A 142,199-nucleotide genomic window follows, 5' to 3' on the forward strand; every position below is an offset into this window, starting at 1 on the left:
GTGATGGTGAGCTACTTCCTTAAACTTCTGTAGTGGTTGTGCTGTAGATAGGGTCACAATGCCCTCAGGATGAGAATTCCAGGATATTGACCCAACAACACTGAAGAAACATTGATATATTTCTAAGTCAGGATAGTGAGTGGCGTGGAGGGGAACTTGCAGCTGGTGGCATTCCCATATGTCTACTGCCCCTGCCCTTCTAGATGGAAGTGGTTCTAGGTTTGGAAGGAGCTATCTGAGGATCTTTGATGAATTTCTGCAGGCCATCTTTAAGATAGCACACATTACTATATCCTGGATGGTGTCAATACATTACAATAAATAAAATAATTAGTATATTAATTCTAACAAGGCCACACTGTGCTTCATGAACCTGTAATGGGGCTCCATTCCAGGGTCATCTGGGAAAGCTTATTTCCAGGAAAAGGACATTTGACCAAATCCCATCAGCCTGCATTCTAGTCACTAATGAAGGTATTGTAAAAATGAACCAAAGGGGCTGTAACTCTAACTCCCTAGAGAATTTAGAAACACAACTGAAACATTTGGCACACGTTTTAAGGAATCTCTGCTACCATAGTCGCTTCCATAACCTTGATAACTTTGATTATGCATGAGGTAAATTTCACCAAAGTAGCCTGAAGTTTCTTTCATTTATGAAGTACAGATCACTTTTTGCATTGATTGTCTTTGGTTGAGGGAAGGGCAGTCATCTTTGTGCATGAGCGGAGTTTAAAAATATGATTGGAAAGTTTGAATATTTGTCTCTTGCCTCTCTGTTACAAACTGTTTATAGAAGGCAGTTACTCACCAGAAGAGAAGGATTTGAACTATGTGGCTGATCAACTTCAACTACTGCATGTTGACTGGCAAGCAACAGCAACAGGCACTGTAATATAGACTTACATGGACTCATCATTTCAGGTACCTAAAGCCATAGAAATATTGACGTAACTGGAAAAAATACAATAAAAAGACATGATTAGAAAACAGCATAGTTGCAAAAGCAGAATACCGCAGCTGCTGGAAATATGAAAGAAAATATGTAACAGGTCTGACAACATTGCAGATGGAGGTACAGAGTCCATATTCCAGGTCAAGGGAGCCTTATGTGAAAAGGTTACTTCCTGTTTATGTTATTAAGGCAGTATATATTTGACATAAAAAAGCCTGAAAGAATTGTGGATGCTGGAAGTTCAGAAACAAAAACAGAAATTGCTGGAAAAGCTCATCAGGTCTGGCAGCATCTGTGGGGAGAAATCAGAGTTAATGTTTCGGGTCCAGTAACCCTTTCTTAGAGCTTCCTCAATACACAGATTTTTAATGGAGAAATTATTCAAGCCTCTGACAATGTGCAGTCAGGCAGTACTAAATTATAGTTGTCAGGAGTTAACCATGTAATCATGGTAGAGGTGGGAGATCAGGTAGTGAAGTGATATGTTGGGTTAAGTCACATGAAGGTTTCAAACTGAATAATGAATGCCTACTTCCTCTCTCTCTCCTCGAAACTGTGACATTGTCTCAGATGTCCCCAATTCTACATTGCGTCTTCCTTCATAAACTTTCAATTCCCTCACACCTTCTGTTTGTTTGAAATTACCAGTGAAAAACAAGCTTTTAACTCAGGCAAGACGTGGCTGATACTCTGAGCGCTTGCCAATACCGCAAGCAGAGCTTAAGAATGAGCCATATTCTTTTCCAAAATCTGGTAAAAAGAATCACAATACTTTATTTTCCTTGGTATTTCTTCCAGAGTACACTGCACTTGAAACCTCAACACAATTCAGCCACTGCATAGCCACCTGGTGGGTGTCACTGCTGTGAATTTCCTTTTGTAGCAATATGTCACTTTTGGGCCAACTCATCAAATTACCTTTGGAACTGGGTAGACCTATGCTTTTACTTCCCCTTGTCATAGGATTTTCTTACCATTTGACAATATTTTGTTACTCAACTAGGACTAGATTAATTTAGGATATCTGGCCAGCATGGATGAGATGGACTGAAGGGTCTGTTTCAATGCTGTACCGTCTCTATGACTCCATGACAGAGATTCCTGTCAACGTTCTGGCAGGTATTCAGAAGGTGCCACTGATACAGGAATGCAATGCGGTGATAGTGTAGCTTTTGGTCTTTCAATTATGTCACATAACACCAGAGCTCTTTGCTTAACTCCAAACTTCCTTATGTGTTATCTATTATTATGGATTATCACTTTGCTGACTTTCAAAGAGAAATGCATCATTTTAGAATGACCAATAGATACAGTGTCGAGCATTCCCTTTCTGAATCCTCTGCTATCTGATCACAAGTCACAACCAATGTTGTATCTATTCAACTGCAAGTAAATACATACATCAAAGGAAGCGCCAGTACATGATGCAACAAATCTTTGACTTCAACTTAAAAATACACCTTCTTACCATCAGAGATAATGGGAACTGCAGATGCTGGAGAATTCCAAGATAATAAAATGTGAGGCTGGATGAACACAGCAGGCCAAGCAGCATCTCAGGAGCACAAAAGCTGACGTTTCGGGCCTAGACCCTTCATCAGAGAGGGGGATGGGGAGAGGGAACTGGAATAAATAGGGAGAGAGGGGGAGGCGGACCGAAGATGGAGAGTAAAGAAGATAGGTGGAGAGAGTGTAGGTGGGGAGGTAGGGAGGGGATAGGTCAGTCCAGGGAAGACAGACAGGTCAAGGAGGTGGGATGAGGTTAGTAGGTAGCTGGGGGTGCGGCTTGGGGTGGGAGGAAGGGATGGGTGAGAGGAAGAACTGGTTAGGGAGGCAGAGACAGGTTGGACTGGTTTTGGGATGCAGTGGGTGGGGGGGAAGAGCTGGGCTGGTTGTGTGGTGCAGTGGGGGGAGGGGACAAACTGGTCTGGTTTAGGGATGCAGTAGGGGAAGGGGAGATTTTGAAACTGGTGAAGTCCACATTGATACCATGTGGCTGCAGGGTTCCCAGGCGGAATATGAGTTGCTGTTCCTGCAACCTTCGGGTGGCATCATTGTGGCAGTGCAGGAGGCCCATGATGGACATGTCATCTAGAGAATGGGAGGGGGAGTGGAAACGGTTTGCGACTGGGATACAACGCATTATCCTCCGACACTTCCGCCATTTACAATCCGACCCCACCACCCAAGACATTTTTCCATCCCCTCCCCTGTCAGCTTTCCGTAGAGACCACTCTCTCCGTGACTCCCTTGTTCGCTCCACACTGCCCTCCAACCCCACCACACCCGGCACCTTCCCCTGCAACCGCAGGGAATGCTACACTTGTCCCCACACCTCCTCCCTCACCCCCATCCCAGGCCCCAAGATGACATTCCACATTAAGCAGAGGTTCACCTGCACATCTGCCAATGTGGTATACTGCATCCACTGTACCCGGTGCGGCTTCCTCTACATTGGGGAAACCAAGCGGAGGCTTGGGGACCGCTTTACAGAACACCTCCGCTCAGTTCGCAACAAACAACTGCACCTCCCAGTCGCAAACCATTTCCACTCCCCCTCCCATTCTCTAGATGACATGTCCATCATGGGCCTCCTGCACTGCCACAATGATGCCACCCGAAGGTTGCAGGAACAGCAACTCATATTCCGCCTGGGAACCCTCAGCCATATGGTATCAATGTGGACTTCACCAGTTTCAAAATCTCCCCTTCCCCTACTGCATCCCTAAACCAGCCCAGTTTGTCCCCTCCCCCCACTGCACCACACAACCAGCCCAGCTCTTCCCCCCCACCCACTGCATCCCAAAACCAGTCCAACCTGTCTCTGCCTCCCTAACCGGTTCTTCCTCTCACCCATCCCTTCCTCCCACCCCAAGCCGCACCCCTAGCTACCTACTAACCTCATCCCACCTCCTTGACCTGTCTGTCTTCCCTGGACTGACCTATCCCCTCCCTACCTCCCCACCTACACTCTCTCCACCTATCTTCTTTACTCTCCATCTTCGGTCCGCCTCCCCCTCTCTCCCTATTTATTCCAGTTCCCTCTCCCCATCCCCCTCTCTGATGAAGGGTCTAGGCCCAAAACGTCAGCTTTTGTGCTCCTGAGATGCTGCTTGGCCTGCTGTGTTCATCCAGCCTCACATTTTATCTATCTTATTAGAGTGACTGACTACTTTCCCTGAACTCTAAATTCCTGTTACAGTTCAACTTATATTCACTTCAAGATACAAGTGTACATTATTCCAAATGTATGAATTGAATCAATGCCCCATTGTACAATATAAGTGACAATCAGATAATGTAAATTTTACTCTGTTGGATGTGCATCCCAGAATAACCTGCCAAAAGCTATAAACGCAATGTTAGTTTCACCTTCGAAGCAATTTGAAGAGTAAGATTTTCTCAACGAGTCAGACCAAACCCTAATTCACAAGCAAACAGATTGTCAGGAGGTAAAGATGCAACGGTAAGAGGGATGGACTTTTGTTCTTGCAGAGCTGATCAAGAATTCTGGGTACTTTGATGTCTTTGAAGTGCAAAGTGAATGACCAAAATGACCAGAAAAGATGACTGAATGGAAGGGAGAGCAGCAAGTCATCATGGCAGCTCACCTCAAGAAAGCAAATTCTTCAAAGGGAGTTTAAGAAAAAGAACTCAAGGATGGAAATCTCTAGATTACTCCCCAGCCACGTAGTAAAATAAGTAATGTTTGGAAAAATATAAATATTTATTGCTTCATAAATGGCTGCCATTACAGCCCAGGATGAAAGAGTATCAAATTCACAGATTTAATTGAAGATATCACATCATTTTATCTGCCATATTGACTAACTTCCAAACTTCATGCTATTGATCTGCCAAGTTCAGGTTAAATGACTCCATGTGTGGTACAGAGTGTACAGAATTCAATAGCTTTCACAAACACCATATTAACTAATAATCAGCCACCATCATGAGATTCCTCTTTTATCAAATTGGAAAACAACCATCTTTGTTTTGTTTGTTTCTGTTTCTTCATCATTGAAACCTTTTTCATTATCTTACATGACAGCTTTTCAAACAATGATATGAATACCCAGATTCTAATAATGGCATATAAGCCAAATTTCTTTTATAAGATTCTAAATTTGGGTATGACATTTACATGTAGATTAAATTTCTTTTCATCACTGGAGTATGAACACTCACATGTCAGTCAAATTTTCCGTAGTCACTTTTGGTTTTGCTTCACTACGTCTAGTGCAAATAGTTTTGCAAACAAAATAAATTATTATTTGCCTACCTCACTGAGTAAGTTCAACTCTAATGGCATTACCGTACAATATAGTTTCAAACCCTGATTCAGTATTTCATTTTCAAGAACTTAGAGATTAGGGCATGTTTGACATGCACCCTCGACTTTAAACAATCACAATTCATAAAACTTCATAGCTAGTCACATGCTTTGTGTCAATAACTGCTGTGTTACAACTTCAGATTGCATTGTTTTCAATCACTAATCATTGCACCAAACCAATTTCTAATTTCATATCCTCTCATTAAATCACACAAATCTTCATATTGCTTTGGTGGTCTCCTCTCGCATTGAGGACTGCCCTGCTGTCTTGGGAACTCTGGCGATCACATTAGGATTAGAAAGTTTCATTGCTGTTCTGAGTCCTATGGGCAAAATTGTTTGCTTTCCTGAGTTATATGGGCAATGATGCCATGGTTGGAATATATAGTGCAAATGGATAAATTGGTATCTCTATGCCGAGGAGCATTTAAACAGTGAATTCTGACTCTCACTCGCGAGTGGCATCTACATTGGTTCCATGCATTTTATCTTATTATAAGCTAATCTTGCCTCCATATGTGAACTTTCCAATTGTTTTCCTCTTTTCCAAAAAACTGAGATACCAATTCTGCTATATAATTCAGTGTGGCTCCTTGGTAGTAGCAGTTTGCTTTTTACTTTCTCTGGGCTTTCAAACTATTTTGTCTTCACTTCAATGTCCCTGCAGGCTCTATATATATAGTCCTCTTTCACCCACTATTTGGTAAGTTACCATCACCAAACCTTCATTGTGGCTGCTTTGGAGTAACTTGCACATAAGCTCAGGCTTTCATCCTGGTGTCTGCCAGGCCACTCTGTGTTTAAGAGAACACGCATCTAAGAAATCTACACAGAATGCATGTTGTGGCTATTAGCTTACTTTCATAGCTCTTGCTACTTTGCACTTATTTGGTAGTTGCAAAATTAATTGGTTACTGATGATAGAGGAGCTGGAAAGGAGATACGGTGTCCCCAGTGAGTGAATAGGAAGGGCGGACGGTCAGAAGGGGTGGTAGTTTGGGAGGCTGAGGTGGGTGAGAGCCAATGAGTGGGTGTGCTGCATGTAATAGTGAGAGTTTATAGTCCATGACCCCTGGTGGTAAGACATTCAAGTAGTGGCTCTGTGAGTTTGAACTAACAGAGAAAATAGTGATATTTATCCTCTTGGAGTGCAAAACATTGTTGCCCTTCTTTGTGCACTGTTGTGAATTTCTTTTAACTCACTGCAGTTTGCAAAGCTGCTATCTTAGCCAAAGCTGGGCGAGCCTGGCAGGGTGACTTCCTTTGCTTTCACTGCTCGCCTTTCCACTCTTCTGTCCACCAGCATTTGAAGGCATGTATTGGCAAACCGAGGAGCTAGCTTGCCTCCCTAATCTATAGGGAAAGTGTTGCAGGACTACATTGAAAATAGCAGTTCTTGGCTTGTAGGGCCGTAAGTCTGTGAAGCAGGGATTTAAATATGGCGTCACTGGCATGATCTCGCAAAATCCTGAGAGTGGCTAGCACCTCCACCTCCCTTGTCCATGATTCCATAGGCCGGGAGGTAGAGATGCTATTTGTATAATGAACAGGCTGAAGAACAGAAGGTATCATAGACCAAGGGCAGACCAGCTAACGTGAAGCTCACACAAAATAAAAAGGGAAAATTCTGATACTTTTTTCCCTCTGGATGGTAAAGCTGTAAATTGCCCTTTGGATTTCTGAACCATCGGATGTTAGATTTGCCTCAGCTCATATGTATGGTGCATTTGCTGCTATGTCTTCTGACACCATGATACTTCTTGACACATGAAGAATTTGTCATTCAACACTATTTTTGCTGACTGTGCAATCACACTGCTTCCCTTTTTAGCAATGAGCTGCCCCAGATACCCAAAGGTTATGTATCAACCTGGTGAAGCAAAAACCTAGGACAGCTTGCCAGCCAATCAGTCGAAGCAACCTGTAACAGGCAGCTCAGGGATGTCGCTGCCAACGGATCAAATTGTAGCTCAGCATACTACATATCAGTCATGAAAGGTGGTGAAAAATTAAACAATTAAAAAATGATAGAACACCATAAATCTTGCCATCCTCAAAGATGGAATAACCCTACACATTGGTGTAAAAGGCAAGTTTGAAGGATTGGCAGCAGATAGTCAGCCAGCAATGTCAAGTGAATGATCCATCTCAGCTTATTCCTGAGATCCACAGCACAATATATACCATGTCTTCAGCAAATTTGATTCACTCCACATGATAAAAAAAAGGTTAAAGGCACTAAATACAACAAAGACTTTGACTTCTGACAATGTTCTGACAATTGCCTCGAAGTCATATGCTCTAGACTTAACTGTGCCCCAAGACAAGCTAATGCAGCACATCTACAACAGTGGCATCTAACCAACAATATGGAAAACAGTCCACATAGGTTGTATTGTATAAATCCAACCCATTTGCTGTCCATTAGCTCACTCTTGATCATTAGCAAAATAATAGAAGGGATCAGCGATAGTGCCACAAGTTGGCATTCACTCAAAAAGAATCTGCCCACTAACACTCAGTTTAGGTTCTGCCAGGGAAAAAACTCCCAACCTCATTACAAACTTGGTCCAAACATGGATTTATTTAGCTGAATGTGCCGTTAAGGAGCTTCAGAAAAAAAGTAATTTTATGGTGCTTCAAATTTGTAAAATAATGATTAATATAATCTGGGAATTTGAATTCTTAAAATAGATGGGTTTTAGTGCAAGTTCTGTCAATTTTCTTTGAACGTGACCTTTTTTTAGGTGGTCAGAAAGTAATTTGGAAAATGTGATCTAAGTACTCAATTTCCAAGAAAACATGTGACATGATACTGGTGTTGTTAACTGATGAAGTTTTTTATACAGCTGAGTTTATGACATATGGAAAAACAAATGGAAGGGGAAACTGGTAGTTTAATTTGACTCAAGTTTAGAAAACACTTTTCTTTTACCTGGCAGAAGAACAGGGTTTCTAAGTCAGGAACCATCTCACCCTAAACAAAGGGCAGGTCCATTAGCAAAATCACAAGCAATAAGAGTTTATAAAGAACTTTTCAAGCTGCCAGAACAGAAAAGAGGCTTATGCCATGGGAACTGCAATGAGGATCAGGCCATCCTAATTTTTAAATAAATCTTAAACTGTTTTAGCAGTCCAAGCTAAGTAAGAAATTAAAGACCTTACACAGGAGTGATATTTCTCTGGGATGGAGTATCTGAAAAGGATATTTCTGGAGAAAAGACTGAATCAACATTTTTGGTGTTTATGTTAAGGCTTGTCAAGCATACATATATAGCTCTTTTTGTTTCTTTTCCTATAAGAAATGTGTTCTTGTGTTAAAAGAACTTTGGTAGATTCATGTGAATATATTAAGTGATTGCCCACCACAGCAACAAAATGCAAAAATGGCCTGTCAATCCTGATTATTCTAGGATCTGACTTGTCCAGAATTAACATAACCGGCAAAATTAGGTGAAAGCATTTCAATGGTTGGAGACTTACCTGACACTAAGGAATTTTTTTTGGAGGTAATTCAAGTCAGTCCCAGGACATCGCTGCAGGAATTCCTCAAGGTGGTGTCCTAGGCCCAACCATCTTCAGCTGTTTAATCAATGACCTTCTTTCCATTCTAAGGTCAGAGAATTAATGTTCACTCTACATTGTATAATGTTCAGTTCAGCATGACCCTTCAAAAACTGAAGTAGTCATGTCTATATGCCAAAAGACCTGGTCAATATCCAGGCTTAGGCTGATAAGTGGCAAATAACGTTTACACCATACAAAAGCCAGGCAATGACCTTCTCCACAAGAGAAAATCTAACCATCTTCCTTGATATTAAATGACTTTACCATCACCAAATTCCCCATTATGAACATCCTGAGGGTTTCTATTGACTAGATGCTAAACTGGACCAGCCATATAAAAACTGAGACTACAAGAACACATCAAAGGTTAGGAATCATACAACAAGTAACTCAGGTCCTGACTCACCAAGCCTAAAGACACAAATCAGAAATGTGATGAAATATTCTCCACTTACCTGCAAGAGTGCAGCCCCAACAATATCAAGGAGCTTGGCACCATGCAGGCCAAAGTAGTTTGCTTGGTTGACACCACATCCACTCCCTTTACTACCAACACTCAGTAGAAGCAGTGTGTACCAACTATAACGTGTACTGCAGAAATTCCCCAAGGATCTCTAGACAGATCCTTCCAAATCCATGTCTGCCAAATCCATGTCTGCCAACTCCATGTCCAGGGCAACAAATACATGGAAACTCCATCATCTGTAAGTTCTCCACATAGACGCAGGTCATCTTGATTTTATTGCCACTGAGTAAAAATCCTTGAACTCCATTCTAACAGCATTGAGAGTCTACCTACACCAGATAAACTGCAACGATTCAAGAAAGCAGCTTGCAGCACCTTGTCAAGGATAGCTACGAATAGACAAACCATACTAGCCCAGCGAGCATTGTTTATATCCGATAATGAATAACAAAATAGATGCCAGGACATAATGTGAAGTAATCTGCACACTAGTCAGTAAAATTAGAATGAACCAATATGAAATGGAAGCCTGCTGAGAAATGAATATTGTAAGAAATAAAAAAGAAAATTGGCTGTTTTTTTCAAAGAAATATTCATTCATAGGATATGGGAGTCACTGGCTCAGCCAGCACTAATTGTCTGTCCCTTATTGAATTGATGAACTTCCTGGGGCCATTTTAGAGAGTAGTTAAGAATCAGACAGCTATGCTGTGAGTCTGGAGTCTCACATAGGCCAGAGCAAGTAAGATTTCCTTCTCTAAAAGACATCAGTGAACCAGATGGTATTTTTACAACAATCAACAATCGTTTCATGCTTGCCATTGGGCTAGATTTTAATTCTAGGTTATACTTGATTCAAATTTCACAATCCGTCATGAGGGGATTCAAACTCGTATACCCAGACAATGAGCCCAAGTCTTTGGATTACTATTCCACTAACAGTACCACTATGTCATCACCTCCCCTTGATATGTAACTACTTTGCCGCAATATTTATAATGAGAAAGAAAATGAGGAGCCAAAACATTGACTTAAAGTAGAATGTCAGCTATAATAATAAGGGCAAAATATTAGATGTCATAACTTGAAGGATGAGAAGTCAACAAATCTTGCTGACTTCTAATGATATAAGGAGATATCCTGGGGAGTCATTGAAGTTGAAAAACAGACCCTTTAGAAATTGCCTCGGTGAGCACTATTTTTCAGGTGTTATATGGCGTCTTCTGCGCACGCACATCTCTCTGTCTTGAAAGTATGTTAACCACAGTATTTACATAGAATCCCTACAGTATGAAAGCAAGGAATTTGAATCTACACCAACTCCCCAAAGAGCAGCTCACTCAGACCCTTCCTATTCCTATAAGCATGTATTTCCCATGGCTAATCCACCTTGCCTACATACTCCTGAGGCACAATGAGCAATTTAGTATGGCCAATCCACCTAACCTGCACATCTTTCGACTAGAGGAGGAAATCAGGGCACCTGGGGGTAACCATGTAGGCAGGGAGAATGTGCAAACTTCACACAGACAGTGCCCAAGGTTGGAATTGAATTCAGCTCCCGGGTGGTGTGAAGTAGCAGTGCTGACCGTTGAACCATCATGCTATCGTAATGGAGTTAGGGAGAAATCAAATGCACTATTCAGCTAGGCCTGCAGGACTTTGGACCGTATATGTGCAAATAAAAATCTGAATGTCTACTTAAAGTTCATGTGCCCTCAGTCAACCAGCACCATCTCAAGCTGCACTCAGTGAAGTTAGCTGAACGAAGTATCCATAACCAAAAAGGCAAATGCTTAATATGAAACTGGGAGATGCAAGAATGCCAGTTGCTTAATGTACTAGATTGTCTAATTTAAAACTGTACTCCATTGCTCCATTCAGCCTTGTTTCATAAATGTTATGACAGAAAGATCTAATAATTATTTCGAAATCAGTGCTTAAAACAATACGCTTCCTTTCAGTTTTGAAGGCAATAGAGACTGATTGCCTGTCAGTTGAATAAAACTTTGTATTATATTTATTAAACAAAGCTTCTTTTAAAATTGCAATTGCAGTCTTTGCTATTCACAGACTCATAGAATTGTTATAGCACAAAAGTACGCCAATTGGCTCATTATGTCTATGTTTGCTGTCCAATTAAGCATTCCATTTATTGCCATTCACCCGCGTTCTCTCTATAACCCTGCAAAATTGTGCCTTTTCAAAAAGTATCCAGTTGCCCTTGAATACATTGTTCAAATTTGTTCCACCAGACACTCAGCAAGTGCAATCCCGACCCTAACCACTCACAGTGTGAAAAGGTTCTCTTCAAATCACTTTTGTTTGTTTGACTAATTACTTTAAATTTGTGCCCATTCATTCTTGATTTAGCTGCAAGTGGGAATATTTTGTGTCCAGACTTTTCATGATTTTGACTTCTAATCATTTTCATCTCAGTTTCATCTTCTACAAGTACAGCAGTTCTATCTTAATTTGCCTTCATAATTGAAATTTCTTATCCATTGAATCATTCTCATTAACCTATTCTGCACTCTGAAATACCTTCATGCCCTTCTTAATATTGTGTCAAGCTCAGATCAAACTACTGCCCTATTCAAATTCAACATGACTTCCTCACTGTTTTATTCCATGTACCTTTTAATGAAGCCGAGGACATTGTATGCAATATTAACCACACTCTCCACTTATCCTGCCACTTTCAGAGAGTGACACGCAAATACATCCCAAACCTCTGCCCCAACTCCATGTTCTTCTCAGCTCTAAGGACATGACCTTTTCCCTGGCATATGCAGGCATACTCACAGCCTTCATCTCACTCTGCTGAAGTCTCTTCACACTGACGTAACCCAGATACACCCAGAAAGATGTAATCAGTGGAATACCAGAAGCATTAGCCCTAGGGTTCCAATTATTTACTATCTATATTAATGATTTGGAGGAGGGCACAGACTGTAGTCTGTTCAAATTTGCTAATAATGCAAATAGGTCAGAGAGTACAGTATGATGAGGATGTAAGGAATCTGCAAGGGAATGTATATAGGTTGAGTGAGTTGAGCAAAAACTTGGCAGATGGATTTTAATGTAATGAAGAGTGAGGCCATGCACTTTGGCAGGAAGAATCAAAAGGCAGACTATTATATATCATGTATTATAAGTGGAGAGTTTCCAGACTAGGTTATAGTCAGCGTGAAGAGACTTCAGCAGAGTGAGATGAAGGCTGTGAGTATGCCAGGGATAAGGACATGTCCTTGGAGCTGAGAAGAACTTGGATTGGGGACAGGGGTTTGGGATTCAGTTATTGTTATCCACGTCTGTGCCAATGACCTTGGCTGGTCTAGAAAGGAGGTTCTGCTGAAAGATTTTTGATTCACGGTGGGGCTTAAATGAATATATCCTTTCCAAGTTCATTTTTAATGTTAAAGTCCAATTCAGACAGTAGCCTTTAAATAAGTTAAATAGTCTTAATAAAGGAGGTAGCTGCCTGATGATAGAAATTAGAATTCAAGCGCCTGAATTCCTTTATCAAATAAGCTGTTGGTCATCATAAGTATAATATGTCTCTGGTCAGATCTGTATAAGAAAGGGAATTCTTAGTGGATTTTAGTGGAGTGAGATAAAGGTTGAGTAAGTATACTGTTAGAAATGTTTGTGCAAGGAGGGACAAAGGTACTTTCATGAATGTTTACTGCAAGAAGAAAACTCTTCAGTGCAAGAGTCGAGTGGGAGAGGATAAACGATGTGAATTGAGAGTCTGACCTGCAATGAGATCAGCAATGAAGTTACAGCATGAACCTCAGCATGACAGGAGCTCAGGGTTGATGAATAAGTTATTGGTGAATATTTCTAGCTTTTACAGTAAAAGCAAGGTGCTCAGTTTGTGCTTAGATCTCCAAAGTATTTTTTTTCTTCTATCTTTACTTAAAAATATCCACTTAAATATAAGACTGATGCTATGATTTTAAAATGATACAGCAAATTTTAAAAATCAGGTCATCTAGATCTTATAAAGTAAAACAAATACAGTAGTGATGGCAGGACGGGTGATGGGTTGCTGCTGAAACATGTGGAAGCAGTTAGATATCCAGTGTGACTCAGCAGTAGTCAGTGTTTACTGTTCAAATAACTTTGAATCAGAATTGAGAATCTGGAATCAGAGTTGCAGACATTGTGACACATCAGGAATGAAGTAAGTTACTTGGACACTTTGGTCCAGGATATCATTGTACCCCACGGATAATGTAACTCAAAACTGACCTGTGATCAGGGACAGGAAGACATGACTGCAGGTCAGGCAGGTATGAGAACCAAAGAGGTCACAGTTGAGGAACTCAACCCCTGCAATTGACCAAAAGTTACAAGGCTCTCGGAAGTTGCGTGAACAAGACTGGGGACTACAAGAGGGATATGTAAACTGATGACAACATCTTGGTACAGGCATAATTAAATTGGGAAGAGGATAAAGGAATGTAGTCATAGTAGGAGACAGTATAAGTAGAGGAATAGATACTGTTCTCTGCAGCCACGAGCAGGAGTCCTGAAGGACTCAGTGCCAGGGTTAAGGACAACTCCTTGGAGCTGAGAAGAACTTAGATTTGGGGGAAGGGGGTGGAATCCAGTTGTCGTTATTCATATCTGTACCAATGACCTTGGTGGGAGTAGAAAGGACACTCTGCTGAAAGATTTTGAAATGGTAAAAGCTAAATTAAAAAGCAAAACCTCCAAGATAGCAATTTCAGATTATTACCTGAGCCATGAGAAAACTGCATAAGGTAAATAAAGCCAAGGAATTAAATGTATGGCTCAAAGATTGGTGGAGGCAGAATGGATTTCAGTTCATGGGCAATGGTACCAGTATTGGGCTAGAAGAAAGCTGTTCCACTGGAGTGGGCTTCACTTGAACCATACTGAAACCAATGTCCTGGTGAATCGAGTAGCTAGGGCTTTGGAGAGGGCTTAAAACTAATTGTAGGGTGGAAGGTTTGGGAGAGGGGTAATGTGGGCTTACAGAACAAGAGGATATAGCAGTACTACAGGACTGCTGGTTGGATAACAATAGCCAAGAGTGAGTCGGGAAAAGACAAGAGTGTACAAACATAGATTAACAGCAGTAAATGGGGTGAAAGGAGGAATGCAGTAAAAAGGCAGAATGAATGGCTCTTTATGAATGCACGTACTATTCAAAACATAATAAACAAATTCATGGCACAAAATTCATAATAAACAAATTCATGGCACAGTAATTGGGTATGATTTTACAGCCATCACACAAACATGGTTACAAGGAGGTCAAAGCTGATAACTAAATTCTAAAAGACAGGCAAGAAGGAAACGTTGGTGATAGCATTGTTGGCACTATAAGCACTACAGCAAGAAATAGTGTTGGATTAGAACAAGTAGATTCAATATGGATGAAGATGAGAAATAATAAGGAGATGAAGATTGGTTGGAATAATCTAGAGAGCTGCTAACAGTAGCTATTCAGTAGGACTGAGAATAAATTGGGAGACAATATGGTCACATAAAAAATGGCTGTGTGTTAACCACGGGAGACTTTAATCTTTGCAGGTTTGGGTTAAACATTTGGGCAGGCGCAACCATGGGGAAGAATTTAGGCTGTGTTTGGAACAGTTTCCTGGAACAGAATGTCAGTGATCAGGCTATTTTGGATCTGGTGATGTGTAATGAGGCAGGTTTCGTAACTGATGTCAGAGTAAAAGATCCCCTGAGAAACATTAGCCAAAATATGGTAGAATTTAGCATTCAGATGAATCGGAGGACCTCGGGTCCGAAAAAATAGTGTTGAGCTTAAGTGCAGATCTGATGAAGCAACATTAGACCCAAAATGTTAACTCTGCTGTCTCTCCACAGATGCTGTCAGACCTGCTGAGTTTCTCCAACAATTTCTGCTTTGCTGCTGAGCTTAAGTATAATACAAAGGAATGAGGACCACGCTAGCTCAAGTAAACTGGGAAAATAATTTAGCATCAAAGATGATTGAGAGAAAATGGCAGACAATCATATATGGATTCAGGAAAGGTATACCCCTGTGAGCAGGAAAGGTTTTAGGAAGATCATAAGCCAGCCATCGTAAACCAGGGAAATTAAGGCTCGTAATTTGGTATCTCGTTCTTCCTACTGACTATGTGGGATCTGTTTCCATATCCTGTCTATACGTTGGTACATAGACGGATCCTTCCCCTCCTACTACTAGTTCCTTTCCAGACCAGAGTAGATGTCCTGATCCTGGCACAAGGTAGGACTCTGGATTCTTGTTCTTTGCTGCAAAATAATAGTGTCAATCCTCTTCACTATTTTCTCCCCAATGACCACCATACTTCTTTTTGCTCCCCCCTACTTGAATGCCTTCCTATACCATTGTGCCATGGTCACCTTGCTCATCCACATTACACCCCTCACTCTCATCCAAATAAGCTGAAAGAAATTTAAACTTGTCAGACAATTGCAAAGGCTTGTGCTCTCCTGCCTTCTAGGAGACTTTACTTGCCTCAGTTGCAGTCATATTCTTTTGTCCTCAACCACTGACCAAATCAGTGGCTGAGCTATCCTTTGGCCTCCTGGTACAAAGGATCCTGGTAATATTCCCCTACTTTATGTGCCAGTGTCTGCAGCTTGATCTCCAACTCATAAGCTTTGACATGATGCTCTTCTAGCTGCAAACACCGAACACAGGTATATTTTCCCTCAGTCCCACTGGCATTCAGAAGCCAAGGAAAACTTCTTTCAAGAAATACCCAGCAGTCTTTTCAAAGGTGCACTGCCAACTAAGTTGCACTGAGTGCTAAACTTCATAGCTGATCAGAATTGCCATAGAAATGGTTTCAGCAGCCTCACTTCCTTATCCAACTTCAACTGTTATTCCAATGGAGACCTTGTAAAACCATGCAAAATTTGGGAAACTTAGAACTGAAACAGGAAATTTTGGTTAAATACTAAAAACAGAGAAAATTAGATTTCATTTTAGTGAAGGGAGTAAGATTCCTCTACTCAGCAAATGCCAACAACATTAAGCAAAAATAATCCAAAAGTGTTTTGTTAACTTGGTCACGTTCCAAATTAAACCCTTGATGCAAACATGTTCGTGTGTGGAACCACGGGGAGAAGAATCAAGCAGGAAGAACAGATTTAAACTCGGTAGTGCTGAAAAAACATTAATTTCCTTGAAAAAAAAACTGTAGATGCTGGTAATCTGAAACAAAAACAAAAATAGCTGGAGAAACTCAACAGGTCTGGAAGCATATGCAAAGAGAAAGTAGATTCAACGTTTTGGGTCTAATGATCCTCCTTCAGGTCTTTTTCGGTAGCTGGTTTTATCGTTCGGTTGATCTACCTGGCCTCAAACCCTCAACAAAGACCCTGAAACTTTAGTCAATGACAATTACCTAATTTTTCAATTACAGTCACTTTCTCATAAAAATTATGTAAATTTTGCCATTGATACCAACAGTCCCTTTTCTTATCAAATTTAAAAACACAATCCATATATGTCAGAAAAGATTGGTAGGTTTTTCCAAAATTGAAAAGAGTAAACACAGTTTATTCTTGTTGGATAAGTACACTTTGTGACAACTTTAATTATGGGCTGCACCTAAATACTCCAGCCATTTCTGACTTTTAAATACCGACTGATCGTAAAAGTTAATAAAATACTAATTTGAGAGTTCTTTTGATTCTTTTTTGTTGCAACACTGCAACCTAAAATTGTAAAAGCAGTATTTGATGTGTTTTTTTTCTTTTTTTTAAAAAGCAATTTCTATCAACAAATGCACTTAAGTAGTGCACTTTTTTTAACTAAAAGCTTCAAGATCTTTTACAAAACTTTCATCTGGCAAACGCAATTGGTCTGAGAAATTGTGGTGGATTAATTTAATTACCTGAATCTTTTTTTATTGGGGTCCAACTGTGGGGAATTGTCAAAACTGGAGTCACACTGTAGCTTTTACCTGGCTATGACAGACCATTCCTACCCTGAGTGGAGTTCCATGCATTCATGCTTCTACAAGTTCAGATATCTGATCATCTTTCTTAAGCACCCAAGAAATTTAAAAACACACTCCTCCAGTTGTAAACCTAATCTCTTCCAGTAATGGCAATCCCAGCACTTTGTCTTAGTGCATCTTCATTTCACATCAGGACCAATATGAAGTTTAGCCGTTACTTCTAGATTCATACAGAACTCAGTTTACAGCAGCAAGAAAGTTGGAACAGAACTAGAATAATAGTTGAAGAATTTTAAAGAAGGCATTATTTGTCCAAAATCCACTAATATTTCCCAATAGAGCTTAAATATTTTGAAGAGGGAGAATTACCCATGGTTAGGTGAATGAGAAGCTTGGTTATAAACAACCAGGTTACAATCTCATTGAATGTCACGCACAAAGGAAATCTTTCACTTTTCACAACGTCAAATTGGAAATATATTTCAGCTATAATTTGCTTTCTTTTTCAAAACATTTTGATTTGAAGCATTTCTCATTTTGAAGCGGGCAGTCATCCTTACCTTCTACTTTCCTCCAAGCGAAAGGCTGATAACAATTTGAATCAAATTTGGTCTTGCCCTGTGTGAGCATCGCTTGCATGTTTGAGCCCAGCCCAATTGGGTAAAGTACTTCCTCCTCTATTCCAGAGTCACTGATGGTACAGGCACCGCCATAGGTAAAAACTGCGGGGTCCTGAAATAGAAACCACCCAGAAAGTATAGCAGAAAGTGGCCAGTTGGCCAGCTACATAGGAGTCATAGTCACATCGTCATACAGCATGAAAACAGACCCTTCGGTCCAACCAGTCTATGCTGAACATAACCTTAAACTAAACTAGTCCCACTTACCTGCTCCAAGCCTTTGCTATCCATATACTTATCCAAATGTCTTTTAAAAGTTGCACCCACCACTTCCTCAGGAAATTCAACCCACATCTGAACCAGCCTTTGTGTAAAAAATTTGCCCCCCATGCCTCTCTTCTCTCACCTTAAAAATGTGTCCCCTAATCTTGAAAGCCCCCATTTTAGGGAAAAGGCACCTACCATTAATCCTATCTATACCTCTCATCATTTTATAAACTTCGATAAGGTCACTTCTCAACCTCCTATGCTCCAACAAAAAATAGTCTTAGCCTGTCCAACCTTGCTCTATGACTCGAACCCTCAATACCTGGCCATATCCAGGTAAATCTCTTCTGAACCCTCCCAGCTTAATAATATCCTTCCTACATCCAGAGGGGTACGTAAAACATTCAAAAACCTCACCATCAGCATTGATGGCAGTGTGCAAGAGTGACTTGAAGGCAATGTATTCTTAAAGGTCACTAAATTCCCATTCTTTTATTGAAATTAATGCTAAACAAAGGCACTGTTTTATAATGCAAAGATGTCAGAAGGATGTTTTATATGTTTAGAGATGTTATGACACAGCTCTGGAGCAGGTGGGACTTGAACGCAACCTCCTGGTCTCAGAGGTGGGGCACTACCACTGCAGCATAAGAGCTAAAAAAGCACCTTTTTTAACCTACTTTTCTAACTGTCCTGTTCAGAGATGTTATTAAATGTTTAAGGAGCAGTTGGGACTTGAACCTCAGTCTCATAGTCCAGGGGTAGTGACACTATCACAAGTGGGGCCTAAAACAATCATGGCTTTATTTTTGGGTGATCTCAAACTAGCAACCTTCCAGTTAACAGCCAAACATACAGACCAATTGCACCACAGGAGCCCAAAAAATATGTTGCATAGTGAGACAGGACATGAGATTTACTTATTTTCTGTTGATGAACATGATTATGCTGCTGGATTTAGCCTGGAGGCTCCTAATTCATGAGGAAGTCAAGCAGAAGGATGGCATTAAAGATTTGAATGGGGCGTGAGAGAAAAAGCTAAGGAATCCATAAAGTACCTAAATGTTCAGAAACAGAACACTAAAGCTGAACTTCCCAGAGCAACAGTGCGTTGGTGACTCACATTTCTACAGGCAGGCAGGTCACTGACCTCTGCCACCTGTAGAAATGTGAATTGAAGCCCAACCCAAGATCATTTTCTGACAGTGAAGGCCACTTTGAATTGAAATGTTTAAAACGCTGGCTCCTTCCAAACTTCTAGTGACATCAACAGCAGCTGCAGTGGGGTTCAGGGCTATAGGGCAGATCACTGACACTAGATGACAAAATGAGCATTTGGAAAGTGGTGGCAGAATCGATCGTGGTGAGCATGGATTTATTCATTTTTTGAGGATGTGACCAGTAGAATAGACAATGGTGGATCAGTAGATGTTGTGTATCTGGGCTTTCAAAAAGCTGTTGACAAGATTCCACACAGGAGATTAGTAAGAAAAATTAAAAATTGTATTGAAGATTATGTATTGACACCTATAGAAAACAGGTTGGCAGACAAGGAAGCAGAGAGTTGGAATAAATGGGTCCTTTTAAAGTGGCAGGCAAGGATGAGTGGGGTGCTGTATGGCTCAGAGCTGGGACCTCAGCTGTTCACAATATACATTAATGATTTGGACAAAGAAATTGAATGTAATATCTCCAATTTGTAGATGACACTAATCTGGGTGGCAGTGTGTGCTGTGAGGAGGATGCTAAGTGGCTGCAGGGTGACTTGGGCAGACTGGCTGAGTCGGCAAATACTTTCCAAATGCAATGTGATGTGGATAAATGTGAGGTTATCCATTTTCAGCATAAAAACAGAAAGGCAGATCATTATCTGAATGGAGGCAGTTTAGGAAAAGGGGAGGTGCAACAAGACCTGGGTGTCATGGTGGAACAGTGGCTGAAGGTTGGCATGTAGGTACTGCAGGCAGTGAGGAAAGCTATGGCATGCTGGCCTTCATAGCAAGAGGATTTGAATGGAGCAATAGGGATGTCTTGCTGCAGTTATACAGAGCCTGGGTGAGGCCACACCTTGAGTATTGTCTGCAGTTTGGGTCTCCGAGTCAGAGGAAGGATATTCTTGCTCTTGAGGGAGTCTAGCGTAGGTTCACCAGACTGATTCCCAGGATGGCAGGGGTGACATATGAAGAAAGGCTGGATTGACGATACGTATATTTGCTGGAATTTAGAAAAATGAGGGGGTATCTCTTAGAAACATATAAAATCCTGATGATACCAGTTTGGCTAGACACAGGGAGAATGTTCCCAATGTTGGGGAAGCCCAGAACAAGGGAATACAGTCCAAGAATAAGGGGTAAGCCATTCAGAACTGAGATGACGAAGAATTTTTTCACTCAGAGTTGTGAATCTGTGGAATTCTCTCCCACAGGAAGCTGTTGGGGCCAGTTCATTAGATATGTTCAAGGATGTGGCCCTTGCGGATAAAAGGATCAAGGGGAACGGGGAGAGGGCGGGAATGGGATACTGAAATTGCATGATCAGCCATGATTGTAGGGCCGAATGGCCTACTCCTGCACCTGTTTTCAATGTTTATATGTTTGTCAAGTGCCTTATAAATCTAAATGCCCCATATCCACAGGTTTAACTTTGCTTGTTGCTTATGATTCCTTCAAAGAGCTCAAGTAAATGAGTCAAACATGATTTCCCTTTCTCAATACATGTCAATTCTGCTTTGATATTGTCTGTTACAGTAGATTCAATTATTGTCACTATCTCAGGTGATGTGCTGATTGGCCTGTAGTTTTATTGTTTTCTGTTTCCTGCCTTTTCTGTATACAAAAGTTACATTCAGTATTTTGTGGTCTGATGGGACCTTTCCTAAATCAGTGGAATTTCAGAAAATTAAAACCCATTCATCTTAGCAGCTTCTACTTTTAATAGTCTGAGATGAACTCTATCAGGACCTGTGGGTTTTGGATAATTTTCTCAGGACTTTTCCTTAATAATTGTAATAATTTTAAAGTTCTACCCTTCCCTTCAACTCTTGATGCACAATTATTTCAGTATGCTTACGGTGAAGACATGCAAAGTATTTATCTTGTTCATTTCATCTGTCAATTCCTTATTTTCCATTATTAATTTCCCAAGACTTGCCATCCAGAAAACCAACACTCTCATTGCTTATGCTTTTCCAGTTTAAATACGTGTAGAAATTCTCACATACACAAGCTGTCTCTGCATTCTAATGTTTTCTGCCTTATTATTTCTTACAGTCATTTTATTTTATTCTAACATTTGCAGAATTGTATGTGCAATCTCTGTTGATCCAGAGACAGGAAGATTTTGGCCGTTTCCTTTTAAGGTTGAGTCTATGAACTGTTTGCTTTTTGACCTACTAAATGGATTTGCTTCCTGAATAGTTTTTATTGTAGTCCTGAACATAATGGAAGACTGACAAAGGAAACAGAGTGCATTGAATTCTATGGTCAGAAAATGGGAAGAGAGATTGAGAAGATTTGTGAGAAACGACAGAGGTAACACTTTGGAATGCTAATCAAAAGGCTGACTTGGCATAGATGATACTGAATTATGAAAGGTTTACAGTCATATCAAAGAACAGTTGTTTTTGAGTATAAATTGTTTCTGACTCAGTGTTTTCTAATAATATGTTGAGTTCATATGAGACACGTAGAAGAAAGTAAATATTCAATTCCAGCACTGCACTTTGTCTAAACGGACAAAAACAACAGAGCTCCTGCACCTCTTGAAAAAGACGGTCAAAGTAACATTCTTACAGCTTCCTTGACGTAATAAAATATTGTTTCAAATTGATCGGTTTTTCTTAATTGTGGTGCTATTTTTCACTCTTGTCCTTCAATTTCATTTTCCAGCACCATTCAATACACCAATGGGTTTTCAAGACGAAATCCTTCATTGTGAGACACTTGAAAGAATGGGGTGTATGTTACAAAATAAAAGAGAAAGGCTGTGTTTCTACCCACTGATACCCATTTGCAGCCACGGATAGCTGGACCTTTTCTGACATATGCTTGATATGAGCAAGGACTGTAATGCAGAATAAGTTATGGCAACAAATCATAATGGTACAGTAGGAGACCTGACTAACCATTGCTCAAATAGATGGTTTTTCAGATGCGGCCCAATTACCATGTGTGTTGCTTCATATGTAACTGGATAAAACTAAACATGTCAGGTGAAAATATCAATCAGCAAATAATACAACAGGATTTTGTGCCCATCTTAAACAAAACTGATTCAAATTGTTAAATCCTAGGGTACAGCTGAACCCAGAAGTTCCTGATTCAAAGAGAAGAGAATCACTTTCACTAATAATATAATTGAACAGTTGGGTCAGCAGTTAAAACAACTTTGTGTGCGCTTTTTTCATCATTCTATATCAACCAACCTAACAATCCATCTATTGTGATAATACCTTGTTTTTCACAAAGGTTGATGGAAGTGGTGTTAGTGGAGAGTAAAACAGCAGAGGGCAACAGGAATCTGATTTTCCAATGAAAATGCCAGGATAACTTTAAGTCTTTTGTAGGATTTTTGCATCACTGCTAAGACTATGCACTTTCTGAATTCTTGAACTGAATGGCTTTCTGGAAAATTTAAGAGGCAACCACATTGCTGAGTCTGAAGTCAAATGGAAACCACATCATGTAAGAATGGAACAGTTCCTTCCTAAAGGGACATTTGTGAACTTGATTTTTTTTTGAAAATGAAAAGTGATGATGGTTACCACCATGAGTTGCTCTGTGTTCCACATTTACACTTCAGCTGCTATGGTGGGATTTGAACCCAATGCCCCAGCTTTTATGGATTATGAGTCAAGTGACATTACTGGTACACCAGTGTCTCCTTCATAAATAACATAATGTATCTGTAAGAAATTTATGATACGCATTCATCTGTTGAATGGTTTCAACGTGTGACTCATGCAGATTGTAAAGTTTCTATTTAAGAAGTGTATACTGTTAGAAAGCCAGCCAAATGTCGCTAGATATACACTTGTATTTATATAGTGCTCATCATATGCAAACATGAATAACGAATGTTTTGCTCTGAGGAAAAAGATACAACAGACACTAAAACTGGGGAAAAGGAGAAAGGTGGAAAGCTGGTTAGGATTTGAAATCAACAGCATGATCAAAGAGAGGGGGTAGAATGCAGCTAAAACAGGCAACTGACAAGAAGAAAGGTACTGCCAGAGTTCCTGAGGCCAGCTGTGGTTACATGAGTGAGAAATGTTAATGAATCTAAATTTGCAACCAAGCAGCTGTAACTGCTCAAGATACATAGACACTCATAAGGAGTTTTGATCGCCTTACGGAGTATTGCAGCTCACCTCTCGGGAAAACACTGCACTTATTCATGTGAAGTTGATGACTGAAATTTATTCCAGTGTCTTTTCAAGGGCTTTCAGTGCCACATCCAACATGCTCAGATGAAGGCCAGAGATGATAGAGCTACACATTCTTTTCCCCTTGCATTCAACAACAATAACTACACAAACCACCAGGTCTGCAAATGTCCGTGCTAAACACGCATCAAGGCATCAGCAATGGCACACTTCACAAAAGATAATGAAGTCACTTACAACTTGGACATAATTGAACAACAAGGAGTCTACCACCATTCAAGAGAAAGCAAAATAAACTTTTTTAAAACTCTGCTTCAGTCTAAAGACAGTGCCTGCTTACTTCCTATTTCATAATATTTGATGGAGCTTTATAGGAAAGACATAGTTAAATTGGAAAGTGCACAAAGAAGATTTACAAGGATGTTGCCAGGACTAGTAGGCCTGAATTATAGGGAAAGCTTCACTAGGATAGGGCTTTATTCCTTGGAACATAGGAGAATGAGCAGTGACCTTATTGAGGTGAGTAAAATAATGAGGGGTATAGATAGGATGAATGCATACAGTCTTTTTCCCAGGGATGGGGAATTGAAAACAAGAATGCTTAGGTTTAAGGAGAAAGGGGAAAGATTTAAGAAGGACCTGAATGGCAACTTCTCCACACAGAGAGTGGTGCATATATGGAGTGGTGCATATATGGAGCCGGAGAAAGTGGTTGAGGTAGGTGCAATAGCAACATATAAAATACATTCAGATATGTACATGGATGGAAAGGGTTTAAAGGGACACTGACAAAATGCAGGCAATTGGAACTAAGCTGAGGGCATCATGGTCAGCATGGTCCAGTTTGGGCCAAAGTGCTTGTTTCCATGCTGTATTACTCTATGGCTCTATGACTCTAATGTTGGTGGAAATAGCTGTTGTTTTTATTATTATTATTATCATAATTCTTAACCCTCATGTTGTGTGAAAGATGGAGAGCAAGAGAATGGGAACTGGAGACATTGAGTGAAGGGGTCATTAAAGCATAGAAATGTGATGGAAATTTAGTATCGTCCTAAAGGTAAAAGGGTGAGAAAGAAAGGCTGATAACTGGTTCTGCTAAGTTGTTATGCAAAGTGATGAAAGATTTACCATGAAAAAAACATTTTTAGTAAGAATTTTTTGCTGTGGCAAAGATGACAAGAAGATTATAAGCTGCACAGAGTTCCCATTATTTATTTTTAATACAGATCTTCAAGTTTTTATATTGATTAATTTATTGTTACATGTACCAAGCTACAGTGAAAAGAGTTGTTTTATGTGCTATACAGGCAGATTGTACCAAACAAAGTGCATCAGAGTAGCAGAACTGAGCATAAAATACAGTGTTACAGCTGCAGAGAAAGTGCAGAGACAGAGATCAGAACTAACATTTAAGAGTCTACTCAAAAGTCTGATAACAGTGGGGAAGAAGCTGTTCTTGTATGTATTCATGCGAGTATTCAAACTTTTGTATCTTCTGCCTGACGGAAGACAGTATAACCAGGGTGGGAGGGGTCTTTGATTATATTGGATGCTTTCCCAAGGCAGCAGGTAGTATAGATGGAGTCAATGGATGAAAGGCTGGTTTACATGACAGACTGGGCTATGTTCACAACTCTCTGTAGTTTCTTGTGGTCTTGGGAAGAGCAGTTGCCATACCATGCTGCCAAGCATCCAGACAGGATGTTTTCAGTGGTGCATCGAAAAAAATTGGTAAGAAGCCTGATGGGCATGCTGAATTTGCTTGTCCTCCTGAGGAAGTAGAGATGTTGTTGTGATTTCTCGACCATCGCATTGACATGGGTAGACCAGGACAGATTGTTGGTGATCATCACTCCCAGAAACTTGATGCTCTCAACCATCTTCACTTCAGCACCATTGATACTTACAAGGGGCTTGCCCTCCACTCCACTTCCTGAAGTCAATGACTAACTCCTTCATTTTGTTGATATGGATGGAGAGATTGTTATCTTTACACTGTGCTGCTAAGCATTCAACCTACACCTACAACAGTGGTGCCACAGCAAACTTGCAAATGGAGTTCCAGTGGAAGTTGGCTACACAGTTGTGAGAACATAAAGGGTATAGTAGGGGGCTGAGTACGCAGTGGGGCACCAACGTTGAGGATCATGGTGGAGGAGTTATTGTCATCTGTTCTTACCGCTTGCAGTCTAAAAGTCTGGAAATCAAGGATCCAGTTACAGAGGGGAGAGCTGAGGCCTAAGTCTTGGAGTTTAGAGATAAGTTTGTTTGGAATTATGGTGTTGAATACAGAACTGTAATCAGTAAGCAGGAGCCTGACATAGGTAACAAGGTGTAGAGCTGGACGAACACAGCAGGCCAAGCAGCATCAGAGAAGGAAAGCTCACGTTTTGAGCCTAGACCCTTCTTCAGAAATAGGCTGACATAGGTATCCTTGTTATCCAGATGTTCCAGCGATGCATGTAGAACCAGAGAGTTGGCATCTGCTGTGGACCTGTTGCACCGGTAGGCAAATTGCAAAAGATCAAGGCAGTCTAGGGGGTACTAGAGTTGATGTGAGCCATGGCCAAACTCTCAAAGCACTTCATAATGATGGAGGTCAGAGCCACCAGGTGGTAGTTGAGGCACACTGCATAGTTTTTCTTTGGCACAGGAAAAATGGTGGTCTTCTTGAAGCAGCTGGTGACTCAGATTTTTATTCTTTATTCATTCACGGAATGAGGGGCGTCACTGCCCATCCCTAATTGCCCAGGGGGCAGTTAAGAGTTGACCACATTAGGGTCTGGGTCTGGAGTCATGTAAGCCAAACCAGGTAAGGATGGCAGTTTCCTTCCCTAAAGGACATTAGTGGGCCAGTTGGGATTTTCCTGACAATCGACAAAGGATTCACAATCATCACTAGATTCTTAATTCCAGATATTTATTGATTTAAATTCCACCATCTGCCGTGGCGGATCCAAATCCAGGTCCATTATCTCGGTCTCTGGATGAACAGTCCAGCGATAATACCATTAGGCCATCACAGCAGTTGTAGCAAGGAGAGGTTTAAAATGTCTGCGAATATTCCCGGCAGCAGGACCGCACAGGATCTGAAGGCACAGCCAGGGACTCCATCTGGGTCAGTCACTTTCTGTGGGTTCACTCTCAGGAAGGCTGATCTAACATCTGCGGCAATGACTGTGGGCACAGGTGCAGACGAGGCGGTTAGGTGACATTGTTTCACTGACCTTCTGTTCAAAGTGCGAATAGAATGCATTAAGCTCATTGGGTGGGGATGCACTGTTGCCCACGATTCTGTTCGACTTGACTTTGTAGCCAGTTATGTCATGTAAACTTTGCCACAAATGACAGGTGTCTGTGTGGTTGGTTTGGGTCTCAATGCTTCGTTTGGAAATGCCACTGGGCATCTCTGATGGCCTTACAAAGGTCATACCTGGATTTCCAGTATAGGTCAAGGTTGCCCAACTTGAGTACCTCAGAGCTGCACCTCAGTAGGGAATGGATCTCCCATTTCATCCATGGTTTCCTGTTGGGAAAAACTCATTAACTTCTTTAGCACGCAGTCTTCTACGCACTTAGTAGTGAAGTCTGTGATGGTAGTGGTATAATCATTTAGGTTGAGCTGCCAAGTTCTTGATTATGGACCAGTTCACCCACCCCAAGCAGACTCCAAGAGAAACTCTTCAATTGCCTCAGACCAACAACTGAGTGAAATTTGTCTTAATTTAATAATACAACAAAAGTGCTTATTGTAAATCGAAGTCATATGTTCAGTATTGAATGGATTAAAATATTACTAGCTATTAGGAATTCCAAACTGAATGTGAATTGTGTCAGCCACTGCTATCTAGTACAGAGTTCAGCATTACTGTATTATGCAACTAAAGTTGATTTTTTAATGCTTCTATATGACCTGTTGGTGGTGCCCTATGTACAATATGAATGCTGCTAAAAAAACTGCAGGTCTGCAGAAGCATCATGTAAAATTTAGACATTCTGGTATCTTCTGCCATTATATGCTTTTGAAGAAAATGTTGAATTGCTTCTCAACCTGTCTAAATGAGAAAATAGAGTTCTCACCTCTACCAAATGTTCTGAAAGATTATCTTTTGTCACAATTAGTTGCAGCTTAATGAATCTTTACTATTTTTAGATGTTTTATGTGTGCAACAACAGTTGGTAGCTTTAACTTTTAAAATATCCTTGAGTGGGGTGGTTGGTGGGTTCTGTTCATCCAGAGACCCAGATAATGGACCTGAATTTGGATCCGCCACGGCAGATGGTGGAATTTAAATCAATAAATATCTATCTGGAATTAAGAATCTAGTTCTGGGTTCAAACATTTGGCTGCAAGAATCATAATAAACTGCAACCATCTTTTGTTTATTTCAATTTTCCCATTTGATTTTGTCTGAGTAACAACATTGTTTAAATATTACTGATGATCTCACCAAAGGGATTCACAGCAGAGCAAGAGATCTTGTAATAATAACACTCTCTACATCCCCTGACTACAGGCTGCCAGAGATTTAACAGCATTATATTCACACTCTCAAATGCTGAGTAAAACCATGAGATCTGGAATACCTCATTCAACTATTGATTTTTTTCAGACAAAAGAAGATATTGAACATTTGTAGGTCATATTGATAATGGAAAGTATCAAATATGTTTTCAGAAGTGATCAAGACATTAGATCAATTATCATCAGTAATTCAAGACAGTGTATGGACATGTGTAATGCCTTCATCAATTTCCCAGTATTTTTCTATTCACTTGTGAGATGTGGGCATCACTGGCTCGCCCAGCATTTCTTGCTCATCCCTAGTTATGCTTGAGAGGGTGGTGATGCTGCTCATGAGCTGCTTCCTTAAACTGCAGCAGTTCACATGCTGTAGATAATCCCACAATGCTATTGGGGGGGCAGGGTTTCAGGATTTTGACTCAGCGACAGTAAGGGAATTGTGATGTATTTTCAAGTCAGGATGGTGAATGGCTTTGGAGGGAATTTGCAGGTGATGGTGTCCCCTACTGCTCTTCTAGGAGGAAATGTCTTTGGCTTAGAAGATGCTGTCTAAAGATCTTCAGTGAATTTCTGTATACATCTTGTAGATAGTAAACACTCCTGATAGTGAGCTTCACTGGTAAAGGAGTAGAGGGGAGGGAGACAGCTATGACATCAGTATTAACTAGAGAACAAATCTGAGAATTTTCATCACCTTTTAAACACTAGTCAGGAAACTTTTGCACTGAATGCAACTAAGAACGATCTAAGAAATAAGTTCTATTTATATAGCAACTTTCATGATGTCAGAACACAACAGAATCTTTCAGTGAAGTAGTTCTGAAATGTAGTTCTGTCAGAATGCTGGGATCATGGCAGCTAAGCTACACAGCAAGGTGCCACATGCTGTGATATTACAATGACCAGACCATCTGTTTGTTGAGAAAACTACTTACCAGGACAATGGATTAGAGTAAGCTATCCAGGTCTGAGACTTCACTTCACAATTATACAAGAGGCCTTACCCTTGGACCTTAATTATTTTCTTCCTATATCCTTATTGGAGATGACTACGTTCTCTCCCTCTTGACTGCCACTTAATATAAGCATGAATGCTAAATAGACAATAACAAAGTTTTCTTAAAATGTTTTGGTAAAGTACTTTGTAGGATGGTTGCAGGAACAAAGGAGGCATTTGGTCAACCGTATGTGTCAAGTTTCAAATATAAGGTTGAGTTGTTGCAGGGGTCTCCATTTTGTGAAGTAAAAAAATCAAAAAGCGATAATTCAAATCAAATAAATTAGTTCTCCGAGAATACCTTAAACCATAAGCAAAATATTTTAAAAACTCAGATTCATAGCCTTTTGCCCATCAAATTGATTCTGAATCACCTTAGAATTGGCATCATTCCAGAACAAATTTAGCAGTTTCAGAAGAATCCCACAACAAATTATCAGAGATAGTAGGAACTGCAGATGCTGGAGAATCCGAGCTGAATGAACACAGCAGGCCAAGCAGCGTCTTAGGAGCACAAACGCTAATGTTTCGAGCCTTGACCCTTCCGTCAGCTTTTGTCCTCCTAAGATGCTGCTTGGCTGGCTGTGTTCATCCAGCTCCACACCTTGTTACAATAAATCATCATCTTCTCTAACTAATGAATTAGACATTCCACATTTTTTTTTGTCAATCTGATTGAAGCTTGCATAAGGGCAGCACACACATTTTGACTTATTTATTAAGTGAAACCTTTTTTTCTCCAATTATCCACTGGAATTGTTTTCAAACCTGTCTACTTCATTGTTCAGTTAAAAGACCCTATACAGACAACAAGCAAAAATAACGACATTTACAAAATACCTTGCAAGAACTGTGACAAACACTACATTGGACAAACAGGCAGAAAGCTAGCCACCAGGATACATGAACATCAACTAGCCACAAAAAGACATGATCCACTATCACTAGTATCCTTACATACAGATGAGGAAGGACACCACTTTGATTGGGACAACACATCCATCCTAGGACAAGCCAAACAGAGACACGCACGAGAATTCCTAGAAGCATGGCATTCCAACCGGAACTCCATCAACAAACACATTGGCTCCAAATCAATCTACCGTCCTCTGAGAAAAAGAACAGGAAATGAAATCACCAACCAAGGAAACCTAAACAGATAAATAGAAAGTGGGATATAACACCAGTGCTTCACTGGAGGCTCACTGATGATGTTACCTAGAATGGTGACGAAACGTCTGAATACTAACCTTCCAGCTCAGTGAGCAAACTCACATTCACTGTTCAGTTTCTGGGAATATTGAAATTCGTGGGTGTTTCATCCAGGTTAGATTATGGGGTACTTGTATTTTTGCTGATAGGTGCTGACACATTACTAGAAACTGATAACTTCAGCCTGTAGTCTTTTGTTAGCCTCCGTGTAATCTTGGACTTGCATCACATGCCAGCGATTTTTGTTACATTAGGTAGCTACATCAATTAACTATTGCTGTGAAATCTTTCCTGGACTAAAGATTTGGGTTGGCCCACTGAAATGCTTGGGAATTCCATTTCCAGTAAAAGTTGAACCACAGAAGTTTACCATCTGAGCTATTAGCAAATTAGTATACAGTAATTATGGGTTTGTGGCTGGAATAGCACAGAGAGTCAGACAGCATCAGAGCAGAAAAGTCAAAGTTTCAGGCCACAACCTTCATCAGGAAAGTTAAATTTGTTTATTCTTTCAGCGGACATGAGCTTCAGCCAGCAATAATTCTTCATAAAAACTAGAGGAGCTGTGCATGTTGTAAATCAGAAACAAAAATGGAAGTTTCTGGAAAAACTCAGCAGGTCTGACGAAAAATCAGAGGTAATGTTTCAGATCCAATGACCCTTCCTAAGAACATTTCATACCCAATTGCCATTGGAAAGGTGATGGTGAGCTAACTTCTTGAACTGCTGCAGTCCAGTAAGTGTGGGTAGACTTACAAGGCCATTAGGCAGGGAGCTCTCAATGAATAACCTAAGGAATTGTAACACAAATGGAAGTAAAATAAGTTTAACGTGAGTTTTTCCTTCTTTTTCCCCCCCCAAAAGAAAAGGGCATGGCTGTAAGCTCAAACCAAAACATCCGAGGGTATGAGATATTTTGGAAAAACAAAGGATTTTTTAAAACATGGTAGCTTTGCTTATGAAGGAAGAAATCAGTATGGTGAGAAATTATTTTGGTTCACAGGATCGATGATATAGATTAGTTTGGGCAGAAATAATGAGTCACTTTTGGAAATAGAATAAAAGACCTTCATCGTAATAGCTTCACCATAGAACTGTCCAGTATAAAGGTTCACTGGGATGATCTCTGATATGGAGAAATTGTTTAATGAGCAAAGCTAAAGGGGTTGGGACTCTAATTACTGGAGTTTTGATGAACAAGTGGTGATCTCATCGAAACATATAGGACTCTTAAGTGGTTTCACAGGATAAATGCTGTCACGGGAGTCTAGAACCAGAAGGCATTCTTTCAGGATAAGAAAGACTGAGATGAGGGAGAATTTCTTTACAGGGTTGAGTGTCTTTAGACACCTTGTCACAGAAGTATAGGGGCAGAGTTCTTGCCTATATTTAGGGACGAGATTGATTGATTGATCGAGAATCTGTAGGGATCACAACGGCTATGGGAAAAGGCAGGAAACTGAATGTGAAGAATGTTGGATCAGCCATGATATTACTGAACGACACAGCAAACTCAAATGGCTGAGTGCCCTACCCTTGTTCATGTGTATAGAGAGCTATATCCCTTCGTAAAAGAAACCTCAAATTCTCTCCCCCTTTCATCCCCCACAGTGTAATCAGTCCCTCTTCGCAATATTTTGGAAAATATTAAAAATAACGCATCATTTTAACTGTCCAGAAAATGCTATACAATAAAAAAATAAATTCCATAGAAAGGACATACTGATATTACCATTGCATCTTTTGTGACCTAGGTCCATTGAGATTAAGACAAATGTTTAATTTTAAAAGAGATGCAAAACATTACTCGGAACCGTACACATTTTGAAAAACAAGAACTGTATTCTGCTGAGTGTTTCTGCCACTATGGAACCTCCTCCTTTAATCCTCTTTACTGGCATTGAGTCATGTTGAGCATTGTTCAATGCCGTCAGCAAATCTGTTGCTTTTGATCCAAACTATACTTTGCATGAAAGTGTAGACAAGTTTTAGCAGGCTACATCAGCCAGAGGTCATCACAGCAGTACCTATGCAGTTTTCAATCTAACTTTACAGTAATCAGTTGTCTGATATCCCTAGATCTGTTTAAGACCTAATTTGATAGGCTGCAATGTCTGATGGCCAAGTTGCCAACCTTCCATCTGCCTCGCTGTCTGGTGTTCAATGCTTCCCCTCAAAGTCCAAGGTCTAAATTCTAGACTTCCCAATTTCTCATCAACTGCCCCTCCTGTTTTACGCCCAACTCTTGCTCAGGCTCGGATGTTCAATTCCGATACCCTTCCTAGCAGTGTCCAACTTGCCTTCACTTCTTGCCTCAGTCATCTGCCACCCTGTCACATCGTTCTCCATCCATCTAGCTGCATTAAAAATGGATACATTAGACCTTGCTTTTCAACTTTGTAGAATCTCCAGGAAATGTTCTGCTAGACACCAAATGCTGCAGCTAGCCTGTTATCATTATAGCCACTGCCACTTGGTACCAGTATGCTAACATTCAAACACTGTTTTTGGAAAGCTCTCAGATTGCCCCTGGACAGAAGCTGAGAGAACAATTGTTTCTTACCTTCCTTGAAGTCAGAATTATTTATTGGGTTGCATTGGGAACAAACAATCCCTTCAAGTCTGCAAGATCAACCACACAACCATGTAATAAGTTCTAATTGCCTTTCATGGATACAGCACCTACCTTGCTCAAGACAGTGCACTAAGTCATTGGTGAATTATCACTAGAAGCAAAAGTTCAAGTTCTCAAGGATCGATTCATGCTGCAGATGAATGTACAGCCAGGACTGGTTTAACACAAGCCTTGCTGATGGCCACCCCTGCCCTTCTTTCATTTGTGTTTCTTGGTCTCGTGGAGGATGTTGAATGATTTCCAATTGTGCTATTGGAACTCTCCTGCATGGCAAAAGCCACATTATCCGACTCTAGCTTCTCCAGTTAAGGTTTCCCACCCTCTGGGCTCTGCTCTTTCTCTAGAGATTTTGTATCTTGAGTGGTAGAATCATTAAGAGACAGAATCCGAGATAGGTGCAGATTTAGATTCGACTTTTTCCACACTCATTGCTCTTCGAGTCACATTTCCAGAATCCATTCCTACTCTAACAGCAGAACCCTATACCACCATCTCTGAAAGCCAGAACATATAATCTTTTATAATGGCAAACGTTTAAACTGTTATGCTGGGATTTTTAAAAAAAAGAGAATTTGAGAGTAGCTTTGTAGCTCAGGTTGTGGATGTTGAGGTTGCTTGGCTCACCGAGCTGGCCCATTGTTCTGCAGACGTTTCATTACCCTGCTGGGTAATATCATCATTGCAGCCTCCAATGAAGTGCCGATGTTTTCCCGCCTGTTATTTAAACTCTGGAGTCCGTTGAGCTGGATTACCTCAGTTCCGGTTTTTCCAGCCGCACTGGTGTTACCCAGAATGGTAGCAAAGCAACGAACCAGCTCGGCAAGCCAACTGGCTAACAAAGGGAATGGAACATGACAGAACTAGTTATTTCTAAATGGAGCATTTAAAGCAAACCTGCTTAAGTTTTCTCATGCTTTCTCAGAATCCAAAAAACTGCTTATAAAGTATCCAAATAGGAAGCTTAAATGCTTCAAATAATTTGAATTGTTCTAATAGAATAGTAACGAAAATAGAAATTGTGGAAAAGCCTAGCAGGTCTGGCAGCATCTGTGGACAGAAATCAGAATTGTTGTTTCAGGTCTGGTGACCCTTTCTCAGAACTGTTTCAGGAAGGGTCACTGAACCAGAAATGTTACCTCTGATTTCTCTTCATAGATGCTGCCAGACCTGCTGAACTTTTCAATAAACTTCTGTTTATGTTTCTGATTCATAGCATCTGCAGTTCTTTCGTTGTTTTTAAAATAAAAGCAAACTGAGTGGAAACAAGCTTTGATCCTAGCAGTGTATATTGATGTTAATCCTCATCCAGTCCACTACAGTCCCAATTTCTGCCTCACCTCAACTAACTAACTGTTAAACCTATTCTTTAACATAACAATGGTTGCTTCATTCAGAAGTGCTGGTTGCACATTTTAAAAAGCCTGACAAAGGTTCAGTATAAAATTGGATTTTCTCCTGGTATTTGAAATGAGTTTGAATGCAGAAAATTTAATACAATATGCTCCTGCTCCAGGGTCTCGAACTTCAAGATGTTGACGGTTTCTAATTGTTTGGCTTCATTCCTTCATAATTCTCTAAGGACTTTCATCAAATGAATTCTTCCAAATGAAAAAAATATTCAGCCTTAAGCATCTAAAAAGGTTGATATTTCACCTTGAGGCAGAGAGAAAACTGCTTCTCAACCCACCAAGGACATCTGTTATTCCAGTGCAGGAGCAATAAGTGCAGAAGCAAACAAGATCAATGTGACAAGTCTGGAGGAGACTGCGCAGGAAAAGCAGCCATTCTAATTTTCTTTAATATGAAAACAGATCCTTTTGTACACTTACTGAATGTTCTGTTACTATTTTGATAGGCAAATTGGACTAAAACCAGAGCTGTGACCTTCAGCTGAAGGACAAATCACACACACTTCATTGTGGAAAAAAGCAGTTTGAACTTTTATTTGGATGCATCTCATTAGTAGTTTACATCACTATATATTGAGTGAAATTAAATGCAGCATGATTTTACCATTTATCATAATAAACACTCAAATATTTGTACCCTGAATAAATTAGTATCATTCTGGACTGGTAACAGACTTGTTCCAAGTAGTTTTTAAAAAAAATACCAAAACAAGCACATCCCTTCCCACTTTTGCTGCACAGATTGCTAAAAATAGTTTTGCTCTCTCTCTCTCTCTCACACACACACATACTGCTAGTAGCAGGTGACAACATTAGTACCACTAAAATTGTCAAAAGATCTGCAATTGAGCACCAGTTCTGCACAATATATAACCAGCTACATCATCCCAACTGGTGAAGCAACCTGTCAACAATTCTCTTTTTTTGGAAAGATCACTACAAAATAGTTTCTCTCATTAACAGTACTCATCCAGCTTTGACAATTCTACACAATGTGCTGGAATCATTTTATAATATTCTATACAGCAGTTCTAGTCAGACCCTCAATCATTTTTTTGACAGCTGTTGAAAATACATGTAAAAGGTGAAGTTAACTAGTACAACAGCTTGTTTCAAGTACTACATTGATTATTAAAGCTCTGACCTTTAGCTATCAATTAGTAAATCAGAGCTAAGTCTGCAGCCATTTCAACAGCAAAAAGTAAAACAAATCAGTAAAAACCAAGTGGAAAAATGAAAATAGAAATGATGATTCTTGCATTAAAAAGCAGAAAATGAACATTTAGAGACCAGACTTTAGCGCATTTAAGGAACAAAAGCTGAATCAAAGCAAGCTCCATAGAAGACATCACTATTCCAAATTTACTTCAGGAATTGCTTAAAAGTTAGTGCATGAGTACACAATATAATCCATACTAGTAAAATACAGTAAATGGAATACAAAAGTGCACACAATTTGCCTTTGAATGAAATTTCAGTTAACGAAAATAACGAAAGGAGGGCCAAATGACTGGCTTCTACATGCCAGATGGATGCCATGCTTCTATAAAGTGGAAGCAAACTTCTAATTCCAGAGTACAAAGTGAATGGCCCAAGATAATCACCACTTTGATGGGCTAAATGCCACATGCAGCCTGAACAAGTTCAAGCTTTCTTTCACTTTACTGGCACTGACCAACCGTTACTGCCATCAATAAATATGACCAATCACATACAATGCTGCACAAGATTAAAGGAGGTCTGGTAAGTGGCTATAAACAGAGTCCAGGAGTTTCTGACTGGCACCCTGACTCTTCACTCCAGCAATCTCGAACAGCTTATCCAGCTTGTCCTCGGCATGTGGAATCTCTTCTATCACTCCGAGCTCCTCCTGGTTAAGAATATGAAGCGTGTCATCAAATATAGGCTGCAGATCACAAGGATCTAAACGTACCTGGCGTAAAATGGTGTCTTTTTTCTCTGAAATTTAAAAGAGAAATGGATATTTAGGCCCCTTTGAACAGTTCTATGCAAAGAAGTCTCAAGTGAAAACATTTGAAATTTTAGTGTTTGCATTTAAACAAAAAAACTTCTCTCAGGTTTGTTCCTTATCTTTCTAAAAGTAATGTCTTCAGCTGGACTACAATTTCATGGATATCTTCCCATATAACCCACAGGGAAAACATGTGGGTGTTAGGCCATTCAATTCTGAGGACATCAGAAATAGTCATTAACCGGCATGACCCTCCAGCAGTGGCTACATGATATTCAACTGAATGATCCTTGCTCTGGCTGATGATTTTTCCTCAGCTCCAGGATCAGACAAATCAAATGTAGTTGTTTTGGTACCACCCCAGCTAAGATCAGTTCAGATTCCTGAGAACAATTGACCAGTTTCTTTACCAGTTGAGCCATCAGCTGATGGGTCTTTGGAAATTCTAAACCTCGTTTTAGTGTTCATCCATACCATTGTATGTTCACTCCTGAGCCAAGGAATGACCACGATTCTGACTTCTTTTAAAATGGGATTACAACATGCCTAAGTTGTTTTGTGAGCTGTGAAAAACATCCAAATAACTATTTCCCAAAGAAAGGAGCACTGTAACAAGCAGCGGTAGCCACAAATTCTCTGAAATCTACTGGAGGTTTTCTAAAATGGTATTTGCAGAGGTCATGGTTTTACGGCTGCCCCTACCAGTATGTATAGCTTTAATAATTTGTGAAGGAAAGTTATTACTTCTTTCAGTCAGCAGACTATTCGTTGAAGGAAATAATGTATAATTATGATGGAGAAATGGAGTAGCTTAGGGCTGATGGCAGCTACTTTAAGAGACCATCATTTCTAATGACTCACATGTAGCTCTAAATCATGAATTTATTTAAAACAATTGTTTCTTAAAATGTCTTTGCAAATAAAATTTAAAATCAAATAAAATGCACATAGCTGTGAAAATAAAGTAATACATTTAACAACGCATGAAACCAATTTTAAAAGGGTTTCAGAGCTCTTTTCATATTAAACAGTTGTATAACAGATGAACTTTTAGAAACCATTACAAATAAAATGGAGTTTTTAACCTTTGGAAATGAAAGATCCAGTTCTGCTGAGAACTGAAGATGAAGTACTGGAAGTTGAGTCACAGCGAAGTAAGGGTTCTGATTCATCAACAAAAAACACTTTTGTCTTGTCAGCAGATGATGGCTCAACAGCAGGATTGGGAACAGCAGGATTGGGAACAGCAGGACTGGGAACAGCAGGATTGGGAACGACTCCATTTTTGTTGTTGAGAACTGGAACAAGTTTCTCAAGATCCAGCTGGAAAAGAAAACATTTTTAGATTTTAAGACATCTGCGAAATAAAGTAACTGAAACAAAAAAACCCAAATATATGCATGTAGGAAACAGACAAAATTGAAATAGTTGGATTAATTTCAGCTTGGAAAATTAGATCACTTTGTTAGCCTTATTTACATTATTCAAGTTTGCCAAGGCAGAATGAAATGGCGATTTGTCTCTAGAACAAGGCCTGTACAAATGTAGTAACATTTCTGTTTTCTTTAGATTTGGATTTGGACTTTTTTTTTTAAGGTGGGTTTACAACAGAAAATTGCATTCATGCTGAACAGCAAAAACAATGTTTAGTAGACAGAGTTAAGCGACCCCATAACAATGAATCAGGTACAAATTGTACAGACAGCCACATAGTTATCAACTGTGTAGACAATTAAACAACTAACCAAAAGATAATTTTAGAAACTATCCCTGAAAGCAGAAAAATTGCAGGTCAGACATTTGCAACCATCTTTAGCCTGAAGCACCAAATGGATAATCTAATGTCAGCATCACAAATGCCAGTCCTCAACTATCCCCAGCAATACTGTATTGAGTGAAGTCAGTATTGAGAAAATCCTATAAGCCCAACAACATCCTGGATGTAGCAATTAAGGCTGATGCACTAGATCCTGTACAGCTACAATGTTGAGGTCAATAGCTCATAGAATTGCCCATATAATGACCAGTACCATAAAATGCAAGACAAATCCAACCCAGCCAATAACAGCCCCAGTGTACTCACTGTCCTATCAGCAAAGTGTTGGAAGATGTTATTAACAGTATGCTATCAAGCAACACATACACAGCAGAATCTGTTCACTGCTGCTCAGTTATGCTTTTGCCAGGGTCAGTCAGCTGCATAGCTTTGCTCAAAGCAGGAGTAAGAGAAAACATTGACAGATACATGTGATTACTTCTAAAAGTTTTGAAATGTTCATTTTTAAATATAAAGTTGAATGAAAGAATACCTGGTCACAGAAGCTTAACAGATTGGCCTGAGAAACCACAAATCAAAAGGGAAGACAAAATTGTATTGCTGGCACAGGACTGAGAAATATTCACTTCTAGAATTAAAGTGGTCTTCCTGGATTTCCCTTGTGGACACAGTTTGTCGCAAGGCTTTTGTCTGAGAAGTTAAGGTACAATGGGGGTGGGGGGGGGTTTAAATTAATTATTACATACCCCCACAGTGAACAAAGTACCTAGTGAATTGATAGTTCCAATATATCCATACAGAGTTTTAAACTTAAAGATAATTAGTTTTCATTTCCATCTGGAAGCAGGTCCTTTGTGCCATTCACCACAGCAGGCAGCTCTTGGGAGACAGGAAATTCTTTGTTTTACGATATACATGCTATTTTCACAGCTGATGAGGCAGTTAAACTAGGAGAAAGGAGATTGAAACCATCCAAGAGGAGCAGAGGTCTTTAGGAACTAGGAATGTTTTGGATTTGGAGTCACTGTTATTGCAAGTGGGAGTTTATATTTGGAATAAGTCCAAACAATGACGAATTAGAGTAAGAACTACATAGCAAATTTAAGATGATATTCGCAGTGGAATCCTCAGCAACAGAATGTTCAGTAAGTCTCACTGCACGACTGGGGAACTAAGGTGGTTCCGTGCAAACTCCTGAGAACTGTAACATGTATTGGTTTGATTCCAAAAGAATTGAAAGATTATTCAAAAATCGCTGTTTTTAAAAAAGTCCACACTTAGAAGTTGAACAAGGAAGTTCTGTTTAGAATTTATGTTTAAAATATGAGTTGCTTAAGGTATATAAATTAATAGTCCCAACTAGTGTACTTGTGAGAGATAAGCTTAAAACAGGATCATGTATGGTCTGTGATAATGGGAACTGCAGATGCTGGAGAATCTGAGATAATAAAATGTGAGGCTGGATGAACACAGCAGGCCCAGCAGCATCTCAGGTGCACAAAAGCTGACGTTTCGGGCCTAGACCCTTCCTCTCTGATGAAGGGTCTAGGCCCGAAACGTCAGCTTTTGTGCTCCTGAGATGCTGCTGGGCCTGCTGTGTTCATCCAGCCTCACATTTTATCATCATGTATGGTCTTTTCAGTTAATAACAGAGCGCAGGTTTCTGTTTGAAAGACTGATTTCTACCAAGATCTCAAATTTAAGAGGTGAGGTAAAAGTGACTGTCCTTGACACCATTAAAGACAGCATTAAACTGAGAGCAATACTAAGGAGCCCATGAAAAATTGAAGTTAATGAAATTAGAAGAAAGCTCTCCACGAACTGGAGTCACATCCAGCGCAAAGAAAGATGGTTGTCTTTGTTAAAAGGCCAATTACATCAGTCCTGAGACAGTGCTAAGGGGTTCTTCTGATGCTCAAGCATTCTCAGCTGCTCCATCAATACCTTCCATCTGGAAGATCAGAGGAGAACATGTTGATCATTGCAGTATTCAGTAACATCAACTCGTAAGATGTTCAAAATATCTATGCACACAAGCAGATCTACTGTAGAACTGCATTATAGAAATATACCAAGGTTCTTCAGACAGCATGTTCCAAACTCTTGACTACTAGAAAGGAGGCAGATAGACAGAAACACCACCACCTGCAAGATTCCTACCATCACAAACTGAAAACATATCGGAAACATCCGGTGACCAAGGTCCTGAGGAAGGGTCACTGGACCAGAAACATTAAACTGTTTTTTTCCTTCACAGATGCCGCCAGATTTGCTGAGCTTTTCCAGCAATTTTGTTTTTGTTCCTGATTTAAAGCATCCGCAGTTCTTTCAGTTCTCCATTTATGTATCTGGACTTCGGACGGACAGACAGACAGACTACGGCCAACACGTCCATTCAATTCAAACTTACCTACCTGTGTTTCTCTGGCACTGGGTGTGGGCCGGAATGCCAAAGATTTTGCTTATCTTCTGGGTGTCAGGTAGAGGAAAAAAAAAATCCCTCTGTACTGTGCAATATTTCAAACTACAAAACACATTTAAAAACTAACACTGTAGTGATGAAAATAATTTATATTTGATTAGAAGGGCATCAGAAATTCCATTTCACTTTCCTGGAGTGCTCAATGTTTACAGCCAAAATACGCAGTGTAAAACCCAAAAGTAGCAACATTTTTGATTCTAAAAAATGTCACTATTTTCCCCAAGGGGTTTTGTTTTGGTTAGGCTCAATTATTCATAATGTACCTGAATGCCATTTGGTGCTAGGAAAAACAGACTAGAATGGAAAACTGGGCTGGATTTCAAATTTGCTGTCAATTCACAGACAATTACTTTATTCTGTAGTTGACTTCAAATGTTCAATCACTTTTGTGCCTTTACATCAGCAACTGTACCAGCTTGAGGAGATATAATGGCCGAGCTTTGGCAGTCAGCACCGAAGGAATGCCATTCACAGCCCTGATGGCTGCCTTGACTTTTCACGTTATTTTGCAGAAGCAGCTGGGAGTCATCAGGCATCTGATTCAGCACAACATCCTCTCTATAAGGAATCTGTGATGTCTAGACTTCAATCAGACTGAAGTAGCCTTGCTGCAACATAATACCCAACTGTAACTCTAGGTGGAGAGTTAATTGGGCCAGTGTCTGTAACAAAGTATAAATCAGGAAACTTTATGAAAAATACCATGTACAGAATGCTGAAGTGAAGATTGGCAAAGGGACATGGAATTTGGTCATTCCACACTGCCTTACTGGCTTAACTGTACTCAGCAGAGAAAGGAACACATTTTAACAAGTGTTGCATGCTTGAGTACACTTGATATGGTTCTGTAGAAAAAAAGCTGTGCAACAATATTACAACTTCTCACTTGATCCACTTCCTCAATTCAACACAACTTATCTTTAAGTATGTCTAGTTAAGTTACTTGTACAAGTTACAGCTTTGGTCACTCAGTACATTGAAAAAAATACACGGCACACTCATTGATCAAATATAGCTCATGACGGTCACTACTACCATAAATTGCACTCCTCTAACGAAACTTAAAACAGTAACAAAACAAATGCTTGGGAAGATGCAGGGACTAAAATGAAGGAAGAACCAAAAAGAACAGGACAAAATAAAATGGTTCCAATGCAGAACACACTGCTACAGGAAGTGTGCACTGCAGCATCAAAAACAATGAAACAAAACAAGTCATAAACAGTCCATAGGAAATTTTCCTGGAGTAAATCTGATATCAGTTAGTAGTAAAAAAAAACACAAATTCTGGAAATTGAACAGAAATATGAAGTGTTTGATTATAATTTTCCTGCTGAACATGGTTTTTTTATTATTGTTAATTTCAGATTTCCAGCATCAGATATATTTTGCTTTCTTCTTCTCTACCCAACACGAAAACGATTGAGATCAATTGAACAGAAATATCAACGGATCAGGAACACCACAAGATGCAGTCTGATATTTGGTTGCTTTTAAATGGTAAACACTCTCATCGGAACAGGTGGCTACTTAAAGGAGCTGACCTAATTTTGTACAGTGAAGAGCCCCATAACAGTAAGTTTAAAAGAACTTACATACAGTGGAATATCAATGTCTGTTACATAGCATCAAGTAAACAACTAACCAACAAGGAATTAATGCAATGGAATATTGCAACTTCTGTCAACAGGAAAAGTCATGGTAAAAGTTATCACCAAGTTCTGAGTAAGGATCACTGGACCTGAAAATTTAATTGTTTTCTCTTGGAGATGCTGCCAGACCTGCCGGGTTTCTCCAGCTATTTGTACTTTTATTTCAGACTTCCAGCATCCACAGTTCTTTGTTTTATATATTATTAAGATGTTTCTTTATTAACAACTATCCTTTCATATTAAAATGTTTTTTACAATATTCAACAGGCAGTACTTGCCTATGACAGTCGGGCTACAAATTTAGAAAAATCAGACTTTTTCCCCCCAATCTGCTCCGGTTGCCTTCCTTCCAAGATATTCTGATACAAAATGAATTGGCTACCCAGACATAACTACATGACACAGCAAGTTTAATGGCCTTCATCCTGAGACAGTATCAAAAAATACAGGATAGAATCCATGCTCATGTGGATAAAGCTGTTCCTCTGTTGTAAATTTAACTATGCTCAATCTTGTACCAAAAACTGTTTTACTCAGATGCTAGAATTGATTATAAATGAACAAATCTTTAAACTTGGATTTCCACAAGAGGTCATGTGAAGCAAATACTCCAGTTAATGACAGCCTTGAAGCACATAATAGAAAAGCATATATTTTGAACAACTACGTATGACCAGATACACCTGCACTTTCTTCAACATAAACACAAATTACTTTTTTTTAGCTGATCACAATGCTACTTCCCCTGAAGACATATCATAATGCATATTTAAACAAACAATCTGAAAATAAACACAGTTTGAGATAGTACAGGTATTCAACTTTATGTATAGCACTACTGAATTATAATTTTATGCAGTGAGTCCACATCTAAAAAGTTCAGATTCTCAAAGAAGCTGACGAGAAGTCTTTTTCATTGGCAACTTTTGGGGGCGTGGGAAAGAAAGAAAGTAGTGAATCTATATAGTTCTCGCCAAACTCAATAATTACTTAAGAGGCACAACGAAAGTGATGTGGCATTCAATCACCTGTGTCTCATTTTTAGGTTATCAAACTGTATCAGTTGTAGCTAATGAGGAAACAGGATCTTTTATCAAAAGCAAAATTGAGATACTGGAATCTGAAACTAAAACAGATGCTGCAGAGACTCAACAGGTCTGGCAGCATCTGTGAAGAGAGAAACAAAGATAATGTTTCAACTCTGATATGATTCAGAGTGTAGTGGTTTTGGTGGTCAGTGGTGTATGTGCATGTTCACTTGACTAGGGGAATGTTTGCAATCAAAATGGAAGAAAGAGCTCATGCACTGAAGTTGCTAAACTGAATACTGAATCCCCCATGTAAAATGCCTAAGCAAAAGATGAGTTGTTGTTGCCTGCATCAAGCTTCATTGTACAACAGGCCCAGATAGAAGTGCTGGTGTGGGAGCAAGTTGGCTTTTGACCAAGCTACCAATGGGAAGGTCAGTGTCACTCACAGACAAAGCAGAGGTGTTTGACAAAATGGTTATTCAGTCTGCATTTATTCTTGCCAATATGAAAGAGACCACATTGTGAGCAATAACTGCAAGAGACAGGACTGAAAGCTGGAGTAACTATTTTCTAAGCAACCTGTTCAGAGATGTTGTTAAACATTTCAGATGAAGGCTGTGCTCTGCTTTATCTAATGTTCAGTCCATTTCCACAGTGGCCTATATTGGATATGATAAAAGTTAGTTGTGGCTAATTGAGTCTTTATTGCAGTTTTGACTCCAAAATGTTGCATATTATTTTTCCTTTGGTACCAAGATTCAGAGTCTACCTTTTTTCACTTAGCGCTCAATCTAGAACAATAGAGCCTAGATGATTTGAGCAGCCATACAGCAATATAAAAACAGTGCCGAAGATGAATTTAGAAGAACACTCAAGTTGAAAATAACATTTTTCTCAACAATAAAAAAAGGCAACTTGGGTCCAAAAAGAAAATGTACATCAGATGGGAAAGCATGGTACATATTAACAAATTGATATATATTTTACACTAAATCAGTACAAAATGAATTTAACAATTTCATCCCCTTCACCATAACAAAAAATATGACTGACTATCAGAAATAGACTGGCTATCAGACCTGACCGAGTTAATTGACTTTAATTATCCTGTATTAGCTGGACCTGACTGGATCAACTGAATTTCAATGCCTTGATTTGCAAAGCGTTTTAATAGCCTAACTATGAAAAGGAGAGTGTCAACCCAGCTTCAGACAGTGTTAGATTTCTTATCATAGCAAATTATGGGCATTTTCTTTGGGTTTAAGGTAAATAATTAAAGACTTAGGCAAGGTGAACAGGGAAAAAAAAGAGAACTTTTTCTAGTTGAGGAGTCAGTGACAGGAGCTCCCAACCTTAAAATTACCACAGTAATAAAGAGGTCAAAGAAATTTCTTTATCCAGAGAGTCACTCAGGGGATAGAATTTCTTTTTAAAAGGAAGAACAGTTGACACAGAAACTTAGGCATTTCATGAAACGGAGGGATATGCAACTTGATAGGAACAGAGCCGAGCAACAGCAGCCTCAACAGAGCATTCACCAGTTTTAAAATCTCCCCACCCTATTTTGAACCCTCCCTCTCACACCCGGTTTCATGACCTAACAATACCTGTCCATTTTCTGTCCCACCCATCCGCCCCAACCTTCACACTGATCAATCTCCACAACTCCCTACCTGCATCCATTTATCACCATCTCACCTACTTACACACAGCCCACCGTCCCATTTATTTGAGCTCCTTTCCTTTTCCCCAGTCCTGAATAATTGTGTCAACCTGAAACATCGACTTGCCTGTTCCTCTGACCTGCTGTGTTCCTCCAGCTCCACACTGTACTGACTCTGACTCCAGCATCTGTAGTACTAGCTATCACTGAAGAGGAGTAGACAGATTGTTGAAACAAAGAATCAGCGTACATCTAAATAGCTTCCTTTTGTGCAAATTTCCATGATCCTAAATGCTAACTGTTATATAGTCTCTTTCAGACTCTGCTATGTCACATGTGGTCATCACAATTCGAGCAGTGACTTAAGTAATTATTGACTTTTCAGTGCAATATAACTTCTGCGATTGATTCACGTAGGAAAGGTGAAACTTAGGACTGTATGACTTTGACATATTTCATTGCATATTGTTTTCTTGAAATCAGGACCCCACCCACCTGTCACTTACTGCAGTAGTTCTTTAAGCAGTGCCTCCAGCAGAGATAAAATCTTCTGGCTTTACCACTGCTGACGCTATTAAATGTAGCGGATTTAACAATTGGGTAACACCCTCCACATAGACCAATACCAGTTGTTGTGCCAGTTTGAGACAAAACGTGCAGAGCAAATCCTGGTGCCACTCATTGGGACATACTGTACTCAAGATTTGACTGCACAGAGTTCAAGTTTGTTTTTGCTTTAATCCATTAGAATGAAGAAGTCTCCTTATTTTGTTGTTACTAATACTTTTAAGGAGTGAGCCTTTAGCTCGATACCAAAAGTTAAAATACAGAATTCAAAACCAAAAATTGACAGCCACTCAGTGGAGACCAATTACAGTAGTACGGTTAAAACCATTGGTTGGATGTCCGGCACCAATACACATCACCAGAGTTGTAGGCAAATCATAAAACCCTCCTAAGACAATCAATCATATCAGCAAATTTCATTGATGGAGTTTTAATTACAAATTTTACACACAATTTAAATCAGCCGAAGAATCCTTTAACAAGTTCGGGGGGTTGGTAGCATAGTGGTTATGTCACTGGGCTAGTAATATAGAACCCCAGGCCAATTTTATGGAGACTGGGCCCAAATCCCACCAGATGGGTAGTGAAATTTCAAAACTTAAAAAAATTTGGAATAGAAATGGCTAGCCTCATGGTAATCATGTAACCACCGATTGTTATAGAAGCCTATTTGGTTTCCTAATGTCTGTTTGGGAAAGAAAGCTGCATCCTTACTTGATCTCCTCTACATGTGATTCCAGACCCACAATGTGGCTGATTCTTAACTGCTGTCTGGGACAGAAAATAAATTGTCCTAGCCAGCGATGCCCACATTGCAAGTACTGATTTAGAAAACGTTTACACTACAATATTCAAGGAAGCGTGGGAAGAAAATGCCAGTTACTTTTCCCTTTTTTTATTATTTAAAATTGAAGCCAGGAGGCATACTTCAGCAGAATAGTTATATGCATAATTCAGAAAAACTGAATAAGTATTTTATTATTCCCCCATTTGAAATTCAATTCTAGACAGTGGTCAAAGCAGGCACTATTGTAAAATTCATAACCTGAAAATAACAGACTAGTTTATTGTTGAAATAGGAATGTTACACGCTTTGGGTTCTTGACTATGGCAACTAAGTATGTTTTCTCACTAATCTATTTGTTAATTTAGTGGAAATTATATAATGTATAATTATCTAAAAAGTTAGCGAGTTTTGAGAAGATTTGAAGCTCAGGTTGAGGTTCTGGATGTGAGTTTCCTCGCTGAGCTGGAAGGTTCGTCTTCAGACGTTTCGTCACCATTCTAAGTAACATCATCAGTGAGCCTCCGACGAAGCGCTGGTGTTATGTCCCTTCTATAACACCAGCGCTTCGGAGGCTCACTGATGATGTTACCTAGAATGGTGACGAAACGTCTGAAGACGAACCTTCCAGCTCAGCGAGCAAACTCACATCCAGTATCTAAAAAGTACTTTGTTATATTCTGCGCTAAAATCAACAAAGTAAAATGCTGAAGTTGGAAAAAGAATTTGATACTTACCTTCCCCTTAAAATGTCTACTGTCCAATAAATTAAATTTAATGTACTTTCAAGCATTTTCAGAAGTTAAGAAGAATGCGTATATTCCTTTGGTCAAGAAAACTTAGTGTAAGCAAGTCCTAAAGGAGATTCACAAACAACATTCTTTTCATCGTGTACATGGCAGGAGAAACCAACTGGTCTCAGTAGCTTCAAATTGTCATAGCTCAAATATAAGATATTGCAAGGCAATTAAGTCCTTGAGAGAGGTACGAAATGCCTTTATTTTCAGTTTCTAAAACCAGATTCAACTACATCAACTAAATCATAACGACACAGAATTATTCAGAGCTCTAATTCAATAAAGTTGCAGGAGTTAGCACCTTCAAACACTGGACAGTTTGGCCCTATATAAAAGTTATTTTTTCTCTTAAACGTAGTGTACTGAACAAAGCACAACAGCAGATTTCTCATTCAGGCAGTTCAGAGATAAATGACAACTGAACTAGGTTTATCCAGTTCTCATACCAATACTTAAGATAGCTACTCTTGAATCAAAACTTCAAACTTGATGCTGTAGACCACTCCTGAGCAATACACACACTAATACAGTTTTGTTACCTTTACCATGACCATATTCACAGTGTTTCTGTGTCAAGAATAAACATAAAATACACTTTAGAGCAGTTTTCAGTTCCTTGCAGTGTACCAACATCATTCATTGTGAGCGCTTGCTGTGCAGAAGTTAGTTATGTTTCCTACATTGCAATGATTCCAAAGCACTTCAGGATGTCCTGAAGTCATGAAAGGAGATATAGTAAGTGCAATCTCTCTGCTCCTTTCCTCCCTCTACTGAAGTTGAATACTCAGTTTCAGGTGCTAATGCAAAACACCAGCCTCTTTACTACACAGTAACTGCTCTGTTTTGCTCTTAAAGAGTCAGTCTCCAACTTTGAGCATAATCAAACAAGTGACAGGAATGTTAGTAACCACTTCACAGCTAAAGCTTAGATAATCAAACGAGCTGGTTGTGTTCATACCCAACCAAAAGTACTATTTTCAACAGAGACTCCCTGCATACATCAGTGAAACTCCAGAGGTTAAATGTACTTTCCACATCTGAGTTCAGCTAACAACACCAGGGAATAAATGTGCCACACTAAAACAATTCTAAAGAGAATTAAAGAAAGACACAGGGCACTGGCGTGAAGCATTATGTCAGTGTTTATTCATCACACAAACAAATAATTCTAATCACATTTACACACCATTCTCCGACATGCCGTCACCCACATATACAATCTAATCCCAAGGGTGCTTACACCTTCTGCCTCAGTAACTAACAATGGAAATAAATTCCCTTTTGACCACTCAATCGCTAGGAACACTGTTTTTATCCATCCTTTAAAGCATATCAAAACATGTTGTGCAAAATTTTTAATTTTTTTAAATAAATTTTTTTTTCCCTTAGGACATGGTGAGTGCTGACAGGGACAATGCGTACTATCCATCCCCATAAGACCGCAAGATAATGGTGGTTAAAGTGCCTTTATGAAAGGCAGTCCATTTGGAATACCTATATCCACACAGTGCTATTCTAGATTCAGTCCAGAATTCTGACCAGAAACTCGTGAAGGAACACTGGTCCAGTTCAGACCAGGGTAATGAATTATTTGGAGAGGTACTTACAGTACAGGCAATTCCATACACCTGCGATCCTTGTCCTTCCCACCTTCATGTACTTCTTTATTATTTAATTGCCTGCCCCTCAAAATAGACAATGATGTCTACTCAAGGTAAGTGTTTCTGTCTCATGTCTTCCCATGACTGAACATTTTACACATCAACTTTGTCCTCTACTGGAATGTTGGCTACTTGAGAATTGATAAAGCAGGACATGACTTATGATATTCAGTGCCCGTTCCATCAAACTTGATTTTGCAGTTTTGCCTGAATATTTGTGGAGCTAGCTTCAGGAAAGACACAGGTACTTGATGATCCTCACTAGGTAACAAAGTGTGGAGCTGGATGAACACAGCAGGCCAAGCAGCATCTCAGGAGCACAAAAGCTGGCATTTTGGGACTAGACCCTTCGGGGGGGGGGGGGGGGGGGGGGGGGGGGAGAAGAGGAGGGAACTGGAATAAATAGGGAGAGAGGGGGAGGCGGACCAAAGACAGAGAAAACAAGATAGGTAGAGAGGAGCGTATAGGTGAGGAGGTAGGGAGGGGATAGGTCAGTCAAGGGAAGACGGACAGGTCAAGGAGGCGGGATGAGGTGGTAGGTAGGAAATGGAGGTGCAGCTTGAGGTGGGAGGAAGGGATGGGAGGGAGGAAGAACAGGTTAGGGAAGCAGAGACAGGCTGGGCTGGTTTTGGGATGCAGTCGGGGGGGGGCGGGAGGGAAGGGGTCAAGTTGGGCTGGTTTTGGGATGCAGTGGGGGGGGGGGGGGGGAAGGGGAGATTTTGAAGCTCGTGAAGTCCGTCTTCCCTGGACTGACCTATCCCCTCCCTACCTCCTCACCTCTACTCTCCTCTCCACCTACCTTCTTTTCTCTCCATCGTCGTTCCGCCTCCCCCTCTCTCCCTATTTATTCCAGAACCCTCTCCCCATCCCCCTCTCTGAAGAAGGGTCTAGGCCCGAAACATCAGCTTTTGTGCTCCCGAGATGCTGCTTGGCCTGCTGTGTTCATCCAGCTCCACACTTTGTTATCTTGGATTCTACAGCATCTGCAGTTCCCATTATCATCGATGATCCTCACGTCGAGTTCTATTCACAATTCATCTGACAATGAGCAGCCTGTATCAATCAACAGCAGAATATGGGAAATATCTAAGCTTTAGTTGTGAAGTGGTTACTAATACTCCTGCCTCTTTAAAAACACAGAAATGACTAGCTAAATCAAATAGTAGTGAGCTTAGGCTTGAATGATACAGCCAAGACTAATTTTCCCATTTTGCTATCTTGATACAATACTGTATTGTCCGAAACCTTAATTTGTATAGACTAATGACAAATACAACCATCAGAAAAATGGGCTGGAGGGCAAGCTGTGAGGAAGATAGATGCTTCAGTGTGATTTGGACAAACAGTGTGCAGGCAAAGGCATGGTAGATACAGTAGAACATGGATAAATGTGAGATCCAATCTGGGAGCAAAAACAGTAAGGCGCATTATTATTTAAATGGTTATAAATTAAGAGGGAAACGTGCAACGAGACCTGGGGTGTCCTCGGACACTAGTCATTAACAGTAAGCATGCAGGTACAGTAGAAGGCAAAAGCAAACAGTATGTTGGCCTTCATTGCAAGAGGATTCCAGTACAGGAGCAGGAATGTCTTGTTGTAGTAATAGAGGCTTGGTGAGACTACACTTCAAATAGTGCATCCAGTTTTGGTCTCCTTTTCCGAGGAAGGATATTATTGCTATTGGGAGAGTGCAGCAAAAGGTTTACCAGACTGATTCCTGCTATGGCAAGACTGATATGGGAAGCAGTTGAATCAGTTAGGATTACATTCACTGGAATCAGATGAATGAGGGGCGATCTCAGAGAAACCTATAAAACTCTAACAGGACTAGATAGGCTAAATGCAGAAAGAATGCTCCTCATCATGAGGGAGGCGAGAACTAGCAGTTACAGTTGAACGACAGACTGAATAGGTAGATTGTTTAGGACTGAGATGAGGAGAAATTTCTTCACCCAGACAGAAATGTGGAATTCACTTCTGATGTCATGAAACAGGACACAAAACATTAACTTTGCTACTTTGCCACCGCCCCCATATCAGTTGTCTATCCACCTTATGTTTGTTTCAAATAAAATATACAATTGACACAACTTCTCACAGTACTAATAAATATAATGGAGGCACAGTTTCAGCCTTTGAAACCTCAGCTCAAATTCCACCAGATAATTAGAACAGTGAAAGTAGTACTTCAAAGATGCTAAATGTTCCATTCAACTAAAAGTCTCAAGTCCAAACCATTTATTTAAGTGTTGTGACATGTATTGGACTTTGCTGTCTGGATGAGGACCTTATTATAATCAATTTTAATCACAAAGGAATATTAGTTCTGCAGTGACATTTATACTGGCAATTTTCCAAAACTGAACAGTACAAAAGAAATTAACAATACAATAGGTGGGGAGGTCAAGGATTGAGGGTTTAAATCAATTTTGACAAGAAGCACATTCAAGCACTCCCAGTAAAGCCTTAAACAGAAAGGACTACTTAAGTCAAATGGAACAAAATCTTCTAGTGCAAAGAAAATTGTTCATTTTACGAATGTTCTATACACACTTCTTAACCCTGCACCTGCTCTGAAGTCAGTCAAGATGAAATGCACAGAACCGATGTAAAATAACTTTAGACTAACAATACCAAATATTGCACAACGCGGGGGGGGAAAAAACAAGAAATTTATGCTTTTTTTTGGCAAGTTCTATGCTATCACACAGATTAATGTGTTAATCTTATTTTGTTTTTTCATATTCATTCAGTGCATGAGGGACTTGCTGGCTTAGCTACCATTTACTGCCCATCCCTCATTGCCATTAAGGTGGTGGCACAACTTTGAACCACTGCAACCTACATTCTGTAGTTAAACCCACAATGCTGTTTGGGAGGGAATTCCAGGTTCGTGACCCAATAACATTGAAGGAATGATGATATTTACATTTCAGCATGGCGAGTGGCTGGGAGGGAAACTGCAGCTGTTCCCATATATCTGCTGCACTTAGCCTTCAACAGGGCAGTGGTTGTGGGTTTAAAAGGTGCTGTCTGAGGAACATTGGTAATTTTCCACAGTGTCACCTATTGCTGATACATTCCGCTGCTACCGATTGTCAATGGTGGAAGAAATGTATGTTTACAGATATGGTGTGAATCAAGCAAGCTGCTTTGTCTTGGATGGTGTCAAGCTTCTTGAAAGTAGTTGGAGCTGTTCTCATCCAGGCATGACAGGACTATTCCATTACTTCACCTGCAGAGTTTTCTCCCTGATTCTCATTGATTTCAGTACTGTCGGGCTCCTCCATGCTACACTCGGGCAAACGTGGACTGATGTTAAAGGCCACATTGCCTTTTGCCTCATTGCTGGAATTCAGCTCCTTTGTCCATGCTTGGATCAGTGCTGCAATACAGATAGGAGCTAAGTGGCCCTGGCAGATCCCAAACCGAGCATCAGGGCAGGCGACAGAACATGTTAATACAGTAGTTAAGAAGGTTTGTGGGATATGCCCTTTGTCAGTTGGGGCATAAATTGTAAGAACAGGGAGTTTAGGCTGAGCTGTACAGAAATTTGGTTAGAATGCAGTTGGAGTACTGTGTGCACTAATGATTTGAGCACTATACGAAGGATGTGAACACACTACGAGGGTGCAAGGGAGATACACCAGGATGCTGCCTGGGAGTCCCAGTTATGAAGAGAGGCTGGATATGCTCAAGTTGTTTTCTTTGGGGCAGAGAAAGCTGAGGGGGACCTCACTGAGGCTATTCATAACATACAGCATGCCCAGGACGGATAGAAAGGGGCTTTCCTCAGTTGAAGGGGCATCAATAAGGGAGCACACTTTTAAAAGATGAAAGGCTGGAGAATTACAGGTGAATTGAGGAGAGATTTTTCCAGAGGGTGGCAAGGGTCTGAAACACGCTGCCTGGAAGGTAATGAGGCAGTTAAGCTCACAACCTTAGAAATGTACTTGGATGAGCACTTGAAATACCATAACATTCCAGGCTATGAGCCAAGTACTGGAAAGTGGCCTGTCAATTTGGAGGTTATAGACTTGGCACTGAAGGGCCTCTACTGTATGATTTAATGATTCTATGATCAGTGAGCAGGTTATCTTTAATCAAATGCTGCTATCAGGAAAGGTTCATAAATTATGCTAATCTAACAGCAGACTGACATAGATGATTGACCAAGTTGAATTTGTCCTGCTTTGAGTGTACGGGAAACACCATAATGATGATAATGTTGTAGCTGTACTGGAACAGTTTGACCAGGAGTGCTGAAAGTTCAGTGGTATTCGTTATTATTGCCAGGATATTGTCAGGGCATAGCAGTATTGAGTGTCTCCAGCTGTTTCTTGATCTCACATCATGAGATTGAACTGGTTGAAGACTGGCAATTGTAATACAGAAACCTCAGAAGGAAGCAGAGATGGGTCACCCACTTGGGACCTCTTACTGAAGATTGCTGTAAATATGTCAACAATGTTTTCTCGACTGAGGGGCTGAGAATGGGGATATTTGTGGATCCTTCTGTTGGGTGTTTTAGAGTTGGCACTGCAGAACTTAAGTGCATTCCATTGCTTATGAGATGTTAATGGGGTAACATCCCATTGATTTCTATACTTCTATAAATTAAAGTCTTTTATCTGCCTACACATAGGTATGCAAGCACTGCCCTGAAGCTTCCTGTCCAGCTAGGAATTCAGTGTAAAACTTTTGTAACTCCTTATCTTCCCACACATCGGTATGCAGACACTGTCTTAAGCTTCCTGACTGAATAAAATTAGAATTCAACTGCCTCAAATAATTTGTAAAGGTGTGAGACTTCTGAAGCATGTAACTTCTGTCGCTGACAAAGGGGCCAGGGCACTGACTTTGTTCTAGCCAGACACACTGGCAACTTGAAATTATAATCTATTCCGATAACAATTTGAAATCGCCTCCTGCCATTAGCAGCCACTTCACTAGCAATCGATACTATAATCCTGGTCTTTTATGTTCTTGATGTAATAATTGTTTGATATCCTGTCTTTGTTTATTATAATAATTGTTTAATGTATCATGTCATTGTGAAGTGTGAAATTGTTTTATGTATCACGTGCTTAGTAAAGTATAAAAAGTGGGGATTGTCCGCTGCTCGGGGAGAATTACTAGTGAGACTCTATGCTCTGTGCCGGGTTAAGTACAGTGATTCTCCACAGCTTGTACTTGCTGGGTAATAAAAGGATGTGTGTTTTTCTAAACAGATCAGTGTCTTGTTATTGCAGCAAGTCCATGAGGGTCTCCAAAAACGAACCTGACTCCTAGCTCTATCACTTGCTGCTTAGTTTGTTTTGCAACTCCCTCCCAACTGTGTACCATTGTTCCACAACCATTTTTCTAAGTGTGTCCTGCTGATGGTGCCAAGATCATCAGCAGCAAGGTATGATTTCATGACTACGCGAGTCAGAGAGACATGTCTACTAATTTTCATGTAAGATCCCAATATCAGTATGGAGGACTTTGCAGGGTTGACATGGCTGTTACTGCTGTTTTCACTCCCAAAGTCTACTCTGATAACTCATCCAGTTCCATTAATTTTAGACATTTTTATGGTTTGATTAGGCGTTTTCAGAAAGCACGAGAGTCAAGCACATGTCTGGAGGTTTAGAGTCATGTGTAAACCAGAACAGGAAAAAAAAAGGACAAAATATCTCCTCCCTGAAATGAAATGCATCAACCAGATGGGTTTTCCACTAACTTCAAAAATGTTGATATCCGAAGATCAATGTTCATCATTATCAAGAGTTTTAATATGGAAGTCTAAAGTCAAATTCCAACCAATCACTGTGGGAATTGAACCCAAGACCCGAGAGCATTCACTGGGTCTCAGAATTCTTGAAGCAGCAACAAACCGACTGTGATATCATCTTGCTCCAAATTTGTTGTTACCTATCTAAATTTCCTGGCAATTCTTTTTGTTTTTATAAAAAAATATTCTGTGCTATATTGATTTGAGCATGAGACAGTTTTGGTCCAAAATTCCAAACTTAGACTACTACATTGTTAAAGCCAAATTGAGTAGTTTAGTTTGACACTGGAAATGTGGCCGCCAACTCTTCCAGAACAGGGAACCACAGGCAGTGAAATAGTATAAAATGACTAGATTAAATCTTTTAGGATTTCACTGTATGGCCACAATATTCAGAGACCACCCCTGCTCCTCTTGAAATAAAGCCATGTGATATTTTACATTTTTATATTTTTCATCTGAGAGTGTGGATAAGACCTCCTTTACAATTTCACATCTAACAGTGCGACATGCTTTTAAATTCATTCTTTGGGCAAAGTAGGTGTCAGTGGGTGGACCAGCATTTATTGTCCATCCCTCACTACCTTTCAAAACATTAATGCAGAACTCAGAAGTGGGGGGTGGGCAGGAAAGGAGAGAGCGAGGGTGAGGGCGAGGCCAAGGCCAAGCAGAGTAAGTACAGAATCAGGCCATTTAACAGATTAAGATATCCAAAATTAGTCTTCAAACGGGAATCCAAAAACGAACAGTGTTCTTCTGTGCTGTTATCAATAATTACAAAGAGCAAGAGCAGAAAATAAAACGAATGGGTGAAGAGGAATCCTATACATGAAATTGGGAAGATTCTAAAGAGAGAGCAACACGCTGCAATTATAAAGGGGATACATAAATCACAAATGTAGAAAACAAGCATATCAGACCTAGCAAAACATTTCAGGTGGGCAATCAACAGAAATGCTCATTCTTAATTTAGCTGCATTTAAATATCAGATCTGATCAGTGAGAAGCTGGGTATGAAAGCATGCAGCATCAAGTATGTGACATAAGGAAAGGAGACTGACCAAAAGAAAGGTGTGTCTGGATGTAAGTTTGCTCGCTGAGCTGGAAGGTTAGTTTTCAGACGTTTCTTCACCATTCTAGGTAACATCAGTGAGCCTCCGACAAAGCCGTCGGAGGCTCACTGATGATGTTACCTAGAATGGTGATGAAACGTCTGAAAACTAACCTTCCAGCTCAGCGAGCAAACTTACATTCAGAACCTCAACCTGAGCTACAAATCTTCTCAAAACTCGCTAGAAAAGGTGTGTCACGGAACAGAGGAATAGCAGCGAAATCAAGGTAGAAAGTGTTACAAAAATTCAAGAAGAAATAGAGAAAAATAAAAATGGGTAAGACAGAATGCTAAGCCCATAGGATAAGAAATAATTAGTGAGAAATATTACAATACAGACATTGCATTTCTTGCTCTTTCCTCCACCATTGCAAAACAAGCCATGGTGAGTAAAATTAATTACTAGAGACATACAGCACAGAACCAGACACTTTGCTCCAACTTGTCCATGCCAATCAGATTTCTGAAAGTGAGCTAGTCCCATCTACCTGCACTTGGGACATTTCCCTCTAAACCTTTCCTGTTCATGTACCTGCCCAAATGTCTTGTGCATGTTGTAATTGTAGTTGCCTGACGAGAAAAAAAATCATCAGAAAGCCAGGCAAAGAAACACACAAAAAGAGATACAATACATAGACAGAAACAGAAAATAGCGCTGTTGAGCACAGGATAGGGAACATGGAGAACCAACGATATCCCAGAGGAACAGACAATATATGACAAAAACATACTCTCAATTGCTGGGTAAGGAAAGAGAGGAAGTCAAAGATGACAGGAGCCCCAAATGAACTTAGGACATTGAGGAGGTAGAATCAGGCCTCCATGAGGTCACATTGCAAGTCAGCGCACTTGGATTTACAGAAAGCCAATACTTTGATATATTTTCTTCCATTAAAAGATAATTTTGACAGTTATTCTAATATTTTCTCAAATGGGCCAATTAACTCAACCAGGTCGTAGCCATACCTCTTTGCTCTCCTCCTGCCTGTTTTTACCCAAATAAATTTGTACAAGTTACTCTGCCAATAATCACAATGCACATTCTGCCACTCCTGATAAATACAGTCACCTACTGGTTAAAACCAATTCTCCCCACACTGTTTGAAAGCAATATTTGTTTTAAACAATTCATGTAGGTCAACAGAAAGCTCAACTCTGTTGATATCAAAACACAAGCACTTCAGACAGGTAAATATCACTTCACTGGACATGTTACAACACAGAATAGGTTTTAAGTGTTCAGCATGATAAAAAAGGTAAAATGATACGATTAGCTTTTCAAAAGGAAGAGATTCCATTTTAACATGCACTATGAAATTCAAGGAATATTTACCTGATTTAACAGCTTAACGAACAGGATTATAATTTGCAATCCACACCAATAAAGCAAAGTAAGGTTTTGATTATATCAACAGTTATAAAATTAGTTTACTGGTGATGATTCATCCTGATGGCATAGGAGGATAAGATTCACTCTGGACCAAATTCAAAAAAGTATTGGAAAGGAGGTGTGGTATATTGTAATATTTTATTCTATTCACAGTTCCTCAGGTAATGAAACAGTCATACTTCTACACAAGACCTGGACAACAACTAGGCTTGGGCTGATAAGTAGCAAGTAAATTTGAGCCACTAAAATGTCAAGTAAATATAATCTCCAGAGAGAATCTAACCAGCACCCCCTATAACAGACAATAGTATTCTTCATTGTAAGTACCGCTATTTACATTTTTCAGGCCACCATTGACCAGGAAGTCAACTGGGCCAATCACACACACGGGGAGATAGCTGGGAGTGTGATGGAGGACTGACATTTTTCCTGAATGAGTGTAGCTACAAGAAGCTCACAGTCATCCAAGGCAAAGCATTCCACTTGATCAGCATCCCATTCACCACCCAAAACATGAATCTCCATGAACACAAGTACACAGAGTGCAATGTATGCTCTCTTGCTAAGGTACTGTCAATAACGCCTATCAGAAAGAACTTTATCACCAAGCAGGAAAAGGACAGGCAGCAATTTAATGCAATGAATTCCAAATACCACAAGTCTCATATCTTCTGACTTTGTTGCTTCTCATCCATTCCGGATAAAGATCTTTGGACCTCATATCTAGCAGCACTATAAGAATTGCTTCACTACTTAGACTTCCAAGGTTCATGAGGGATTTTGTACCAACCTACAGAAGGATAACTAGGTGCAACAAATGATGGCTTCATTCATAAGCCCAGGAGGTCAAAAGTAATTTTTTTTAAAAAGTCAAAAATGTAATCACATAATGGGGAATGCTTGGCTTAGGTCAGATAAGTTTTTGGGATGAAGTGACATAAATTGCAACAGGCACAGTTCATGCCAGATACTGAGATACAACGAATGCAGAAGACAATTGTATTTCCTAAGCACAAAGTTTCCAAGACCAGAAGTATTGAACGATACAAGATCATTAATTTATGCTGTTATACAAACACTAAACTTGTATCAAGGTCATATATATGAGATTACCTAACGGGAAAACATCAGTGTTAATATGCCAAGAGCATAAAAACAAATCCTGACAGCAGGAATCTAGTCGTACCTACTCCTCAACCTCAAACTTCTCAGCTAAAAATCCCAGGGAAGGGTCATCAGGCAGACTACAGCTGACTACACAGTGGCTTAACAGCCCTGACTTGCACTATCCATCCAGAAATCCAGTCTAAAGTTCTGAGGACATGGATTTTAATTCTACCATGGCACTTGGTGAAATTTGACTTCAATTAAAAAACACTGGAATAAAAAGCTAAGCTAAAACCAGCCGTGTAACTACAAATCATTGCAGAAGTCCCCATGTTTGCTAATATCTTATAGGGAAGGAAATCTGCAAGCTTTATCTGGTCTTGCCTATATGTGACTCCAGAATCACCACAATGTGAATGAATCTTAATTGAACACTGTGCAATTAGGGGTGAACAATAATTGTTGGCTGAGCCAATGATATCCATTTCTTCTGAAGAAATTGAACAAAATTAAGAACTGGCGCTCACTCTAGTACTGTCACTACAGCAAGGCAGGTGGGCAGAGACTGAGCTGGTACAACAGACAGAATGGTAGAGGTTTCCTTGTTATTTTCTAAATGGAAGTAAAAGATTGAATGGCTGAAGAATTACACTACAAAACAAACAAATCTCTTCTGGCAGTCCTTTGATGGTGATCTACCAATTACACTCATATTTGGTCATCCAAATATATGGATTTTAGGATTTCTACAACTATTAGGATAATGAGGACACCTGCTTATTGCAGTCACATTTCACTGGCTAATACAAAAGTATATAGGTTTCCCTAAAAATCTGACCTAGAATTGTTTGCTTCTGCTGACTCATCTTAAACTGGTATTAATGGTCAGTTAGTGGGAAAACTGCTCTCTTACTCTCGTTGATATTCATTGCAACATCCAAAAAAGGACAGAAGTATGTTCCATCCTAATGTCTAACTTGGCTGCTATCTCTGTCTGAATTACACTTCTTGGTGAAGCACAATTTTTGTTTCAAATGCAACATATACTAACATACAGGAGCAGCTAAGTAGACAAAACTTACTCTTGAGCACGGATATCATGCAGTTCACTAGCTGCATTTGAATTCCTAAAAACAATGACATATAGCATAAAACACTGGCAACTTCATTATGAAAAGAAACCCATATAAAACAAAAGCAGCTCTTGGAAGCACAAATTAAACCCGGAGAATTCTAGTTTGAATGTTTTGTTCATTTCCCCAATCTAGCTATACAGAAGTTTGTGCATTTATTCACCATTTAGCCCCATTACATTGCAGTTCCATTCACAAAACATCAGCAATGGAATGCAATGAGGTGGATAGGAAGAAGCGAGAAATTTTGAAGACTACCTTCATTCAGTAATTAATAACTGCCAGTCTCACTCACCACAAATTGGCTAAATACACATTTCATTAGCTTTCCAAAAATACAGCATTCACTTTGTTCACTTGGTTACTTCAGCTCCAAAAAATAAAAAAAACCGGGGGGGAGTGGGGTTATGAACAAAATAATTCCACTTATGTTATGGTAAATTAGACTGCCTTTTTAAAGAAAGCAAATGCCCATTTTTAAAATAAAATAGCTTCTTATATTTGTATTCATGAAACCACCTACTGCAAACACTAATCTACTTGTCAGAGATGCAAATATTTCCAACAATTGTGACTTACCAAGATGATCATTGCATAAGTCACCTTCATTCAAGATTGCCAGAGAGATAAGATTTTAGTATAGGCTTGGCATTCTTCATTCTTTGAACACTGTTCAAAGTCACAACATATTAATATTTATTGTCACCATTCAGTCAGTGCTTTGTGTTGGGCTCAGGAGACAAGAAATTAAAGGAAAGGGAAGAGACAGGTTACCCTGGAGAGCACAAAATATTTTCAGTTAAGTAACTCATACTTGAAGTCCACTTAATTCTACCCCATATTTGGCAGTTGACAGAAAAACACCACAAAGAACATACAATATTTACACCCAGGAGCATAAGATCATAGGAAAAAGGTAATTAGCAACTTTAAAGCATTAGATATTCATACTTAAGCTCACGGATTGCTGATCTGTCCAATTTTCGTGTACAAGTAGACTAGTTGTACAAAAGCAGCACGAAAACTGACAGTGGGAGCTGATAGAGTTCTGCAAATCACTGAAATGCTCATTGGTCTAAAAATACCAAAAGGAGGACATATCTCCTGTTGTTTGTTGATCCACATTTTCTGAATATACTGAATCTTTAGCAAATCCTGAAGTTCAAAACGAACACCATTTATTTTTACCAACAGCAATATACATGCAACTTTGAAGTGGATAGGCTTTCATTGCCAAGGCCACTGGTATTCTAGATTTGAAGATCAAAGTAGTTTTTGCAACCCTTACATCATTTTTCAACTTAAAAAAATTCAATAGTCCATTAACTGCCAAACGTGGAGTGTGACTACCCAGAACACTGAATGTTAGCCCTGCATAGCAGAATGCTCAATCCCATTGTCTAATCCGTGCCAAGGATGGACTCATGGTTCGGACATCATTAGTATCATTATGGGCTCAGATCCAGCAGCCACCGAAGACCGAACTCTAAATTCACTGATCTTGTTGGTTTGTTTCTTTACTTGTTCCACTTACCAAGCCTGATCACAAAACGAAAATCTTTTGTCATTCTAGAAACATCAATAAACTCGAATTTTCTGTCACCATGCAAAGCTGCTAAAATTAAATACTGTAAAAAAGTGATTATCCTTCAATAGAATTAATGCATAATTTTCAGAGTTTATAGGTTGGAAAGAAAAGAGCTCCAGTTGTTGGTATAACAAAGAGAAATTACAAGATCACATGAAATATCATAGCAAGTGTTTAAAAACTCCCACAGGGAGACATAATATGTATGATGCGATGGAAAATTGGAAGTCAAGCCAGCTGTGATGTTTCAAAAGCTGCTACATCAAGAGAAGCTGACAAACATGTTAGAACAAAATTATCCAAACCACAAAATGTCAAATTCACAACGGAGAACAGATGAGCCAAATACCATGTTACGTAATCCCACGAGACAAATAGGTTCCTGTACAAAGTCATAAATACTTTTTAAAATATCAAAAATATTGAAAGTATACTGGAAATCTGTTCAGGGATGCAAATCAATTTGATCTTTAGGATCAGAAACCATTTTTCTGTCATGAAAGAAATTCAAAATTAAGCAACAAAGCTGTTGCAGTATGGGACACAAAGAGCTATGCAATTCAGAAATGGAAGTTAGAAATGGAAGGGGGAAAGGGAGAAACATCATTCAATGGCAGTGGAAAACATCCAAGTTACTTACAATAGTGCATGTTAGGAATTTTTAATACTAATGATATTAAAAGGCACAAAATTAGAAACTTTAACATTTTCCACCATGCCAATTACATGTCTATCACAATCGTAACAAAAATGCCTTAGTTTGGAGAACCAAAACATAATGATATACTTCAAGACCTAATCAAGTCAATATCTAAAAGATGACCACATGTCCTTTTATGCAGGATAAATTATCATAGTTCAGCAGTAAACTCCTGATAAGAGTTCACAGTGGCTTTCCAACTACTCACAATCCAATTTTGCCAGCTCTTTTCTTTCACAATTAAGTTCTGTGCTTCTGACAAAATGCAAGGAAGATTTGGGTGAATTTTGACAGTAAGCATCACCAGGCAATGATTCACATGGAGTACCAAGAACAGGTTAGGTAAAACTAGGCAGTTCCAGTTTTCATATATGCCAAGTAAAGTCAAAACTTGCCTGAGCTGGTGATTCCCGATGTTTAACTTTATTATATAGATCAGCATTTGGACGTGAAGTTGGTCAATTCAAGGTTTGCCATTAACTATTGAACAAATCTTAAAAGTCAGCTAATAACAAATTTAAGCAAAAGACTACAGAACATGAATCTCAGTAAGGTCATACTGGTTTGTCTTAACCCGAAATACTCTCATTCTTCTCACTGTTTTATAAGAGCATCAAGATACTGCCAATCAGGCAGCAAAGAGCCCTGACAACAGACAGCTAAGCTACAAAAGAAAGATTACAGAACTAACTTTATTGGATGAAAAGAGTTATAACAAACTCACACAAACAATAAATGGAAGTTTGGACTGGAAAAATCAATGAAAAAAATCAAAGTCTGACCTGCCAAAGGGAAATTGAGAGACTACTGTGTGCTCTATTTTACAGAGACATGGGTGAGTCCTGCTTTACCTGGCAATCCCAGGGCTTCTCAATCATTTGAATGGACTGCACGGTGTCCTCGGCCAAGCCAAAGGATGGAGGGGTCTGCCTCTTGCCCCACACCTCTTGGAGCTTGCACACGTGATGACCCGGTAAGTTACTGCTCCCTAGACCTACAACATCTAGCAGTAAATTGTCCTTCCTACTCCCTGCCGTGGAAGTATACATCTGCTGACAGTAGTTCACATCCCACCCCATGCAGAAGTGAAGTGTGCACTGATGAAACATACATTGCCCCAAATAGCCTCGAGACAGATTACCCCAAGGCCTTGTTCATCGTAGCAGGTGACTTCAATCAGACTAAACTCAAAGAATGTGCTATCAAGACACCACCAACACGTCTCCTGCCATTCAGGAGGTTCAAGAACCCTGGACCATTCCTACATAACCAATGAAGCCTACCAATCCAATTTCCAACCTACATTTTGTTAAGTCAGGCTACAAGGCTGTGCTCCTTCTCCCGACTATCAAGCAAAAGATGAAGCGTGAAGATCTGGTACAGAAAGTCGTACAGTGCTAGTCTGAAATAACAGAGAAGTTCCTATGTGACTGTTTGGAGTTGGTGGACTGGTCTATATTCAAGAACTCAGCAGCCAACTTCAAACAGTATGCCACTATCATCGGAGACTTCCTAAGTATGTAGATGACTGTGTGCCAAAGACCTCAACCTGAGCGTTTACCAACCAGAAACCATGGATGAACTGGGAGGTCCATTCTCCACTGAAGCCTAGCTCTGAGGTGTTCAAGTCCAGTGACCATGACCCATACAGGAAATCTAAGTACTACTTTTGCAAAGCCATCAGGGATACCAGACGACAACATCAGGCTAACATAAAGTCCCAGTGTAACCACATGAGGACACACTGACTGCCGCAAGGCTTATACGACAAAAGCAAAGTTGAGCAGAATCGCTAACAATGCAGTCCTCCCCAGTGACCTCAATGTATTCTATGTTCATTTTGAACAGAAGATCAGTGAAATGATGTCAGCCACCCCAACAGCCTTCGGTGCACCTATACGCAATCACTGCCGGAGGCATCACATCACCCTTCGTGACAATAAACCCACAGGAAGTGACAGGCCTGGATGTACATCTGAACGTCTGGGTGGCTCAATGGTTAGCACTGCTGCTGCACAGCGCCTCAGACCGGGGTTCAATTCTAGCCTTGGGTGACTAACTGTGGGGTCTGCACAGGTTTCCACCGAGTGCTCCAGTTTCCTCCCACAGTCTAGAGATGTGCAGGCTGAGTGGATTGACCATGATAAATTGTTTGTAGTGCCGACAGACATGTATGGTGCATGGATCAGCCATGCTCAATGTGAGGTTAGGAGGATAGGGTGGCAGGAATGCTCGAGGGTCAGTGTAGACTCAAAGGGCCAAATGGCCTCTTCCTGCACTGTAAGGATTATAATTCTATTGTTTTCTTGCTCTACTAGGCAAATTGGTTCTACAAGTTTAAAAGGGAAAACTTCACAGCACTGGGAATTACTGAACTATCCTCTCAAAAGGCGACAGGAGTCATCTGCAGCATCCTTGAGCACAATATAATTTATTCAAATTTGAGTATGCAATCTTTTGAGGTTGTCAGAGCCCCATTTAAAATCCCATTTGCACAATGCCAACGTCTTCTATTTTTGGAACGAGGTTTGACGTGAATGCCCAACTCTGTCACAGCAGGGCTCTTAAATAATCAGGACAAAACGGCAGTTGAGGTGGACTGGCCATGCTGAATTGCAGTGTCCAGGAATCTACAGGTTAGGTGGACTGGCCATGGGAAATGCAGGGTTATGGAGACTTGGCAGGGCTGGGGGTGTGGTGTTTTCTTCAGAGAGTCAGTGTGGACTTGATAGTGTGGAAGCAGGGCATTCTGACCAAGAATGGTTTGAGTGTCTAACAGTAGGCAACAAACTACAACCAGATATTGAATAATCTAATTTCTCTCTGCCTAATGGTATCAGTAAACCATTATAGAGAAGTTCAAACACTTCATCAACATTTCCATATAGAGAACACTGGGCTTGGAGCAGAACAAAGCATAGCTGCTTCATGTGTGGCACACAATGAGCTGTACTCCAAAATGTTCATTGGCATATCTTCCAAGCAAAGATTATTTATTTTACCCAAACATTGTTTTCATACCTTGTAGACACATATCCCAAGAATTCATTGCAAGATTGAAGAAGGGCATTTTAAATTCAGTACACAAACCCTTAAGTTATCTGTGTAAGACAAGGCAAGCTATCAGCATTTGTGCAACGACTACACAAATATACAGAGAAATGGCAGGGTTGTGGTGGTGGAGGAAGAGGAAGAGAGCATACTAAATTTCAAGTCAACAAGCCCATAACTTTGAGCTTAATCACGCACAATGCTTTTTAGCTCATGTTTGACAAACTCACTTCAAAAGAAAAGCCTTTTCCCTTGAGAAGTTTAACTTGATAAACAGTGCTGGGAATGCACAGTGTAAGTGACCCTGAATAAGAACTTGAAATTGCTGAAATAGGGCACTTACCTGGGAGGTATCTTCCATTAGTCCTCTGAGGTTTTCCACAACATCATTGCGCTTGTAGCGACGAAGAGCACTAATGAGCTTTGCCAGGTTGGCTTCAGGATCTCGAATGGTCCAGTGTTGTAAGGCAGCATACGCTCGTTCATGATCTCCTGAATACCCGTTGGAGAAAGCTGATACTTCTCGTTCAGCTGCATTGGCAAGAAACTGATAGATGTCCTTCCACTGGCTACTAATCTGAGCTGCCACAAGTTTAAGGATGTCAACACCTAAGCCAAAGTACATGAATGAGTTAGTAGCAGATTCTAATATTAGCTCAATCTGCTAATTTGATATATTTCACATTACATGCAACAAAATTGAAATTAACACTAAAAGTAAACAGGTTGTCACCAAGCTTCTTTATGTTCAGCTAAATATGTTGCATGTGTAGAAACCCAGCAACTTATTGAACCTCCAAGGCAAGCAGCCAAAGATCCAGCAGGTAGCTCTAATTTATTTGATACTAAGTGTGCTTTCTTACTTTAGAGAGGAGTATTTTCCTCGAAAACTAAATGATGCTTACCTTTTGTCAACTCGCAAAGACTTAGCTATGGTTACAACTAGAATTGACCAATTTAAACTACGCATTTTTCATTAGAGAAAACCAAACTTTTCAGGGATTATATTGAATAAAGTAGTATGAATTCCATTCTTGGGAATAATTCTACCAGGCTTTGGTGTATTTATTGCACATCTGCATAGGTATCTGGTTCCTGAATCTGCCACAAAGCAATAAATATTTTGTTTCTTTTTTCTCCACCCCCCCCCCCCCCCCACCCCAAGGAGGATAGGGTAAACAAGCATGAACGTGTCGCTGCTACAGGCCGACAGTGAATTCATGAAAAGAACCACTCATTGTCGGAGTACTGTATTAATTGCCACCATCCACCTCGTATCATTCAATAAACGGTAATTCAATTTGTTGAAAATGCAATGTAATCATGCAACACACCAAACCATCAGACATACAAGCATGTGGTCTCATATCCAGCTATGATGACAAGACTCAACATTTTTTAAAACCAGCTGTACAATGAAGACCTGCCTTCAACATGGTGGAAGGATACATATGGTCCAGAGTGTGTGGTGTAACACTGCAGATTGCTTTCTAGCAGGCCGTTTATTGGCTGATTAATTTCTATTCTGGGGGAGCTTTGGAAATCATGTGGCAGTGTCTTGCAATTGATTTCCTTCCCAGGTATTAAACAGCAGGCTAAGAACTGCACGTTACCATTTTGTTCTTCACAAATCCATTTCATCATTTACTCCTTGATCTTGCACACTTATGGGATACAATCAATTTAGTTTAACTTTGCACGACTATTAAACTAGCCTTTATTCACCAAAGTTTCACCCCCTGAAATCCCATAAAACATTCTGGTTCTCCAACTCCTTTCCTCCTTGAAATTTTTTTATAAAAGCTCATCTCATCTCTAATTGGGTCGACATGCAATTATTTTTGATTACGCTTCAGAGAAGAGCACTGGCATGATTCTCCGAGCTTAAGGCTCAATAGAAATGTAAGCTGTGAAAACAATATAGCATGTTTAATACTGGGCAAATATAAAATAATTACATTCAGAAAAGATTCATGCTGAAATTGCATTAGATTTATTAGTCACTGACTGAAATGACAGTATTATTGAATAATCTCTTTTGCTGGAACTAGGCTTCAAATTTTTAAAAATGGTTTTTAATTCTCAAAGGCAAACCCAAGGAACCTGATTCAGTGTTTTAGATAATGTCAAAGGGTCAGTAGGGGAGCTAAGAAACGGGTGGGGTCCACAGCATGAACCGTTGGGAGAAAACACCAGGTATATTGGTGTTTAATAAATGCATCTGCCTCAACATCAAGACATTTTTGGCTGCACAACCTCACCTAGGCACAAACAAACAGGAACACGCCATTCAGCTCATCAAGTCTGCCCAGCATTCTAGATCATCACTGGGTAACTCCTTAAAGCCAATTTCCCACACCATCTCCATATCCCCTACTGCAATTAGTCCCAGAAACCTATTTCAGTCTTGAATCGACTAACTGATCGAGCTTCCAAAGGCCTCATGTGTAGAAAATTCCACAGATTTACCAACCTCTGAACAAAGTAGTTCCATCTTCATCTTATTCTTAAAATGGCTTTTTACCCTGTGATTAGTCTGTCAAGTTGACATAAGGAAGGAGTTGATTGATGAGGGAAAGGCTGTAGATGTCATATACATGGACTTCAGGAAGGAGTTTGATAAGGTTCCCCATGGCAGGCTGATGGAGAAAGTGAAGTCACATGGGGTCCAGGGTGTGCTAGCTAGATGGATAAAAAAACTGGCTAGGCAACAAGAGGCAGGGAGTAGTCGTAGAAGGGAGTTTCTCAAATTGGAGACCTGTAACCAGTGGTGTTCCACAGGGATCTGTGCTGGGACCACTGTTGTTTGTGATATATGTAAATGATCTGGAGGAAGGTGTAGGTGGTCTGATCAGCAAGTTTGCTGATGACACTAAGATTGGTGGAGTAGCTGATAGTGAAGGGGACTGTCAGAGATTACAGCAGAATATAGATAGACTGGAGAGCTGGGCAGATAAATGGCAGATGGAGTTCAATCCAGGCAAATGCGAGGCGATGCATTTTGGAAGATCAAATTCAAGGGCGAACTATACAGTAAATTGAAAAGTCCGAGGGAAAATTGATGAACAGAGAGATCTGGGTGTTCAGGTCCATTGTTCCCTGAAGGTGACAACACAGGTCAACAGGGTGGTCAAGGCGGCATATGGCATGCTTTCCTTCATTGGACGGGGTATTGAGTACAAGAGTTGGCAGGTCATGTTGCAGTTGTACAGGACTTTGGTTCGGCCACATTTGGAGTACTGTGTCCAGTTCTGGTCGCCACATTACGAAAAGGATGTGGAAGCTTTGGAGAGGGTGAAGAGGAGGTTCACCAGGATGTTGCCTGGTATGGAGGGTGCTAGCTATGAAGAGAGGTTGAGTAGATTAGGATTATTTTCATTAGAAAGACAGAGATTGAGGGGGGACCTGATTGAGGTCTACAAAATCATGAGGGGTATAGACAGGGTGGATAGCAAAAAGCTTCCCCCCCAACCCTGCCAGAGTGGGGGACTCAATTACTAGGGGTCATGAGTTCAAAGTGAGAGAAAGAAAGTTTAAGGGAGATATGCATGGAAAGTTCTTTACACCGAGGGTGGTGGGCGCCTGGAACGCATTGCCAGCAGAGGTGGTAGACGCAGACACGTTAGCGTCTTTTAAGATATATTTGGACTGGTACATGGATGGGCAGGGAGCAAATGGACACAGACCATTAGAAAATAGATGACAGGTTAGACAGAGGATCTTGATCAGCGCAGGCTTGGAGGGCCGAAGGGCCTGTTCCTGTGCTGTAGGTTTCTTTGATTATGTCCCTTGGTTCTTGAGTCACCAGCCAAAGGCAAGATTCTATCTGCATCCGCCCTACTGCTTGCTTTAAGTATTTTATGAGTTTCAATGAGATCACTTGAAATATGATCCTGCACAGCATTAGTACTGATGTAGTAAGGCTACTTCTTAGGTTCCCAGCTCCTTGCTGACTTAGTTGGAGCCTTCCTCAAGAGCATTAGCAAACCTTCCTGCAAGGAATCTTATTCCAAGACTGCCAGAGTATAACCAATGTACCCTGAACAGGTTCCCCCTCCCCCAGAACTAATCAGAATTCTGAGGCATTGGGATGTCTTGCTCCTAACCTGTTTTCCAGCTTTTTGTACACCCAAACAATTTTCTTGTTTCTGTGCTCACGAGCATTTCAGTCTGGGAGTCATCCTGAAATTACTGCCTTGGGAGGGTCACCAAATTTCTGCCTTTCAATCAATTTCTAGTTCTCTGAAATCTGCATTCAGAACCTCATTTCCGTTCCTACCCAAGTCATTGGTACCAACAGGGACCTTGTTGTTCACACTCCCAAGGAAGGAGGTCACACAGCAATTTCAAATGACATCATTGACTCTGGCATCAGGAATGTAACACACTATCCTGCTATAAACTTGCAGAAATCACTCTGTTCCTTCAACTCAAGAATGTCCAATGACTTACTGGTCTTTCTTCATCCACTGTGAGCTCATTGAACCAACCATAGCACAACTGGCTACATTACTTTAAGGAACCATCAACATCTCCAGTTTCAAAACTGTAAACGGATAAACAAAACTGTAACTGAAATGGATTGGCTCACGGAAGACCTGCATTTTGGAGTGTCTGGTGGGTATCCCATTCCTAAGTTTGTCCACGTGGAAATATGGTGTGACCATCTCCCTAAAATGCACTATCCTTCTTGTCCCCTACCTTGAAAATGCACAATGAATCCAGCTACTAAAGTTCCAAAGCCTGGACCTCAAGCTTGTGCAGATAGTGACTTTTCCTGCAGGTACTTTCAACCTAGACACATCTATGACTTGAACATGGCACAAAATGTTCGTTCCACTCAGTCAAGCTGCTCTGCATATTTAAATTGCATCAACTATGTATTACAAATTCAAACAGTTTACTGGTTACCCACCACCTTTTGCCAAGCAGGAAGAACCAAATAGCAAAGTAAACCGAAAAGGAAAAGAAGGAGAATAAAAAGTACCCCCTTTATCCCTTAACGCCTAACTCACCAAGCATATTCTGAATTCAATACCCAATGCATTTCCAAGGAAACCATTGCATTTCTACTCTTTGGAGCTGCAATGCAAGAAACAGACTGAATGGGTTTATCTAATTCGCTAATCAGTTATTCTCCAGTAAAGCTTGCTTACTCTGACTCTGACTAAGACTGGAAGAAGCTTATGTGACCTTATCATACTTCATAATTCTTAGCATGCAAAATTAGTTAAATAGAGATATAGACCACACTATTAGCAAAATATTGACGTTTAATTTACCAAACTCACTTTTTTTAAAATCATCACCCTATACATTCATGGAGAGGATTGTACACTACACCCCCAAACAAGTCATCAGAGATGCCTTAATATGATCAAATATTCAAACCAGTACAAAAAATGTTGATTTTTTTTGAAAAAAAATGTTTACCATCTTTGCACATATCATTTACTGGTGTGCAGTACTGATCAGCTGCAAGGTATGAAGCTGTTGCTGGGGCATAGAGCTGACTTTGTCCAACTAAATCTCCCTTTTCTCTGCACAGCCATCCAATCACAACAGTTGCTACAAATGTTGTTAGTCAGCCAACAGAAACTGTGCTTTGAATTTCAAAAGACAGCATCATGTTATTCAAGCTTCAAGGCAGCCAGGTTCTTGTTGCCATGCCACACAAGAAGAAAATTATTTATGTGTTTCATCACAGAAGAGGAACTTCAGCAATTTTGGAAATTTAATTTCAATTACATTCACATCCCTTTTCTATCTGAATAATTTGGTAATATTCTTACTGTTATATTTTCCCTGAACAAAACAAAATGATGTTCTCTATTACAGGAAAGGCAAATAAACAGAAACACGCAATTTCAAAAAACTGATGCAAAAAGACACTGCCACAAAAGAATTGTGAAGCTTTGACAGAGGAATAAATATTACTAACTTTATTTGGTATAGTTATTTGACAGCTAACTGTTTGCAGCACAAACTTGGAGAAACACAACTTGCTGGTATTTAGAAGAGTTGAACCATATAATAGTGTATATAAATAATACATAAATAATTTTAAAATGTGATGTCAAATATCATGAGTTGCAAAGCAATTTTAATAAAAGTTAGAGAGACAGGTCCAAAATTAATTAATTGAGATACACAAATACAACTAACAACAAATATTTTGCAGTAATTAAGAAACTATAGCAGTACTATATAACATAACTTACTAGTCCTGTCCTCTACAGAGATTTTAACAGCTGCTGTTCACCTGTCCTAGTTACTTTTCAGGAGGGAGGTTTTTTGTTGGCATTTTTTGTCAATTGAACAAATTTGGTTTCAATTTTAGTCACATCCCCTTTAGATCAAAAATAACTCAGTACTGCTTTAACTGTCAAATTTTTCTGTAAAAATGTAGATGTAATTTGTTGTGCAAAACACATGTGATTCAATCAGTGCAAATTCCATTTGGACCCACGGTAACTGTTACTTTGTAACAATCACTGGTCTGTTACAGCAAATGAATGGAATTAAATATGCTCATACAATGCTGTTCACAAATGAACCAAACCAAAGTGTTCCTATCACAAACAGCACAAAAGTAAAAGTAAATATAGCTGCTGGAATAGACAACCAAATACCTCATGTGCAGGATAAGAGATAAGCGAATATTTCACATGGAGACAAATATCAACTGTTTTTGCTTCCCTGCATTTATAGCAATTTTGTTTTAAAAAAAACTCAACACTCTTCATCTTTCCCATGTTGCCAACATCCTCTGATTAATGCTATTTAATATCTAAATGCTAAGGTCATTTGGGCATTCTACTTCATCTTGAAGGATGTATCAGCTGCATAATTGTTAATGGCAAGAATATGTGACATGTCTGACAAGCGGCCTTCCCTAAACACAAGGTAACTGTGAGATTAGAGAGAGCGTGGTGTGTGCATTTATAATTCCTCCACCAGAAATTGTTGGGATGCAATAGCAAGACTGAAGGTGAAGTTCAGCATAATGTTTGCTGCCCTCACTTTGGGATAATGAAAGGCTGTTCAGTTGAAGCAAAGTGAAACCAAAAACTTAGCAAAATCAAACATAGAAATCTTAGTCTTTGGAGATAGTAGGAACTGTCGATACTGGAGAATTTGAGATAACAAGGTGTACAGCTGGATGAGCACAGCAGGCCAAGCAGCAGAGGAGCAGGTAAGTTGATGTTTCAGGTCTGGACCCTTCTTCAGAAAAATGAAGAAAGGTCCAGACCCAAAACAGCTTTCCTGCTCCTCTGATGCTGCTTGACCTGCTGTTTATATCCAGCTCTACACCTCGTTATCACAGATTCTCCAGCATCTGCACTTCCTACTATCTCTGAAACTGTCTTTGTTCTTCACATATTCCAGCACAAAGGAGGCCATTTGATCCATCATGAATGTGCTGGCAAGGCTCAGCAGCAATTGATGTACTACTGCTTCCTGCCTTCTCTGCCCACATACCCACACATTCCTCCTCTTCAGATTGGAATGCATCACATCTGATAGTTCTTCTAAGGCGCTTCTATCTTGAGTGCTTTTACCCAGTGGTCAATGATTATCTAAAAATACGAAGGCCCAGGCAATCTACCACATTGACCAAATGACAGTGAGCTGACCAGGAGATAGCCTCCCCTAGTCGCTCCAACCATCTGCAGAGTGCAAAGATAAGGAAATGGGGCAACCATGGGAGAAAAGGAAATGCCGGAAACCCTCCCCAGGGAAGAAAGGATTGTGTTGAGATGAAAAATGAAACAAAATGCCTGTGTATTGTAGCTTTGATAAGGGAGGCTTTGCAACCCGTGAAAAGAATGGAAATCAGAAAGAAAGGCAAACTAGGTTATTTCTGCAAGTGAGCATGACGTTGTACAAAATCCCAGGAGTAGCTAGGATTCCATATTAAAAAGCAATGATGGACACAACCTCTCCTCAACCATTATGTGGCATCATAGTCTGGTTAGTTTGGAGATTTCCATGACATGCACAGTCCAAGCAAGCATCTTTGTCAGCATGGAGCGCTGTACAGACTGTTCCAGAAATTGATGGAAGGGTTATGCACATCAGCGCAAAAGTCAAAACTGAAATACTTGCAACAACCTTCAGCCAGAAGTGCTAAGTGCATGATCCATCCCTGCCTCCTCCAGTGGTTCCCTGCATCATAGGTGCCAATCTTCTACCAGTTCTATTCACTTCATGAGATATCAATAAATGGTTTGAGACTCAAGATACTGCAAAGGCAATGGGTCTTGACAACTTTCCAGCAATATAGTGCTTAAAAACCTGTGCTCCAGAACTTTCCGCAACCCCAGCCGAACTCTTCTAGTACAATTGTAACACTGGCTTCTATCTGACAATAGGGAAAATTTCCCAGGTACATCCAGTACACAAAGCAGGAAAAAAAAAATCCAACATGGCCAGTAACCTTGGCTCAAATGTGGACAAAAGAGCTGAATTCCGGGGTTGAGGTGAAAGTGACAGCCTTGACATTAAGGCCGTGACATCAAGGAACCTTAGCAAAACTGGAATCATTAGGAATCAGGAGAAAAGCTTGCTCCTGGTTGGAGTCATAGTTGGATCACAGGAAGACAGTTGTGATTGTTGGAGATCAGTCATCTCAGCTCCAGGACATGTCCATAGGGGTACAATAGGACAGTACCCTAGGCCGAGCTATCTTCAGTTGCTTCATTGATGATTTTCCCTCCATCATGAGGTCAGAAGAGAGGATGTTCACTGATGATTGCATAATGTTCAGTGCTATTTGGGAATCCTCAGATATTAAAGCAATCCATCTTCAAATGCAACATGAGCTGGACAATTTCCATACTTGGGCTGAGCAGCAGCATTTAACTGGCACCACATAAAACTTAAAACAATGACCATCTCCAGAGAGAATCTAACCATCATCCTGAGACTTTCAATAGTTTTTTTAAAACTCACTCGTGGAAACATGGGTATCACTGTTGGCCAGCATTTATTGCTTGTCCCTAGCTGCCCTTGAACTGAGCAGATTACGAAGCAATTTCAGAAGGTGAATAACAGTCAAGTTCCACCATCTGCCATGACAGGATTTGAACCCAGGTGCACAGAACATTAACTGAGTTTTTGGATTAGTAGTCTAGTGTTAATACGCATAGGCTATTGCCTCCGTATTATTTCCCAACTGTCAACGTTCCATGGGTTACCAGAAACTCAACGAGAGCCACCATGCAAATACAGAGGCTGAGAGAGGTCAGAAGCTGGGAATAATTCACTTCTTGACCCCTTAAAACCTGTTCACCATTAACAAGGAAAAGTCAGGAGTATGACTATGTTGCGCTGGTCTGGATGGGCGCAGCTCCAACAATGTTCAAGAAGCTCGATACCATCCAAAACAAAGCAGCCTGCTTGACCGGTACCATCCACAAGCATCCTCTCCCACCACCCAGGGTCAGTGGCAGTGTGTACCACCTACAAGACGCACTACAGAAACTGAAAGATCGTCAGACAGCACTTCCAAACCCACAACCATTCCATCTAGAAAGACAAAGGCAGCAGATATAACCACTACTTGCAAGCCACTCCCCCTCCTGACTTAGAAATAAGTTGCTGTTCCTTCTGTGTCATTGGGCAAAAAAGCTAGAATTCCCTCCCTAATCTAACCCCAACGCATGGATATCATTGGTTCAAGGTGGCAGCTCACCACCACATTTTTCAAGGGTAACTTGGGACATTATTGAATGCTGACCAGCCAACAACACATGTCCCACAAGTGAATAAAAAATAAAGAAAACCCAAGTATTCATATTTGCCCTGAATTTTATCCCTAATGAGTTTTAAACATGTTAAGGCTCCCCTAAACAAGATCAATAATTGTGCAGGAACACAAAAGCAAAAACATGTAAAAAAAAAGTCTATGGCTTAGTGTATTATCTTTGGACTATTAATCCACAGACCTTTAAGTGTACTGGGGGCTGAGGTTCAAATCCCACCACAAAAAGTGGAATTTGAATTCAATGAAAATCTGAAATGAAGAGTCAAAGAGACCATTAATGTGTTATCAATTGTTGCAAAAACCCATCTGGTTCACTATTGCCATTTAGAGAAGGACACTGCCATCCTTACTTCAGTCTGGACTTGTGTGACTACAGACCCAAAGCAATGTGACTGACTCATAACTGCCCTCTGGGCAGTAAGGGATGGGCAATAAATGCTGGCCTAGTCAGCAAAGTCATCATCCCAATAAAAAAACTCCCTCATATTCTTCAATTAAATATTTTGAACAGAAATTGCAGAAAACACATGTTGGTTAACGCTGATCCTGGAATTGTACTAGGAGTATCTGAGAAATAAGCAGGTATCCTGATCTGATCAGAAATCAAAAATACGTCGACTTTGCATCATGATCTAAAACAATCCTATTATCGCCATTTCAACAAGCTTGAACAAAGTTTGGAAATTCAGGCTCACAGCTGAGAGTTTACGACAGAAATTTTCAAAATAAAAGTTACATAACCATAGATTTGTTTTACAGTGTTGGTTGAGAATAAAAGATTAAAGCAACAGGCAAGACTCAGTCATTTTGCAGCTGCTGAATTCACACCGCCAGACCATATGAAGCTAAAGAGCAATTTTAATAACAAACAACTTGCCTGCAAGGAGATCTGTAGCATCATGAACCAAATGCACTGTATAATAGTACTTGATGCAGTTTGAGCAAAATAATCCAAACTGACAAGAATAAGCCATTTGGCACCTCCAGCCAGTTCCTGCTTTTCAACAAGATCATGATTAATTGAAACCTATACTTGTATCTTTTCTTTCATTCAGTCATGGGACATTGCATCACTTGTTGGTCAGTTTGCTCCATATTCTTTGATATCAACTGAATGAAAGAAAATCCATACTTGGCAGTTTTACACAAGCAATTGACCTAGCAACAGTTGTTATTTGCAGAATAGAGTTCCGAGCAATTATCAGTGTTAAAAGATAGATATCTAACTGCACTCCAAAAAAAATTCAGTTTTAACTTTTAGTCCTTGAGCAATACTCCCCAGGTTTTGCAAATAGTTTCTCTCAACCTACCCTATTAATTCCTTTTAATGTTGTGCAAACAAACTAAATTACTTCTTTACCTTCTAATTCCTTCTAAAGCTAATACTTAGCATGATATCCACAACTGTCTCCAGGTGTGACCTAAGCAGGGCTTTTTACAGCCCAAGCATGACCTCTACCACCCTCACCCCCACCCACCCACTTTCTTTTAGTCTAGACAGAGACTTGTTGAGCAATAGAGTTATTTTCTGTATCTGTTCATAATATTTTAATGATTGTGCAACAGGCTGCCCCAAGTAACTTTTTGGACTTTCATGGTTTAGAAAGCATCCTGTTTTATCTTTAGGTCCAAAGTGAATCACCTTACATTTGTTTACATTGGGATACATTGGCTGAAGTTTTACCCACCTACATGATCCATCAATAATCCTAATTCAATATTAGTCTTCCTGAGATTTCCAGCATGCTGACCTCACCCTCTAATGTAAACAGTGGTTAAGCAATTATTCATAATGTCTGCCATTTCCTTACTGGCACAGACATTATTATCGCCAGTTTTTAAGACAGCATTTTCTTGACTATACTTTTCCCAATGCGGTGAAAAAAAACACTGCTGACTGATTTCCTTTGCAAATTTCTTTCCATATTCACTTCACAGCTCTTCCTATCTTGTTGTGATCATTTGCTGTAGTCTGTCATTTCTCAATTCACCAGGTTATGTAATGTAATTTGTTTTTTTCCATGAGTTTTCTTGTAGTTTTCTGTTATTAATTACCTTTTTATAGAGGTGTCTGAGATTGTAAAGAGTTCTATTATTGAAAAAAAAACACAATTTTTTTTATTCATTCATGGGATGAGGGCGTCATTGACTAGGCAGCATTTATTGCCCATCCCTAAATTGCCCAGAGGACGGTTCAGAGTCACATGTAGGTCAGACCAGGTAAGGACAGCAGTTTCCTTCTCTAAAGGACAATGGTGAACCAAATGGGTTTTTCCAACAGTTTGCAATGGATTCATGGTCATCATTAGACTCTTAATTCCAGATATTTATTGAATTCAAATTCTACCACCTGCCATGATAGGATCTGAACCTGGGTCCCCAGAACATTATCTGGGGTCTCTGGATTAACAGCCCAATGATAATACCACCAGGCCATCACAAATTGCATTTGTTATAAATGAAATGTCACCTGACAGGCTAAAGAAGTGTAAGTAAAATGTACACTGAATAAATACACAAAATATCAGTCAACCATCATGGTAAGACAAAACTGTCACAACAGCAAATTGCCTTGCCTTTTGCAACATCAACATTTCCTCTGTGACCTCAACCTGCAGGGGTTTAATTGTTATTTGAACAAAGCTGGTAAATCAAAGGAAGCTTCAAAAGGACACTGGTGCGAGACAGGAACTTTTCTCAAGTTTAAAATAACTCAAGATCAAAAGTAACATGAACAACATGTAAAAAAAACAGTAAATTTGATTAATATATAGCACCTCTCCAAAAATTTGGACTAATACCTGATCAGAGAAAGTTTGGATTTTTAAAATGCAAATCTTGTTTAGTTAATCAACTTGCATTAGTCAAGGCAATAACGAGTGCGATACATATAGGATTGTCTATGGACCTAATTTATAGTAATCTCCAGATGGCAATCTACATAAAAGCCATTAACAAAAATGAGCGTACATGGATTTGGAAACAATCTGTTCGCTTGAAAGTTCAGGAGACAGGAAAAGGATCGTCCGGGTTACTGGTATTCAAATTTATACCGAGCAACTTGTTATGTTCCACAGTATCAGTAATGAGAAGACAATGTTTCAGTACATTTATAAGTGACTTAGATAAAAAGGAACGTAGGCTGTATATCCAAGTTTGCTGACAACAAAGTTGGCTTGCATAGTAAGAAATACAACGCTTCAAAAGGGAATATTGATAGAATAAGCACACTGAATTAAGATACAGATCAGCCATGAATTAATAACACAAAAGGCTGAGAGGATTGAATGGCCTCTTAGTGTTTCTTTATTCCTCAATTATGCACCAACACTGAAGTCACTCCCAAGCAATATAACCTTTTTTGAACAAATTAGGCACATACACTGACAAAATTGTATGGTCTGGTACAGTTTTTGTGCTCTTCAGGTTTCTTGGTTCTTTGTCTGCAAATTCTTAACCCTCAGTCTTTTGCTTGGCAGTTTTGACAACAGTAGTTTACTCTTGCCATCCACTGACAGAGGCAAGTAAGGTCAGTCTCAAACCACCTCAGCCAGAACAGGGCTGCTTACTCTGCTGTTGCCATTATTCTTAAAGACATGCTAGCTGCCCGTGCAACTAAGCTAACTAGCCTGCTGGAAGTTAATGCCCTTTGTTGAGATCTTTACCGATTTCAGACAATATAAAGTTTTCAGAACTAATGGTGAACCTTATAAATAAGATTCAAGACCTGAATGCATAGTCCATATCCTACTGTTTAATTGATGGCAGGTGAAACAAATATAATTGCATCAACAAGTACACTGTAGCTTATAAGTTCATGACCATGAAGTTTAACATGATTGTTTGCTTACCTTTCCCATTACAATAATAAATCCATTTTTCTTTATTTGGGCTAGGGGAAATAGGCTTCTTGAGACCAGCTTTTTCAACGATGCTGCTGGGATCCTGTTTAGGACCTTTCTTCAGCGCATGGGAGCTTTTCTTGATACTGCAAACTACTGTCACCACCAGCACCAACAGCAGAAACAGTACGATCATCCACGGCAAATGCTCATTTATGTCAAAGTGCTTGTGTGCGCTTGGCCGCGGTGGGCCTTTCCTGGGAGGTCTGAAGTCAGCACCAACTCTTGAGCTTTCCACGACTGGTTGAAAATTCACCCCAGCAGACAGAGGTGAATTTGGGCCTGAATGGGGAGAATGCCAAAGCTGTGCTTCTTTGCTCACTCCACTGTTTGATTTTGTTGTTGCAGATGTCGCAGTGGTGCTCAGCCAGTTAGGAATACCTGCAAAATATTATTTTAAAAAATAGACTGTTTCCTTCACCACAGAAAACAAACCAAAAAATTAATAAAAAATTAAAATTAAAATCAAAAAAGCAATACTCCCAAAAGGTCCAAAAAACTTTGTTGACGACCAATTCACCAATCACTAATCATCACTGCATACTGTGTGTTGTGTCCTAGTCAGCTAAATGGATGCTTAAAGAACATCCTGTCACAAGATGCTGAGGGCAGGTGCTGAATTGCAGTAGCCACCATGGTTGAAATCAACTGCCCCAGCACATTTGACAAACAATGAGGCAGATCAGGATCAGAGAACAGTTTCAGCACAAGAAGTCACAACTTGTCCTGTTGAGGCTTTGGCATGAATCCCAAAGCCAAGGCTCAAGAACTGAATGTACAATGGCCAACGAGATGGCAGAGAAAACTGGATTTGCAGAAGGTGACCAGAACTGAAGCAAAGTTCTTATGGGGTCACAAGACTGGATGAGGTTACAGATTGGGGGAGCCCGGCAATGAAGGGATTTGTGACACAAGGATGTGAATTTTAAATCTGAAGCTTTGCTAGTCAGGGAGCCAGTACAGGTCATTAAACAGGTACAAAAAGGATTTGAGGCAAATCAGGGTACAGCAAAGGTTCATAAAAGGTTGGAAGATTCAAGGTTGCCTACGGAATGTATTGCAACAGTTACAAAAAGGTAACAAAAAGAATGACTGGGGATTTCAGCACCCAGCAGGCTGATGTTCAGACAGAAACTATTAAGGAGTTAGAATTTTTTTAAAAAAACTTTGAGGGGCGGTCGGAAACATAGGTCAGGGAAAAACGGGATGCTACGATCATGAATAGTCTGTTTTAGGTCCAGACAATGAGGGATGACAAAATTTAGAAATAAAGGTTGCGTTGGTAAGCGAAGACAATATCAATCTTGCCAACATTTAATTCAAAGAAATTTCTGAATATCCAGTTCTGAAGGATGGTCACCGGACCCAAAACGTTAACTGTTTTTACCTTCAGAAGATGCTGCCAGATCTGCTGAGCTTTTCCAGCAACTTTGTTTTTGTTTCTGATTTACTGCTAAATCTGGGGCAGGGGAGGGACTGAGAGGAAGTGAAGCTGGGCATTGTTAGGGCATACACAGATTCAGACATTTCTGTTTGGTTGATGTCATCAAGAGGCATCAAAGCAGTCAGGGAAAAAATTCTGAAGAATTTCATGTATCATTGTATAACAGCCTCAAGATAAGCCATTTCAAGTTATCCTGCCTTGAATGGATTGACAAAAATAGAACCACAATTTACTCCATCTAACTCGATACAGGACAAGGATTAGAGAGCATGGTGTGGTCAACCATATCAAAGCCTGCAGGCAGCTTCAGAGTGGTAGCTTGTGCCCGACTCCCAGCAACAAAGCACATCAACTGTGCCTTTAACTGTTTCACTGATGCGGGACAAGGGAAGATTCAAACATTACCATTATAGGTACAGTGTCTCTAAACTTAAAACCAGAGGACTGAGCCTGTACCAGATTTAAAGTTGAGGTGTTTGGCAAGGTAAAGGGTCCCTCCTGAGAACAGACAGCTCCACAAAGCCGATAACAGTTGGTGGGCCACCACACCACTGACCAAAGAAGCCAGCTAAGCTATTTTTCCTCATCCAGTAACTTTGAAAATTCAGGGACAGCTGCATTTTTAATTTCAACTGTTTTCCTAATCATCCTGTTCAGAGATGTTGTTACACACTTCTGGAACAAGTGAGACTTGAACCTGGACCTCTTAGCCCAGGGAGAGAAACACTACCACTGCGCCATCCAATTTTTTGACAGTGCCAGTTATTAGATGACTGAATTTGGGCCATAATTTTTATTACTGATTACAAAATTGCCACTTATAGCATACTATTCACCTTGGGCTCCAGGGAGAAACAAGCAATCAATGAGCAGTTGACAGCCCAATGAAGTGCAGTTATAATTTTACTTGATTACCTCTGCAATGGCAGCTTCAATTTGAGATCAGATGCAAAGCAGTGCATTATTTTTATTATTACTTGATCGGATTTATAAATCTAGTTTCAAGAAGTAGATTTGCATATCTCAATTCTGAAATCAAAATATTTGTTTCACATTCACTATAGTCCCAGATGTGAGTTTGCTCACTGAGCTGGAAGGTTCGTTTTCAGGCTTTTCGTCACCATTCTAGCTAACATCATCAGTGAGCCTCCGACGAAGCGCTGGTGTTATGTCCCGCTTTCTATTTATCTGGGTAGGTTTCCTTGGGTTGGTGATGTCATTTCCTGCGTTGGTGATGTCATTTCCTGTTCTTTTTCTCAGGGGCCGGTGGATTGATTTGGAGCCAATGTGTTTGTTGATGGAGTTCCGGTTGGAATGCCATGCTTCTAGGAATTCTCGTGCGTGTCTCTGTTTGGCTTGTCCTAGGATGGATGTGTTGTCCCAATCAAGGTGGTGTCCTTCCACATCTGTATGTTAGGATACGAGTGATAGTGGGTCGTGTCGTTTTTGTGGCTAGTTAATGTTCAAAACGACTAGCCACAAAAACGACACGACCCACTATCACTCGTATCCTAACATACAGATGTGGAAGGACACCACTTTGATTGGGACAACACATCCATCCTAGGACAAGCCAAACAGAGACACGCACGAGAATTCCTAGAAGCATGGCATTCCAACCGGAACTCCATCAACAAACACATTGGCTCCAAATCAATCCACCGTCCCCTGAGAAAAAGAACAGGAAATGACATCACCAACGCAGGAAATGACATCACCAACCCAAGGAAACCTACCCAGATAAATAGAAAGCAGGACATAACATCAGCGCTTCGTCGGAGGCTCACTGATGATGTTACCTAGAAACGTCTGAAAACGAACCTTCCAGCTCAGCGAGCAAACTCACATCCAGAACCTCAAGCTGAGCTACAAATCTTCTCAAAACTCACTATTCACTATAGTGTCAAAAAGTGCAAATTGCAAAATTCAAGTAAGGGTATTAAACATATTTGATAGCATTTCATGAAAAGTAATTTGCCTTGTTGCAGGGCCAGTTATATACATCTTTGGTCACAGAGTCAGGGTACTGTAATTATGCTGAACACAGATATACAGCACCAAAACAGACATTTTAGTCCAACTCATTCATGCCAATCAGACAAACTACTTAAATCTAGTCCTATTTGCCAGCATTTGGCCCTTGTCTCTCTAAAGCCTTTCTATTCATAAACCCATCCAGATGCCTTCAAATATTGTAAGTATACCAGCTTCCACCACTTCCTCTGGCTGCTCATTCAATAAACGGACCACCTTCTGCATTAAAAAAAAAAGGCCCCTCGGGTCCCTTTTAAATCTTTCCCCTCTCACCCGAAACCAATGCCCTCTAGTTTTGGACTCCCCTGAGCCCTGGGAAAACTCCTTGCCTATTTACCCTATCCATGCCCCTCATGATTTTATAAACCTCTCAAGGTCACCCCTCAGCCTCCAACTCTCCAAGGAAAATAGCCCCAGCCTGTTCAGCCTCTGCCTATTGCTCAAACTGTCCAACTGTGGCTGAATCCTTGTACATCTTTTCTTACCCTTTCAAGTTGCACAACATCTTTCCTGTATTAGGGAGATCAGACTTGCATGCAGTGTTTCAATAGTGGCCTAACCAATTTCAGCACAGCCGCAAAATGAACTCCCAACCCCTACGCTCAACGCATTGACCAATAATGTCAAGCATACCAATTGCCTTCTTCAGTATCGTATCTAACCGAGGTTGCACTTTCAAGGAACTACGAATCTTCATTCCAAAATCTCTGTTCAGCAACACTTCAAGACCTCATTATCACAGGGCAAATCGCATTAAACCCACATGGGACTGTCCTTCAGTCTCAATCATTAGCATTGTGCTTACAAATCATAAATAATTACCTGATGGAGTGGAGGCATCAGGAAGAACTCCATTGTTGCGGCGAGTTGGTTCTGTGCTTGAAGAGTTAGTCGTACTTTGACTTGTGCTTGGCAAGCCACAGATGTTATCCCTTCGCTGGTTTCCTCGTTGTAAGATCACCAGATCATGCTCTGAACAATTGGTGAGTGGTTTGCACCTCGGACTAGAAGGCACATTGGAGAAAGTGCCACGAGGGCATTGTTTACACTTGACATCTTCTGTCTCGCTTCCCTTCTTCCTCACGCGCCAACCAATTGCACAAACTGTATAAGCTACACAGATCTTGTTGGACAGAAAAGTTCCAGGTGGGCAAGTGCACTCACGGTCAGAGAAGGCAGTACAGGGGAATTTCTGAATCATTGGGGCCACGCAAGGCCTGCAGGTGTGACATTGATCAATGCCATTCTCATGCTTAGTGTAAGTGCCATTTTTACAGGAGCTACAGACACGCAACGATGTTGATGTGCAATGTTGAGACACATGGGTTCCCGCAGGGCACTTATTACAGTAAATTTCTTTCCCTGTTGCACGATCATAGTGACGGTATTTACCAGAAAGGGGCACAGCAGCCTTTGCAGCAGGTTCTACTTGAGCTGTAATGTCACCAAGCAACACAAACAGCAGCTGAAACAAAGCAGAGAAAAATTCAGTAAGACATTTTGTAGCGTTCAAAATATTTACTGAAGTCTACCTGCTTAAGTAGACATTTTAAATGTCTGAACATTCATCCAAAAACAAAGGCCACCAGAAGGACAAATTGATTAAGTGTTCATACAACCCAATGCACATGCAATTATTCCTCAAGCACATACAATATAAAAATAACATCAACTTGATAGGGAGTGGCAATGTCACACAGGCAAGTGAATGTGTATGTGGCATGAGAGGAGAAGTTAAAAACATATCCTACCCTAAGTTAATTTATCTGAATTTGGGATTGAAGGGCATTGCTCAGTACCCAAGTTTACATTTAACGGTGATAATGGGAACTGCAGATGCTGGAGAATCCAAGATAATAAAATGGGAGGCTGGATGAACACAGCAGGCCCAGCAGCATCTCAGGAGCACAAAAGCTGACGTTTCGGGCCTAGACCCTTCATCAGAGAGGGGGATGGGGAGGCGGATCGAAGATAGAGAAAAGATGATAGGTGGGGAGGAGAGTATAGGTGGGGAGGTAGGGAAGGGATAGGTCAGGGAAGACGGACAGGTCAAGGAGGTGGGATGAGGTTAGTAGGTAGGAGATGGAGGTGCGGCTTGGGGTGGGAGGAAGGGATGGGTGAGAGGAAGAACAGGTTAGGGAGGCAGAGACAGGTTGGACTGGTTTTGGGATGCAGTGGGTGGAGGGGAAGAGCTAGGCTGGTTGTGTGGTGCAGTGGGGGGAGGGGACGAACTGGGCTGGTTTTGGGATGTGGTGGGGGAAGGGGAGATTTTGAAGCTGGTGAAGTCCACATTGATACCATTGGGCTGCAGGGTTCCCAAGCGGAATATGAGTTGCTGTTCCTGCAACCTTCGGGTGGCATCATTGTGGCACTGCAGGAAGCCCATGATGGACATGTCATCTAAAGAATGGGAGGGGGAGTGGAAATGGTTTGCGACTGGGAGGTGCAGTTGTTTATTGCGAACCGAGCAGAGGTGTTCTACAAAGCGGTCCCCAAGCCTCCGCTTGGTTTCCCCAATGTACAGGAAGCCACACTGGGTACAGTGGTTGCAATATACCATATTGGCAGATGTGCAGGTGAACCTCGACTTTCCATATTAAGCAGAGGTTCACCTGCACATCTGCCAATATGGTATACTGCAACCACTGTACCCAGTGTGGCTTCCTGTACATTGGGGAAACCAAGCGGAGGCTTGGGGACCGCTTTGTAGAACACCTCTGCTCGGTTCGCAATAAACAACTGCACCTCCCAGTCGCAAACCATTTCCACTCCCCCTCCCATTCTTTAGATGACATGTCCATCATGGGCCTCCTGCAGTGACACAATGATGCCACCCGAAGGTTGCAGGAACAGCAACTCATATTCCGCTTGGGAACCCTGCAGCCCAATGGTATCAACGTGGACTTTACCAGCTTCAAAATCTCCCCTTCCCCCACCGCATCCCAAAACCAGCCCAGTTCGTCCCCTCCCCCCACTGCATCCCAAAACCAGTCCAACCTGTCTCTGCCTCCCTAACCTGTTCTTCCTCTCACCCATCCCTTCCTCCCACCCCAAGCCGCACCTCCATCTCCTACCTACTAACCTCATCCCACCTCCTTGACCTGTCCGTCTTCCCTGGACTGACCTATCCCCTCCCCTCCACCTATCTTCTTTTCTCTCCATCTTCAGTCCGCCTCCCCCTCTCTCCCTATTTATTCCAGTTCTCTCTCCCCATCCCCCTCTCTGATGAAGGGTCTAGGCCCGAAACGTCAGCTTTTGTGCTCCTGAGAAGCTGCTGGGCCTGCTGTGTTCATCCAGCCTCACATTTTATTATCTTTACATTTAACGGTGTTGCTTTTGTCCTGGGTGTTGATTATAGTGACAACTGCTGCCTTAATTATGAAGTACTCTATTCCCAGCACCATCACTTTCTTACTTTGGTAAAGAAAGCCCATTTACACATTGCAGTCCACTAGAAGATTTCACCTATTATTTCAGAGTACACCAAAAGTGAAACATATTACCACAGTGGATCTGGTGGGTGGGGGAAGACAATTTAAAAAAAAACTTGTTTGACAAGTAAATGCAATGAAGTAGGACATCAATGTTAAAAATTCATCTCAACTGAACTGATTCTTCCAGCAAAAAGCAAGAACACTGCATACGTCAGAAGGAAATAGTAACCATCAGCTTGCAGTTCCAAAATCAACTTCAGATGTTCAGTGGCCTCCAGTAATAACCAGATAACAAGTATAATAAAGGCTAAATATCAGATAATCAAAGCAAACCTAAAATGTATGGACAAACAAGCATCTTCCCAATAAACTGACAATTTGAGGTTACACCTGTTTTTTTCCCCCAGTTATTTTTCATTAACATTTAGATTTTTTTTTCCCCAAAACAAAACAGTTCTGCTGTCATTTGCACTGCAATGGCTCCATTTTCATTTTTCTTCTCTTCAATATGGGACATTGCTGTGTCACAACAACAGGAGTGAGTTTATCAATTTTTTTTGCATATAGGATGTGCATATCACTGGCTGAGCACGCATTAATTGCCCATCCCTAAGCCCAGTCAATTAACAGTCAACCACATATCTGTTTTGTGTACATGCACAGCAAAGATTTCCTTCCGTGAAGGATTTGTATCAAACAGGTGGGTTTTACAAAAGTCAACAATGGTTACACAGTCGTCATTAGGCCAGCATTTTTTTCTAATTACACATTTTAACAAATTTAAATTTTACCATCTGCCATGGTGGGATTCTAAACCATATCCCCAGACAAATGGCCAGGGATTCAGGCTTGCTAGTCCCATGATGATACCACTATGTTTTGATGGAGGCTGGTGGCAAAGTGAAAGCACTTTTCATGGTGACAGATAACAGCAGTCTCAACTTCAAAATTACACTTATTGAGTTATGCTAAAATTCCTAAGGGGGTGAGCTGGCCCTGGGCATCTCCCAAACCTTTCAATTAAAAACAGAGCTGGGTTTACACGACAAATGTTCTGCAGTTCTTTGCACAAAGTAACTTATTTTAATGCAATGACTCCTGAATACAATCCTACAATCCAAGCAATGAATGGTTATTTTGTGACAGTGTTTGAGGAAGGAATAAATAGTTGAAAAATGACAAACAATGGCATGGAGGTAAACTGCAGGGCTGTGTTAAGCACACTGTGGAGACAATACGGTAAGAAAAACTACGCATTTAAAGAAACAAACCCTAGGGTCAAGTTGGCAAAGTTTTATAGGTTGGCAAAAATCAAGGTATGTTCCCCTTCTGATGTTGGAACTGTACATTATTTAATAGAACTATACAACCCACACCATTGAGCTGTGTGTATGCACATGCACAGCCACACTTGTATGATGCAATACAGATTTCACTAGTTGATGTTTAGACTGAGCAAATGGAACATTCTGCAACTCTTTTTATAACTCAGCAAAAACAGAAGCAACTGTTTATTTGCACATATCTAAAAATAGCTAAAAGCCTACACATGAAATGTCTTATCAATTTATTTACTGAGAACTTGTTGTATATTTTTCGTTATTTCTGAATTTCTTTTAACGTTAACCAAAAGGTAAATAGGATCTAGTACAATTTTAAGTATCTCACTGAAGCAAATGTAACACATGATCAAAGCAGGAATGATGTTTTAAAATTTACCAGGACGGCTTACAAGTTTGGCTGTTTTTAATTCAACAAGCACAGAAAGCCTAGCCTGAGTCAGTTCTGGGAAATTAACTAGGACAGTCACAGATGTGCAATCATTTTAATAACTAGGAAGCAGTGACCACAAAACAGAGTCAGGTTCATTGACATTACAGAAAAGGTTAATGAGGAGTGAAATTTAAAAAAAAAAGACACTGAAATCCGTAAAGGTAAAAGAGTGCAATCCAAATTGACTTGTTTAAGGAGGTGTCAGATCTGTTATGAGAAAGCTTATACTGTGAGGCACAAATAACAAAAGAAATCAAATTTCGATACAAAAAGTTCAACATTTTGTACTTTAAAAGAAAGCACATGATAAAATTTGGGCCAGAGAGATTCAAGTAGTATTGTAAAGCTACAGTGGGAAAAGATTAGAAAGTTTCGAAGAGAAAATTAGCAGATGATAAAAGGAGGAATTACTGAGGTCTCCATATGACCAGTAAGACATTTAAACGAAAAGATTGAGCACTCTGGAATGAGTGGAATCTATTAGGGACAATGGTGACATGGAAATCATTTACGGAATAAATTTTCAGCATTTCCAGATGACACTGGAATCCAAAACACAGCCTGAAGGAGAGCAAATGGTACTTATGGAAAGGAAATGGTTCTGAAATGCAATAGCAAACAAGATAGACAGGTCTTCAAAGCTGAAAGCATGCACTGTGGGCAGTTCCAAGATGTCAGATAGAATGTGGCAGAGGATCTAAACAAAAATCTTTGCATTCTTCTTAAAAATGTAAGTTGTGGAGCTGTGCTGAAGAACAACATTCTTTAATCAACTCTACCATCAGTTGTGGTCAAACTTAAAATCCACATTTCAAAGTAAAATCCACAAGCAGTTAGAGCTGTTTGGATTAACTAAGAACAGTCAGTACACATTTATTAAAAAGCACATCAAGTTTGAAAAATTTAACTAGATTGACCAAGGCATACTCTAGCTATTACACAGATGGACAGAAAAGTATTCAACCAAGTATCTCAAAAAAAACAAGGAAAAATTCAAATGTATGAGAGAAGCACCGTAACATCATGTGCACAGTTAGCCAATGGATAGCAAACAAAAAGTGTTAAGCATGCAAAGGTTGGAAGCAATGCAGCCCAGAGTTTGTGCTGAGTCCACCTCTGCTCTCACTTACACCAGCATTAATTGATGCAAGGGAACTTTTTTTTTAATTGATTGAATTTTTTTTGCTAATCCCCAGTAGTCAAGTAGGTGGGGTGAGCCACTGCAATTTCCTAGATTTTCGCTGGCTTCAATTTTGCTGAATCTTCTGAATAGTCAGACAAATGCTACCTTGGTATCAAGTCACTCATGGTTAGACAGTACTGTAAATTTACAAATTGCTTGGCCAGCAGTGAGGAGAACGGTTTTACATGATAATTGCTGGAGCCAAAAGAAAAAAAATTGTCATCGCATGGCCGAGGCAAAGAACACTGCATGTTTGAAGGCGAAGGTGGATAAGTGCTTAAAGCATTGCAAACCATACTCATTTTTATTGTATTTTTCCCACTTGAGCACATAAACAATTATGCTTGACTTTCCAGTGCACTAGAGGTGGAGCTGTACTGCCACAAGTGTTAACGTTTGGCAGGGATGCTAAAACAATGCCCATTTAGGTGAACGTACAGACCCCACTGCACAATTTGGAAGAACAGCAGGTGAGGTTATGTGCACAATATTTCTCTCTCAAGTGTGACTAAAAGTATCTGGTTATTATCACAATGTCAGCAAGAAACTGACTACATTTGAATACTGCTTCACAGGCTTTGTGAGTACATTAGGATATCTTACAGTCCTGAAGGGTTCAACAGAGAAGCTAATTTTGTTTTCTCTTCAGAGTCACTATTTGAACAGCCCAAGTTTACCACTAAACTGAAACTAGCGAACCTGAGACAAGCAACATGAGAGATAATGGGAACTGCAGGAGCTGGAGAATCCGAGATAACAGAGTGTGGACCTGGATGAACACAAGCCAAGCAGCAACTTAAGCACAAAAGGTGGCATTTCAGGTATCGACCCTTCTTCAGAAATGGGGGAGGGGGACAGAAGATGGATAGAGAAGATAGGTGGAGTGGAAACAGACCAGTCAAAGAGGCAGGGATGGAGCCAGTAAAGGTGAGTGTAGGTGGGGAGGTAGGGAGGAGATAGATCAGTCCAGGGAGCAGGATGAGGTTAGGGGGTAGGAGATGGGGGTGGGGCTTCAGGTGGGAGGAGGGGATAGGAAGGACAGGTTAGGAAGACAGAGACAAGCTGGGCTGGTTTTGGGATGTGGTGAGGGGGCTGGTGGAGATTTTGAAGCTTGTGAAGTGCTCTACATCATCAAGGCCAGATGCCAACACTCCAAAACCTCCTCCTACTGACCCCTTGACGATAACCCCAGCCCTCACCACCAAACCATCATCTCCCAAACCATCCACAACCACATCACCTCAGGTGACCTCCCACCCACCACCTCCGTCATCGTTCCCCAACCCTACACTGCCCGCTTCTATCTCCTTCCCAAAATCCACAAACCTGCCTGCCCTGGTCAACCCATTGTCTCCACCTGCTCCTGCCTCTACCTATCTCCACTCCATATTCTCCTCCATGGTCCAGGAGCTCCCTACCTATGTCTGTGACACCACCACACCCTCCACCTCCTCCAGAACTTCCAATTCCCTGGGCCCCAGCACCTTACCTTTACCATGGACATCCAGTCCCTATACACCTGCATTCCCAATGCAGATGGCCTAAAGGCCCTCTGCTTCTTCCTGTCCCACAGGCCCGATAGTCCCTCTCCAGTGACTCCTTCATCCACTTAGCCGAACTCGTCCACACCCTCAACAACTTCTCTTTCAATTCCTCCCACTTCCTACAGACAAAAGGGGGTGGCCAGGGGTACCTGCATGGGCCCAAGCTATGCCTGTCTCTTTGTAGATTATGTGGAACAACCCATCTTCTGTACCTACACTGGCCCTATCCCCCACCTTGTCCTCCGTTACATCGATGACTGTATCGGCACCGCCTCGTGCTCCCACGAGGAGCTCGAACAGTTCATCCACTTCAACATCTTCCACCCCAACCTTAAGTTCACCTGGAACATCTCTAATACCTCCCTCTCCTTCCTGGACCTCTCCATCTCTAGCAACCACTGAGAAACCAATATCCATTTCAAGCCCACCGACTCCCATAGCTACCTAGAATATACCTTCTCCCACCCACCTTCCTGTGAAAATGCCATCCCCTATTGCCAAATCCTTCACCTGCACCGTATCTGATCCCAGGATGAGGCATTCCACTCCCGCACATCTCAGATGTCCTCGTTTTCAAAGACTGCAACATCGCCCACTTCCCCCCCACAGTGGTCGAGGGCATTCTCAACCATGTCTGCCGCATTTCCCGCAACTCATCTCTCACAACCCCGCCCTGCAATAACAACCAAAACAGAATCCCTCTTGTCCTCATGCACCAACCTCCAGATTCAATGCATCATTCTCCGCCACTTCTGCCATCCGCAATCTGACCCCAAAGACATTTTCCCCTCCCCACCCTTGTGTGCCTTCCAGAGGGAACGCTCTCCGTGACTCCCTTGTCTGTTCCACACTCCCCTCCAGCCCCACCTCATCTGGCAGTTTCCCGTGCAACCGCAGGAAGTGCTACACTTGCCCCCTCGCCTCCATCCCAGGCCACAAGAGGGCTTTCCACATCAAGCACATGTTCATCTGCTAATGTGGTATACTGCATCCGCTGTTCCCATTGTGGCTTCCTCTACATCAGGGAAACCAGGCAGAGTCTTGAGGACCACTTTGCAGAACACCTATGCTCGGGTCGCACCAAACAACTGCACCTCCCAGTCATGAACTATTTCAATTCCCCCACTCATTCTGCAGAGGACATGTCCAACCTGGGCTTCCTGCATTGCCACAACAATGCTACCCAAAGGTTGCAGGAACAGCAACTCATTCTGCTTTGATACCATTGGGCAGCAGGGTTCCCATGTGGACTTCACAAGCTTCAAAATCTCCCCTCCCCCAACTGCATCCCAAAACCAGACCAGCTCGTCCCCTCCTCCCACGTCAAGCCCCACCCCCTTGACCTGTCCCATCTCCATGGACAGACCTACTTCCTCCCTACCTACACTCACCCCTACTGGATCCATCCCCACCTCTTGGACCGATCTGTCTCCTCTCCATCTAACTTCTCCTCTATCCATCTTCTATCCACCAGCCCCTGTCTATTTATTTCAAATCCCCCTTTCCCTCCCCCATCTCTGCCTTCCTGCTCCTCTGATGCTGCTTGGCTTGCTGCGTTCATCCAGGTCTACACCTTATCTCAGATTCTCCAGCATCTGCAGTTCCTACTACCTCTGAAACAAGCAAAATGTGCATGGTTGAGGATGACTGTCCCTTGTATAAAATCTGCCCTAATTCACGTTATATCTCAAATCCTAACCAGCAAGAAAACTAGGCCCAAGCAGTGGCACATGCAACTGATGAAGCAATGAAAATGCAAATACTGTGAGTATTTTGTAAGTCAAACCTCTCAATTATTACCAAAACAAATTGTATTAAATGGTACACACATCCTATCAATCATGATACAAGTATTTAAGACAGCAAACTCTTGATCCAAAACCATTAGAATTATCTAACTATGTGGAAACAGAGCCACAAGATAAACAAAGAGTCAAGATTTTTGAGGTGAAATAATAACAAATGACTCTAAAATGAACCGAAGTTATCTGACAGAGAAAGCTAAGTAAAAGGCGGCATGGTGGCTCAGTGGTTAGCACTGCAGCCTCACAGCACCAGGGACTCGGGTTTGATTCCAGCATTGGGTAACCGTATGTGGAGTTTGCACATTCTCCCCATGTCTGCGTGGGTTTCCTCCGGGTGCTCCAGTTTCTTCCCACAGTCCAAAGATGTGCAGGCTAGGTGAATTGGCCAAGCTCAATTGCCCATAGTGTTCAGGGGCGTGTGGGTTATAGGAGGATAGGCGTGGGTGGGACGCTCAAGGGGCGTCGTGGACTTGTTGGGCCGAAGGGCCTGTTTCCACACTGTAGGGAATCTAATAATTTACCGTGTAGTAACCATAAGTGTGGCCATTGCTTAAAACAAACATCAGTAATGTTACACTCAGGAAAGATTCACTAGAAGCAATATAACAATCTGTAAAGTTGTTTTCATATCAACATAGGTAAGAACGGCACGTGTTCTTATTCTACACAATGTTTCAAATTTCAGATTTGTTACAACTGAAAGGCTTATTTTGAAGTGACCAAGGCAGGACTCTGTAGAAGCATATTTCAAAGCAAAAGCAAAGCTTTGCTCACAGTCATATCAGTGCCAATGAAAATTTCCAATTATATTTATGCAACACCAGAAATATTCCAACTGCATCAAAAAGTATTCACTGTTACATAGGATGATAGATTATATCAAGAGCTTAGTCAAAAATATGGTATTTTAAGGAATGCCTTAATGAAGGAGAGAAAGAAAGACAGCAAGACAGACGCAAAGAAGCACATCTACATCTTAAAACCAAGACAATGGAAGACACTGCTGCAACAGTGCAGCAATTAAAATTGGAGATGCTCAAAAGACCAGAATGAGAGCGGCAAAGCTATCTCAAAGCACCATTAGGTTGGAGGACACTTAAAAAAAGAGAGGAGCAAAGCCATGGAAAATTTTGAAAACAAAAATGCAGATTTTAAAATCAAGATATTGCTGGACCAACAGCCCGGGTAGGCCACCAGTTTTGGATGGTGTGAAGTTTACAAAAGTTAAAATATGGGTTAATAATCCAAATATATTGGAATAGGCAAATCTAAGGAGGTAAAAGTAGTTGGTCTCAGCGATGGTGTAAAGTGTTCATAAATTGATCTCGGGCCTAAATGAAACAATGTCCTAAACAGACTGGCTTAACCTTCGACAGTTGCCGAGGGGAGGTTGAGGCCAGTAGTAAGGGTACAGATTTTGCAGGTGGCCAGTGGCCTTTTATTTTTTTTTTGGGGGGGGGGGGGGGGGGGAGGGAGGAAAGAGAGAGAACCAAAACCAGCAACTTGAATTCTGAATTGTGTTAAAACTGAAGATGTTCACCTTGCACACATTAATTTACACCAAGAAGGATGGCTCTTGATCAACGACTTGAATCCAAATGCCTGAGTCAGTGCCATGGAGAATGATCCCACACTAGTGCAAAGCTCAAACAGCTTCCTTTTGTTTGCACAGAATAGATCCTTGCGTATGAATGGATATGGCTTCTGACAAGCATAAGCTGTACAATGATTTCAATCTTCTCAATATTGAATTGGAGGATATTTCTGTTCACTCACCAGAGGAAGTGGAGTAAGCAGTCTAATAATTGGCCACAGTGGAAAATCACTGTGGGCCGAAGGGCCCATTCCTGTGCTGTACAGTTTGCTATCAAGATGGTCAATGGTTTGGATCATTTTCATTAACCAAGAAGTCTGGACATACTTCCATTATATACTTCAGCTCTTACAGGAGAAAAGAAAACATTGTAATGATCTAAAACATGCAATTTTTATGTCTTGCACATGCTCACATCAAGTGCACTTCAGGTACACTTGATACCATGGTCAGAGAATTAAGTTTAAAATTAATGCGAGGGTGTGTGCTAACAGTAGATTTCTGGAATAGAACTCAAATCAAATATATGGTAATGTAACTCTCATGCAAATGCAAAAACTTCGTTCGGAATTTTCGGAAAAAACTCAATTTGGAACAAGTCATCTTCTGTAACAAATGCCTTTTTCCAAATTCTCTGGGGAACTTACAGTTAATGAAAAGGTGAAGCAATAAGACTGAATGGTACTCTTTCAACTCTAGAGATTGGATTCAAAGGATTTGATGGGATTAAGATTAAAATTATCCCTTAAACTTGTCATAAAAAATTAATGTGGAATAAGTTCTGGCACTGCCTGCTCAATTCCTCGTGTTTATATCCCACAATATAATGCTGTCCTCAAATTGGCTGGAATTGGAACTATGTTTCAAATCGTTGACGGATATGAAGTTTCATTAGCCACAGGAAATAACTACAGCTAGAAATACTAAATTAAAGTTAATCATTGAAAGAACAGCTATCAGCAACAACATGCTTTCTAAACTGAAAATATACTGAGAATGCAATATGGATCCTGCACACTTCTTGAAATATATTTTAAAATAATAATTTCAAAGTATTTTTGGATACAGCCAAATACAGCACCAAACATGCCAAAAAACACACTTGATGTTGACACTTTCTTGGTTATTCAGTCACTTTTACAAAAAAAAGGGCTTCTGTAGACTGCCTAACCTATATATTTGTTCAAACTACTAATGGGAATTGCACATGGAATTGGTCACGACGACTTAGTCCCTGTACAGTTCAACAGTCAACATTCACAATCTCTAGCTTACATAAGACAAATCACTTGGACAAAACTGAACCACAACACAGATTTGGTTGAGTGGCAGAAAGGTGGCAAATGAAGTACAAGGTGCAAGGTTACACATTTAGAAAAGGACAAACAAACCAAGAGAAGATACAACAAAATGTACTGTTTTCAGAGAAGTAGAGGAAGTGAGCAGTCTTAGAATGCATATCCAACAATCACTGAAGGTAGCAGGACAGATAAAAAGTGGTGAAAGCAGCATACAAAATGCACTCCATAATTAGGCAAGGCACTGAATAATAAATAAAGTCACTGATTCGGCCATTTCTGGAATTGTGTGTACAGTTCTGGTTGCCAGGACATCACTGCTGTAGACACAGTGGAGATTTGCAAGGGCATGAACATGGCAGGTGAAGAAAGATTGGATAGGATAAGATTGTTTTGCTTCAGAAGAGAAGGCTGAGAAGGAGAATTAATTGCGGTGCAAAAAAATAACAAGGGGCATGTCTTGCGCATATAAGCTACCAATTCCCCCTAGAAAAGAGGTCATTTGCCTGGGTATACAGATTTAAGATCATCAATAGAAGAGGAGTCGGGAGAGGGAACCAAAAGTTTTTTCTTCAAGGAGTGGTGAGTGTGTGGAATTCACTGTTCAATTTGTTGGTTGAGGCATTTGAAAGGAACTTGCACCTGAAACAGCAGAGCCCTCAAGATAGTGGAATAGTTGGCTAGTTTAATTAGCCAGCGTAGACAATGAGCTGAATGCCCTATGTGTGCTGTAACTTTTTTTTTAAATGGTTCCTTGTGTCAGTCCACTAAATAAACACATGCAGACACATTTTTATAAGTAGGCACACAACCAAGTTATATATTTTACACACCTGATACCTTAAAAAGCAACACCTTCAAAAAATAATCCTTCCATAAATAAGGCCTTGTGTAATACCACTTTTGATGAAGATCCTTTTGTAATTCAAAACGTGATTATCAAAAATTTAGCTCTAAACGAAGCATTTGAAAAGCTGTACTAGCAACCTGGTAATCAGTTTATTCGCAGAACTTGCCTTTCAGAGTGGTCTCTTCAAACCACAGAAGTGCCCCAGATAAAGCTATCCCATCCCCAACAGTTTAGATTTACTGTGTGTACATCATAAGTAAATGGAAAGATGTCACCAATAATGGCCAACAAAAAAAAAGTAAAGTATTCTTATTGCAACACTAATATTATGAAACATTTCAAGAGACTTCACAGGAGAATTACATCATAAAATATGTTGTAATACTATTGTATTATACAAGATAATAAGCCTCCAGCAAATGGCCAAAACACTGCTCAAAGAAATAAGTTATAAAGATTGTTTCAGAGAAGAAGAGTTAAAGGCTGCATTCTCATGTGTTCAGAAGAGGCATTAATGGTCATGTACAGACAGGAGCTTTTGGTAGGTCACTTAATTAATTTGCTAGATAATTCGTTATCAATGTTTGTTGACCAGAATCCATTCAGATGCAACAGATTCTTCGATCCTTGCACAGGCATCCTCTAAGTAACAAACAAGTCTTCTTCATACCTCACAAGTACAGGCAAAGCACAAGACAAAGCAGGAAAAAACAGACTGCAGCTTTGATTCCTGGTCTCAATCAAATTGCTGAATTTTAACAGGACAGTCATTGAGACTGTATTATTGGTTTTCAGCCCTGTCCCACCTGAATCGACAAATAATCCGAACACTGCTTTCCTTTCTTCCCTGGCCTTCACGCCTCCTCCTTCAATCCCAGTAATTTTAATCTCCTAAATAAAACAATTAATTCCATTCTAAGAAAAAAAACAAAAGTTCAAAAATTGAAATGTGTTAACACTATTAATGTTCGATTCATGTACACATTCAGTTGACTGTAAAAGCAAGATTGTTTCCACCATACAACATAATCCTATAATTACCATAAGTTTATTTGTGGCATTAACATTGCCAAGCTCTCATGTTAATATCAATCTCCAATTTATCTGATACATCTTTGAAGGGACTTGTTGAGCGGTAGTTCATATGTGAAAAAGAAATGCAGCTTCTTATTCACAGCACTAACAGAAATTCAGCTCGCAGTGCCAATCAACATATAGGTCATCTGCAGCTGGCTGCAACTCAAATATGCTCATCAAGACTTGCTATGGTTAGCTCCTGAAAAGGCATAATTTCTAAAAAAAATTCAAGGAAGAGGCCAGTTAAAGAACAAGGCTGGGAGACTAATAATGGGGATCTAGGAAATGGCAGACAGGTTGAATAAATGCTTTGCATCAGTCTTCACAATACAGGACATTAACATCCCCAAATTATTACATTATTAAAGAGCTCGAGGGGGAAGTGGAAATAAAAAATTGTCACTAAAGAAAAACTAAAATATTAATCACAAAAAAAACTACAGAGTACTAACGGGACTAAAGGCATGGTTAGGGTAAATAGACAAAAACCTTTCCCCGGGATTTTGGGGGGGGGGGGAGAAAGAGTCCAAAATTAGAAGGCATAGGTTTAAGTTACAAGGGGAAGGATTTTAAAAAAGACCTATGGGGCAACTTTCTCACGCAGAGGGGGGTACATTGTGGAATGGCATACCAGAGGAAGTGGTGGAGGCTGGTAAAATTACAACATTTAAAAGGCATCTGGATCAGTATATGACCAGGAAGGTTTGAAAAGGGATATGAGCCAGATGTTGGCAAATATGACTATATTAAATTTACAATATTTGGTCAACATAGATAAGTTGAACCAAGGGTCTGTTTCCATGCTGTATATCCCTATGACTCTCATAGAAGATCTGAATATTACTTAAAGGGAGAAGACTACCGAAAGCTGCAGTACAGTAGGACTGGGGTGGGGGGGGGGGTGTTCTTGATGTATGCTTCACAACAAGCTAGCATCCAGGATCGGTATAAATCATTACTGCAGAGGGCTACAAATTTGGGTAAAGTATATTCAAAGTGGAGATAGTAAAAAAACAGTTTAAGCAAGGATTGTAGGGAAAAGGCACTAAAGTCGAGTTTAGGACAATCAGATCAGACCAATGAGAAGAATGGCTTACTTCTGCTCTTCCAGCTTATTATTTAAAATATCAGTCTCCATGATATGTTTGCCAAGCAAGTCTTCCAAGAATCTGCCAGTGCCTGTGGCAGAATGTGCAAAAAAAAATCACAAATAGGATTCATTATTCTGACTTATCTAATTTCTCAATGGAGTTAATGGGAACTGCAGATGCTGAAGAATCCAAGAAAACAAAAGAAAGTGTAGGGCTGGATGAACACAACAGGCCAAGTAGCATCTTAGGAGCACAAAAGCTGACATTTCGGGCGTAGACCCCTCATGAGAAAAGGGGGATGGGGAGAGGATTCTGAAATAAATAGGGAGAGGCAGAGTGAAGATGGATAGAGGAGAAGATAGGTGCAGAGGAGAGTATGGGTGGGGAGGTAGGGAACGGATAGGTCAGTCTGGAGAGGACGGACAGGTCAAGGGGGTGGGATGAGGTTAGTAGGTAGGAAATGGAGGTGCGGCTTGAGGTGGGAGCAAGGGATAGGTGAGAGGAGGAACAGGTTAGGGAGGCGGGGACAAGCTGGGCTGGTTTTGGGATGCAGTTGGGGGAGGGGTGATTTTGAAGCTGGTGAAATCCACATAGATGTCATTGGGCTGCGGGGTTCCCAAGCAGAATAAGAGTTGCTATTCCTGCAACCTACGGGTGGCATCATTATGGCACTGCAGGAGGCCTAGGATGGAAATGTAGTCCAAGGAATGGGGCGGGGGGGGGGTGGGGAAAGAGAGTTGAAATGATTCGTGACTGGGAGGTGCAGTTGTTTATTGCAAACCAAGCGTAGATGTTCTGCAAAGTGGTCCGCAAGCCTCCGCTTGGATTCCAGGCCCCGAAGCGTCAGCTTTTGTGCTCCTAAGATGCTGCTTGGCCTGCAGTGTTCATCCAGCCACACTTTGTTATCTCAGTGGAGTTGACAGTTTTGCAGATGGAACAGCAAGCAAGAATCCATGAAAGCACCTAGTCCAGACTCAAAATTTACATTTCAATTGCATAGATTGGTGTGATGCATTTGTACGGATATATTTTTATAAATACCTATTTGCCAGTCAGTCATCCTGAGGAAGTGGGAGAAGCTTGATAAAATGCACTACTTTTTTTTAAAAAGTTTGGCAGGGGCCTTTTAAAAGGAATTTTTTTTGTTAAAATTGCATGACTATTGTTACTATTGAATTAACAAACTGGAAAATTTAATTCAAATGAAAATCTAACTTAACAGAAGCCAAGAAATTACTTGGAGATCTCAGGTTTAACATGCAAAAAACAAAAAACACCTGTACTTTAGATTTCAGGACAATATGAAGAAACTAAGAGAGTAGCAAATGTAGAATCTAAAATCATCTATATAGTTCAGACGTTCAGTTTCAGCAGGTTTGCAAATCCACAATTGATATATGGATTGATGTGGAAAAGACAGCAAATATGTCTTAAAAGGATTAAAGAACTGTAAAATTAATGTACATAGAATGCATGTAGCAAAACTTGTGATTCGAGAGCTGTCAAGTATGAACTTAACAAGTCAGAAACACCTTGGCCTCTATGGAAATTCTGGCAATTTCCCAAACACATTTGTATAAAAAGATTTACTACAATATGTTCTTGATACTTTTGGGGGTCACAAATAGAAATTTTTGGACAAGCTCAATAAGTCTGGCAGCACCTGTGGAGATAAATCAGAGCTGATGTTTTAGGCCAAGTGACCCTTCCTCAAAACTCAAATTCAGAGTTCTGAGGAAGGGTCACTTCACCCAAAACATCAGTCCTGATTTCCCTCCAGGTGCTGCCAAATCTGCTGAGCTTTTCCAACAATTTCTATTTTTGTTTCTGATTTACAGCATCTGCAGTTCTCTTGGTTTTCATTGTCTAGAACTAAATGTGAAAAGACATTTGTAAATTCATTTTATTTGAAATTACAGGCCTGTATTTGTGAACTCTTGTTTGATTTCGGAACAATTGATTTATTGCACTGAAGCTCTCTTCTTTCCAGTAATGTTGCATCTGGAAGAGTTTCTAGCTGAAAAATTTTAAAATTCAGAGTAACTCAATGTGGACTTCATATTGCCTTTTGCTCTCCTCATTCACAGTCAATATGACCACAAAGCTCTTCATTTACAGCTGATAAAATAACACACATCTGCTTTTAGAATCAGTGACTTTCCTTAATTGGTTGCTAAATGCAGTTCACGTCATTCGTCATAAACTACAAAGACTCTTCCCATGGCCTAAATGCTTATATCTTCATTTGATCTGGAACATCCGAACAATGACAGCAGGTATACCCACACAAGTTAGCTCAAACGAGCCAGCAAGAGCGAGAGCGTCACTAGGGACAAAAATGTCCAAAAACTTCTTTAGATAAAAGAAGCATGCAAAGTACCTTTTACAGTCTGTAGTGAAATACAAATACGTCTAGGACACTCCAAATCAGTCTAATTATTAGACTTGAAGATAGTAACATTGATTTTCTGTTTGTTTATCTTTTGTTACCATCAAGATTTTGAGCCAATGTATTTGTATCAAATTATCAAAGTGACCTTATCATTTCAATATTCAATTCAATGAGCACATGTAACAAATTGGAGTTGGTACAACAGAACATGACCTTGCTGGATCATGCACATATGAAGCAAAGCCAAGGACTAAGGTAAATTATTTTCCAATGTGATCCCATTTTAACTAACCACCACCATCAAGCAAAGCGAGGAACAGGCGACACTTCAAAAGTTAGTGATCTAAGATGCCAACAGAACAGTAAAAACAAATAACATTTAGCATGCTATTAAATGCCACACATTTTAGATCAACTTACAAGTCATATTGACAGGATGCTGTGAATTGTTAAAATACATTGCAAATTTGCTAATCTCACTAAATCTCTCTACCTCTCCACCTAAACTCCAACTCCACCACTCACTCTCCTCCTCCTCCTATCTTCACCTCACTCAACCATCACCTCAAGCTCTCTCAATGTATCAGCTAACTGATCAGCACACGCGGGGCTTCCAAGCAATGGTGTGGCCCCCACAGCTTAGGGGCAACCTCGCTCCTGTCTGTTCTGCACTTCAGCCCTGAAGATCCCACTTCTCTCCCATTTCATGGCCTCACCCACTTCTCAATTCTGACAGTCCCCAAACATCCTCCCTTTTCATCCTGCTAGTTCTCTCTTCTTGCCCACACCATCCACACTCACTTCCACCAATATCATACCTTATCCTCTCCAACACATTCCCCATTCCCACAATGGCCTAATTCCTCGCTTGCATTCCTGTTCATATCATGGCCCCATCACACCCACACCCCTCACATCCCCGTCACCTACATGCCTCTCCTTCCATCCACACCTCACACGTTCCCTCTCCCACTCCATCATGATCCTCATCCAATACCCCTACCCTCCTGTTCTCTACCATGACCATCAAACGTGCCCTACCATGCCTCTGCCTCTCACCTCTTCCACCTTCTACTACACCAATGACATGAAAAACCTACATGACATTTTTCTTCCCCATAACAGACAAATATGTCAATGGCAATAAATGGTAGGTATAGTGAAAAGGAAAAGTGTTGCTTCTGCTTCTCAAAATATTGTTCTCCAATCTTCTTTGTAGGGGACACAGGGTTTTAGTATACCACTTACAGTAGATGCAGTGTACACCACAACTGTCAGAAATACTTCAATAAAGTACCAAAACAATAGTATCTGAGTTGATGAATGGGTACGGAATTAAAAAACAATAAGTTTATTAAAAACCGGCTTTAAACAAAAATAGTCAACACAATTTTGCAGATTATTTGGAAATATAGAGTGGGAGAGCTGAATGAAGTAGGGTCCAAATTTGCAATTTGGAAGCTAATTAAATTACTCTAAGTCAGCTTCCAAAGTGGCTGATAAAATGGAGGCATCAGCATTGTTGGTGAGAGATTTAAAAGCATGTAATTGGGGACAGATTGTGGTTCACTGCTGAAAGCCATAAAAACTAATGGCAAATGGGCTTTTGTGGTCCATGAAAGCAAATGATTTGATCGACTTAATGGCATGAGAAATTCTCAGTCAATTCTCAGTTCAGTGCTGTGCATAGTTTTGCTCCTGCTTCCCCCTGAAACATTGCTACAGGAAGGTGGCGACCAAAAGAAATGGCAGAGTTAATCATTAGTACACTGTTTAGTTTTCTCCCCCCTCTGGATCTCTTTATGTTAAATAGATTAAACACTTCCATCAAATCAATCTAAAAATGAAGGAAATGGACACAGTTTTTTTTCAATTTGAGGGATTAAACATGGTATTTGAAATCAAGTTAAAAAAAACTGTTTACAGAGAGTTGAGGTTGTGGAATTACTTAAGTTGGAGTTGAGTTGAGGTTGAGTTAGGATTGACTTGGATATCTACACTGATTCCCAAGCTCCACCATTCCTGAGGTTGCCATGAAAGTAAATGAATCAAAGTACACAAATTCTACCATTACGTCTGTGATGAAATCAGCTTGACAGAAAACACTGACTAGGTTCCTGTACTTCACAGGAACCATTATTTCTTACAAATAATTATTTCTAATCATTAAGTAAAACTAAGAACCCCCAAAACACAATCATTGGAGTTGAAACTTTAAACCGCTTTAAAATCTCCACCCAGGCAAACAAAAACACCTTTGGTCTTATGGGTGGAGAAAAAAAATTGGAGAAAGTCCAAGAGCGCCAATCCACAGAGTTCGATGAAATGTTGCTTCTCAAAACATTGTTCTCCGATCTTCTTTGTAGGGGACACAAGGGTTTTGGTACGCCAGTTCCAAAGTCTCTCACTTACTTACTGGACAAAAACAACAGCTTGCAGCAACTGGTGTGAAATATTAACTGGCTTTCTTCAGGCACCACAGAAAGGAGCTCAAAAGCTACTCTTCCAGCAATATGGAAACTCCTTGCACTGTCTTGTTCACCTCTAGTTACCTAGGGGCCAGAGAGTCATTGTCAAGTGATGACTTCCAACACCCACAAATGGTCACAATTACAAATCAACCAGCTACCTGTTCCAGGCTAAATCTCACCCTTCATACACACGTCCCAGTGCCATGTTATCCATAGCTTCTCTCCCAGTGCGTGAGATGAAGCAGTAGTGTAAACACAGTTGGCAATGAGCTCCAGTAACTTGGTTGTAAAGGCACAAAAATTCCTTCCATGGTGCTTGGTTTAAAACAGTCCTTCTTATCCATTTCATTCCACAAAACAATAAAGAAAATTAAGAAAGATGCAATTTTTACACATGAAGCAGAGATGACACCAAAATGTAATGGATTAGAACATAGAACATAGAACAGTACAGCACAGAACAGGCCCTTCAGCCCACAATGTTGTGCCGACCATTGATCCTCATGTATGCACCCTCAAATTTCTGTGACCATATACATGTCCAGCAGTCTCTTAAATGACCCCAATGACCTTGCTTCCACAACTGCTGCTGGCAACGCATTCCATGCTCTCACAACTCTCTGCGTAAAGAACCTGCCTCTGACATCCCCTCGATACTTTCCACCAACCAGCTTAAAACTATGACCCCTCGTGCTAGCCATTTCTGCCCTGGGAAATAGTCTCTGGCTATCAACTCTATCTATGCCTCTCATTATCTTGTATACCTCAATTAGGTCCCCTCTCCTCCTCCTTTTCTCCAATGAAAAGAGACCGAGCTCAGTCAACCTCTCTTCATAAGATAAGCCCTCCAGTCCAGGCAGTATCCTGGTAAACCTCCTCTGAACCCTCTCCAAAGCATCCACATCTTTCCTATAATAGGGCGCCCAGAACTGGACGCAGTATTCCAAGTGCGGTCTAACCAAAGTTTTATAGAGCTGCAACAAGATCTCACGACTCTTAAACTCAATCCCCCTGTTAATGAAAGCCAAAACACCATATGCTTTCTTAACAACCCTGTCCACTTGGGTGGCCATTTTAAGGGATCTATGTATCTGCACACCAAGATCCCTCTGTTCCTCCACGCTGCCAAGAATCCTATCCTTAATCCTGTACTCAGCTTGCAAATTCGACCTTCCAAAATGCATCACCTCGCATTTATCCAGGTTGAACTCCATCTGCCACCTCTCAGCCCATCTCTGCATCCTGTCAATGACCCGCTGCAGCCTACAACAGCCCTCCACACTGTCAACGACACCTCCGACCTTTGTGTCGTCTGCAAACTTGCTGACCCATCCTTCAATTCCCTCGTCCAAGTCATTAATAAAAATTACAAACAGTAGAGGCCCAAGGACAGATCCCTGTGGAACTCCACTCACCACTGACTTCCAGGCAGAATATTTTCCTTCTACTACCACTCGCTGTCTTCTGTTGGCCAGCCAATTCTGTATCCAAGCAGCTAAGTTCCCCTGTATCCCATTCCTCCTGACCTTCTGAATGAGCCTACCATGGGGAACCTTATCAAATGCCTTACTGAAGTCCATATACACCACATCCACAGCTCGACCCTCATCAACTTTTCTAGTCACATCCTCAAAAAACTCGATAAGGTTTGTAAGGCATGACCTACCCCTCACAAAGCCGTGTTGACTGTATTTGATCAAGCCATGCTCTTCCAGATGGTCATAAATCTTATCCCTCAGAATCCTTTCTAACACCTTGCAGACGACAGACGTGAGACTTACCGGTCTATAATTGCCGGGGATTTCCCTATTTCCTTTCTTGAAGAGAGGAATTACATTTGCCTCTCTCCAGTCCTCAGGTACGACTCCAGTGGAGAGCGAGGATGCAAAGATCTTCGCAAGTGGTGAAGCAATTGCATTTCTCGCTTCCCAAAGCAGCCGAGGACAAATCCGATCCGGGCCTGGCGACTTGTCAATCTTAATGTTTGACAAAATTTTCAGCACATCAGCTTCGTCTATCTCTATCCATTCCAGCATGCACACCTGCTCTTCAAAGGTTTCATTCACTACAAAGTTGGTTTCTTTCGTAAAGACAGAAGCAAAAAACTCATTTAGGGCTTCCCCTACCTCCTCAGGCTCCACACACAAGTTCCCTATGCTATCCCTGATCGGCCCTACTCTTTCTTTGACCATTCTCTTATTCCTCACCTAAGTGTAAAATGCCTTTGTGTTTTCCCGGATTCCTTCTGCCAAGCCTTTCTCGTGCCCCCTCCTGGCTCTCCTCAGACCATTTTTGAGCTCCTTCCTTGCCTGCATGTAATCCTCTCTAGCTGAACTTGACCCTAGCTTCCTCCACCTTATGTAAGCTACCTACTTCCTTTTCACTAGAAGCTCCACCGCTCTCGTCATCCAAGGTTCCTTAATCTTACCCCTTCTTGCCTGTCTCAGAGGGACATATTTACTCATCACTCCCAATAACTGTTCTTTAAACTGTCTCCACATGTCTATAGTTCCCTTACCATGGAACAACTGCTCCCAGTCCATGCTTCCTAACTCATGTCTAATCGCATCATAGTTTCCTCTTCCCCAATTAAATATCCTCCCATTCTGCCTAATCCTCTCCTTCTCCATAGCTATGTAGAATGTGAGGCAGTTATGGTCACTATCACCAAAATGCTCTCCCACAAGATCTGATACCTGCCCCGGCTCGTTTCCGAGCACCAAGTCTAGAATGGCCTCTCCCCTCGTCGGCCTGTCAACGTACTGCGTTAGGAAACCCTCCTGAACACACCTTACAAAAACAGCTCCATTCAAATCTTCTGCTCGAAGGAGGTTCCAATCAATATTAGGAAAGTTAAAGTCACCCATTACAACAACCCTACTGCGTGCACACTTTTCCAAAATCTGTCGACCTATGCTTTCTTCCATCTCCCTGCTGCTATTGGGGGGCCTGTAGTAAACCCCTAACGAGGTGACTACTCCCTTGCTGTTCCTAATTTCCACCCATACTGACTCATTAGTTAAGTGGTAGAACAAAAACTGCATAAAAGGTGATTTGGAATCAAGACAGACACACAAATTCAGGAAATTGAGATATGGACTTTCATGACAGCAGGAGTGCAGTGTCAGTTACCTGACAGAAGGTCCCCGAGATGGCCAACCTTTTCTTCTAGAGTTTGGGAGGGGTTAGACAGAGAGAAACTGGGAGGTGTGTGTTAAGGAGAAATCAGGTCTGCCACCACCAGCAACAGCCATCTGTGAAGGCAGACTGCAATAAAGACCCAACTTAATACTCCACTGCTTTATCACAGGAAAAAAAGCCAAAAAGCTCCATCTCAGACAACTTATGCTCCATCCGTGCTTCACCAGTTCCTATAGTCCTTACCCTACCTTCAAATATGTACCCGTCTACACAGCCTCTTAGCCCTGGGTAAGAACTTAGCATCAACACATGCAGACCCATGTTAGCCATGCAATACCCTTTCTCCTTGCAATCTTCATGTATATGCATACAGAAACCTTAAAAGGTGACTGGCCTTGACACTGGCATCCTGGGTTACCAGAAGCTGAAGACCAGCAGTTGAGGCCTACTTCTCAGGGGATCAAACAGCAAGGACAGCATTTTCCCCCGCTGTGGCAGGGGTCAACAGTAGCAGCAGGATGTCATTTTCAGAGGCCATCCTCTTGCAATCCTACAAAGCTTCCTCCCAGTACACCCAGATCACAGCAATTGGAGCTCCCACAACCATCTCTCCAGCTCAGCAGGCAGGTTACCCTGGTTACCAGGCAACCAGCCATCTTTCTTGCCCTTCTGGAGGGCAGTTAACCCTTTCCACCACGTGGCAAGTTAAGTATCTCTCCAGAGTCAACTCAACCAAATGCTTTTCCTTCACACCTCTCTCTCCCCACTGCGGCAGCGGGGGGGGGGGGGGGGGGGAATCTACCCAAGTGTCAACTGCTGATATAACAACTCCCTCTCCACAAAAATTAGATAACCACTAGAAGCTGTCAATTAAACTTGAAACATATATTCACCCCACTGTGATAATGATGGGTCGAAATCAGTCGAGCTTTTTGACTTCGTATGCATATGCAGCCTCTTGCTCTCTCCCAAACTATCCAAAAGGGGTTTCGTTTCTCTACAAAAAAGGACAAGCTATCTTTCAAAAAAGGAAAAGCTCCAGTTAATATCATCCTTCTCTTGAAAACTGTGCAGTGCACAAGTCCTGGCAAATTGGATATGCTCTTGTACATGTGCAGCTGCCTCCATGGAGTACGGATGCACAAAACACAACTTGCACTGTTCCACCTCCCCAAGTGAAAAAAATCCCAGGTATTACAGTCAGAAGTGCATCTTCTGGAATCAAGCTCCAGGGCTATTTTGGCTGAACTGAAGACTATCAGCGTTGAATTGTAAACAGATGGTTGAACTGCAAAAATTAAAGAAAAATTAATAGAAAAATTAAAGTTGAAAGGGGCAAAAATTGCTAAAACACAGCATCATTGTGTGCAGCAGGACACTTGCTCGAAGCAGAAACTTTGCAACGAATAGGTTTAGCCTTATTCAAAAAGGCTTCAAAACTTTTAGGTTTCTCCAGGAAGCATATCCATACAGTATGCAGACCCCAGACGCCAAACTTTACCGCAATATGACACTGAAATACAGAAAAATTATCGGGTCAAAGGAATTTAAAACGTTTCTTTTGTACACTTGAAAATCAAGTCGATTGCAGCGACATTTCACACAGCAACTGAGACTACCAAAAGCATACTGTAAATTCAAGCATCAATAATCTGATGCAATGACCTGTCATATTTGTGGCCAAACGCATTACATCAGAAGAAATGTTTTGTAGTTAGTCTGATTTACAGGGTTAGCCTGTCAGCAAGTTTGAACTGTCTTGCAAACCAGCAATATCTGCCAGCCTCACATTTTAATATCTGCCACTAGTTGTTCGTAACCGAAAGGCGAAGTTAAAAAGTACCTAAAATATCCAATAACTATCCACAATAGAGCACATCCGTCATAAAACCTACAGCAATGCTATCTTCTGCGGTACATAAGTATCGTTATCCCCGATGTCGAGTTGGAACTGGTGTGCCATCGTCTTATAAAGGAAAACACCAATGCCCTACCCAGCCGCATTCTAGCAACCTATATTCAAAAGAAAAAGCATGAAGCCCTCAACACCTCAAGCTATTCTAAACTGCGGTTTTCCACTTGAAAAGCAAAACCCGTAAATCCGAAACATATCTTTGCCTCCCCAACAGCCCAAACAACAGGGCTCGTGGTAAACAACGGACGGCTCATCCATATGCACTTACCGTCAGAATGCTCCAATGCATCGTCGCTGCGGTCCAAGCTGCGAAAGAAGGAAGAAAGCACCACAACAAGCTAAAAGCTCCCATTGCTGGCAGGGCTAGGCGGTGAAGAGTTCGCTGGTGGCCACTGCCGGAGCTGCCAGGCGTCCATAGCACACACCCTGGTTCATTTTACCGTGTTTGTGTGAGGCGAGTCCCCTCACTCCGCATTGTGCCGGGGCCCCGCTCGACGCACCTCTACTGCGCTAGAATCGGCATCCACCCCCCCATACGGACGGCCGCCGACTGTATCTCGGTTTTTTATTGTTCGGTTATACCGGCGCCCGCCGCCCCACCGCGGCAGAAACCTCTCGCCAGGTCGACGGGCTTCAAGTAGTAGGGAAGAAGCGACTGGTCCTCAATGTCGGTTGCATTTATTCCCATAGCTCCAGCAGTGGTTAGCACAAGCAACACGAGCGAGATCGGGCTGATGTTGAATGAGAATAGACAAGCCGCTGCTACCGCTACTGCTAGCGCAGGGCGGGGCGTGCGCCTCGCGTCATCCACAGAACCTTCCGGGCAACATTCCACTGCCAGCCTGTACCAGTGCGCGCGCCTCCACTTTTTCATCTCTACCACAGACTAAACCAGATCGCACAGCCTGGGTGAAGAAGACAAAGCAAAGTCCCTTTCCATTCCCCACCCACCTTTTTTTGTGTTTTTGTCGCCTTTAGATCGCCTGCTGCCCACTCGGTGGCGGACGATCCTCACAGTTTCCTGTCTGTAGTTACAGCACTGGAGATTATCTCGCAATGTCCTGAGCGTGGATGGAAATGTAGCTTTGTCTTGAAGCTCTTATTTTAACAGGAATTAATAACACCAAGTGCGCAGAAACTCAGCCGCATCTGTACTTAGAACCGGAGTGCAGTGTCCCGAGTCTGGTGTAGCTTCTTCAGGACTCGAAGCAAGAGTACGCCTAAGTTAGAGATTCTACATTAAAATGGCAGTCGTCAAAAACCGATTAGGCTTAAACCTATTTCGTAGTTCAAGTAGGTCATGGGGAGTCTAGCTCCACTTCATTCTGTTAATTCCCTTACCCAGACCAAATCTATCTCAGTCTTAAAAGCCCCACTTAATATGGCACTCAAGTTTTTGGGGAACTAAATTTTACAGCTACTTCATAGAAAATTGTTTCTTTATACCTGACTTGAGATCCCTGATTTTGCAACCAATGCTCACATTTAATGCTCTAAATCATATTATCCCTCTGATGCATCTGTCCTCAACCCTTCAAGAAAAACGTGCCTCTTCAGAGGAACAGGGATGACATTTGAACATTATTCCAATTATAATTGAATGGAAAAAGCCTCAATAAATCAACTATTATTTGAAATGAAAACTTGCACAGCTGGAGAAACTCAGTTTAGTAATATTAACGTGTGCTATCTTAGAAAAATTGTGAAAAATAGGTCAGCAGACTCTCTTCCTAAATAAGGTAGATATTGGCAAAGCTCAACTAGAGCAGGTAGCTGGAGAATTCAGCTTGGTCCAGAAGACCTCCATGTTGGGCACTGGGCACCAAATCTCAGGGGACAGACTCCATTGGCACCTGACCCACACACACCCAAATTCACAAATATTGGCATCCAATGTGAGTCAGCCTCTAAGAACCTTTATGGCACATCTCTGATCAGCTTACAGGACTCTGCTGCATTTCAGTGCAGCATATCAGGTTGTTACCAGCAGCTCTCATTGTAAAGTTGCAGCAAGGACACTGTGTACTCAGGGACACACAACAAGCCCATAACTGCAACAGACTGCACCTGTGGACTCTTCGCACACTGTCATAACACTCAAGCTGAGCCTGCCTGGATGCACAAAACATCCCAACGTTGTAATGCCTTCCATTCCTTTTTGTGTTTGGACCCCTCAGCCTGAGATAGCAGGCTCACATTACATCTGGTCGGTCTTCCTGTTTAGTTCAGATACAAAGGAAAGAAGTTGGCCATGGTTGCCAGCAGACCCTGGTAATGTTGAATGGGATAGTTTTTACTCAGGAAATCCCAGCACAGAAAGTCAAGAGCAGCCTCTAATACAAATCTAGGGGTCTCAAAATGGTCAGTCAGCCATTCAGAGTGATCAGAGTCAGGATACTGCCCACATAAGGGTAAGAAGCTGAAGGTTTAGTAGTCTGCTACCTGTATTGACTCTTTCTGCCCTATTGGCAGCTGCTTTCTTCTTGGAACAAGTGAGAGGCAGGTATTGAGGGGAGATGAAACTAGGTGGTGCAACTGTTCATATCAGTACAGAAGTGGAGGGGACCTGAGCAAGTGAGTTGTCAGGTAAAAGACTTACAAGGTTAATGATATCGGGTGTTGGAATAGTTGAGAGTGGTTGAGGGAAAACATTGTAGGCATTAGTGAGAGTGGGAGAGCATGAGCCTTAGTGGGTGGTAGGTACAGAACCAGAGATAGCATGAATTGGAGAGAAGACGACAGCACTAATGTCAGTAGAGGGAAGAAAGATGTTGACCTCCTTCCCACAGTGCTGGCGTTTCTCCAGACAGCAGGAACTGCTTTAACACAGGTGCCAACCTCAGATCAGATTGGCAAGGCCTAGTGTTGTACCATCCACTGCAGATCCTGGGGGAAGAGAAAGTCCCACGTCTGCACCATCCATCCAGTGAGACTTACAGATCCCTGCCCGCAAAGCAGGATGATAATTTCGCCCGTGTGCCATGTCTAGGGCAAAAGTCAATAACCTTGCAAGGCAACTCCAGAGTGACCTTGCTTGTCCAAGTACACGAAGGACTTTTAATGATGTCATTGTCACAAGAGATGCCAGTGAATTTCAGGATTTTTACTGAGTGGTGAGTTATTTTGGGAACAGAGCATCATAAGACGGGGCTAGAATCAAACGTGGATTGGGCAGATACTTGATAGCATGAAGTTCATAAGATGTGGTGTGAAAACTCTCCAGCCCTCATGGCAGAAATCCCTGCGGAAAAGTTGTGAACTAGGACCAAGCCAAAAAAGCTTGAAAATTAGCCTGAGGTTTCAAGTCCAGTGACTTCTTACAAGTTGAAGAAGGGTGGAAAACTAACAGGTTTAATGCTATTGAAAAGTTTGGGGAATAACATGTGGTGCAGAATGGAAGCCACGAGAAAGGCCAGATAATGTAAGGTAGGTCAGCTGAGAACAGGTGGAGGCTCAATTCCATTTTTAGGGAAAAAAACATTTAATGGTCAATCCCAGAGGAATTACAATTGAAGAGATGACTATAAGGTTCGACAAGATGGTTTAAGATTTTTCAATGCTCATTTACTTTGGCCTCAATCATGCTTCATGTACCAATCCACATTCCAGTTCCTCATTAGGCAGATAATCCAGCAGTTCAAAAAGAATATTAACCCATAATATCTTAACTTCCTTAACCCTGAGCCTGTGGAAATTTTAGCTCATATCGACCACACTTCATTCACCTCAATTATTTTTTAATGATGTTGCCAAGTGGAAGCAAGAGATAAGAAATAGGAGGGGACCAAGGATTGATCTTTGAGGGACACCATAGACAACAATGCTGGAATAGGAAATGAAGACAATGCTGCAAGTAGATGGTTAAGAATAAAACAAAAACAGACAATGATGGAGAAACTCGTCAAGTTTGCCAGCATCTGTGAAGAGAAAGCATAGTTAATGTTTTGGGTCCTGTAGTATTTTGAGTTCTGAAGAGGGGTGATTGGACCCGAGACATTAACTCTGCTTTCTCTCCCCAGGTACAACAAGACCTGCTGAGTTTCTCTGGCAATTTCTGTTTTTATTTCTGATTTCCAGCATCCACAGTTCTTTACTTTTGTTTAGTTCAGAATGAAACGAAATGAGAGCAGTCATACTCAACTTGAATAGAGAGGCACTAGAGGAGAATGGTGTGGTTAAATGTTTCAAAGGTTATAAATGAGTTGAAAAGAGGGTGTTTTACTCTGGCCAGAGCCATTAGAATGTTACTTGTGAATCATGGAAAATTACATTTTACTTACACCCTGATGACTCAAAAATGAATCATAAAAGCAACAGGTTATATTTGAGTAGGTAGTGAACCAATCAGTGAGCCGGAAGCAAACTAACATAAAGAAAAACTTGTATTGTAAAGCACTTCTCATTCATGATATCACAATGTATTTACGTTCAATTCAGTACTCTTGATATAGTCACGACCACAATACACAAAGTTCAACAACGTTTTTTACACATATTAAACTCTCACAAACAGCTTTGATAACAACTAATAATCTGGTTATACTGATATTGATTTAGGGATAAATTCTGAACTGGATAATAGGGATAACAACCCAGCAGTTCTTTCAAATAGTGCCATGGAGTCTTTCATATTCCCAAACAAAGGCAGATTGAGAATCAAAGGAAGCAAAGGTTACCAGGTTTATGCAGGAATGTGGAGTTGATGCCACATCAGATCAGCCATGAACTTCTTGAATGGTGGATCAGGTTTGACAGCCCTTTAACCTACCCGAACTCATAGATTGTATGTTTGTACGTCATGTGTTTGTGCATGTGTAATGAGACCTCAGTTTAACAACTTATCCACGCACAATCAAAACTTGAATGTTTAACAATAACACAAAACTTCACAAGCAAACACAGAGCCAAAGGCAGTCTGCCAGATTTACCAGGAGAGACTGGGAGCATTTATTCACTCCAATGTTTCCCCTCAAGTGAAATAGGCCAAAGAAGTCCCAAACACTTTGAGGAGAAGATTTAACAGGTCAAAAAAAAGGAATTTAAGATTTGGACAGAAATTGTACTCATTTCCCTTCGAAGATCCAACAATTTTCCTCCAACCAAGAGGCTATTTTTAATTATTTTCTATTTATTCCCAGGGTATGGGTGTGGCTTGCTAGGCCAGCGTTTATTGCCGATCCTTGATTGCTCTTGAGAAGGTGGTCGTGAGTCAGCCTTTAGAACTACGGCAGCCTATGTGTTGTTAGGGAGGATTTTCAAGAATTAGACCCAGCAACTGCGAAGAAATGGTGATATATTTCCAAGTCAGGATGGCATATGACTTTGAGGCCACTGATCATACTTCCAAGCCATCTGCTGCCCTTCTACTTTTAAATGTTAGAGGCCATGGGTTTGAACGGTGCTGCCGGAAATTGTAAATGGTACCCATTTGGTATCTGGGAACACAATGACATACACTGCTGCGACTCTGGATGTTTGATGAAGAGAGTGAATGTTGCCAAGGATGTTAATCAAGCAGATTACCTTGGTCTGAATGTTGTTGATTATTTTCAGAGTTCTTGGAGATCCACTCGTCCATGCAAATGGGATATTTCCATCTTTATCCTCTACTCAGAAGTCCAATGCCTTCTGGATCAAGAAGGCCTTAATTCTCTTTCTGATTTTCAACTGCTTTACGGTTCTTGTTTCTACTTACCTCGTTATCTTAGAATAACCGAATCCTGACAGTGTGGAAGGAGGCCATGCAGTCCACACCAACCCTTGGAAGAGCATTCCACCCAGATCCACACCCCTATCCCTATAACCATGCATATCCCATGGCTAACATACCTGGCTTGGACATCCCTGGACACTGTGGGCAGTTTAGCATGGCCAATCCACCTGACGTGCACATCAGTAGACTCATGGGCACAAGGAAAATGAGCAAATTCCTAACAGGGAATTGCCCAAGGTTGGAATTGAACCTGGATTTCTGCCCTATTTTGAGTTTGAGACTCATGTCTCTACTTGAGGAGTTAGGGTGTGAGTTATTCAACATATATTTCTGAGCCTTAGTTTGGGCTGGATCCAGGAGATGGCTGTGCGTTCAAATCTTTGTGTAAATGCTTCAGAAGCTATAATACCGAGATAAGTGAATCAATGGATGTCCCATTAATATGCTCATATACCTGGCTGTTCATTGGAAACCATCAGCAAAGACAACATATTGAAATTACTAGACCTAATTCTTACCATGCACCTTGTCTTCAATGGCCAGGTTTTAGAACAAATTAATAAGACACCCATGGATTCACTCATCTCGGGCATTATAGCAGAAGCACTTAAGCAAAGACTTAAAAGCACAGCCTTCCGCTGGATCCAGCCTAAACTAAGGGCCAGGTATGTGGACGATACTTTCATGCTCATTAAACAAGCAAAGTTAGTAGAAACACACTACCATATTAACAGCATATTCACTGTGATCATATTCATCAGGGAAGAGGAGAACAACAATCAACTCACACTTCTAGAAGTGATGGTGGGACAAACAAACAGAAGTGAATTCCTTACCAGTGTGTATAGAAAGACTACGCACACAGGCCAAAACCTGAATTACAACAGTGACCATCCCAGCTTCTACAAACAGAGCAGGGTCAACACTCTGTTTAAACGAGTGATAACACACTGCAACATCCCGGAGCTAACAAAAACAAAGAGGAACACCCGTACAAAGTCTTTGCAAAGAATGGGTATCCTAACAGCTTCAGTTGCCAAAACCAGGCAAATAAACAACACCAAGAAGACACTGTATGCTCCAACAAACTGGCCACCCTGCCCTATATTAGAAACATATTGGAACTGATTATAAGACTCCTATGGCCGCTTGGAATAATGATAACACACAAACCAACAGCCACACTTTGCCACCTACTCTCAAAGATGAAAGGCCCGATATTCACAATGAGCAGGAAAGATGTGATATACAAAATACCACACAGCAACTGTGAGAAGCATACATAGGACAGACAGGATAGACAGACAGACACCAGGATACATGAATACCAACTCACGGCAAAACAGCAAGACCAACTCTCCCTCATTTCTATTCACTGCAACAAAGAAGGACATCAGTTTGACTGGGACAATGTAACAGTACTGGGACAAGCAAAAGAAAGACAAGCACAATTCCTGTCAGCCTGGTTTTCAAACACTGGTGCCAAAAACAAACATATTGAAATAGACCACATCTACATACCATTACGGAGCAAAACCAGAAACAGAACCACCCACGATGACAGACCAGACCATATAAATTTAAAACAGACAGAACAACAGCGCTTCCATGAAAACTAGACAGCACTGTAGATGTCACCTAGAAAGGGGTTGAAATGTTTGCACAAAAACCAGTCAGCTTGGTGAACCAATCAGCGTCTCCAGATATTGATAATGGACAATTCAGTGATGACATTGAATGTCAGCAGAAGATGGTTAGATTCTTGTTGGAGATGATCATTGTTGATATTTGCATGGTGCAGTTGTTACATACCACTCAGTAACCCAAGTCTGTTGCCCAGTTCTTGCTTCATATTACCTTTGCATATGTAAGTACATAGCTTAGGAAGAGTTAATTTTGTAATTTTTGTTTATCTATTTGCCTTAGCATATGTATGGGGAATCGAAGGAAGCATTATGTGAGGAAATCTGTTTCAAAAATTATTGAAAAACATCTGGATTTCTGAAATAGTGATCAGAGATAATGGGAACTGCAAATGCTGGAGAATCCAAGATAACAAAGTATGGAGCTAGATGAACACAGCAGGCCAAGCAGCATCTTAGGAGCACAAAAGTTGACGTTTCGGGCCTAGACCCTTCATCAGAAAAGGGGGATGGGGAGAGGATTCTGAAATAAATAGGAAGAGAGGGGGAGGTGGACCGAGGATGGATAGAGGAGAAGATAGTTGGAGAGGAGAGTACAGGTGGGGAGGTAGGGAGGGGATAGGTCAGTCCGGGGAGGATGGACAGGTCAAGGGGGTGTGATGAGGTTAGTAGGTAGGAAATGGAGGTGCGGCTTGAGGTGGGAGGAGGGGGTAGGTGAGAGGAAGAACAGGTTAGAGAGGTGGGGACGAGCTGGGCTGGTTTCCCCAGAGTAGAGGAAGCCCTGCATCCGCTGTACCCGGTGTGGCTCCCTCTACATTGGGAAACCAAGCGGACGCTTGGGGACCACTTTGCAGAGCACCTACGCCTGGTTCGCAATAAACAACTGCACCTCCCAGTCGCGAACCATTTCAACTCCCCTCCCATTCCCCAGACGACATGTCCATCCTGGGCCTCCTGCTGTGCCATAACGATGCCACCCGAAGGTTGCAGGAACAGCAACTCATATTCCGCTTGGGAACCCTGTAGCCCAATGGTATCAATGTGGATTTCACCAGCTTCAAAATCTCCCCCCCCCCCCCCACTGATCCCAAAACCAGCCCAGCTCGTCCCCACCTCCCTAACCTGTTCTTCCTCTCACCTATCCCCTCCTCCCACCTCAAACTGCACCTCCATTTCCTACCGACTAACGTCATCCCGCCCCATTGACCTGTCCGTCCTGCCTGGACTGACCTATCCCCTCCCTACCTCCCCACCCGTACTCTCTTCTCCAACTATCTTCTCCTCTATCTAGCTTCAGTCCGCCTCCCCCTCTCTCCCTATTTATTTCAGAATCCTATCCCCATCCCCCTTTTCTGATGCAGGGTCTACGCCCGAAACGTCAGCTTTTGTGCTCCTAAGATGCTGCTTTGCCTGCTATGTTCATCCAGCTCCACACTTTGTTATCTTGGATTTCTGAAATAGGCTGGTTACATTTATGGTCTGTATTCAAAAATTCATTACATTGACAAAAAATTATTTCAACATAGTATCAATCACAGCTGAATACACAAATAAAAATTACTGACCAAAATAATTTTAGCGTTGCTCCGTTCACATTACGAGTACAGCAATGTTCTTATGATACGCTAAACTTAACCAAAGTTTATGCCATGAGAACACCAAATTCTGGAAATACTTAGAAGTTTCAGACCACATTAATAGAAAGAAAATCGATGTTTCCATTTAAGAATTGGAAAGGTTTGAGGTTGAACAGATTTGAGGCAGCTATGGAGACAGGCAAGTTGGAGCATTACAAAGGAAGGCCAGTGATACAGTGAAAAGCAAAAGAAACTAAATGTCAAATGGTGTTGTGTTTCAATACTATAGTTGTTCATAGTCGGACAAGTATTGAAATAACAGCATCATGGGCAACAGCTGTCATCCCAAACTGTTAGGGACAAAGGTTATAGTTTAAAATTATTGATTTGATTGCATGTCTGGGAAGCTGAAAAGTACCTAATCCAAAAGTAAGGTTCTTTTCCATGCATTTCTATTGTGTTTCATTGGAACTGTATTCGACACTGAGGACGGAGAGGTTAAAGAAGAAATTAAAAATCACTGTTGCTTGGAAGCATGTCACCCTGCTTAAAAAAAAATAGAAGCTTAACAAATGTGATCAAGAATTGATTTTTTAATCTTTTAGATTTGATCAACCATTTAATAAGATCATGACTGATCTTCTATATCAACACTACCCTCCTGCATTGTCCTCATATCTCTTGATGGCTTTTGCTGTTTAGAAATCTCTCTCTGTTTTGAATACACTGAATGATTGAACATCTACAAGTCCCAGTGATAGAAAATTCAAATGTTCATGCTATTTGTAAAGAAATTGAAGAAGTAAGTAAGTTTTTCCTCATATCGGTCTAAAGTATTTGACCTTTATTCTGACACTGCGACCCTTTGCTCCACGTTTTCCTACCCAAAAAAACCTCTTATCAACAGCTTTTAAAAAATTTAAGTTTCAAATGGTTCACCTCCCATTCTCCTAAATTCCAGGGAATAGGTCTAGACTACTCAATTTCCACATATAGGGCACTACTTTCATTCAAGGAATCAATCCATTGAACAATTGTTGGGCTCCAGTCTAAGACAAATGCATCCTTTCTTGGATAAGGAGACCAAAACTGCATTCTTACTGATTGAAAGGAACTCCTCTGCAAAATGGGCATCCAATTTACACCTGGTATCCCCAGCATAGCAGAGACCAGTCAGTGACACAATGTATCAATTGAAAGAAGAACGAGTACATCTCTGGTTTACCTGGAAGGAATTTTGGTGCCTTGAATGGTGGGAAGAGAGGAGGTAAAAGGCAGGTGCAACATCTCCTGTGTTGGTATGAGAAGGCGCTGTGGAACGTTGGTTATTGGTGGTTGAGGATGGAGTAGAGTGTGATAAAGGCACCAAGAATAATGCAAACTGGTGGAGGGGAAAGATGTGCTGCCATGATCATGATGGCATCAAGTTGAATGTTGTAGAAATGACAATGGATGATGACCCATAGACTGTGAAAACTAATTGGGTGGAAGATGATTTTGTCAAGGAGGGATGGGGTGACAGACCCTGTCAACCAGGTTTTGGGGAGCAGTTGAGGAAAAGTGAAGAAATACAGGGTTGAATCTTTGTTTTTTTTGAATCAACAATTGCATCAAGTCAGAGAGTTCTACACCATCAAGCCTAACGATGTCTCTTGCTACATCATACCAAACTCACTGAATTAACTACGTACCCCAACGCTATGACATTTGTTACATCCAATTCTGGCCCCATTTTAGTAACACCATTCAGCAGATAACTTCTGAAAGACCAACACCCTTTACACCCATGTTATCTTTGAGAGGCAACTGGACGAGTCCTGACAATCCAAATACCCCTCACTGACAATGTAATGAGATAGAAGTCCTAAAGACACACTGTACATGGCACATGTCAAACATGTTTGACATTCCCTTGTGCATGCAAGCCCTTTCGCTCACCATAGTTACTGTATAATCACCTGCCACACAATGTAACTACCTGTTGCTACGTCCCGTCTGAACACCCACTAAAACAGTGCAACCCTTTCCCGAAAGCCCACTGTAAACCATCGCTTGTCATCGTGCAATAGGGAAACATGGCATACGTGGAAGCATCAGACAAGTACAAACAAGAGCTTTTATTTACAGAAATTAAAAGAGAAAGCAAACAAAATCAATTGAGGCTGAAGTCTGCCCCTGTAATGCAAAGCAGATTTCAGCACCGCAACCAATGACTATGTGAGAGTCTTCAATTGTCTGCAGCACCTATTTCTCTTCTGTTGAACTGGGTGTCAATAAGGCCCTGCCTGGTTTGTAGCCCCTGACACAGTTGAATTCTGTCGGGGACACGAACAAATTCTTCCACCCAATGTCTTTGTCCTCCTCCCCAGAAGACTGCTCCCATTCTCCCAGTTCTGCAGCTTCCCGCACATCACCACATTGCCTACTCCAATTGTGCAGATTATGGAACGGCAGGACGATATTGCACACTCTGTCCAGACTACACTGGAGGGAACTTGCAGACCAGTCAAAACATTTTCAACAGCCCTTTTGTCTGCTTCACCATGGCCCTGGTCGAGGCAAGTACAGGATTATATTTTCATTCTGCATTAGTTGGAGGGGTTGCACGGTGGCCTTATGAGCCACGGTTGCAATTAGTAATCCTTGCTCCCCCAGGAACCAGCCTTGTAAAGCATCCCCAACCTCATGCACAATGTCATCCAGAATGTAGGATGCATGGCAGCTGCCAAGGTGCTGGGTACACATCTCCAGGAAAATAAACAAAGAACTGCAGATGCTGGAGATCTGAAACAAAAACAGAAATGTCTACCTTTTCTCTCAAGCAAAGATTCCCTTCTACTGTGGTCAACAGTGTTCTTAGCCATGTCCAGCCCACTTCCTGCATTTCTAATTTCACCCTTCTCTTTCCTCCAACAACAAATATTTTGGACCTCCTGGTCTTCACTTGCCAGCCCACCAACCTCCGCATCCAAAGGATTTTAAGCCACCATTTGTAATCTGCCATCTCCAATACGATGCCACAACCAGACACAAATACCCCTCTAATCCTTTGTCAGCCTTCCACGGGGACAATTTCCTTTGGGACACCTTGGTCCACTCCTCATTCCCTATGCCTTCCCACAGCCCTGCAGCACCATACCATGCAATTGCAGAAGGTGTAACACCTGCCCATTTTGTCCCTCCCTCCTTAGTTCCCAAGTCCCCAGACACACATTCCAGTTGAAGCAGCGATTTATCTGCACTCCATTCAATCTTGCCTACTGCATTCACTGTTCACAATGTGGTGTGCTCTACAAAGCGGAGATGAAATGCAGACTGGGTGTTTGCTTTGCTGAACAGCTATGTTCTGTCTGTAACATGGCCCTAAGCTTCCAGAGACAGTAGGAACTGCAGATGCTGGAGAATCTGAGATAACATGGCGCACAGCTGAATGAACACAGCAGGTCAAGCAGCATCAGAGGAGCAGGAAAGCTGATATTTTGGGCCTAGACCCTTCTTCAGAAAGCTTCCAGTTGCCTGCCACTTCAACACACTGCCATGTTCCCTGGCCAACATTTCCATTGCAGACCTACTACAATGTTCCAGGGAGTCTTCACATAAGCTCAACGTACAGCATCTCAATTTCTGTTTAGGGACTCTTCAGCCTCTGGGATACCACATTAAATTCAATAACTTCAGAGCCTGACTCCATCTTTTTTTTTAATGTTAAGACATGGGTTGCTTTCAGCACAGCCAACTCATCTTGTGCTCCTGAGATGCTGCTGGGCCTGCTGTGTTCATCCAGCCTCACATTTTATTATCTTGGATTCCTCACTCTCAGGCCTATTATCACATTGCATGCTTTGCCTTCAGCACGGACTACCCTCAGCTCACATTATCACTTACCCACCTTCTGACCTGGCCTGCCATCATAATCTCTCATTTACCCACAGCTGTCTTTCTGGGCTCCAACTCCACCATTCCGCTCACCTCTCTGCACACCTCGCACCCTCCCATCTCAAATGCTCAACCTTACCTTTAACACTTTCACAATGGCACAGCACTTCAGTGGTTAGCACTGCTGCCTTCCAATGCCAGGGCACTAGGTTTGATTCCCACCTTGGGTGGCAGTTTGTGTGGAATTTGCCCATTCTCCCTGTGTCTGTGTGAGTTTCCTCCCACATTCTTAACATGTTTAGGTTGGGTGGATTGGCCATGGGAAATGCAGGGTAATGGAAGGGTGCTCTTCAGAGGTTTAGTGTGGACTCAGGGGGCTGAATGGCCTCTTTCACAATGTTGGGATTTTATGATCAATAACATTTTTTCTCCAAGCTGCTGACATGACTGATGAAGAGTCATCGGGCTCAAAACATTAACTCTACTTTCTTCTCACAGAAGATGCCAGACCTGCTGAGTTTCATCAGTAATTTCTGGTTTATTTACACACCCCCAGGAAGTGGCCACCATGATCACCAATAAACCGGACATTAATCAGACGGAAGCCCTTCAGGGTGATGAATTTTGTGGATGGAGGAGCGATGATTACAGTGGAAGATGAAAGAAATGATCTGGAGTGTAGGGTAAGACTCTTGGCCAAAGAGGGAGTGTGCAGCACTGAACCTAATGGAGCAGAAGTCAATATTTGTGATTCATTGAGAAGAAGCATGAGGTGATGAGGTGAGGTCTGTCCTCAGTACTGATTGCTCAGGGTCAAAAATCAAAGTTTATTTTTAATTGAATTAAACCTTTTATTTTTCTGGCGGATGCATAATTTAATACATAATTCATATGAACAGATAGATAGACGTCACTTTGAAAAAGGAGCCAAAAATGTTTGAAGACATTGATGAACAAAAAATCCAAAATGTTGTCAAACTGCATTTTTAGCATTCAAAATACCTGATAACAATCAAAGGAAATGCCGAACATATGTAAGTGTCATCATTCCATTAAAAACTCAGTCAATGGAGTCGTTCATCTGCAGTTTGAAGGACTGTTTGCCCCCATGATACTCACACATTATTTCCGACATTAATTAAAAATTGAGAAGTGCTTTGAACTTTGTGTTAAGGGCAGGAAGACTTGCCAGCAGGCTGCATGTATGCATTGTGAAATGATGCACATATCCTCCGTGGTGTCCCAATATGTGTGGCCATCAGGTAAGGCTTTCTGCCAACAGCGTCAAATTGAAAAACTGGCCTATCGTTTTGTTATAGATGTTTGTTCACCCTAGTGTACATGAAACACAGTCATTACAAGGGCCAATCTGCATTTTTGGTGGTGACCTCTCCTAATGAAATTGACCTGATTGAAACTTACAGGTTGTGCTGTTATGACTTCCCAGCGTGTACTCCACAGCAGTCTGGAATAAACCATAATTTTAACTAACAGAATAAATGTCTGCAATCTGGCAGAGCCGGACTCTAATATGATGATAAAGGTTATCAGCCTTGAGTGCAATTTTCATCAGGTATGTGAAAAGGCAAAATTGAGGCATTGCTTAGAGTGCACAAATCTCCAAACAACTCAACAACCCAATCCCTAGAGCACCATCTGGCTCTTATGTTTCAGAGCCTACTGTTTGTATTTTAGACTTAGTAGCAATCTCAGAGCCCAACTCTACACCAGCTAAAATTGCTAACTGAGTGAAATTGTTAGCCCTATTTGTTGACTGGGACCTCCTGGTCCTGGTAAATGGGGTAGTAGATGATCTTTTTCCCTTCAATTTGGTGAAGGGGAGAATAAAGCCAGACCTAGCCAGCCTCATCTCAGATTGCCACCTAGGTCAGTGCAATATCAACAATTCCTCCATAGTAATGGTGCACTGCACAGGTAAGTAGCACCATCTTCTTTCTGCTCACTGACATTCAATCTAACATTGACACTGTACAAATTTCCAATAAAGCCCCATAATCTATCATGCCTACTATTACCTGCAAGACCTTCCCTCAAAGACTTTCACCCACCTTATTACCCCACTAAGTCAAACTGCCTGTCCTCTGGCCTTCCCAATTACTCACTTGGGAGATCTCACTACCTTCCCTCCACCTGTACCGGCACTGACTCCTGTGCCAGCCACTTTCATATCACTCAATCCCTCCCATCACTTCTTTGTAGGAGAAAATGGCCCAAAATAGGGCAGATGGAGCCAAGACAGATGGTGGAGTGCCCAACATTCATCTCCTCACCACATACAAGGGGAGAATCCTGAACTCATAGGGGAGGTTAGAGACCTCTCATGCATGGATGCTGAAATCTTCCATTCCCAACAACCAAGTAAGATCCATTGTAAATGGCCATGCCGCTTGCCCATTCTTACCGCTGTTAATGTGCTCTTAATATGCCCAAGTTACTACCCTGGCAATGCAACTCATTCCATTCCTTGTGTATTGCAGGCACTGACAGCAGCCAAGCAGTCTCCACACCCCATAGAACAGCTCCTCTGCCACTTCTGACAACGAAACCACAAATCCCTCAAAGAATGCATGGGCAGCCACCACCAGGTCAGACACTGACATCTTTGTGTTTGCTTTATCGAGATGAGAATTAGAAGAACATTGTGGTGACCATATCATTGCTACATCTCCCCAAATGACTACGGAAGAAATATCCTAGAGATAGCAAGAACTGCAGATACTGGAGTCAGAGTCAATACTGTGTGGAGCTGGAGGAACACAACAGGTCAGGAAGCATCAGCGGAGAGGGGAGTCAACGTTTCGGTCCTAGGCCCTTCATCAGGTCAGCCCAGTCCTAATGAACTGTCTAGGCCGAAAACTTCAACTCTCCTGCTCCTCTAGTGCTATCTGACCTGTTGTGCTCCTCCGGCTCTGCACTGTGTGGACAGCAAAGAAATATCCCAGTTTGTCAGAATACTATCAGAAACCAGGTATATCCCTCACTCAACTACAACCATCAAGCCAAAGCAACAACCCTTGTTCAGTGGAGTATAGGAGATCCTGGAGCAGCATGAGGCAAGCCTAAAAAGGAGGTGTCAACCTGGTGCAGTTACCAAACAGGACTACTTGCAAGCCAAACAGCATAAGCAGCAAGCAATAGACAGAGTCCACTGAGCCCACAATCAATGGATCAGATCTAAGTTCTATAATCCTACAACATCCAAATGTGAAAGATTATCAACAAATACACCCACTGGAGAAGGAGGCTCTACAAATATCCCATCCTCAGTGACCGATGAGTTCAACACAACAATGCAAACAATAAGGCTGAAGCATTCACAGCAGTTTTTAGTCAGAAGTACCGAGTGGATGATCCATCTCAAACTCCTGCAGTGATTTGCACCATTACTGATAGCAGTCTTTAGCCAATTCAATTTACCTCATGTGATATCAAGAAATGGTTGGAGGCATTTAACACTGCAGTGACTATGGGCCCTGACAATATTCCAGCAATAGTACAAAGGCTTGTGCCCCAGAACTTAGGCTCCTCTGGCCGAGCTATTCCTGTACAATTATAATGCTGGTACCTATTTTAATTCAGTGAAAAAATGCCTAGCTATCTCCTGGACACAAAACCAGGACAAAGCAACATTTACAAGGTATTTGGACGAATACATGGATAGGAAATGTTTGGAAAGATATGGGTCAAGTGCAGGGAAATGATGTTAGCATGGGTGGACATTTTGGTTGGCATGGACCAGTTGGGCTGAAAGGCCTGTATTGGTGCTCTGGGACTCTATGACTCTATAAATCCAACCTGGCAGATTACCGCCCCATCAGCCTACTCTTGATCAAAAGTCAAGTGATGGAAGGTGTCATCAACAGTGCTATCAAGCAGCACCTGCTCAGCAATAATCTGTTCAGTGACGCCCAGTTTGGGTTCTGCCAGGACCACTCAGCTCCTGACCTCATTACAGCCTTCATTCAAATAGGGACAAAAGAACTGAATTTCAGTGGTGAGGTGAAAGCAACAACCCTTGACATCAATACTGTACTCAGCTGCATGCGGCATCAAGGAGCCCAAGTTCAAAACTGAAATCAATGTATCAGGGTATCAGGGGCAAACTGTTGCTTGTTAGAGTCATATCTGACACAGAGGAAAATGGTTATAGTTATTGGTGGTAAATTATCTCAGCTTCAAGACATCTCTGCATGAGTTCTTCAGGGTGGTGTCCTTGGCCCAACTATCTTCAGCTGCTTCACCAATGGCCTTCCTTCCATCAAAAGGTCAGAAGTGAGGTTGTTCACTGATTATTGTACAATATTCAGGGACATTTGTAACTGTTCAGTTACCGAAGCAGTCTATATTCAAATACAACAAGATCTAGTCAATATCCTGGTTTGGGCTGACAATTGGTGTGTAACTTGCACACCATGCAAATGCCAGGAATTGACTATCTCCGAAAGAAATGATCTAACCATTGTACTTTCACATTTAATAATGTTCCTATCTCTGAATTGCCTAATATCAACATCCTTGGGGTTACCATTGACTAGATATTCAAATGGGCTCACCACATAAATACAATGGCTACAAGACCAGGTCAGAGCCAAGAATACTGCACCTGGTAACTCACCATCTGACTCCTCAAAGCCTGTCCACCATCTACAAGGCACAAGCCAAGAGGGTGATGGAATACTCCCCACTTGCCTGGATGAGTACCGCTGCAACAACACTCAAGAAATTTGACACTATCCAGAAAAAGCAACCCACTTGATTGACACCACATCCACAAACGTCCTTTCCCTTCACTATTAACACTCATTCACATTAGTGTGTACCATCTATAAGGTGCACTGCAGAAATTCACCAAAGATCCTCAGACAGCATCACCCAAACCTCCCACTATTTCCATCTAGAAGGATAAATGTAGCATCTGGATTTAGAAACATATCGCAGTGGATCAAAATCATATAATTCCCTCCCTAAGAGCATTGTGGGTCAACCAGCAGCACAATGATTGCCGTGGTACAAGGAGGCAGCTCACCACCACATTCTCAAGGGCAATTAGGCTTGGGAAATAATTGCTGGCCAGTAATGCCCATGTCCCACATCCCACTAGTGAATAAAATAAAATTAGGAGTGATGACCAAATGTCAGTAGAAGCATCTCTACACAGACCTATTCTGCAAACCAACACTTAAAATTGATTCAGTGCAGGTTCTTAACTTACTTGTCTCAGGCAACAAATTTAGAGGAAGTTTTCTGTGATTGGAAAATGTAATGATAAATTATACCAGTCAATTTTGAATACATCTTTTGAGAAATCGATCAGGTTTGACCCATATTCAGCTGGAAAATGATAGACCTCACAGGTTCTGCCATTTAAAGAATTACAGGAACCTCCTGTCTGCAAATTAGCTGCCACTATTCTTTACATTACAACACTGACTATAGTTCAAAAGTACAAAAGTACAAAATCAGCTGCAAACACTGGACGATGTTGGAGGATGGAAGTTATTTGTTTTTCTTCTATTGTATCTGAACTGTTTCCTGTTTTGCAAGTATTGATGATCACTCGAGCACAGCATAAAGAGGAAGATTAGGCAGAGAGAATTGAAAGGGGACTAATTCTCATTCTGGTACAGGAAAATCTGCCTTGACAGTTTTTACAACTGAAGTGAGCCAATAACATTCTTTCTTTTGGAAATTGCATCCAAAAGCAGCGCTATAGATTTTCATTACGAGGAGCGTTGATATTTCAAAAACAATTGCTGCCAAAATGCATCATAATATGTTTGCAGTCAGATACCACATAAGCATTAGTTGAGTATCTATATTTCCTGAGAAATAGGCCACGTCATTGCAATAAGGAACTCTAGTGAGGTCATGAATACAACCTAAATACCTTGAATTTGAGGCAGCTTTGTGTCGTGTCAACCATAGATCCTATTCACTGAGAAAAGATAGAAGAAAAATCATCACATTTATTTGCTTGACATGCGCATATATTGCAGTCTATGGCTTGACAGGTGTTTCCTGATGTGGTTTGGAAGGAGTAAAGCTTCATGCTTCAATAGTCTTCATTTCTTTTGTGCCAGGTGTTGTTCATAGCGTCTTGTGCAGCAGATGAAAGAACTCTATGATTCCCTGTGTTGTGAAGTGGAGAAGGTGAAGCAAAATCTGTCGTGCCACAACTGGTAAGCTCCACAGTTGAGAAAAAGAACAATAATGAGCAGTATTGTTCGCCATAAACAACTGCACCTGCCAGTCGCGAACCATTTCAACTCCCCCTCCCATTCCTTAGATGGCATGCCCATCCTGGGCCTCCTGCAGTGCCACAATGATGCCGCCCAAAGGTTGCAGGAACAGCAACTCATATTCCGCTTGGGAACCCTGCAGCCCAATGGTATCAATGTGGATTTCACCAGCTTCAAAATCTCCCCTCCCCCCACTGAATCCCAAAACCAGCCCAGCTTGCCCCCGCCTCCCTAACCTAGACTACCTCTCACCTATCCCCTCCTCCCACCTCAAGCCTCACCTCTATTTCCTACCTACTAACCTCATCCCACCCCCTTCACCTGTCCGTCCTCCCCGGACTGACCTATCCATTCCCTACCTCCCCACCCATACTCTCCTCTCCACCTATCTTCTCCTCTATCCATCTTCAGTCCACCTCCCCCCTCTCCCTATTTATTTCAGAATCCCCTTCCCATCCCCCTTTTCTGATGAAGGGCCTAGGCCCGAAACATCAGCTTTTGTGCTCCTAAGATGCTGCTTGGCCTGCTGTGTTCAACCAGCTCCACACTTTGTTATCTCTTGACTTTCCCTTTCCTTTGATACCAGCAAATATGTTTCTTATTTGGATTCAGATACAAGGGAGCTTGAATCTATGTCTACCGTTCATTAAGATTGCAGCTGTGGTTTCAGCGATGGCCAAACTGCAAGCCAGTGAGGCTTCTTTAATATGTCTCTTGCAGCAGGACCTCTAGTCCACAGTTTCAAAAACAAACTGATGCCTCACATTTTCACTTTCAACAATTTGACAACATTTTGGTCACAAACACAATTCATTTAATGGCAAACTCTCACCCTTAAAAAACAGCTCCCTTTGTTGGATTGCCTGTTACTTGGCCAGTGTCTTCCAATACATTTTTTTGAGCTAGCATTTCATGTGCCAGTAGATCAATCGACATATGATTTGGGACTTGAATAAGAATATTCGGTCTGGCCAAAGCCAAGTTTCCAATGATCCACTAATGGCCTTTAGGGAAGGAAATTATCATCCTTGGTCTGGCCTAGATATGACTCCAAACCCACAGTAACATGGTTGACTCTTAATTATCCTCTGGGTACTTAGGGTTTGGCAATGAATGCTGGCCTAGCTGGTGACGTCCTGATCCTGTGAATACATTAAAAAAAAATTCAACAATTGCAGGTGATCTTGTGTCTTGAATCAACTCATTCTATTACTGGTGGGTTGTTACATTACAGGTTCACATTTTCCACATGATACTGCAGCATGAAGTTGGCGACTTGCAGGTGTGAATCCACATTCAAGAACAGCTATTGGCATTCCAGTTGTAACCCATCTTATGACTGGAAAACTATACTACTCCCAGGGATGTGTTGACAGCCAAGATGTTGTCAAATTGGGTACCATGCCAGTGGCATATCTACATTCCCTCCTGGCCGTAAATTATGTTACATACCATGGGGGATTTGATGGGTGACCCATATGCACATTGGGCTAAATGAGCCCTTAAGTGGCCAAGTATATGTGTTGGGAAGTCATGTTAAGGTTATACAGGATGTTGATGATGTCTCTTTTGAACTACTGTCATCAGTTCTGGTCACCCTGCTATAGGGAAGAATGTTATCAAGCTGGAGAAGGTTCAGAAAATACTCTTGAAGATGTTGCCGAGAAAGGGAGATTTGAGTTATACAGTGAGGCTGTATAGGTTGGGACCTTTTACACTGGATCATAGGAGGTTGAGGGTTGACTTTATACAGAATTTTTAAATCATGAGGTGTATAGATAAGATGAATGGCAGGTGTCTTTTCAGTATGGTGAGTGATTTGAAGACTAGGCAGTGTAGTTTATAAGGTGAGAGGTGAGATGGGAAAGATTTAAAAAGGACATCATGGGCAACTGTTTTACACAGAGTGCTTTGTGTATGAAACAAACTTCCAGAGAAGGTCATGGATGCTGGTACAGTTGTAACATTAAAATACATTTGGATAAGTACCTGAATAACAAATGTTTGGAGGGATCTGGGCCAAGCACAGGTAGGTGTGACTAATACAGTTTGGGATTATGTTCAGCATGGATTGGTTGGAGCAAAGAGTTTGTTTCCATGCCCTATGACTCTATGACTACGACTCCTGCTGGGGCTTTTTTCTGTGGTAAGAGAAAATACATAAAGCAGAAAGTGTTAATAATACCAAGGAGTTTTTCTGTTCTTAAACGTGTCAGATCTATAGAATGCTAGACTGCAAAATTATGGAAAGTGTAGAAATGGCATATGAATTGAATGGGTACTTTGCATCAATCTTCAATCTAAAGGATACAAGTAACATCTGACAAGCAATGAGAAATCAGGAAGTGGAAGTGAGGGAAGCACTCAGGATATTCACACTCACCAAGTAAGTGGTTTTGAGTAAAATGTTAGAGTTGCAGGCTGACAAATACTTGTGTTCTAATGTACTTCATGCTACAGCGTAAAAGAAATGGCTAGTGAGATGGTTGATGCTTTGGTTTTAATTTTTCAAAGCTCCATTGATTCAGAGATTTAATTGGAAGACAGCAGTGTAACCCCTTTATTCAAAAAGTAAGAAAACAGGAAACCACATGCCAGTTGGTTTAACATCCATCATAAGGAAAATCATCAACATTATTCTGAAAGAAATTATTGCAGGGCACTTGGATAGGATCAGTCTGGAGAGTCAAAGTGCATTATAAAAGAATCATATTTAGCCAACTTACTAGGGTGCTTTGAGGAGGTAACACATGGGAAGCCGATAGATGTACAGATTTGGATTGCTAGAATCTGATAAAGGAGCACATTATTGTTATAGTGGAAAATAAAAGCTTGCAGTGTTGGATATTAATTGAGACAGATAAAAGATTGGTTAGCTAACACAAAGCAGGGAGTAGTTGGAAATAGTCTTTTTTCAGGTTGGCAAGATCCAACAAACAGGTGCCATGAAATTCAGTATTGGAATGTCAATTGCTTACAGTTTATATCTAATGGTTTGGATGAAAGAACAGAAAGTATCATTATCAAATTTGCTGACAACTCACAGGTAGATAGGAGATTAAATCATGAAGAGGACATTAAAAGGCTACTAAAGGATACAAATAAGTTAAGAAAATAGGCAAAGAAGTGGCAAATTGATTACCATGTGGGAAAATGTCCATTTTGGCAGGTAGGATTTAACAAAACTTATCAAAATTGTGACAGATTGGAAGTGAAGATGCGTCTGGGTATCCTTGCACATAAACTGCAGAAGAAAAGTATTGCAGCTGCAACAAATAATTGGGAAAGTTAATAAAGTAAATTGAATACAGAAGTAGGCAGCCTATGCTTTAGTTATATCTGGCACTGGAGAGACCACACCTGGAATACTGTGTATAGTATTAGTCACCTAGTTTAAGGAAGGATGTAATTGCATTGGATTGAGTTCCGGGAAGTTTAGCCATACTAACACTTAGAATTTGTGATGTGTTTTAGAACGAGAGGTTGGGCTTGTATCCAACAGAGCTTAGAAGAGAAGAAAGATAACATGATTGAAACATATACATTCCTGAGTGGTCTTGACAGGATAGGTGTAGAGAGGAAGTTTTCTTTTGTGGGACAGCCTAGAACTAGGGCCATTGTTAAGAAACCAAGAGTTGCTCATTTCAAACAAAGAGGGACAATAATTTTTTTCCCTCAAGAGGTCATTTCTTTCCTGAAAAAGTGGTGAATGCCACTTGAGTATTTTTGAGGCACGACGTAGACAGATTTTTGTTAAACAAAGTGGTGAAAGGTTATCAGGATAACGAGTTTTGAGAAGATTTGTAGCTCAGGTTGAGGTTCTGGTTGTGAGTTTGCTTGCTGAGCTGGAAGGTTCGATTTCAGACGTTTCGTCACCATTCTAGGTAACATCATCAGTGAGCCTCCGACGAAGCGCTGGTGTTATGTCCCGCTTTCTATTTATCTGGTTATGTTTCCTTGGGTTGGTGATGTCATTTCCTGTTCTTTTTCTCAGGGGGTGGTAGATTGGTTCCAAATCAATGTGTTTGTTGATGGAGTTCCGTTTGGAATGCCATGCTTCTAGGAATTCTCGTGTGTGTCTCTGTTTGGCTTGTCCTAGGATGGATGTGTTGTCCCAATCAAAGTGGTGTCCTTCCTCATCTGTATGTAAGGATACGAGTGATAGTGGGTCATGTCGTTTTGTGGCTAGTTGATGTTCATTATTTATCAGGATAAACAAATTGAAATCATAACAATGGCAATCTTAGTAATTGGCACAGCAAGCTCCAGAGGCTGGATGACTTACTCATGTTTCTAATTCATATGCACCTATATATTTACTACACCCAGCCTCCAGACTGCCCACTAAAAGCAAATGGTGTGGTCTACATACTGTGGTTGATATATCATCAGAAGCTCCCCCAAGATGTGACCAGCCCCCTTCCCTCCTTTCCCCCCACCTTAACCTGTGACTCCCCGCCAATCAATTCTGTTGCCAACTTCACCAAAGCTTGCTAGCTTTTGTAGAAGATGATGGGTCTGAGGGGGTTGATATTGGACACTGCTTTAAATTCCATCTAATCTGCTTACGTCATACATTTTCAGGAGAGAATCAGGAATCTAGTTTAAAGTCCCAAAAGGGCAGCAGGTATCACTCTTGGCTCCTGAAAGACTTCATAATTATGTCTAACTCGTCAATAAAATTTCTTCCATAACTATCATACAATAAACTGCATCTTGTTAAGATGTGTACTTCTTATTGTGACGATTCATAAGTGATTCATCCTCTGTCTTTGTTAACCAACTCGACCCTTGAACTCAGTAGACAGGAGAATTGGTGAATGCACTATACCCCACCCACCATCTAATAATGGTTGGTTCTACAGCACATACAACAGCCTGACCCAACAATACCTACCAGTGCAAATTGATCTTTCCTCAGGGACTGCTGCAGTTCTAGCAGTGGCCACCGTTCCTGATAGCAGTGCTTGGACAGAATCACAGAATTCATGTGCTGCAGAAGGAGGTCATTTGGTCCATGACGTCTGCAGCACGACAAGACAGCTGTGAACCATTTCTTTAAGCAGCTTCCCTGAGGCAGAACTAACGCTCAGTTGAGGGCAAAAGCCCCACCTCAAACCCATTGAATGTCCATCTGCCATTAAATAATGACGAAATTGGGCTAGCAGAGATGAACAGGTCAAACCATTATGACGCGCGTTACAACCCAGTCATGTAGTATTCACTTCATTCATCCATTTGGAATATTTTCAGCCATAAACGTAGGACACAATTGCCTCAATGTTAACTCCTTTAATTTCAATCTGACTTATTTCCAAGCATTATCAACCATTTTGTAATATAAGTCTTTCTTTTAGTTTCAGAGAGATAAATAACAGGAGTTCATGGTCAGCCCTTTCCTTTTAATTCCTGGTTTCTGTATCAAAACTAATCTGGTACATTCTTCATAAACTTAAGAAATGATATGGCACATTAACAGTGAGTGACGTGGCAGTTGATTCAAGCAACAGGCTTGTCTTCCATTGAGCCTGTATCCTTCTGCAAATGGTGCCCCCATGTGGAATTCAAACTAACTACATGCCTTCAGAAGAGAATTTCCACCAGTTTTCACAAAATTGTTTACCATCTTTTTGGTCTCTTGTCCAAACATTCTCATTTTAAATCCTCATTTGTTTTAAGATAGTTACTAAGGTTAATTTAGACACCCCAAAAATTCTATCAATTCGGCTTTTCAGAATATTTGTAGAATGCATTCTACATATATCTGACTTAATTCAAAGGAAACATCACACAATGATCTGAATTAAATTGAGATTCAGATAGCAGAAAGTATTCTCTTAAGAACACAAATCTTCCATCCAAGTGTGTGCCCAGGCAACACAATATTGCCCATATTTTATGAAGAAGAGTCACCGGACCCAAAACATTAACTCTGCTTTCTCCCCACACCTGCTGAGTTTTTATTTTATTTTTGTTTCTGTTGCCCATATTTTACATATGGACCCAACTTTGCATAGAGTGTGAATGGCGTGAGTTACAAACCAAAGTAAGACCTGAGCCATGTTAACTCATTCATATTCTGCCAGTGAAGAGTAATGGCAAATCTTGCTGCCCAGAAATCAATAGCTGATAAGTGGCAGAACAGGCCATTTTGCAGGATTCAGCAGGGAGGAAAGGCCAAATGTGTGTTGAGTGCAAAGTTTGAGGTAAGTTTGCAGTCAATAAAACTTTAGCTTTCCTGCAGGCACAGGCTAAGCTGTCTTGCTCCTCCTTGGGTCAAGGACTTTTGTTCTAAACTAGAAAGTTTCTGCTTCAGTATCCAAGAAATCATGTATGAAGCTGAACATTGTGCATTTGTTGGCAAACATCTCCACTTCTGATCTTATGATGGAGAGAAGGTTATTGAGGAGGCAACGCCTATATCCTCTACATTCCAGAGTACTAAAGACAGTGGCACTTGATATTTTGGATACATTGGTGGTGATCTTCCAAAATTCTATGGACCCTGGAACAATTCCTAGTGATGGGAGGGTGGCAAGTGTGACTGCACTGTTTAAAAAGGGTAAGAGGGAAAAAAAACACATTAATTAGCTTAACTTCAGTGATGAGGCAAATGCTAGATTCTGTGATGTAAAAATTGACAAACCAAGCTTTCCACATGTACTGGAGATTTTTGAAGATATAAGCAAAGAAATGGATAAGAGAGAAGCTGTGGGTGTGAAAGGCTTTTGATAAGGTCCCTCAGTAGAGATTAGTGGACAAAACTGGGATATGAGATAATACATCACCGCCTCATAATAATACATCCTGCCTCACAGCGGCAAGGATCCGGGTTCAATTTCACCCTCGGGCGACTGTCTGTGTGGAGTTTGCGCATTCTCCCTGTGTTTGCATGGGTTTCCTCCAGGTGCTCTGGTTTCCACCCAAAGTCTAAAAGTCTACAGGTTAGATGGATTGGCCACGGGAAATGCAGGGTGATAGGGTAGGGGGGGTTCTGGGCGGGATGTTGCTTGGAGGGTCGGTGTGGACTTGCTGGGCTGAATGGCCTGCTTCGACACTGTAAGGATTCTACAAACTGGCTCACAGTGAATGGGAATAAATGGATCTTTTCTGAGTGGCAGGCCGTGACTAATGAGGTACCATCAGGATCAGTGCATCAGCCCCAGTTATTCACGATATAGAATGAGCCAAATGCAACATTATGACGTTTGATGATAATAAAAAAAATTGGTGGGATTGCGGATTGTAGGGAGGATGCAGGGAGGCTTTAGGTGATTTAGACAAGTTGAAGGTGTGGGCAAACACATGGCAGATGCAGTATAATGTGACTGAATGTGGAATTATACATTTCAGTGTGAAAAACAGAAAGGAAGAGTGTTACTGAAATGGTAATATATTGGGAAATGTGGATGTACAAAGGAATCTGGGTGTCCTTGTACACCAGACGATGAAAGGAGTTTAAAAAGAACAAACAACCACAAATACTGGCAAACAGAAACAGAAATAGAAAATTGCCGGAAAATTTCAGCCAGTCTTCAGCATCTGCAGATAGAAAGCAGAGTTTATGTTTTGGGTCCAATAACCCTTCTTCAGAGCTGATTGTAGTGAAGAAAAGGTTGTTATAGGTACTGAAGGTGGGCTGGGGTGGACAGGGTAATGTGCAAACAGTAGATGGAGTTGAATCCAAGAGAGACAGACAAAGGAATGTGTAGTGGTCAACACAGGAGAATCAATAACCACTAATGGGGACTGTCAGTAGCTGTCAGTTGGTTGTGACAGCAGCCCATGTGATGACAAAGCCTTTTGTATGCAGTTTCAGGTAAGTGATGATGAAAGGAACCCTATCATTGTTGTGGAAGGAAAAAGAAGGGATGAAGACCAAAGTATAGGAGAACAAAAGGAGATAGATAGTGCAGCAAGCATTGAGGAAGGCGGATAATATGTTGGCCCCCATCACAAGAGGATTATAGTCCTGTAGTAGGGATATTTCATTGCAGTACATAGGGCCTTAGTGAAACCACACCTGGAATAATGTGTTCAGCTTTGCCTCCTTATGTAAGAAAGGATAAACTTGCTATAGAGGGAGTGCATTGGAGGTTCACTTGTATGATACTTTGGGTGGTAGCACTGTCCTATGAGGCAAGATTGGTTTGATTGGTCCTGTATTTGCTAGAGCTTAGGAGGATGAGGGGGGATCTGCTTAAAGCATATGCATTTCCAATGAAGAAAGAAACTGAGTTATTGTTAAGTTAGATTTTGGAGAGACAGAAACTGCACGCAGGACTCAGGCTGCAAAGGCTGAGAATGAGGAAGGAAGAATTGGTTTGACAGCATCAGATTGGAGAGGGTAGAATAAATTGGGATAGTCAGCAAACAGTGGGACATTGCTGGCAACAAATTATGGGCCAAAAGATGAGGCTAAATTATGTGTAAAGCTTTAAATTAAATTATGGAATTTTCTAGAGAACAATGGGACCTGAAGTGAGTATTGAGAGGCATAACAACACCACCTAATGGCTGAATGTCTACAATGCAAAGCATAAGGAATTTTACTGTATTGTTTCAGAAGCTAACATGAGTTTTGTAAGAACAAAAAGAACTGCTGATGCTGTAAATCAGGAGCAAAAGCAAAAGTTGCTGGAAAAGCTCAGCAGATCTGGCAGCATCTGCGAAAAAAAATTCAGGGTTAATGTTTCTGGTCCGGTGACCCTTTCTTAGAACTGTTTTATTTTTATAAGCTCTCTTTTACAGTTTATAAATATCCATTCTATAATTTTCGAAGAAATAACTATTTTACATATTTCTTTGTAATCTGAACTATGTCAAACATGATAACATTTTCAAATGCTCTTTTGCAGTGATAACTGATTTTAATTTGTTATCAACAAGCCTTGGAAGGGTTAATAATTGCGCATCATGAAATTTTAATTGGGAGATAAAAACAATTTGATAGCATATATATTTGTTATTTACCACCATTTACTTCTCTGCAAAATTAGAAGACTGATATTTTTCTTCAAACATGATAATACTTAGTTGCAAGTTTATCACAGACTCTTTAAAACACAAAACAAAGGCAATTAAAAGATTATAGACTCAAAATACTTACTTAATATTAATTTCCATTCCGGCTTTTCTTTCCAAACCACCCATCCAACCCATCACTACCCTTAGTCCAGAATATCTCTCCTAATCTGCCTTCCCTCCTGAAGGCTTTGTTAAGTATCATTTGAAATTTTAATGATTATGATCATTTGTCACATGATTAAAGGAGGACTCAGAGAAAATACACAGCTCACTATTACTATCACTAACCAAGCATTGCAGTAGTTAAATGCTCAAATAAAAAGAAATTTTGCTAAAGTACATTACCAAATGTAATTACAAGTGAAATTTGGGTAGCAAACGTGAACAAAATATTCAAACATATAGTTGGTGATCTCCCACAGCAATGCAGAGAGAAATTAAGAATAATGGCTTATCCTAGCTTCCAGTGGAGAAGGCATCACATATTTTTTGTGTCAGGCCAACTTGAATGTCAGATCAATGTCTTTACCACTTCATGCAGAAAGTGGCGTTAATAAAGACGAACATTGAATAGCCCAACCACCTCGACAGTCCTCTGGAGTAAAGAATTCCACAGACTCTTTAAAAGGTAGTCACCATAGTCCACAGGCTACTCTTTCATTAGAGAGAAGATGACTAGCGGCCGTTGAGCCTAAGGCCCCCCCATGCCTCAGGTGAGCAGAGAGGTTGAGAAGAACAAAGGTATCTGGGTTACCTGCCAACTAACCTCATCTAGTTTAATATCTCTTTGCATTGCAAACTGGCTGTCCTGCCAACTGAGCTAATTGAACTGAGGCTTGGTGAAAGATTACTACCAGTGTATCCATTATCTCTGTGACTATTTCCTTTGAAATCCCAGGATACATTTCATCAGATCTGTGGACTTATCCGTCTTTAGCCCCATTAGCTTCAAGAGTACATTTTCTCCAGTGACAGTTATTGTGTTTATTTTCTACCCCAACTTAGCCCCTTGATTATTTAGTATGTTTAGAATGTTATCAGTGACATCTACTGTGAATATTGAGGTGAAGGTTGACTGGAGTGAACTAAATCTGAGGAAATGATGTGTAGTGAAGTTCTCATGGTGGGGATCCTGGAAGGCAAACTTTACTGCTGAGATCTGAAGGGGCATTTCTCCTCCTTTGAACCACATTAAGGGAAATATTTTACCTCAGTGGTCTGCCACTTTCTTCATATGTTCTTCATGTAGCCAAGTAACATGGCAGCTATAACCATATCCCTGTGGAACCAGCTACTGGCAGCTCAGGATTGGAGTGGAGTGTGGTCACAAATTCTCCTTTCTAGGTATTTTTATTCAACTTGTTCAGGGATGTTATGAAATAACTCTGGAGCAGGCAGGACCCAAACCCAGATCTTCTATCCCAGAGGCAGAAACTCTACCATTACACCAGAAGACCCTCCATTCTCCTTTCTGTATGTATCAGTGTAACTGTTCAGTCAGCAGTATCGAGGATCTTACAAAGAACAGGCACTCATCTTGGCATTAAGACACTGCTTATGTCATGATAGTAATAGATACAAGTTATTGGCTAGTTAGGCACAACTAGAAAAACTAATAGGGGCTAGGGATGGCTCGGCTGACTCCACTGAGATCTCTCACAGGGCATCCTCGTTCTTCACCTAGGATTGTGTAACATCAGCAGCATGGGTGAAGCTGAATGCAATTTCCAGCATTAACCATTTCAGAACAACTAACTTACACAATAGATCCTTGTGGCTATTTAAATTCTGTTGCTGTTTAAATTATGAAGGGTTGGTCCTCATGACTGTAGCACCACAAATAAGGCAACTATCCCAAGGCCTGAGAGACACCCCATAGTTTTGAGCAGATTTGTCAACCATGGATCAGGGTAATGACCATATGATTGTCAGACCATGTAACTATGGGCAGAAGAATGCCACTTAGTCTATTGAGCCTGCTCTGCCATTCAGATCATGGTTGATCAATAATCCTCAACTCCCCTTTCCTGCCTTTACAGTATAACTCTTCATTCTCATACTGATGGAAAGTCTGTGTATCTCAGCCTTGAATATATTTAATGACACAGCCTTGACAGCCCTGTGGAGTAAAGAATTCCACAGATTCATTAAAAGTCCACAGGGCTACTCTTTCATTAGTGAGAGATGATTGGTGGTGGTTTAACCTGAGGGTCACCAAGCCCCAGATGAGTGGAGGGGTTGAGGAGAACAGTCCTTCATGTTAACCTCAACTAGTTTGGCATCAATTTTCATTGCAAACTAGCTGTCCGCCCAACTAAGCTAACTGACCTGAGTCTTGTTGATAGATAATTACCAGTGAACCCATTATCTTGACATTAGATTAGATTCCCTTCAGTGTGGAAACAGGCCCTTCAGCCCAACAAGTCCACACCGCCCCTTGAAGCATCCCACCCAGACCCATCTCTCTATAACCCACACACCCCTGAACACTATGGGCAATTTAGCATGGCCAATCCACCTAGCCTGCACATCTTTGGACTGTGGGAGGAAACCAGAGCACCCGGAAGAAACCCACGCAGACACGGGGAGAATGTGCAAACTCCACACAGACAGTCGCCCGAGGCGGGAATCGAACCCAGGTCCCCGGTGTTGTGAGGCTGCAGTGCTAACCACTGAGCCACCGTGTCGCCCCTGTGACTTTTTCCTTTAAAATCCTAGGATACATTTCAACAGATCTGGGCACTTACCAGCTTTAGCCCCTTAGTGTCAAGAGTACATTTCTGTAGTGATCACTATTGTGTTTATTTTCTTGCCCCTCTTTAGCCCTTTGATTATTTAGTGTGGTGAGAATGTTATCAGTGTCATCCACTGTGAAAGTTGAGGTAATGGACTTATTCAACCTTTAATATGGCTCTGCGTATTATTATATCACAAGCCTTGTCTCCAAGGGATCTAGATTCTATTTGGCTTCATTCTTCCTTTTTATATCTCTAAAGAAACTCTTACTGCCTTTTGTATTGCTAACTAATTGAACGTCATTGTTTATTTCCTCCCTCGTTACTATTTTTTGGTCATCTTTTATTGCCTTTTAAAACTTTCCCTGTTACCTGATTTACCAATCAACTTTGCCACATTGTATCTTTTACTTTTAATTTGATACTAATCTTAACTAAAATAAACATAAAGAACTGTGGCTGCTGGAAACCAGAAACAATTTCAGAAGTTGTTAGAAAAACTTAACAGATCAAACATCATCTGTGGTCAGAAAGCAGAGTCAACATTTTGGGTCTAGTGACCCTTCTTCTAAGCACAGTTCTTTCAGTTAATAAAATGTGAGGCTGGATGAACACAGCAGGCCAAGCAGCATCTCAGGAGCACATGTGCTCCTGAGATGCTGCTTGGCCTGCTGTGTTCATCCAGCCTCACATTTTATTATCTTGGAATCTCCAGCATCTGCAGTTCCCATTATCTCTGATACTATTTTAACCTCTCTTTCAGTTAATGGTCTGCTTTCACTCCATAAGTACTGACTGACCTGTTGACTTTCTTCCAGCAATTTTTGGTTTATTACTGCCTGTAACTACCAAGTTGGGTCTATCCCATTCCAAGAATCCTTCTTCCAGAACTTGGATACATATCTGGTTTAAGGCATGAACTATTTTCTTAAACATCTGCCATTGTTCCTCAACTATCTTGTCTGTTCAATGTCTTTCCCAGTCCTCTCTAGCCAATTCTGCCCTCACCCCTATGGAATTACCCTTATTTAAATTTAGTGCAGTTGTTTCTGATCAAAGTTTCAAAGTTTCTCACTCTCAAACTGAATGCTACATTCTGCTATTTTATGGTCACCGTTTCCTGGGAATCCTTTACTCTGAAATAATATATCAAATCCACCTAATTACATTACCAGGTTAGAAACAGGTCTAATAAAATTGCGCAGTCTCTTAGTATAGGATGTTAATTCTTCTTAGCGCAAGTGTGGCACAGGCACATTGGGCAGAAATCCTACAAAACATATTCTAAAACTGTTGATTCAATATGATTAGCACAGGAAGATTAACCAGCAAACTACCACCCTCAAACACAATTTGCCAGGCATTAAAATGGACAGGAACTCAACAGATCTAATTTCCACCACAAATTTCAATCCTCTCCCAAAAAAAATTACCACAAAGTTGCACAAATCTGATTGCTCAACTTTGCAGCTTGTATCTGAAGGCTTGTCTGTAGCTAAATGATTGCCAAAGAACCAGAAAACATTTCACTCAGCAAATTCTCAATAATTCACAATGGTCCATGTTATTCCTTGTTTGCTGATCATACTTCAACAGAAACACGAAAGAAAACAGGTAACATTTAAAAGTGAAGTTGTTTTAAAAAGCGAGAATAAATGTGTAAGGAGTAATGGCACACAATCGGGATTCAGGTGAGAACTCTTCCAGAGACATAGCTAATGATAGTAAGGTGATTGACTTCTTTCCTTGCTACATGCTAAGAGCTCAACACTGTTTATAATCTGGCATTGGAACCGGGTGTTTTATTTTCTGTTTATTCGATGGTTTCCCAAAATGTCCAGGTTACAAAGGACAGAAGTACACTAATTCCTCTTACTCATATAAGTACCAGCTCAAATTAATTTCCTTCAAAAGATTCATTGAAATGACAGCAGGAGAACTCTGAGGGAGACCCAAGTCTAGATATCTCTCTTTAACCAGACCATATATTGTTACCTTATATGGATGGCCGAAACAAGGCATTTATTGAGTCAATAAGTCATCACACAGGAGACTTTTTGGCCCATCATGTCCATGTTGATTCTCCATACAGCAATCCAGTTTGTCCCAGTCCCTTGCTCTACAAGGGCTTGATATAATGGAGTACCTTTTTGATGCATCATACGATTAAGAGTGAATCACATTAGCATGGTTCTGGAGTTCAGATCAGGAAAGTAAGGGAGGTTTCCTGCATTAAAAGAGATTTAGGAGACCAGTAACTTCAACACAGTGATTTCTCACTTTTATAGCCACTTTCCTATTTACCAGATTCATATTTCAATTTCATTAATAGAGAAAAGTTATTTTAAAGTTAACTCAAATGTGCAATATGGCACTTGAACACACGATATCTGCATTAGTACTCCAGCAGTAGATCCATGACACTATCACATAATTTAGAATATTCCGAGATGTGAAAGTATACAAGGCCTTTTTAGCTTTCTGACAGGAAAACAATTTCACCAAGAAATTGGTAAATTCTTAAACACTTCGAAAATTATGTGATCAGAGGACAATAGGGAAACAATAAAAAAAGTTTAAAAAGTGGGAAATGTGAGAATAAAAAGATTAAAAAGCACAATTCACAGTGATGACAATATTTTTCCTGATGTGTAAGTTATGTAATGGAGCTGCGCTCTTAATATCTAATGAAATGTGCAATTATTCAAATGTGTGAAACACTCGCAATGCTTTATGGGAAGTGCATGCAAGATGGATTTATTAGGAATGCTGATATTACATGAGGGAGAAGAACAATTGAATATATTGCTCAGCCTAGAGAAACAAGAGTGAGCGGATGGAGAGGGGGAGGAACCCGAATTGGAAAAGAAAATAACATGACCTATTGCCTGAATGGTCTGATTTCTATTTACAATAACAACCTATTAATGAAAGCATATCATTGATCTCGATAGCTCTTCTGCTGAGATGTAATGAAATCTAAATCCATTCCAGTCACTCATGTAACGTTGGCATAGCATTCACTAATTGTTATAATGTCTGCAACCTTTTAAGAATACTCAGAACACCTGCAACTTGAGGAAATTATTTTATCAAACAAAAAAACTCCTCTTGCAATGCTGGAGAAGTCTGGAAACCTGCATTCCACCATAGAGCAGATAATCATCTAATCTTTAGCTTTCATTTACTTCACTTCTATAGCTATCCATCCGCTCAAATTCACTCACACATTCATTTCAACTAAATCATCCAACTAAAACTATTAATCTTTCTCATTCGCTCTCTGGGTATACCACTCATCTCCCCTTCCCGAAGCCCAAGGGACACTGAAATGATTTTGCCTGATGCAACAATGTTTATGTTACCTCTCATGATGCAAGAAACTGGTTGAGGACATTATGGTAATGAAGAACATAATAGGCATTTATTACAACAATATGTTCACAGGTACATATATGTCATGCTAACATTAAACTGTGATTTTACAGAACTAGGAACTACAGTATCACACCAGTACCCCTTGCCTATGTTCTGGGGTTATGGGTCCAAATCACACCATGGAAGATAGTGAAATTTGAGTTTATTAAAAACCTGGAATAAAAAGCCAATCTTTTGGTGACCATGTAATCACTGTCAATTGTCATTATAAAGAACTGGTTCACTTACGTCCTTCAGGGACGGAAATCTATCGTCTTTATCAGAGATAATAAAGTGTGAAGCTGGATGAACACAGCAGGCCAAGCATCATCTCAGGAGCACAAAAGCTGATGTTTCGGGCTGATGAAGGGTCTAGGCCCGAAACGTCAGCTTTTGTGCTCCTGAGACGCTGCTTGGCCTGCTGTGTTCATCCAGCTTCACACTTTATTATCTTGGGTTCTCCAGCATCTGCAGTTCCCATTATCGTCTTTATCAGGTCTGGATTTCACTAGTCTCCAGACTCACAGTAATTTAATTGACTCTTAACTGCCTTCTGGGCAATCATGGATGGGAAATAAATACTACCCCAGCCAATGATAACACCATCTAAGTCAATTAATAAAAAAAAAGGTGCAGTGTCTATGAGAAGCACATC

General features: G+C 41.0%; 1 protein-coding gene across 1 annotated transcript; it reads right to left on the reverse strand.

Annotated features, from left to right (window-relative positions):
* Positions 1–34,843: 34,843 nt before the first annotated feature.
* tnfrsf21 (tumor necrosis factor receptor superfamily, member 21) lies at positions 34,844–108,092 on the reverse strand. The gene is made up of 6 exons (XM_048531691.2): positions 107,565–108,092; positions 82,551–83,193; positions 78,200–78,631; positions 64,923–65,188; positions 37,394–37,631; positions 34,844–36,295 (listed from the first exon to the last, which is right to left on the reverse strand). The coding sequence occupies exons 1-6, from the start codon at positions 107,646–107,648 to the stop codon at positions 36,066–36,068; spliced, it is 1,893 nt and encodes a 630-aa protein (XP_048387648.2). The 5' UTR covers positions 107,649–108,092; the 3' UTR covers positions 34,844–36,065.
* Positions 108,093–142,199: the final 34,107 nt, after the last annotated feature.

This window comes from Stegostoma tigrinum, chromosome 4, assembly GCF_030684315.1.
Source record: "Stegostoma tigrinum isolate sSteTig4 chromosome 4, sSteTig4.hap1, whole genome shotgun sequence".
Classification (NCBI taxonomy): Eukaryota; Metazoa; Chordata; class Chondrichthyes; order Orectolobiformes; family Stegostomatidae; genus Stegostoma; species Stegostoma tigrinum.

Coding starts and splice junctions, on each gene's coding strand:
- tnfrsf21 (XM_048531691.2), bottom strand. CDS start 107,648: ATGGGAGCTTTTAGCTTGTTGTGGTGCTTTCTTCCTTCTTTCGCAGCT. Junction 65,189..78,199: donor TTATTATTGTAATGGGAAAG/GTAAGCAAACAA, acceptor ACTTTGGCTTAG/GTGTTGACATCCTTAAACTT. Junction 37,632..64,922: donor TAATGGAAGATACCTCCCAG/GTAAGTGCCCTA, acceptor TTTCTTTTCCAG/CTGGATCTTGAGAAACTTGT.